This window comes from Puntigrus tetrazona, chromosome 12, assembly GCF_018831695.1.
Source record: "Puntigrus tetrazona isolate hp1 chromosome 12, ASM1883169v1, whole genome shotgun sequence".
NCBI lineage: Eukaryota > Metazoa > Chordata > Actinopteri > Cypriniformes > Cyprinidae > Puntigrus > Puntigrus tetrazona.
In genome coordinates, this window is record NC_056710.1 from 18,916,726 (window position 1) to 19,060,904 (window position 144,179).

At 40.4% G+C, this 144,179-nt stretch overlaps 1 protein-coding gene across 15 annotated transcripts; it reads left to right on the plus strand.

Annotated features, from left to right (window-relative positions):
• Positions 1 to 8,164: 8,164 nt before the first annotated feature.
• On the plus strand, positions 8,165 to 100,886 carry ebf3a (EBF transcription factor 3a). 15 transcript variants are annotated; one of them, XM_043254051.1, is made up of 16 exons: positions 8,165 to 9,060; positions 9,310 to 9,466; positions 9,830 to 9,893; positions 10,170 to 10,225; positions 12,597 to 12,670; positions 14,159 to 14,227; positions 64,068 to 64,149; positions 68,285 to 68,429; positions 74,478 to 74,611; positions 75,602 to 75,728; positions 88,967 to 89,055; positions 93,667 to 93,732; positions 94,475 to 94,640; positions 95,415 to 95,615; positions 96,219 to 96,416; positions 98,093 to 100,886. In XM_043254051.1, exons 1-16 carry the CDS (start codon positions 8,927 to 8,929, stop codon positions 98,122 to 98,124), a joined length of 1,794 nt encoding a protein of 597 aa, XP_043109986.1. In that variant the 5' UTR covers positions 8,165 to 8,926; the 3' UTR covers positions 98,125 to 100,886. The 15 variants fall into 15 exon arrangements, with proteins under 15 accessions (XP_043109986.1, XP_043109987.1, XP_043109993.1 ...); XM_043254052.1 differs by having other exon boundaries at positions 74,481 to 74,611; XM_043254058.1 differs by having other exon boundaries at positions 8,169 to 9,060; positions 96,327 to 96,416.
• Positions 100,887 to 144,179: the final 43,293 nt, after the last annotated feature.

Genomic DNA, 144,179 nt, shown 5'->3' on the forward strand with positions numbered 1-144,179 from the left:
TTCGAAGACCTCACAACTAAATTTGACAGTTGAGCCGATTTTTTGTGTTCCGTTATTGAAATATAATGAGCGACCTCCATTGATAAACTTTGCAAACTGTGCATATTGATCCAAAACTCAAAGAACACACTGAAAAATGTCTTTTTTTCCATTAAAACGACTCTTTTTAGAATGTTCCTGAATTAAAAATGTTACATTCTGGTTATGTGACTCAACAAAATTATCAGATTTGTCTTCGGTTTCTTTAAGAACCTTCTGTGCCAACATTTCAGAATTACACACACGCTTTTAATATTAAACGAAGATCCAGCACTATGATCTTCACATCATAATCAAGAAATTCTCAAACATATTTTATTAAACTTCGCTAGCTTTTAGGAAATTATATTAATATGCAAACACCTTTGAAGAAATTTTAACACAGTCGGCCTCGCATGCTTTTTAGGGTTTTTATTTCTTATCTGGATCCAGCTTTAATAACCTGGTATAGGTCTGCTCTTTTGCGCCGTTTCGACTCGTTACTCACCGTGCAAACAGGCCAAAAAAAATCATGGCAAGGCACTAACGTGCCAAACGACCTTCTGAAACCACGCTGGAGATCACGATCGTCAGGTTTGGCCTCCATGTGCGTGCTTCTGTGATTAAAGCGACTAGACGACACTAACTTTAAGACGCGCCGAAATTCTTAATATCGTTATTCCGCTCATTAAACGATCAAATCCCCAGCCTTTTGGACCCCGCTGCATATCTTTGGGGCGGTTTGGAGTGGCGCTATTCCACTAAAGTTCCTCAAAGATACGTGAGAGCGAAGCCTCCCGAAAGCGGTCGCCTGATCGTTTTTTTTTTTTTCGAGGAATCCGCATCTGATGTTTTGTGTTGCACTTAAAAATGCATAAAACGCAGCTTTTAGGAGATAAATAATTCCGGGCAGCTGTTTTCATCTCCGTCTTTTGAGGAATATCATTAAAGAGGCTGTTTGTTTGCTTCCTCTGTGTGATTAAAGGTTCGGTTATGCACGTGGGCGGCGTCGAGCGTCTTTAGAATGAAACTGTCTGAATCCGATACAGTAGAAGCCACAGAAGACGGCGATCTCCTCACATGGTGTAAAACGCACACACACACACGCACACACGCACACACACGGGACTTGTCAATACTGTAGTCTGATTCTAGACGTCCAGAATGATTTCTTTGTGTTTAAATGATTTTTAATAAGTGAGAAAGCGTTCTTCAAAGCAAAGGCATTGAAACAGTTTGATCAAAACAGCAGACGACAAAAAAAAAATTAACTACCGGACCGTATTAATATTAAGGCTACTCAATTAAAAATTTATGGGCTGATAATGCACCTGGATACAATCTGACCTGCCATTATGTGGATGTAAGACACGTCTCTAAGTGAGTGTGCGCCTCCACTCTTACGCCGGTGCCACTGGGAATTTAAACTGCAACGTAACACAGCAATAAGGGGCCGCGTGAACTTTGACCTGTTGACCCTCCCTATTAGAGCTGGCAGCTGGGGAATTTCATTTTGATACAGCAAGGCAGTCACTAACAGTCCCGCCTCGTGCTACGAGTTGTCATTTCTCACATTTTCAATTTCTTTCCTCCGTAGTTTTCATTTCACAGCGTTGACCTTTTTGACTCTGTCATGTGGAGTGTTTGGGTGATGTGCTCTCAGGAAATAGCAGGAAGTATCCGAATGATAAATTGTGGACTACATTTAGTAGTCTCGTTGCATCACAATAGTGTGAAATTGAGTGAGAACCCGGGTTTTTGTTCGGCGGCTTAATCTGAAAGTAAAATTTCCCGGAGAAGGCTTTGGCTATCAACCTTTACGTAAAAAAAAAAAAAAAGTGGCTTTTTCTGAACCTCAATTCTCGAATGAAAAGGCGAAATCGAGCATATTCACATTTTATCAACTGGTTTTTAGACTACGATCTGTCCTGTGAGAGACGAGCTTTGCTCAAATAGGTCCAAAATACGTCCATTTTTTTTCACAGTTCCTGCGTGGCTGTAGTTCGCCCGGGCCCTTGAATAGTTTAACGGGCAGCCGAATGAAACGAAAACGTTATCAAATTAAAAATGATCTAAATGGAAAACAGAAAGGTTTGCAAACATTTCCCTTCAAATGCATCGATGCACGTGGCAGAAAGTCATATTCATTGTGACTGCATTGTTGAAAAGCGTCTGAATGATATTTAATTTTTAAGTTATTTCTGCGCGCTGCACCCCAAGCTGTAACTAAAACAAGAAATTCAGTCTATTTCAGAATTTTCTAAAAGTATTATTTGCTGATCATAAGTGTGCTTCGCTACTAGTTTCTAAGTGGGAATGGTTCCTACGCCATTTTTACTGTAGATGACTTACTTTAGACTCGCAGCAAGAATGCATTTATTATGTACTATACTATAATTTCAACATTCTATTCTATTCTATTCTATACAGGCTCTGACCTGCAGGCTCCGACCGAAGGGTCTTTTTTATCATTTCCAATTTTTTTTTTTTTACGCCTCAGGCCTGTAGGTGGGGCAATGGCACCGCGTAACGGACCTTTCCGTGCCAGAAAAGCCCGAGATCGTCTCACCTACGGGGAGGCAGGAGCGACTGAACGCCTGTAGAAAGGCCCGAACCGCGGCTCTTCCTCTCGGTTACCAGATGTTCGAGCTCCCAACGAGCGTCTGATTTGCGAAAATAACTGGGAGAAAGTAGGTCAATCGCGTCTCGTGAAGGACGCGCCGCCGGTGACGAGCTGTTTAAACCCGAGACGCGAAGTCTCCGTCTTCTGTCGCTGGAGGTGCGCGCGCGGGGCCCCCGAGCGCAGGTGCGGAGAACGGCCCCGGCGCCGTTAATTACTCCGGTAAACTTTGTAATCACGAGAGTTTACGGGATCTCCTCGAACGAGGTGTCGCTGACCCTCTCCGTCTCTTTTCAGAGCCCATTTCCACTGGATATTTTACATGTTAATTGTGTAGAATGGCTCTCCGCTCCTTTCTTTCTATAGGTGCTGCCTGGAGCTGCGCCTCGGGCTCTTTCTCTCTCTCCCTCTTCATTTCAGCAGCAGAATGAAAATGCTAATTATTATATGGCAACCTCGACATAACCAGCCCATTTCACATGTTCTGCTGTTTTCATTTAAAATCAGCTGCGAATCGCGATCTTTGTTACACTGACACACAAAGAAAGAACTCGAGGTTAATAACGACAACTTAGCCTGTGTTGCAATTATTATCATCATCATCAGTTCTCGTTTTGTGTGTGAACATTGGTTTGTAGTTGCATGAAGCTACTTTATAACAATTTCAACTTTTAACATGCACCGTCAATGTCGTTTATTGCTGCTTTTTCGTCGTTTTAACTTCATCGCAACAACGAAACGGATATCAGCGCGTTACTTGCAATTGCAAATATACGGGAAATTATAGAAAAGTTGGTCTCGTGCAGCGCGTGTCGCGTTTACACCACGCAATTTTAGCAGAACGAATAAAAACGGCATGCGTGAAATCCGCACGCGACCGGTTTTAAATAAACATCGCGTCTGTTTAAACGAAATAAACGTATACGGAACGCACGGGAACGGTGACCTGTTTAACGTCGCCAGGCAGCGTATTAGGATTGAAGTTATTTCCAGCCAACTATAGAGCTGAAGTTTGTAATTGTCACTGGAGTTGTATTGGGACATCTGCTCGACTGTATCAAAGCCGACACGAGAGTCCCAGCGGCTGAGCAAAAATCTGAGTTAATTAGCGCGATACATGTTTAATTAAAGCCAATTACAATATCTAAAATTACCTAATCGAAACCTGTTTTCGCAGTGAAGGTGCCCTCAGCACGATCTGTTTCACACAGAAATAACACATGCATTTTGCAGCACATGCACTTTGCGCTTCTGCGCGATACAGATGCTGCTGGATATGGAGATGATTTTTTTTTCTTCTTTGTCTGCAAATAAAAGCATCAGCAGATATTGGACACGACGGCGTGTCACACGACGCAACACTTTTATTGGAGTTTTAATTGTTTTCCGCAGCGACGACCGTCTTATATTTATTCGCAAAATGCACTTATTTAATTTGAGCGAAATTATTTCATCTGCGAAATTAGGTTTATATTTTTTCGCTTAACATTTGATAACCGTATCAGACTTCGCCTTCTGCTTTTTTTTTTTTTTTTTTTTAAGTCTTTTTTTTTTATTCAGACTGTTTTACGATCGCGAGCGCGTTTAATTCGCGACACGCGTGAAGCGATAAATTCTGGCCCTGTTTAAAAGAGAATCAGAAACCGATTGGATCGCGTCGGATCGATATCGGTCCATCGATTAGCGCTCTTTCCTTCTTTAATCGTGCTGTGATCTCAAACGCCGTTCCGCAGACGCGTCGAAAGGAGGCGCTCTTCATCAAATTTCTCTCGAAGATTAAAAGCCGCTCCGCCAAAAAAAAAGAGAAAAGCTGCAGTTTCCTCCGTTAAATAAATAAATAAATAAATAAATATATTTTAACGTTTTATAATATCATTCAGAATGAGAGAATGAGATTGAGATTTGTCAAATTGTTGATGATATTTTAGGCGAGGTAAATAATTAAGAGCATTGTTTGTCTGTTTTTCTACTGTCCATGTATTATTTATTCGCGTATTTTATTATTTATGTATTTTGATTATTTAACGCTATTTAGCGTTCGGGCTTTATTGCGACCCGCGCACGTCCGCAACTGAAACGATAAAATCAAATAAATAATGATCAAATAAACGCATGGACTTTAACAGCTTCCTTGTAAAAACACAAAACGGCCGATTTTGTTGAGTATCTGCGCGCAACTTTATATAACAACGCCGGAAACAACAATAAAAACGATGACTTGGCTCTAACGGCGGCGCGCGTAATTCATCAAGATTTTATTCGCCCTCGTTTTTCCCTTTTCTGATCATTAACGACGTAATTAGTTGTCATGATTAAGGCGAAGAGAACATATGCAACAGTTTAAAAATGCAAAGACGAGTGATTGATTCGCCCTGTTTGTCATGCACTGACGTTTACGCGTCTTTGATTCCCATCTCCCTCTCCCTTTCTCTCCCACACTGCCTTTTAGATAAACCCACTACAAGTATAAAAAAAAAATAATAATAATTTTGCATTTTAACAGCACGCTCGTTTCCAAATAGATGCACCGCTTTGGAAAGAGCCGGGACGTTTGGTGCCGGCGCGTCCGCTTAAAACCTAGAAACTTGAGCAGTCGGATTGATATTCCGAAGGTAAATCATCTTTCAGCGTCTCTTACATGAGTTACGATGGGCTGGTTCACGCCTTTCGCTACATGACGTGCTCTCTGAGTGGTCAGTTTGGTCCGATTTTACGCACCCAGAATCTCAGCACCGCTAATTTAATTTCGCGTCTCGACGCGAGACGCACATGTCAACGCGTTTCCGCGGCGTCTGAGACAGACAGGCCCTCGCCCTCTCCGAGCAATTTCACCACGGCCGTTCCTTCACCTCCGCGGCTTCTCTCGAGCCTCGCAGGTGTCATTTCCGCCCCGGACCTTTAAGATTAAAACCGGGCTTCGGGCGATCTGGGCCGCGCGCAAAGATGCAAATAGGAAAGTCGCGGTGGTGCGCCGGTATGATGCGCGGAGGGGACATCTGGGCACTGGCCATCTGACTGACTTTGCCTTGACATCTGGGAAAGCCACTGGTGTGTGGCACGCGAATCGGTTGATGTCGCTATTTAAATGCAAATTTGTTGGGGATCATTGGAGCCTCACCCCGTAAATTCACACAAAAGGAACACTTCACACACAATAAGGAGGAGGGTCGTTTCTTCGGGAGGTCTTGGCAACGCCGAACAAATCTTATTCAAACCCACACACACCTTCTGCATGACTAACTTTTCCTTTGTCCCGCGCTCTCGGTTAGTACATCTCCCCAAATAAGATCTAACACGGGCAGACAGAATAGAGCTCGATCCGAAGCGTTCACTTAACAAAAAAAATAAATAAATAAAAATAAATATATAAATATATATAATAATAAACGCTCCGGTTAGAAGCAAAAAGCGTGTCGTAGTTATAAAGAGGTTTTTTTTTTTTTTTTTTTTTAAAAAAAAAGGACGCAAACACTGATCTGAACAACTTATAATTTAGCACGTTTTTATTATCGTCAGCAAATAAAAATGCGATATGTCTGATCACAGCTGCTGTTATTATTATTAGTATTAGTACTATGCAATATAAACCATATAAGCCTTTTTTTCCCTACAGAAGGGAGATATTTTAGCTTTTGCATAACAAAAAATGACACATGGTAACGCAATTAAAGCGTTTATCACGACAAACACGCCTGATTTATTTTTTTTTATTTTTTATTTTTTTGTCGTGAATTTGTCCCGCACTTTTATTTTCAAACGCCGAGGAGCGAAAGTGAAAGTTGGTGAATTAAAGGGCGCATTTTGCACGCTTTGGCTCCGGGCTCCAGATGAGCCTCAGAAATGAGCCGAGATGGATTCAGGCGAGCAGCTGATTCTCCAGTCTCCGGCCAGATGGCTTCTGAACACAGATTTGCATTCATTTTCGCCTAATATCTTCCAAAATAGAGGGGCAGCTGCATTTGTTGTCAAATAAGGTTTAAAACTCCTTTTTAGGACGGGATCGTTACCTACGCGATGGGATTGTTGAACTTCTCTAGTCAACAGTATCAGATTTAAAGGGATTTAGACTAAAACCCTAATTTGGTAATCAGATTGAAATCGCTTTGGTGTGTAATCTGTATTAGAGATACTGTAGATTAGGCCCTGGGTTAGCAAAACCGAAATATTTATCATAGTAAATTAGAATAGGTTTGGGTGAAATGATGATAATAATAATAATAATAATAATAATAAAGAGTACCACTTTAAAAACAAAGAAGCCACACGCCAAATAAGGTCTCCGGAAACTTTAGGGTTGTTTATTAGCGCGCGCGTAATTTTATTCGAATTTTTGATAACAGTAATTATAAGCACATTTCGCGTGAAACATAAAACAACCGGTTCGTGATTAAGACAAATAATAATCATCGTTTGCTGCCTAGAGTGCCGTTTAACATTAAAGTTCACAGAGGCATTCGCTGTACGCATGGATCAAAGTCACCGCGAATTAAAGACAAAAAGCATATCAATCTTAAATTGTCGTAAAATATAATTTTATTACTTACGTATTTAATTAGACGACGATGCAATGTGATGGATTTTGAGTCGAGGCAAGAGCAACAGCTTTGATAATTCACTTATCTTTGGCAATAGTCATTAACCCCCAACACTAGCAGAATAGATTGCAGTGTAAAACACATCTCTCTTCTCCTCTCTCCGTCCATCCATCCATCCCTCCCTCCAGCGCACAGGGTCCCCAGATAACCAACATCGGACTTCCATTTTTGCCCATTAATTCAAATATTAACATACATGCAGAGTCTGCCAATATGGGAGACGAGAGCACCTTGCGCAAAGAAAGGGAAAAAAATGACCCTTATTGTCCTGATAAATTATTATATTTTTATTACAAAAGACATCCTACTTCTTGCGCATAGAAGGAGAGGGTGGACGCAATGTTTCCCCCGAGTCCTTTCACACTTTCAGATGTAATTCTGCAATAATTTACAAAATTAAGCGTGTACGCGCTAGGACTAGGAGTTTGACATCGCCTCTGCCGGCTCCGCGCGCGCAAACCGGGTCTTGGATTCAAGCGGTAAACGTTGCCATAATTTAAGACGCGCATTACGCCATTATGCAGATGCCCAGGGTGTTTATTATAAGGAGTATGTAGTCTTAAAATGCCAGCGCACCTTTCTGATTTGAGAGCAATCGAAGTGAATCGATTCGGAGGCTCGCGTCCGGGACGTTTGCCACCGCCGTCGTAGCGGTGAGGGCTCACTAAGACTTTTTTTTTTTTCTTAAATGCGTTTATTTTTATTCTGGAAACCAATAGCCGCGGACGGGTGGCCAGTCGGCGCTCTTTTGCACTCTATAAACTTGCGCGGCAGTTTTTCAGGAAATCTAGTTCCCGCTCGCCGCGCTTCATTCGCGGGCGTTCGTTATCGTTCATTTTTGTTCCTCTCTGATGATTACTTGACGCGATGCGCGCTGGAAAGGCAGCAGCGGCGGCGGCGGCAGCGGCAGCAGCGACTCTAGTCGCGTACGTACTCACGGTCCAAGCTTAAAGCCCAGCGACAGGAAGCGTCGATCCTTTCCATGTATGGGCAAAGCCACGCCCACGCGCGCGTCATCCTCTGACAGCGTGGATCCCGTGGGTCTGGAGTTTTTGGCTCCCGGGAAAGGTTCCAGTCCTGGGGGATAGAGGGTTGAGTTTTGTATGCTTCCATCCATTCTGCAAAGACGCGCTAAAGGCCCCTCATCATCCTCTCCCGTGTCCGGGAACACCTCCACGGTGATCATTTACGCGTTTATTTGTCTTTTGGAGCCAGAAGTGGTGGATTCAGCAGTGTCCCGAAGCCTTTTTTGATGCTGTTGTTATAGGATGCCACCGAGCTAAGAGCATCATCACCATCATCATCATCATCATCATCAACAACAACAACAGAAAGTTGCAAGAAATGTTTAACTGAATTAAAACGAGTCTAATATCCCCGCTATTTGCGCGAGCCGTTTCGCTTCTTCCACGGGAGGATCTCCATCTATCCAAACAAGCTGCTCGGAGAGGCTTGAGAATCTTTACGCACTGAATCGTTCATGTGGTGCCAACGCAGGACGGACTGAAGAAGGAGCCGGGACTGCTTTTCCTTTTCTTCTTCTTCTTCTTCTTTTCCTTCTTCTTCTCTTTTCGACAAATCCCAAACAAACTCTCACGGCTATCCGAAGGGGCTCTTGGAGAAACGACGCGCCCTCGCTCACACTCTCATTTCATCTCTTTGGCTGGAAGTGGGTTGCACGCGAACTGTTTTAATGTTTGGGATTCAGGAAAATATACCAAGAGGGGGGACCACTATGAAAGAGGAACCGCTGGGCAGTGGCATGAATCCGGTCCGATCGTGGATGCACACGGCTGGGGTGGTGGATGCGAACACGGCCGCCCAGAGGTACGTTTGCCAAATCATCCGATTTTTTAATGCATTTCTCAGATCGACCCCTAAATCCCCAATATGCCATGTATCAATTACACTCTCCCCATGCACCTCTTCGCCGCTTTCCCCTGTTCATTACATCATATTACAGTTTAAGTGACAAATCAAGAATTCTCCCATGTTTTCATTCTATCTACATCTATCTATATCTCAAGTGTACGCCTGTTGTTTTAACCCACACTGGTGTCTTGTTTTCCCCCGCAGTGGAGTCGGTCTGGCACGGGCGCACTATGAGAAACAACCGCCATCCAACCTCAGAAAATCCAATTTTTTCCACTTCGTCCTGGCGCTTTACGACAGACAGGGACAGCCAGTGGAGATCGAAAGGACAGCTTTTGTGGACTTTGTGGAAAAGGAGAAAGTAAGCGCCGCTCTGGAGTACAGCTTTGAATTTTCACCTTAAAACTTCCACACTTCTAGATCTTTTGGAAACGCGCGCGCCATTTAACCGCTTTGACGGATTTGACAGAAAAACAAAACCAAAAAATTAGAAATGCATTATACACATTATTTCCAGGAATCAATCTACTGAGCGCAACCTTAAATAGAGTTGCTGGATTTAAAAAAAAAAAAAAAAAAAAAAAAAAAGCGCAGAGATGCTAAGGGAACGTGCATACAGACAAAAAAAAAAAAAGAAATGCATGCGTTTCATAAACACACTAAAATAAAAAAAATCAACGACACAATAATGCCAATCTGACCCCAAACAAATGCTTATTTTCAGGAACCTAACAGTGAAAAAACTAACAATGGGATACATTACAAACTACAACTATTGTACAGCAACGGTAAGTGTAAATTTCTCCTATTCAGCAAGGATAGATTTACAAGTGTTTTTATTCGCTCAATGGAGCCGTATCAGTTTCCTAAAAATGTAGTTCAGTTTATTCCACAAATGTAATTCTAGTAGATGGCAAACCTTTTTTTTCTGTTAGTGAATTTCAAGAATACTTTCAGGTTTTTTTTTTAGTTTAGTTTTTTTTTTTTTCCCGAGGAAACTTTGTGTAGTTTTTTTTCACCGCACTTTTTTCCACATTGAAAACCCCCAAAATAATTTCCCACAGGCGTCAGGACAGAACAGGATCTTTATGTTCGGTTAATCGATTCCATGACAAAACAGGTAAGAACTTTTTTCTCTCTTTGTAATCTGTGTCTTTGTCGCACGTGCTTTGCGCGGCGTGCATGTTTGCGCGAGCAAGCACGAAACAAGCAAAATCATCTTCTTCGTTATATCTAATATATATATACTTATTTGGAGACGCGGATCGTTTTAGGTGTTATAGATGCTGTAGCTCGTTATAGTCGCGATGTAAAGCCGTGGCTGTATTTCGGGTTGCTCTGATTAATGGGGGAGGTTATTTGACGGATTTAATTTAATATGAATCGCATTACCGCGTTTTTCTTCTCGTGTAGCTGCTTGGTAATTTATTGCGAATTAATGAAATGGTAGAGGGCGCGAATATAATCAAAATTGCGCGTTTAAAATAAAATGATAATAATAAAATACCTAGGGTAAAGAGGGAAATAACCCAAAGTGTTATTAAATTTCTTTGTATTTATATTTAGCCACATTATTGTCTTTCTCTCGCATATGGAGCATATTTGTCAAACACTGTATTTCTGCATCGCGCTCATTAGGCTGTTTATTATTATTATTATTATTATTTAATCGCGTTTTAAACACATAACTCATAAGCTTGCGCTTGTGAAACATTTTTTTATAATGCATGAAAATGATTTATTCATCATTTTATACCGTAGCTTCTTTGTGTGTGATATAAAATAAAAAAAAAAGCATAAAAAAAATGGCAGTGCAATATTTCTTAATTGGCATTCAGTTGCTACATTTTAGTGTGCCATTATATCGCGCCGCCGCACGTGAAAACTCACTTTTGTTTCGCTGTAATCAGATCTGGTTAAAGGCACAAAAATAAAGCTCCAGGCGTGAGACAGACACTTGAGTTCATATTGTACTCTGATGTTCTCTGAAATCACCCTCAGCTCGTTTCCATTGTCCGTTTCAGCCTCTCATGGTAAAGAACAGGGCGGATCTTTAGCTTGATTTTGAGGCTCTCGTTATCTGCAGTTTATCCATCGTTTGGCTTCACAGGAGAGAAAATATGAAGGTTTTATCCGAGGCGCCTCTGAATGGAGCTGAACATGATCAAAGAGTCAATGGCGCTGAACAGCCACTTTATGGTTTTCCGTGCATTTTCAGCGAGAGGCGGAAAAATAAATAAGCAACGTCTGACAAATTCAATCCAGTGCTTATTTGAAATTTCGAGCCAACGGTTTTTAATTCAACATTGGTTAGACATTTCTTAATAGGATTAATGATTAATAAAATTCACGCAATCAGAAATATAAACCTACGCCTGCGTTCAGCGTGCAGCTGGCAAACGAGAATTCAAAAGTGAGCCAAATGCTACTGTTACTTTACAATACGTTTCTTTCTGATTTATTTTTGCACGGTGTGTTTAATTACGCGCATTACGCGTACGCATGCTTTTATGTGTACGCAGCAGTGCTTGGGTTTTCGCATATTCGTAAGTAACCAGTAATAGGCCTGCTGTGTATTTATATAAAAGTGAATTTTTTTTTTTTTTTTTTTTTGCAATAGTGTACTGTGCAAGAGCGCACTCCAACGCGCCCCACGGATCCCATGGAAGGACGCGTTGGAGTGCGCTCTTGCACAGTACATCATAACGGGAGCAGGGCAAACAGGGAGGGAGAGAGAGAGAGAGAGAGAGAGAGAGAGAGAGAGAGAGAGAGAAAGAGAGAGTGAGACAGAACGCGCAAAAAAGCACCAAGGCCCGTGCGCACCTACAGCTCCAAACGCCATCTGTTAAAGCCAATGCTCAAAAATTACTCAAGCGTACCCCCCGACACCGCTTTTTATCTAAAGAAAAATCATTGTTAGCGGCTCAAAATAAACAACAGATTGCCCATTAGCACTCTACCCCTAAATATCTGCAGATTATAACCGCGTTGATGTGTACGGTTATGGGTATTATTTACCGCGGCCATCTGCGTCGGAGAAGCGACATCTATGCGATTTCTATTATCATTCCCCAAATAAATATAGCTCAAAGATCTAAACAGAAGCATATGCGACTCTTCATTTCTAAAGTGATATGCATGTGGTATAATTTGTCATCGCAACGACCGGCTAAGTGTTGATATTCATTTCAAACATCATATTTATTTATGCAAATTAATAACACAAAGGTTATCTCTTATCTAGGATGCGGGCATGCGTGTTGGTTTACAGATAAAACATTGTTTAACAATGCATGTGAGCTAAATGGATTTTATTTACGCACCTCGTAATGTTTAGATGATGAACTTGAACTTTGTGGCATAAAAACACATTTTATTATTTTACGTTCAGTTCGATTGTTTTCCTCCTAGATAACTGCATATGTTTAAATGTTACATTTTACGTGCTATCCACTTGTTTAAAACGTCTTCACTGTGACTTTTATTTCAAGGCTATTATTTATGAAGGACAAGATAAAAACCCAGAAATGTGCCGAGTCCTTCTCACACACGAAATTATGTGCAGGTAAGAAATAAGAAACATCTATTTTTTTCTTCTTCAGATAATTATAAACTGTTACATTTGACTGCGTAATTGAATTTTATCAGCCATAATGTCTTGTCATGTTTTCATAAATGCGTAACGCGCGTGATGTAGGCCCATCCAGGCCTCCGAGCATCAGCCTTACAGAAAATCAATGAATCCCTGAATAGATCTGCCTGGATACGCTGAAAAGAATCCAAATGTTCAGAATTGTCAGGCGGCTTACGCGTAATGATTTACGGTTCGCTTTGCGCCCCGCTCTGCGAGTTTCAGAAGTTCTACATCAAACGCGCGAATTTGACCGGATCATTTGGTGACATCGGACTTGTGAATGATTTCACTGGACTTTTAACAACATGGAGGATGGATTGAAATTCGCCCTCTCTCACACACACACACAGCATTCGGCGCAAATGCAGACGCGTCTGTGCGCACTCGGGCCTTTTTTTTTTGTAAAGTGGCTTTCCGTCCTCAGCATTTTAATCGCGCGCCACTCTGTTCTAATTTTTAGTTGCGAGAAATAAAATAAGCGCACTGAGCTTGTGGAAGCAAACGCTCTGTTTTCCACCAAAAAAATCGGAAAGGAATCGGAACAGCGCGCAGGGGTCACGCCACGTCCTCCTGCGCGCGAGCTGATAACGCTTCAAACTTTTAAGGAGCGTCCGGATCCTCGTTTAACGTTCGAGAAAGTTCCTCGCATCGCACTCTGTTGCTTGCGTCAAAACCGCACAGATGCGTTTCCGAGTCCCGAGCAGAGGTCCACAGGCATACCTTAATCGCTTTAGCTGTCAGCTTTAAGGAGCTTTACGTGTTTTCCATACCATATGGTGTTAATTTGGCTCACTTAGACATGTAACCATTACACAAGTGGGCTTCTTTAAATTCAAGAGGCATAACATTTTTTTTCCTCTGTAATTTCAACATTAATTAAAGAAAGCATAATGGAAGCATCTTCAGGGCCTCAAAATGGAGGCATTGGCACATTGTAGGAGACTGATGGAGGCTTTTTGAGCTGGTAATTAATAAGTGCCCCACAGAAATCCTGGTTGAAGGTGGCATCTTGCATCCTCTCCAGACACAACAGCTTGACAATTAGAGGTAAACAAAAGCTGGGGCTGAGAGAGAGCTTCCCCCCCTCCCAGCCTCCTGGCACCCCCTCTCCTCCTCTCAGCACTAAGACAAACACCAAAAACATGCTGTTTTCCCTCCTTCAGCCACAGCGCCGGGCTCTGTGTTTACCCGCCGCCCGCATCTGCGAGAACCGCAGCCACCAACACCATCCGGCTCAGCCAGAACCGTCGCCAAACACCTCGGCGGTTATAGCTAGAAAAGAGGACGAGAGAGCGTGTCAGACGAATAAATCGAAACACACGGTGCTCGGAGACGAAAGACACGTGCAAGCTGTTTGCCGATTCTCTCATATCTCATCTCATGTCTCCTTTTCTCTCTCCCTGTGTTCTTCTTCCCAAGTCGGTGTTGTGACAAAAAAAGCTGCGGAAACAGGAACGAAACGCCCTCAGACCCCGTGATCATCGACAGGTAAGCCTATCTTTCTGCTTCCTGCGAGCGTAGGGCGCTGCGGCCCAGCATCCTGGCCCGGGTTTGCCCCGTGTTGTTGTGCGGCGCGCCGCGCAGGTGGGTTGACGCAGGGTGTCTTTAGGGACCGCGTAATTGCTGGTGAGTTGTCAGGGAAGCTCCTCGAGACTCGCAAGCAGAGAGCGTTTGGCTTTAAATTCTCAACTCTTTCATCGTAATTTGTTAACAACTGCTCTGCTTATCTTCTCTGTAAACAGTGCGCTGCCTCTCGCTGGCTTTGTGGCACGACTGCGTGCCGCAGCAGAGCAGTAACGTTGCTTCTCTGAACGTGCATGTTCGAGGCAAAAAGACGTCTTTACGTTGCGCTCTGTAGTGCTTGCCGGTGGGAAATGAGTAATGTTTCTGGGCTGGCTGTTGGCGGTTGCATGTTGATCACATTAGGGAAAGCGTGTTCAAACACACCGGCTCCCGCCGAGTGGGTAATTGACGTTCTTTTTTTTTTTTTTTCTGCAGCTTATGTTTCTCTTTGTGAGTCTGGCTCAAGGTTACACTTACTCTGCGAGACTTACACTTCTTCCTTTTTGTCCAATTATCCCTGTGGTGGCAGCACGTATGTGGATTACGGCAGGGCAAGTCTTGGACTCGCGGCTGAAACGGTAAATGTGACAGGGAGCGCTGGCTGCTGGAGTCCGGGCCTCTTGGAGATTAGTGAGCTAGAACAAGCCTACCTTGCTCCATAAAGCCAGGAGTCTCTCTGTTTCCATCTGCTGTAAAGAGCCATGAATAACCAGCAAGCGGTGCCAGCAGCGAGAGTCTCTCTCTCTCTCTTGTTTTCTCGCCGTAGCTGTTGCAAAGTTATCTCCTGATCACGAACTTGCCTGTCCACTGAGTGGGAAATTAGATTGGAGGGCGAGATGATGGGTAAAGCCGGGAACGAAATATGCGCCACCAGTGGATAGCAATGCTAATGTTTGACTTGCTGAAATAGCTGTTTGCTTAGCGGGGAATGTTTGGTATCTGACAGAGGGAACATCTCTCTTATTAGTAATCAAATAGCAGTGACCAGTTGTTGCCGTCACTCACTGTGAAGTGTGTGAAGCGGCGGAAAAAAGAACCCATGCCCCCGCGCGTCGAAATTATGGCCGTACTTGCGTGTTTGGAGGTCTGAGCGTTTCCCGCTCTCACGTCATGTGGTCGTAATGTGGAAACCCTGCCGCACTGCACAATAATGTGAGTGAACTGGTTCACGTGAGGAGACGCTGTTTGATTCGGTTTTTTTTTTCCTTCCACATAGCTTATTCATAATCAATATTTGATTTAAATCATAATCCATCGCTCTGCAGTGAAGCCTAGCAAGTTGTCTTGTTTTCTGCTTTCTACGTAGCCAGCATTTACTAAAAGCCTCACATGTGACATATAAATCACATTTGAGTAGAGTTTAACACTAACATGTTGCTAAGCTAATTCCGCAGTGCTTTAATAAGCGTAAAATAGTTCACTTTCATTTATGCTTTTTTGATTTTTCACACACTTTACATTTTTTATTACACTCTGGGCTCCGTGAACAAGCAGTGCTGCCTTACAGTTTTGCTAAAATATGGTGTCTTATGAGGTAGCATCAATGCTAAGTTTTTATTTACATCGGCATGATGATGCCGTAAAATGTTACCTATGTAGGCAGCTGACTAGCTTTTGAAACGAAGCCCCTATTTAACCTTTTTTTTTTTAGTGGAATATGAATTCTTTATATCTTCTTCTGTAAACATTCTCAAAGAGCGTGAATCAATCCTAGTAGCCTTGGTTATCTTTGCATTAAATGATTAGCTTGTTTAAACAGACGTGCTGAAGAGCTTTGACAGTGTGCGAACAGTAATTAGTTACAGGACCGACATTCATGCACTCACTGTAACTCAACCGCAGGAGAAAGAAAAGCTAGTGGTGCGAGAGGGAAAAAAAAAAAAGAAACGAGGAGTCCCGGCGAGGAGGAGGAGGAGGATTTGTTTTGGTTTTCTGAACAGAAGATAAAACACATATCACTTCCTCTTAGCAGATCCTGAAAAGAGTCTCAGGCAGTCAGAGTCAATTCTCCCCACCGGCCGTGGCTTATACAATGTATTTACCTTTAAAAGAAAAAATAAACACTATATAACAGGGTTTCGCTGATATTTACTGCATTGACTCTTCCCATAAATTGCTGGGCTTTGTGTTGTGGCTAAATAGAGGTGGATGGATCAGATGTCTTGGCGCTTTGTGCTTCAATCTGGTGAACAATATGTGTAACACTAGTAAAAGAGGAAAAGGAGAACAGTGCAAAGAAGGTCTGATACTCGGCAAAAAGGAGGGATATTGTGGTAGGTTGAAACGGCGGATAAAAAAGCTCACATTTTGATTGTGAGGCGTCTGAAAGACTCGAGAGGATCGTTTTCATAGAGGGGCGATCCGTTCTGTCGGATCACAAAAGCAGATGTGCTTCATTAGCCGACTGCATTGTCTGCATATCACAACTGTGAACAGATGATTTTATCCAACGCTCAGAGAACAAGGCGGCCGAGAGAGCCCGGAACGCACGGAAACATGAACCTCAAATGACTGAAGCGTTCGTGCAGGTGGGGTGTATGATATAAAGCTAATTTGTAATCACAAAACCAATCCTGTGGGGTTATGTCTTGTTAGGTCCGTCTTTTTTCCTGGTCTCTGAGGAAAAAGTGGAACATTACAGTACACCAGGGAGTTTTATGCATAGCTAAGATACATGCATGCTCAGTCACCATTTATAAACAAGCGTTCGGCGTGCACAGGAAGTAGATCGAATGGGGGTCGACTGCATTACAATCAAAACATTTTACTGGGTTGCATTGGGGATGGATAAATAGACAGACAGATAGAGGAAGAGAATGTTCTGCTAAACAGGGCTATGGTGACCAGAAGATCTGGTGATCCATTATCAATAACGTTTTCAGCCACATTCTCCCAGATGGCACATGGGCCAGGCATACTGCTCGTTGGCACAGGCTTGGACAATAACTGGCACCCGCTCGCTTCTGGCATTTTCAATGGAGTTTAGGAGACTTATCATTCCAAATGTGTCCTATTTTCCTGTAGTCAAGCCAGACATCTGTTTATACTATTTCTCTTGGACTTTGGTGCAGCTTTAGGTTCTTCACGAGGAGAAGAAGAAAAAAAAAAACGAGAAAAACTTGGTTGTATTTCACAGCTGTTACAAAATTTCAACCTCGACGGATCTTTAAATATTTCACAACCCGACCCGGCTTTGCCATAGATTATTCATTGGTATTTTTTGAAAGATAGATTGAGCCTTAGAAATGAGTAGCGCTACGGCTAGACTCGAACTCTTGTAGGTGATGTCTTGAACGCACATGTCAAGCGTGAGCCGTTGGATCATTTACCGCCCCCGTATCGCTCCGAGAACTAATAATACCCCTCCGACTCAAGAGCGATCAGGGTTTTCCTAGCCAACCGATGTCCCTTTCACTTCCTGTCAGAAAGGTCAAGACACGCTGACCTCTGACAGCCAACTCCCTCCCTCCCTCAACTGAATAATTCATGACATTGACTTTTTTTTTTTGTCAGAGTACACAGTTGTGTAGCAGGACGGTTTATGTAGCTCATTTCGCCGAGGCTTTGCACCTGTTCGGACCGCGTGGTATTTGGGTCCCGATGCTGATTTAGCTAAACATTCATTAATTTTTCGTACCGGAGGACCTTTCCAGAAGGGATTACGCTTGGTTATTAGCTAGGTCTTCCTGGAGCCATATGCCAGGGAAAAATTTGTGTTCGTAGTCAGCCTGTTGCAGGGTTTTTTTAATCTTTAAAAACCGACACAGATCGTTCCTCGTTTTTTTTTTTGCCCTTTTGTTTGTATCTTCTCCGACCAGGCTACTTAAAAAGACCTCCTCCCTCTCATCCGTGCACAGGCCCGCTCTCGGAGCTGAGCAAATGCCAGCATTTAGAAGGTCAGAGCTTTTGTTGGAAAAGCGCTATGTAAATTAGCACCAGCAAAAGGGACATTAAACAAAATTCAATTCATTGTCTCCCTTAATGTCATTTACATTTTTGGCTCGGGCCCGTCCTGTCGAGGAGAATTTTGGAGATGATTTTAATTACATATCAGCGCTGGAACAGAGGGCTGTCTGGAGCGAGACACATTTGGATCACCTGTAAAGAGAGGTTTATTTACCAATGCTCTTGAATGGCAGGTTTTCACAGGCGCGTGCGTGCCGTAATTAAGCCCGTGTTAAGTGTTAATTCCCCGGCCTGTCTTTTTCCTCCCAAAGAAAGGCCTGTTTTGCCCACCTTGTGGGGAGTTCTGTGGCTTTAGTCCTTGTTCATTAGCTTTGAGACCTTCTATGCACTTCTAAACACAGAGAGAATTCACATTTAGCAGATTCAATGGACCAAACTGACCACAGTTGTACCTTTAGGGAGTCCGAGTATGACTTATCACACCTAAATTTTCATAATACTACCTTATGGTTTTGCAGTACTACCCTAAATAAGGTACGAAGTTGTCTTTGAAAAGGTGCCTTAATGCTACAATTTATGCAGAATTCCCTGATAGAATACTACTTGTTGTCTAATCAAACGCTCTATAAAATGAGAATGCTTGAATGTTTAATCTTTGACTAGCATAGCAAGTAGCAAATCATGCTGTGACGTAAATTAAGTACAATCCCCCCGGTATGTCCCGCCCGAACTTCCTGTTTAATAGGAAATACAGCCATGTGTGAAACAGAGCGGTACGGTAGAGGGCACTTGAACTGCTGCTTTTGCCTCCAGCCACGAGAGTAATATTTTTATTTATTTATATCTTACCTTGTCCAGATGACATTCAACAGACCGTGTATGTGTATGAATGTTTTATTCGAAAAGTCCTTGTACCTCCGGTAGAGCCACAGCAGTCTTAGAGGATGCGTACGCACGTATATGTGTGTTTATGTTCACAGAGACACACGTGCGAGAGGAGGAGAGCACCGGAGCTCCATTAGACCTGATTAATGAGGTTGCAGACAGCAGATATATCTCTGGCCAGGTAACAGCCTCGCTGCTGCAGGTACACAGGTGTGCGCAGCAACTCCTTATTTATGAGACAGTCAGCAAACCCTCTGCTAACATCAGAGAGAGAGAGAGAAAGAGAGAGACTGCTTTTTCCTTCAATGAGCAAGTCCACCAGTGGCCAAAGTGAAAGATCTAGTGTAGATCTCTACTACGGGATGAAAAATAACACCAGAATAGTGTTCATGCTGTCACACAGCGCTATACTGGGATGCTTGCAAGCGTGTTGCTTTGGTGTAGGTTGCCCGGCGCAGGTATTAAGCGCGTAATAGCTGGTTAGGTTAAGTCCATACAGTGGTTAGGGCGTTAGTTTTAGGTGCAGTGTCATTTTTGTGCCACTAGAGGCAGCGAAGGGAATCGCAAAAATAATGACTGTATTCAAACACGTTTTAAAGACACCCCCTATTGGCGCTAGATGAAAAAACAGCCACGCTATTAGTTGACCCATTGTTCTCACACCCGGCCAAACTTGGACAAACTGATTGAAAATCGATTCTGTACAATGAATTAAATTTCTTTCAATGCATAAAGAGTTAAATGTTAATTCTTCTTGCGTTAATAAATTGAGGATTTTGTAAAAAAAAAAAAAAATGGAAAGAAAAAAGGAGAGTGTTTTCTAGTATGCAAATGATTTATCATTAGCATACTTAAGGTTCTCCTTATGCCGGCTTGTTTGAAATGTAGACCAAAAATCTTTTGTAATTATTTGTTAATTGCTCTTTTGTCTCCTCGACATAATGATATACGAAAATGCCTTTGCGTGCAGCGTGGATGACACTGTCACCTTGAAACTCTTCAGAACCGACTACGCTTCTAAACTCCTCTGTTATGAACTAGTGACTTCTGTCTCACTAGAGGGATCAAGAGAGGGAGCGAGCGAGTGAGAACAGCTGGCTCTTTCTAACTGTGAATAACTGACAGTTGTCTGTAAGAGGTTTTAATGAAGATTGCCACCTTTTATGCGAGGAACTGAAGGGATGCCAGATCTACAGGAGGGGAGAAGCAGAGAGCTTAACCTGCCCTTGGCAGCTAGCACTCAGCTCGCACTCACACAGAAAATGAGAAACAGCCTCTGCGGTCAAAAAGCCAAACCTTAGCGCTGCCACACATTGCTCACACGTAGAAGTGGGTCAAGGCCTAGCAGATGTCCGACAGCACACAACTCAAGAACAGGCTTCTCCACAACAATGTCCTCTACGGACAGAGGTAAACACTCTCCTATCTGAAAAAAGAAATAATCATTGCTTCTTGTACACTTTTAAAAATAAGGCTCCTGGCTTGTTTTGCAGCCTGATTTCAATAGGAAAAAAATCGTTACTTTTTTTTTTCGCATTTACATTAGGATGTTTATGAGAAAAGGTTGTGCAGTGAGTTATAAACTTTTTTTTTATTTCACAGATATTGCTGCCGCAAACAATATGACAGAATTTTAAACTTTTGCATTCAAGTTTGTTGGCATAAAAATATTGCAAAAGGCTTCAAATTTATTGTTATGTAATTTTTTTAACACCCAGCTCTGATTTCTGAAAGGAGACGTTTATTTTTAAACCATCAAGATTTAGGGTTTTTTCATAATATAAAGTTGGCGTTTTCTATTTGTGTAGAAATATCAGTGGTCTTGATTTAGCTGCTACATGCTAATAATACTGGCGGAGGCAATGTGTGTGTTTCTTTTTTTTCCGTGCCATGTGGGTCTGTGTGTGAGGACTGAAGAGGGAAGGGGGAAATGGCTCTAGCATGTGTGGACAGGAGGGAACCCTGCGCTGTGTTGTTGTAAGACATGTTGCTTGGGCCCTGTAACCGGAAGACGGCGGCTCCGAGGAGTCTATAGTGACAGACGAAATCCACACACACTCTTAGCGATGAGAAAGCTGCGGATGCGAGAGCAGAAGAGAAATGTGAAAACTATAGTTTTGCTACAACAGCCAGCGTGATTGTGTGTGTGCGTGTGTCTGGTGGAGATATTGAGAGTCTAATCAGGACTCCGTGGAGGGGACATATGTGCTTTAAAAAGCCCCTTTTATTTGATTGAGCGCACAAAGCAACGACACTCCCCTTTTGTTGGGCTATATGAAACCCCCCGCTGAGTGTGTCAACACGCACACACACACACATGCATATGCACGCATGGATTCACATGCAACAAATACTCACGTGCATAAAGCATGATTATCGTCAGACACGTAAAAATGTGATTCCACGCACACATACATCCACGCATACATGCAGAGGTGCACAAAAACTCACCCCGGGCAGTTGGAGAGGGTTGTGCTGTCACACAATAGCCCGGCGCGGGTGCACGTTCCTTTTGAATAACAACCGGGAAAATTGAATCAGTTGTGGTTTAGGAAGGACTGACTGGAATGCATGTCCGAAGTTCATGACGCTTCCCTCTGTAAATGTGGCCAACGTGTCCCGTTTCCACGGCACAACCTGTTTTGCTCCAACTTCACACCACGGATGGATTCAAAACAGATCTGCTTTGCGCACGCATAGCTAACAATGCTTTAAATCAAATGTTTATTTTTATTTTGACTACTTCTGCAGTCGTTTCTAGTTCCCGGGCGCTGCGGCGCAGCAGAATGTTTTCGTGCTAAATTAAATTGACGTGTTTGGTTTCCTTTCGGCCGCATTGTCTATTTTACATGTGCGTGTTTATGGAGCGTCCCGTTTGATTCTGTCAACACTATGTCAGTGTGTGTTTTAGCCTGTAAAAGCATGATAACTGGCTTTTGGTTTGCGGTAGATGTTGGCTCCATGGTAGATTCGTACGGTTCTCTTTTTCTTATTCGCAAATACACACCCACAACATTTGTTTGCCATTAGGAGCAGTTTGTAAAGCAGATCAGGGTGTTGAGTGTGCGCTGTCTCTCTTGGAAGAAATATCCGTTCCTTGTCCCTCCGATCTCTCTCTTTTGAAAAAAAAAACAAAAAAACACAAAGCTCCCATGTCTTTTCTCTTTTTTAAACCACCCCCTCCCAGCCACCCACCCAACCTCCATTCCCATTTTTCCGAATGTGGCAATCTGTCGTGTGACACCGCTGAGATTAGGTTAGGAAACAGTGTGAGGATTGTATTGGACATGGTGCTGGTCGCGCCAATTTGAGGTCGCAGGACAGCGATCTGGACATTGGGCACACGCCATCAGCATCTCTCCGCGAGAGGCACTGGGCCTTGGCCATCGCCTGTCCCATGGGCTCCCGGGAGGGGCCATCGGCTCTGAAACCTTCAAAAAAAACTGCAGCAAATAACTATCATTTATTAAAGCTGACAAGTTATCTCTAAATATAGGCCCCTCTGTCAAAAGATTATCGGCCACCGGTCGGTTCTGCTGATAACGCAAGCGTGTATTCGAATCTCACATGAACATTTGACGGTAGATTGTGCTCACTCGCGCTGGAGGACGTATATCTGTGCGTGCACTTGCCCTGTGTGAAGTCTGAATTGCATTTCAGGCGAAAAGGAATCAGAAACATTCAAGCCCAGAAGTCAGCAGCGAGCTGCGTAGTTGAAAGGTTAGGCAGCCCTTTTCACGCACTGGCTCAAGGCTATTTATCATTATAAGTGAGTCTCTGCTTAAGTTTCCCAAAACCTCATTATAATCATTCCCAGCAATTACAGCGTCCAGAACCCCGTCTGCCATCCAGCACACATCATCAGCCGTTTACTCGGCTCAAAGCTGCCGCTAATTTACATTGTTTTAAATATGGGGTGCGATGCTGATTGATTGTTGTTGCTGTAGGTCGACTTGATAGAATATCATTAGCCATGCTAAATATTTGTTTAACTCTTAAATTGTTTGCACGCACAAAGCAAGGCCATTTAGCCGTGCGATCGTACGCTGTAATGAGGACTAAATCAAACTTTGAGATACATCTTAGTTTTCGTCTTATTGCTGACAGATGCCGCAAGCATTTTTAATTTGCATGTGCATTAGAAAGTCATTATGAAGACTCACTCTTGCTCCGTTTCTTTAGCAGCTAGCAAAAGACGTAAATACCACGGTATGCATGCAACATCCAGGTCTCGGTCTCTGTGTAAAACACTCGCGTTTCCGTCGCTGCGTAATTATCCTCTTGTGAAGAATGCACAATGGCGCCAGGATGATGAATCGATGGCAGATTGGACGCGTGGTTTAACTGTCATGTCCCTCAGATAAGGGGCTGCTCGGGGATTGCTCATTCTCACTGCTAGCCTGCTAGCTTGCCAGTTTATTAGTGCAAATCCCAAATGTTTAGTAAACTCATTAGGCTCCATCTAATGCTAATTTATCATCATAGATGGACCACAAGAGGAGCGGGACACCGGGGCGGCCGGGCCAGGGCTTTGACCGCTGGCTGATCAATCAGTGCTATAGGGGCTAGCATGTTTCATTAGATCCGCTAGAGTCGGATGAGTTTTATGGATTTCGCTCCTGAAAGTGGGATTTCAGGGGGCTTAGCAAAAGTGTGGTGGCTGACAACACTTATCTTCAGGAATACATGGCAGGCCTTTCGTCGGAGAGCTCGCTATTTCATCGTCCGCAGATAGATAAGGTGGCTTTTTGAAGACAAGGGGCGACATTTAGTACGAGAAGAGAGTATTATGGGTTATACACCTCAAAGAGTAGTGGAAAAGAAGTGCTGGGTAAGTTCTTCTCTGTCTGTAATAACTGGCCTCTTTGTAGCGAGAGATGTCAGATCTGTGCGAATCAGATGGACTAATTCAGAAATTATGTGATCCTTATGATCTTCTGGTCGGGAAGCGTACTGAACTTAAGAACTTTATCGATCTGTCCGGTCTCTCTGAATCAATCATTTACGAAAAGACAAAAAAAAGGAGGCGTTCTCGCAGGTTCCCACTCCATCAGAGCTGAGAGATAGGATTTTCTCGTCTTTTTTGTATGCTAGTCTTTAGCGACAGCTTGTATCTCTTTCTCTCGTGGAAATGAAACGAAATAAATAAATAAATAAATAAATAAATAAAACGTAGGTGGTGAATAAACCTGCCCAGACTGTGATAATAAAATATGACAGGCGTTTCCTGGTGCTGGGAAAGGAGTGTTGTAATTCACCTGACTTATGTTCTCCTGTCTGATTTAGCTTCAGATTAAAACCCACTGCTTGGCCAACCAATTGAAATCAGATCCAGTCACAGCTTGCCTGTATTGATCCCTATTTAACATCAAGGCTGGGAATGGATTGGTATTGATTAACTATAAAACCGCTGGCTGGCTTGTCCAGAGACCTGCTCAATATGCTGAATGAAAAAGTATTGTACCTCTGCCCTTCAATGAACGAGAAAGGAACAGTAGCACATGTAAAACAACGGCAGAGCTTGGCCTATAGGACAAGGACCTATACATTTTTTTTTCATTTAAAATACATTTTTATTTTATTTTATGTAGAGCTCTTGGCACAAAGGATAGGGAAATACAAACAAGAATAATTGATGTGATGTGGTACAAAGATATTTACTAGCTAAGGCTGTTATTTTTGCTCTGATATTTGATATTTACCCCAAAATGGACCTTGAGTATTGCAGGGTTGGCTTAAAACATGTTTTGAAAGCGAAATGTCAGGGGTTATTAATTGCTTTTCAATTATATCCCATCTCTCTCTGCCATTAAAAAGCAGTAAAGGCCCTAAAAAATATAAAAGACGACCACAGACGTCACTTTTGGGCCTCTTGTCTGGGTGTGTGCGCAAATCCCAGCACCAAACCCAATGACTACATAGGTATAGAATGTCATGGACATTTGTGTATAATAATAATAATATAATTTCCAGATAAGCCCGTGATGAGTAATATACACCTGCGTTCAGTCACAGATTCATGCTTGCACGTGTCTGCAGTGACTCAATCGTCAGAGCTCGTCTATCTTGAATTGGGACCAGCTAGTCCGAGTCCTGGCTGGATCTCCTCTTTCCCTAAACCTCCAAGTCGAGAGCCAGAGGAGGCTCTGCATCTGTAAGAAATTACCCTCAATCTCCCACATCCAGGAGTTTACACTTCTGTAATGACAGAGGAAACCACTGGCCTCGGTAGGGTGCAGATTTTAAGGGATGTCTTTAAAAATGGCATTATTCTGCCAGACCTACAGGATTACTCAGTGGAACGGCTCCAACACACACACACACACACACACATACGCACACACACACACACACACACACACACACACATAGGTTCCACCTTGCATACTGATACAAGAACATTGCATACTGTATATTAGTCAGATTTTAGTTTATACTTGCTCAAACGCAGCAGTTCTACTTTGTTATGGGAATCATAATGATCAATTGTTTTTTTTTTCTTTCAGAAAAAAAAAAAAAAATCATTCTTGGCACAAAGCGCACTGAATACTGGCTGTAAATAATGTGGTGTTGTGTGATGATTTTTGCTAGCCAAGGCCGTTATTAGCATTTTGCAACGATCTTCGACCCCAAAACATTTTGAATTTAACATAAACCATGTTTTGAGAGAGACAAGTCTTGGGTTATTATTGTTTTTCATTTCATATTATTCTATTTATGTATAATGTTTATTTTTATCACAAACTATGCCAAAACAGAGTGATACTACAATTGTTTATTAAGTTGAATATCTATCTATTTGGCTATATTAGTAAATTAGTAAACAATTGAGTGAACTATTGCATATAATTTGCAGAAGTGCTACACATACACACACACACATATATATATATATATATATATATATATATATATATATATATGTGTGTGTGGCACTTCTCTGCAAATTATATGTAATAATTCACTAAATTTTTTACTAGTTTGTAATATGTTACTATATATTATTATTTTTTTTTTTACATAGATAAAAACTGTGTGTAACAGGATAAAAAAATAACGCATCTCTGTAGTTTTCTGCTTTGAGTTAGCACCAATAAATATCTGACACTCTTACAAAAAAGCGAGAGGCGCACACACACAATCTGGAGTCTATTTGTCTCTGATAGGGCAAATCCAATTTGATTCCTTAAGTGTTGATTAAGGTGGTGGGCTGAAACAGGCTGTCCCTCATTGAGTGTTTGTTGATTATTTACCTTCCAGCTGGACATAATGAAGAGCAGCCAATCAGAGCGTCGCTCTGCCCTCCAGCGTCGGGTCTCTTGTTTGGTCTACTGTATTGGTTTGCTTTCTTAGCCAGCAGCTAAACCAAACTAATCACCACTTGGGTGGGTAGAACTGAAGGACAAATGACACTCGGTTTGTGTTCGAATCCTCCAGGCGTAAACTTGCTTGTCCAAAGAGTGAGACCAGAGGGAGAAAATGGAAAGCAAATCGTTCTCGGGCGAGGGTGGGTGGTGAAAGCACTTCAGATATTCACATGTGTGTAATGTGAGAGTGTCACAGAGCCTTTAGCTCTTTTGTGAGGGGTTTAGATGGAGATCATTGAGTAAAGACCAGAATGCTTGTGCTGAGAAGCAAGAATTAACTCATTCACGTTTGTTACCTTGTATATCGTTTACGTTATCAAAAAGAATCAGCGCTGCGCCGCTCAAAGTTTTGGCTGCCGAAATGACATGTATTGATCGAGTCAGTCTGGAACTTTATATCTGTTTGGGCTTCATTGGATCTTCCTGGTTTCGAGTGATATCTCAAAGCACGACTTAAGATGCTGGAGGACGGATAGACACTCGGTAATCAGAGCCAGCTGCGATGGATGCCTCTGTCTTCGTTTCTCCATCTGGCCAACACGATGGGCAGAGTACGCTTTTGAAACGAGCGCCTCGCCAGCAGAAACAACAATGTAAACACATTTAGCCAGTTTTATCCACACAAGCTTAAGTCAGGAAGGAGGTGCTAATTCTGCGTTCCATTTTATATACCTGCATAATATATAAACTACTCTTCAAAAGTTTAGGGTCGACACAATTTCTCTACGATTTTCAAACATGACTCTTATGCTCGCCACAGCTGTATTTAAAAAAAATTATTAAAATTGGGAAATACTATTACGGTTTAAAATATATAAATATAAAACATCTTTAAAATGTCATTTATTCCCGTGATGCAATGCACAATTTTATGCAACGTTTTTGTGGAAACTAGAACACATTTTTGGGATACTTCTATACTGTCACCTTTGATGCATCCTTGCTGAATAAATGCATTTATTTGAAAACTGACCGCAAATTTAGGTGGGAAATAAATGTTTTTTGTAATTGTTTAACCAATTTAATCATGTAATTGACTAGCTGATGCAGTTGAGTTTTCCAATCCGAAGTCTTAATTCAGATATCAAACTTGTACTTTTCCAGTTGATTGTTGAGTAGAACTCGGCATAGTTTAGCTTGCAATGATTGAAACCGTTACGGCAGTGACAGTGAGGAGAATGCCATGGATCTGTGTGTGTTGACAAGACGTTGCTAAGCAGAAACAGGGGGAAGAGGAGGGAGAGGAAGTCCTGGGCAAGTTTTCCCGTGAGTCAAGGCTTTAATTGGCCTGTGGGAGGTAGAGAGAGAGAGGGAAAGAGGGAAAGGCAGCGAAAGAAAGACTTGGACATTATCTCCTCAAAGTGTCTGGCCTCGTGGGTCACCGCCTTAACTTCCTTCTGTTAAAGTGGCCAACCCTGACAACCTGACACAATCCAGACAGCTCCTCAACACACACACACACACACTCACGTCCCTCAACAGGTTAGCTTTACGACCCCTCTAACTAGGCTTAATGGCAGACCACTTCACCTTCTCTCCTGTTGAGCCGAAGGCTTTAATTGCTCAGAAAACAAGTCGGCTCTCACAGTTCTTCCGATCCTGCCATCACCAAACCGGCGTCCGCTCGTTTGTCGAAAGGACAATGAACACATTGACTTGCACTTTTACACCTTACGCTCTCTCCAGGGATTGATAATGACGCTTAGCTAAAACAACCGCGGCCCCCAGTCCCAAATTTTGTGGTCTCGCCATTAACCCGCCGGTCTGAAACAGTTTATTAGCTTCATGCGGGTAGCGAGTCTATATATTAGCTTTCCTGCATGTTAGCAATTCCCCGATTTTCGAGCACACATCTTGGAAGACTTTTCCAAGTGACGCGTGTTTGTACAGGGGTTTCACCGGCGAGCAGCGGTATTGCATCAGTTACACATGTGTCGATGTGGTAATTAAACCGTACACACAGTCAGACGGCGCGCGCACACACACACACTCTCTCTCTCGCTCACAGCCGGCGCTGTTGTTAAATATCGTCTCTTTAAACATACAGAAAATAATAATGTTAGGCCAAGGCTGGGTAATTTGTTTCACGAAGGAAGTTATTAGCTCGATATCCAAACCCTGAATAAGGTCACACGTCACATCCATTTAAAGGTGAGCGTGTTAGCGTGTTAACCTGTCGGGGGGCAACGCGAGTTTTTCACATCTTCTCTCACGGAGACAGCAAATTAGTATGAGGCACCTCGTGGCGGCTGCGCTGACTGAAATGATTGTAACAAAGGCTCATTTTGAAGAGGTCAGGCTCCCCCTGCAATGATTTGTTGTTCATGAATCTACTTTGTGCCAATTTGTGTGTGCATGTGCAATCAGATGCGACTCGGGGGCGAGTTCCATCATCTTCACTTTACCAGGAGTGTGTGTTTGCGCGCGTGTACGCGTGCATGCGTGTGTGTGTGTTCCTCCACAATTTGACCAGCGCGCCTCAGTCGGATTCCCGTCGAATGAGATTTTAATCACCTTCTACTATCTCGACAACAACCGGGCCGCCAGTCCAGCTCAAGCTTCCTATATTTATGATAATTTTTTTGTTGTTTTTCTTTCCTTCTGTCTCTCTCTCTCGCCTCTCTCTCTCTCTTTTCTTTTATTGAAATCACTGTTGACTGAAGGTTGTAATCCTGATTAGCGGTGGCTGTGTGTCCATTGAAGGGTGAAAGGCATCAGAACCATGTTGGTTCACAGGCACCGGGTGAAATTGAAAAGGGGAGATGGTCTGAAATGCTTCATGGATTCGTCACTCCAGATAGACACCCGGATATCAACCCCGCCAAACCAATTCCTGCTCTGTTATTAGAGGACACGAGCGCTACCTCGAATTAAGCAGTGTACACGTTGTGAGTATGTGCTTACGTAGCAAACAGCAATCATATGGGTTTGAACAGTGTGTGGAATTAAGTATACTTGTTTTTGTCAGTTTACACAAGCGATCAACCGATTTATCGTCTAAACTGATTAATCGGCCGATATTTGACATTTTTAAGATTAAATGTCACTGTTCGTCGCTGGTAGTTTTTGCTTGTGTTTGTTTTCACTCACTGGCATTGGACAATAAGGTGCTTTTAATCACTTTTCAAAGATGCGCAAGTAATGTTTAGTGAGATCGGAAAATACGTATCGATAAATACTGGTTTGAGAGTTAAATTAGGCCATTTTGAGATTATCAATTCGTAGTGATTCACATTTTCGAAATTTAAAATCTCCACACTATTTGTTTAATTTATTATAGCAAATATTCCTAAAACAGCTACTTTCTTACGCGCATCACTATTAATTGAAACCATAAACAAATCATATATAAAATAAGTGTTCATTTTTGTGCATTTCACGTTCATAAATTTTGCCATTGCATCAGAAGCCATGCTCTATCGACAACAGCATTGATTACTGAAAACCCCGTTTTGTTCAACCACAAGTTGTGGGCCCAAAAAAATCCGAAAGAAAGCAAGGCAAAACAAATGTGATGTTGTTTCAGGATGTGTAGGGCCGCCCCGCAGTGCTGCTGCTGTTGAAGCCCCAGTGTTTGACTGGAGAAAAACGAGATGGCCACAGGCTGACGGAGGGCTGATGTCTAAGCAGAGAGCAGACAGGCAGCTCGCGGGGGTGACGGGGCGGGAGAGAGGGGTCGAGGTTTAGTCCTCCACCAGCGCTGAGAGAAAGTGAAAGGGGAAGAGAGGGGGAGGGCAGGGCAATCTATCATTAGTGACCGAATCAGACAGGGTAGCGGCCTGTGAGAAGCTTAAGAGATTCTCCCTCCCCAACACACACACACACACACACACACATTGGGGGAGAAGAGAAGGAGGAGGCGAGGAGAAACAAGAGTACGAGGAGCACACCAACTCGCTTCTCAAAACCCGTACAAATGGGCTTAACGCGACTTGTGGCCACTATATAATGTTCATCGCTGATTAAACCCAAAAAGTGCGACGGAATTAATCTGCTTACGCTTACTAAAAAATACATTTCATAAGAGGATTCCATAACCTCCTCGTAATCCAGGTTTCGTTCCTTATAGCAAACGTTCATTCTCGCATAAATCACCTGCTGAATGTGTCCCATAATTCTGCTGGTATAAATTGAGAGAGGAAGGAGGAGTTACAGCTCGTCATATTTGTTTTGCTTGAACAGGCCCGCTACATCCGTATTGATCCCATCGCTAATGATGCATGTTATTAAACATGATCGCTCATAGAAAATACGGTGACATTTGTCTTTGTTGCGCTCAAGAACGTTTGCCAGCGAGCTGACGTCCCTATTAAAGATCCGTATAAACAATCTCCGGCATGCAAATTAAAAAGCGACGGCTTACACGCACACACTCGCATGCACGCACACCTTCTGCATTCAAATTAAATTACTTTATTCTAATATCACATCTTGACTGACACCTGCAACACTCATAAATGTTAATGACTGTGTTTTGTTGTCTTTATATTGCTTTTTTTCACCTGCTTGTTAGCAGGAGGAGTCAGCGCTTTTCAGATCCCGTCCTAACAAGTTCTTTCTAATCAGCCTCAGAATCTCACGTTGTCAGAGAAACGAAAGATTGTACGGCAAAGCAAACCTTAAGTCGAGCGTTCTGCCTCAGAAACGGAGAATAAATGCGAGCGCACGCAAAGACGTGCATATCTTACGCATATCTCTAAGAGGCGCGTTACTTTGTCGTGTCAATTTATGAATCAACGCTCTCGTGTTTTTATCATTATTTACCAGGACGGGTCTGTCTTCGCAGTCGAAGGAAGTAAACTTCATCAGAAGCGAGTTTCAGATGCCACTCCGAGCAGAATAAAATGCAACTCGCATTGAATTCCTCCCTCGAGGGAATTGGAAAAAGAAAGCACTCAACCCTGCTCCGGTGCATCCGCGAACAAGAAAGGAGAAGTTTTTGAAAAATCGGCAACGTATTCAAATATTGATATTCGTGCTTGTCAGAAAAAGAGGCCTTGAAATTTCCACCGAGCTCTTGTTGTCAGAAAAAGTGTCAGATAATTCATAAATGCAGTTCAGAGTCCGCAGGGAGGAACATGGTAGCGTGGATGTGAAAAACATCGCCGTTTTTTCCATCATGTCTGGCAAATGTTCAATTTGGGCCTGTTGCATTTTCCCTCCATCTCTTCGTTCCTCTCCTCTTGCGGTTTGTGGGCATGTTAAAGTGTTTTTGGGTTGGATGTGACTGTTTGTTGTTTCTGATTTCTAGTTTCCCCCTCTCAGCTTTCCGTTTCAAGGGCCAATGAGAGCGCAGCTGTTTTATTAGCCCGAGACATCAGCACCACTTATACATGTGGCCTGCATTAGTAACCCTGAGTCTCTTTCTCACACACACACACACATGCAGTAAAGAGCTGTGAGTGACAGTTGTAATGACGTGACTGTCTCTGGTGTAGTGGCAGTCATAAGAGGCGTTTAAATATGCTTAGAGCCTCATCAAACTTGACTTCAGTCCTGTATGCCAGCAGCACAAAATGCCAGAGAAATAAATCAACACATTTTCGAAAATACACCGCACATTTGGCGCCGGCACTCATATTTCTGAGTAAATGTGTGTGCAAATATTTGAAACTTGAGAATGTATATGATTTATCTGTTTATAGTTTTTTTTTCCTTTGCAGTTAGTATCCGAATAGTCGCTGCTTCTACCTTTTAAACCGTGAAACAGTGCAAATTATCTCATTAGGCTCATTGTTTCTCCTAGACATAAATAAGAGTGAATAAAAAAAATGGACACTTCTGCTTCTGAGTGTGGCTAATAGGTTTCAGAAGATGTTTCCAAAACTGTATTTAGATTTTCTTAACAATCAAAACTCAAACATTTCTAATCAACTTTATCAAGACCAGTTTACCCCTTTTAGTTTTGGAAATGTAGAGGAATCATTTAAGACAAAGCTGATACAGGTGGAAAATTATATGAGTGAGGTTTTGATTGTCTTCTCCCAGTTATCTCACAAAATATCTTTTTTAGAGTCTCAACTCAATATCTCATACTGTGCTCATATCATTTGACTTGTCTTTGAACATTTTGGATAATCAAACAATTCTCCTCAAATACTTCCAAGATCCAATTATTAGTGCTGTGCTATTCCCGTATGTCTTTTTATTGTTTGTTAGGAGTTGTAGGAGAAACATCTCAGGCGAAGTTGATGCAATGAACCACAACTGAGAACTCCACCGAGCTACAAAAGAGCAACTTATAAGCAAAAGTGTTTTTGTATAGTGTCTGGGAACACCAGAATGTTTTTTTTTTTCCCATAATCTTTTTGTTAGATGCGTGGGAGAGCTTAGCGAAACATTTCGGCCCGCACCCTTTGCTCAATTATTTTATCAAAAATGGCGGCTTCAGGCTCGGTGCCGGCTGCTCGGCGGAGCTGTTGAGAGCCACGGCATGTCGGACACGTCCCTTTATCAGAGCCGTACGAGGTACTTCCTCTCGCTATCGCTCTGACAGCAATATTCGCCCATGATGAATTGGACAGTCAGGCGACAGTGGAACTCCGAAACAGAAGAGATATAAAGACCTATCTCTTGTCGCCATATGATCTCATAGTTCAAGGCTGTTGACAAGACGCATTTTTGGCACAGCTTGCGGGGGCCATCTGGGAAGTGCTGCTCGAAAGCGGCAGAAAGTATTTCGAAGCCGTAGTTAAATAACGCTGGAGCGTATGGCACCGCTGTGGGGAGAAGTAGGACAGTAGAATGCGCTCTCTCTTTCTGGAAGGGAAAAAAAAAAATCACAGGAGACCCAAGATGGATGTGAGAAGAGGAATATGAGATTCTCCTATGAGAAATATGATTAATATATTTAAAATAAATTAACGATGAGTGATCGGCTAATTTATCATCTGGGGGAGGTGAAATACGCCAGGGTTTTGACACAGCACGCGTGGGTGTGTGAGATTGCGTTATGTATGTGCATTCCTGGTTTTTAATGTTGTTGTTTTTGGCCAACTAACAATAATATAGTGTCCATTTTCTGGTTGTGGCCATCTCAGGACTAATAGAGAGAGAGAGAGAGAGAGAGAGAGAAAGAGAGAGAATGCCTTGGAAACCCGATTAGAGAGTCTGCCAGCATGTGCTACCCAACATGCTTTCTCTCTCTCTCTCTCTCTCTCTCTCTCTCTCTCTCTCTCTCTCTCTCTCTCGAGTTGTTCGTTGGCGAGTGGACACTCGTAGCGGCTGACATCTTTGGCTCGTTAGAGCCTGCAGGAGTTGACGTTTTCCACGCCTGCCTTCAGCCGCCTTCCTCTCCTCTCCTCCGCTCGACACTGTCTGCTACACGTCCAGCAGAATCTGTCATCTGCTCTCGGCCGTCCGGCCTGGCCACTCACGCCCTGACAGAGAGAGAGAGAGAAAGAGAGAGAGAGAGAGAGAGAGAGAGGAAGGTGAACATCTCGCCATTGAATCGCCCATTACCTTTGTGAAGTGTATTGATTTCTTGTAAAAATAATGATATTGACAGGCTTTCCAGAAATAATTGTTTCCAGAACAAAGAGGTCATTGCAGAGACTTGAATCCAGCATACAGTGAAGTGTTTGTGAGTTTGTTTTGGGAATATTCGAGAGCATATGTGCTTGTTTGTTTGTTTTAGATATGCATTGTAAAAATGAAATCTTGAAACAGACACATGGATGTTTACTTATTGAATTATTTTTTAGATTGTACAGTTATGCACACATACTTGAATAAAATGAATAACTGAATAATAATTCATTATTAGTATTTTTTTTTGTTGTAAATTGCATTATACGCATGAAATTAAATATGTAAAAGTGTGTTTATATATATATATATATAACGTATACATTTTAGAATTTTTTTATATATGCATATACATAGAAAAACATTTTTTTTTCTCATTTAAATTTTATTTATTTATCATACATTTTTTATGCTACAAACTTCTGCTATTATAAATCTTTTTTTTTTCTTCACCCATTTAGTTTTGAATTTGTTAGTCCAAATACTTATAAAAACTCACCTCTGGACTTGTCAAAGTTTAATAGGTAGGCTTAGAGGTTTGTTCACATCACTAACCCCAAATGTGAGCGAACAGCACAAATAAATACAGCCAGAGCTGTCTATATGCACCACAATGACCTCATCTACCTGACAAGGAGCACATCGCTGTACCGCCGCTTGCTTTGCTCTTTTTTTTCCCTCCTCTGCTGTGTACCTTGACAGTCGTTTGAGAGAGAGAGAGAAAGAGACCCTTTATTGTGTAATGCAGGCTTTGACATGGCAGTTTCCAAACAGATTTTCTGGCTGTCTTTATTCATTCGCTGCATGGCTGGCGAGAGGCGGCGGTACAAAGGGAAATATGCTGTTTACAGCCAGGCAGGGAACACCTGTAATCATTTGCGAGGTTAAGAAGATACATCTACATTCCCGTAGAGGTCTTGAAACCACTTTCATATGTTTTTTTTTTTCTTCTTCCTGTCATCTCTTCTCTCAGGTGTTGTGACGCGGACAGGGTCTCAGCTGAAGCCTCTAGAGGTGTCTGGGAGTGCCGTTCTCCTCCACAGAAAGCTTCAGTTCCCTGTTGTTAGTGTTTTGTCACGTGCTCGCGCGTCTAGCTCACACACAGAGTTGTTGAACAAACAGCCGTTCGTCGGTCAATAGTGTTTCAGGCGGCTAATTGCGCCTGTGAAATGAACTGCCCCTTGTCTTCCCAGACAATCGCGTTTGAAGCTCTGCAAGACCCTGCTCACCACTGTGAGGGATTTTCTGCTTTCTTATCCCCCTACCCACCTTTCGTTTTTCCTTTCTTTTTTACCTTGAGGATGCAAAATAGGCAGGGCTTCCCACATAAACATCTACACACTAGACTTTTTGTTACTTTATCAGCTTTATCAACTATGTTATTAATTTATATTTTTAGGTCACCCAGGACATTTTTTTGTGCATTTTTTGTATACTCCCTGCTCCCAAAAAGGTTTATCTATATATTTAGTCATTTTAATACTGATATATATATTACATCTCATCTCTCATCTCAATATTTATTACTTCTGTGAACTTTGTTCCCTAGAGTATACTTAAAAACTGTTGTCATTTTATACTATTTCTAGGTTTTGCATCATCATTGCATTTTTTTTTTTTACTTTTATTAAATTGATTAATTTTTTTTTATCTTTAAGAACATCCAGGACTTAAATTAAATTAATTAATTAACAAAATTCAAATTAATTTTAATCTAAAAATATATATTAACTTCTCTCAGTTTTTCTGTTTGCTTTGTTTCATAATTTTATTTATATACCATATGGTACTGAATAATCATCATTTTCATGTAACACATTATAATTCCATGATATTTCCATCTGATACCGCCACAATTACATTTTTTGCATAGTTACTCTACTACCATACAGTATTCCTTAACCTGGGCTACCAGGACTATTGATTTTGATGTGCACGCAGAGAGAAAGAGACTACATGACTGTTGGTACAGATTAATTAGACGTTGTATGGGGCGTCTCAGATTAACATATCAGGCAGAAGGCCGCACTATTGTCCGTGTGACTTGTCCTATGCGTCTACCTAATGAACGGTAGACCAAAACTATCAATTAACCTGACAAAAGAGCCCTCACCGGCAGGGACAGACCACTTAACGACAACCTCTCCGCTGTAGCCGCCATTACCCTGTCACTCACACACTCACACACGCTCTCTCTCGCCTCAAATTGGGTCCTCCGTCTCACACACTCCGACGCAGAGATTTGTGTTAACTGTAATCCAATAAAGCCGAGGAGCTCTGTGGAGTAGCATCCCTCCGAGAGTCCGTCCACGGGGCCCTGAAGCCGTACCTAATGGCCATTTAGGGCCAAAGTAGCTGTGAAGTGTTAAATATTTACATGTAAAATGCCAATAGTAATTGCAGGCTATGTCTGAGGTTGTCTTGGGACAAAAAAACGTCGTTTGTACCCAAATACCTCCAATAAGAGCGCAGCTTGGTGTTTACGGTTTATTTAGCGTTCGACTTTACCCATGAGCGTGCATGTGTGCTGTCGACTTTTGCTTATTAATACGGAGGATAAATCTATATTTAGCCTTTTTCATTCGCACTCTTTTTTTTCTGTGAATGATTGTTGGGTCCAGAGGCGGCTAATGTGGTGTTGACTCCATGTGGCCTGTCTATTAGGGGTGACAGGACTGCCCTGGCAAATAATAAAGAAATATTTATGCTCCTCTTAGCGATGCTAACAAGGTAACATATCAAGCCGGGGCACTGCGGGGTCTCCCTCTAAGCTTCAATAAAGTCTTGTGGACTCCAAACACACACACACACACATCGAGTCCCTGTGTGTGTGTGTTCTTTTCCGCTCTGTCCCCTTCTTTTTGTTTGCGAAATGAGATTGGTCATAAATCCAGGCCATCTCATATATATTTGAACGCTGGTATTTGCTTCTGCCAGGAAAGTGCACTTTACATGTGGTAACACGCGATTACCTGGGCGTCTTATTGCGAAGGAAGAGAAAAATCAATATCAATTTATAATTCACTATTGTTGCCTATATCTGGTTTTATGGCACTCTTGCCTGCCTCATTAATGTTTCAGAGTGATTGACTGGAACCGAAAGATTTTTAACGTGTTTCTTTTTTTATTTATTTTCTCTTAATAATTCAATAAACCATAACTGGTTCCATTCTCAAAGCACCTACTAAGAAAAAAAAATACATAAATGAGGACTTATGAAATTAAGGTTATGAATTATGAATAGTTTACCCAGCGCAGTGAACATTTTGTTATCATTTACATTTGTGCTGATTTAAACCTGTATTTTTTGAAGCCAAGCATAAAACTACCAATTTTCGGTTTTATTTATTTATTTATTTATTTTTAAATAAATGTCAAATTCTGTTCTAAAAAGTCTGTTTCTCAAATATTTAATATTATATAATATATAATATATTTAATGGCATACATGCATGGAAAAGGTTGAGTAAATGATAACAGAATTAACATTTTAGCCTGAACCGTCCCTTAAAGTTGTCTTTTTTTTAAAATAGGCAAGATGTGTGCATCTTTCAAAATGTTAAAATTGAGGATTTGGCTATCAAACGGACCCTCGTCGTTTCTGTCACCTTCCTGAATCTGATTTTCGTCCATCATATCCCGTCCAATCAGAGGACAAAGGCGACTCTCGTTTCTGGAGTGACCCTCCGCAGACCCTTCTGACGGCTGCTGAAGTTGTTCCTTTTAGCCCGGTGACTGACAGATGGAAAATTACGCTTTCAAATTCATCCCAGTCATTCGGCTCTGTTCTTCTACGTGTCAAAGCCCCCATGGGCTGGAGACAGTGAGGAGAGAGAGCGAAAAAAAAAGAGAAACGCTGTGAGAAAGAGTTGGGCTAACACATTAGCTTAGCCTGCAGAAGGGAAGACAATCGTGTGTTTGAGAACTCTGAAGGAAAATCAATCATGTCGTAAGTGAGCGTATGAGTAAATTTGAACCCTGACAACTTTCATCATCTCGCCGCGGCGCGTTCGGCGGGCTGTAGTTTTCTCTCTCCTGCTCTTTCCCGCTGAGCGCTTCTGTGCTCTCCTCCGGAAGAGAAAATGAGCGCCTTTCTCTCTCCTTTTTTCCCTGTCTCTCCTCACAGCTGTCTATTAAGAGGGTGAAGTGCTGGAGTCTTTTCTTTCTTTCTGTCTTTTTTACTTTACTGCCTCCTGTCTAGTCCGTCCTTTTTGAAGCACATGTGTCAAAGAGGAGGGCGGCGATTTAGCCGTGTTTCTCACTTCCGTTTAGCCTCATCTTGCAGCGGGCCTTATTTGCAGGTGCAATAAATTTAACACTGGAAAAATTGAATCTATCTTTAAACCCTCGACACTGTTCTCACGTGCGCTTTATTAAGTCTTAAACTCACAAGTCGTCCGCGATCGATTGCGGCTGAGAGAATGGGCGCGATGCCTAATTTTGTTTCGTTTATTGAAGAGCGGAACGACAGCTTCGACCTTCGCCCCTCGTCTGCGAAGCGAAACATCGGCCCGTACGCCGTATGTGAGAGAGAGGCCAAAAAAGCCAGATATTTTTAAAAACGAAGTTTCTTAGAAGTTAAGGATGGCCTTTCCACGAGCAAGATGGAAATCTGCTTTGGTGATTGATTCAGAGCTGTGTGAGATATTTCTTCAGTAAGTGTGAAGTGACCCGGTTAGATGGTAATATGGGCTAATGCGACTGCTCTGTTTCTTAATGTGAGCTTAGCTGACAAGCACCGGCGGCAGGGAGGGGAAAAAAAAGAAGATTTAAGTCTGTTCTCTCTTCTTTAACAAGAAAATTAGTGTGCAAAGGAGATCTGTCATGATAAAGAACAGTGTGGCGGCCTACCCCCAACCCTACACCTTCTCTCGGTACTCTACGACTCCCAGCGGGACACATCCTTAAGTGTTATAAGGACAAATTTATTGTCCTGGCCACATTATTTAGCGATTTGATTTGTGCCAGGGATTTGCATTAATTCCGACCCAGAAAGAACGATGATTCATGGAGGGGAAGAGGAATTTGCAGGCAAGGGATCGAAATGCGAGAGTTGAGATTGAGTGAAGTCTTTCTTAAGGAAGTTTTACGAGATGAGGGATTGTAGATTATGATTTCCAGGCCTGGGAAAAGGCATGGAAATTTCAGAAGTGAATATACATATTTCCAGTCATGCACCGCTTAGAAATATTAAGACTTAAAATTGCCGAATTTGTGAACATAATTCATGAATGGTATATATTTTAGAATGTGAAAAAAAAAAAAAAAAAAAAAAAAAAAAAAAAAATATATATATATATATATATATATATATATATATATATATATATAATGGTATTTAATATATTATATATGTTTAATATTATATATTCAAATAAATAATTTAAATCACAATTTAAAATACCATATAAGTCAGAATATCATGGCAATGACATTTCGTTCTTTTATTTTTTTAATTTCCGCGCAGTTGCAGAAGCAGAGACACACACGTGTGTGTTGTTTTGTCTCGGCTAGTCGTGACCTTTCTGATCTCGGGGTGGCGTTCCGTGACCTGTTCACACACACACATAGACGCACACACACGAAAGCGCGCGGCAGGGAAGGATGAGATCAACGCTAAAGCAAGCAAACATCTCTGGCTGAGAAAACATGAGCCGCCACACACGCACACACAACAGGAAGTGTTTCTGAAGGAGCACAGGAAGTGAAGGGTGAGACTCGCGCACCGCTGAAAAGTTTGGCGTGTTTGAGAATCCTCAGTTGGGAGCTCAGATTCGAAACCCTATAAAGCTTTTGTTCTGGCCAAATTCAGGAAAAATCTGGTTAAAATTCACTTCCCAGATGACTGTGGAAGCTTTATATCCCCCTGCGCTCTTGACTTGGGTTACACGTTTTGGCCGCGGACGGCGTTTTCATTCCTGATTTTCCTCTTTCTCCTTCGCAGGTTTGTTTTTAAGCTTCACGGCATGTGAAGACGACACTTCGTTTCAGCTATAATTGTGTTTTTTTTTTCTTTCCTGAAATAAATCGCTTCCGGGGCTATGGGGGGAAAAATGGATTCTTGGCAAACAAGAAGCATATTTTGCATTTATTATGGAAAATAATTTTTACAGGTAGGAGGTGAGACAATTTGGGAATTTCCGTTCACTGGGAAGTAGGATAGAGAGCGTAAAACTGCTGCATTTTAAGCAGATTCCTGCTCTTTCCATCTGGCCCCACTGGCTGGAGAACCTGATCCGACCTGTCAATCAACAGGCCCCAGCTGTGAGGTGCGGCCCCCGCCTGGAAACCCTCCCCAACTCATTAAAACAGCTTCCCTAACGCTCCCCTCCTCTCTCGGCTCTTTCCCCGTTCCCTTCTCTCCTCTTCTCTCCTGTCCTCTCTACTCTGCTCTCCCACACTGCACAGTGGGGTTTTCATATCAGGGGTCTGTGACAGGATCATTTCAGCGATTTGTGGGATTCATCTGCAGTTAAAAGTACAGCCTAAGGCTAGTCTAATTGGTAGGAAGGCTAATTCCCTCCCGTCCTCCTGTCAGTCTGTATTTTATTTACTGAGCCTTGCCAAAACCTATTTACACAATAATGAGAGGAGATTGCTGTGATGCCAACAACACAAAGACTGGCTCAGCGTGGAATCCAGAACGAACAATTAAAAGCAAATCTGAAATTGCGCTGCTAGACAACACAGGTACATGGACGGGTGTTGCTCAAAAGTTGCAGTCGTGAGATCCCAGTTGTGTTTTATTTGTTTCGGATGTTTCTCCTCAAATTCTAGGAGAGGGAATTTGGATTGCAGCTGAAATTATAATTTGGGATTGGAAAATGAGTTCTTATTGAGTTAAGACTTGAGTTAAGATCTTGGGAGCACAGTTTGAGACATCGTTGAGAACTTCTGAGATCTTATTTGTAAATGTGCTTTTATATGGGTGCTTAAATTTTAATTTCTCTTCAATGAGTTGAGTTCTCATTTATGTTCAATGTGAACCATCTCAAGATATTTCTTCTAAAATCTATGCTAGTTTAAGGATATAGCAATTTTAAATGAACTGGGATTACAACTTATTCTGAGATATTTTGAGATCTTTGACTGTTGATTGCAGACTTTGGCTTGTTGGAAAATCTGAGCGCAGATTGAGACATTGCTGAGCACTTTTCTCATTTTTCCTTCCGATGGATACATCCGCATTGATCCAAGTCTCATTTGAGTTGTCTTCCATTCCCAATCAGTTTCTTTCTGTTGCGTTACCAAACAAAGTCTTCGCCCTGACCGTGCTCAGGTCATCCGTCAGGTGAGAAGTGTTTAGGGCTGTCGTTTCTCTGTGCGAGCGAGCCTGAGGTTTTTATACGGCTTTTTAGAAGCAAAAGACTTGTCAGATTTAGACTGGATCGATGCAAGATGATTTAGGGGTGTTGGGAGGAAACAGGTTGTATTTTTCAAACTCAAATTAAAACCAGTCATGTGAATCTCTATCTCTCTCTGCCTTCACTCTCTCTCTGAAGTCATTTCTCTGTTATTTGTGGTGTTTGGTTTTTATCCTTGACACTTTCACAGAGTGACTGCTCACTTAGAACGAGGAAATCATTCAGAAGAGCCATATTTCTCCCCCCTTCCTCCTGCGACAGAGCGTGCTCCATACCTCCGGGAAGTCTCCGGAGAGCGTCTTCTTTATGATGATACTCTCAAGGTGAATATTGGCATTTATTTAGCCCGAGTTGGATATGAAAGAGATGTTTAGTAGCGCCAACCCCGACGGAAAGTGTGCAGTCAGCACTCATCGCTTCCCGTATAATTCTATTTCATTTCCCTTTTCTCAAAGTCACTGTGCATCCCTTTCTCCCCTCCAACCCTGTTCAAATTAATTTAACACTCCTCTTGAGGAATTCTGATCAAATTAAAGTTTTTCTTTGCGGAGATGACAATAGCGGTGCGTCTAAGTTTCACGCTGAAATGACGAGCTCCTATATTTAGAGTCTCATAAGGGCTTTGCAGTGGAGAGAGTCTCTTTCTTTCTGCAAGCAAATTAATTGAGGAAATGACAGACTTGGCTGAGGCATCAATCAAAAAGTAGCAACACGACAAACTTTGGCAGCGATTAGAGATGAGGTTTTTTTTTTTCCCTTTTCTTTTTTTAACCAGCTAACAGCTCCAAACCCCCGATCCAATTTCCTTCAAACAACAGTTTAAAAACTCTTTCGTATGACGGGAAGCAGAGGAAACAAATCACAGAGCAAAAACTACAACAATGATCACTTGAAGTGAAGGTTTATAGCTAAGTGGACAATTACTTATGTCTTAAACATACGGTAAAAAAAAAAAAAAAAAAAAAAAAAAAATATATATATATATATATATATATATATATATATATATATATATATATATATATATATATATATATATATATAAATAAATTATTTTATTTGATGGTTATTTTTGACATTTTCATTTCATTGATTTTATTTAAATAGAAAAAAATAAATAAAAATATTATAATTATAATAATAATATTTATTATAGGTTTAAGATTTTGAAACGTTTTCTAACAAAACACTACATTATATTAAATAAGAGAGACAGCAAATAAACTGAATTTTGGATTCCACTGTATACTCAAGAAAAGCTCTTGGAACCAATGGAGAAGCAATTCAGGCGACCCGAGAGCGTGAGATTCATGGTCTCTGACACCGGACTGATAACACAGACAAAGATGGAAAGCACACAATGGCGCTCGATAAAGAACATCCGTATTGAGGAGTCCCACACAAATGCACAAGTCCATATACAAGATCTGAACCGCTGGACAATTTAAAAGTCATAAATTGCGGCCCGGCACTCTCCATCCATTGCAGATCAGTACATTTAAAAGCCTGGCGCGATGAAGAACCATTGTTTGAAACCCAGAACGGCCCATTGAGTCTCGGTGAATGAGTGTCCATGCTGGAAAGCGAGTGGGAGCGAGAGTGTTAGTGTGTATGTGTGTGTGTGTGTGAGGCTGAGAGAGCTGTCACTTTGAGGAATGAGAGACTGTGGCAGTAGGGAGCAGCCTGGCAGATGTGCAAAAGGAACACCAAGCATATTGATCAATTAAGTATGCAAATTCCTCCTGCTGACTAAAGAGAGAAATAAATAAAGTACAATAAGAATTAAGCCCTGCCGTAATGACTCTCTCAAGTAAAAAAAAAAGAAATGGAACGACCAGCCGCCTACAAAAAAATATTGTGCGTACACCTGCTATAAGATCTAAGTGTGTGACTTTACCTTATGTCAGTCAAAGGAAATGTTATATAATTCTAATTTCATGCAGATATAAGAGAGAGAGAGAGAGACTCGAGTCGTATAAAACCCACCCACACCAACACGCAACTGTTGTTTTCCTTCAATGATCAAACAACGGCAGCATAACACAAGGCACACACACACACACAGAAAAAGAGATTTCAAATTCAAAGTGGCATTAAACCAACAGCTTGAGAATCTGTCTATCGTTCTTTTCTTCTATTGCTCTATCATTGTAACGTTCTATCTATCTATCTAGTACATATTTTAACAAAATCGGTCAACCTTTGCTAAACAATGGAGCTATATAAATTTCTTTGGATTTAAAATCAATTGCCTTGCAGCAAAATTTGAATTAAAATTCTGCATCTCTTTGTGCATCAGTTTAAATTCATTAAAAAATCTAGTTGTTCTTTTAAAATAAAACAGACTCATTAGAACCCCATACACAAATCATTATCAAAAAAAAAAAAAAATTCATAAAATAAGGTCCAGTGTTCTGTGTTAAAATTAAGAGATTTTCAGCATAATATATATATGTATTATGCATTGCATCTTGGAGTGTTTTAGGATTAATGGCAGTGTCTGTAAGTGTAACGGAAAATGTCATAACTATTTTCTGGTTTTTCTACCAATTTTTTATTTTTTTTTTATAAAAGTGCAATCCAATTTCTTTGTTTCTTTTTCTCTGGGTAGGACACCTTGTATGGTGGTCTTCTGTTGTGTTACCTTGTGAGGCAGGGTGTGTTATTCACAAGATCACCCCCCTCTTTGGTGGTGAAAGGCTCCTCATTATGAGTTGGCCTAATGAAATTATCGTCTTGTTCTGCTCTTCTCTATGCTGTTGTCAGGACTTTGAAACACGATAGTTTAATTATGGACACACACTGTGTGTGTGTGTGTGCGCGCGTGCGCGTCTATGAGTGTGTGTGTGCGTGCCCTCTTCAGCATGCGGGTGCACGGGAGAGCTCTGGACCTCTGGACGTCGCCCAAGCCTGCGAGAGCTGCCCTTTCCTAGAGATATGTTAAACCTGCCATTCATATGAAAATTGACTACAGCCATCGGCCTGCTCTTTTGTTCCTCTCTCTCTCCATCCATCTCTCTCCGTTTCTTGAATCGAGTCCAAGTTTAGCACGTAGGATCACGCTGATGCCAGAGTCATTTGATTTTCCTGCTTTATCCTGAATCCCCCTGCTCTGTGAGGCCGGAAAGCTTCCCGGCTTTTTTTTTCTTTATCCCGGCCTCTTCCGAAACAACAGAGTTCGGTCCTATCTGTGTCCGCACATGCATATCGCCGGCAGGCCGCAAACCGCCCCGCACACAATAAGAGAAGCATCGCAAGAGGTCATTTCATATAAAACAGGAGAAAATATTCGGTCTTTGACATTTGGACCGTGTTTTTTATATTTCTGCATGGGCAGATAGCATCAAAAGTCTCCTCCTCAATAATAAATATCAGAATGTCAGCTGTCAGTCACTGCCTTTAAGGAAAACAAGACAGAAAGGCAAAGAAAAAAAATGGGGAAAAAAGGAAGAACAGACAAAAGCTATCCCGCCGCTGCGACAAGCAAGTGTTTATCCCATGAAAGAGGGATGGAAATGAAGCTAGGGTGCACGAGGGGCTTTAGAAGCGAGGAACAGGGGAATATTCTCTCACTTTCCCCCTCTTTCTACATTTTGTGAGTGTAGTTGTTCCCCCTCTAAAGTCCCAGAGGGTTTGATCTGGAAAACAGGAAGCTCTCCATGAGTTCTTCCCCCCTCAAGGAACCTCATGCGTTTAGAAAAGCGCTCTCTCTCTCTCTCTCTCTCTCTCTCTCTGAGATAAAAACAGCAACGCCTCAGAAAGATACACCGAAAATTTCCTACTTAAAGACAATTCAATTACATAATTTCAATTTCTGATTGGTCCTTTTTACTAACTTTTATGAGGGCACTAGCATATAGGTGACATCAAAGCTAACAGACGTGAAAGATGGTCATAAAACCTAAATGTTTTATCAAATACATTTTATTTTTTAACAGTGTAATTAAATATCTAACATACTGTACATTTAAAAAATACATTAAATATATAATTTCATTATTTTTTTTAATAAAATCCATAATGCACACAAGACAGTTATATAACATAGCAGTTACTAAAGGCTAGGTTTAGCACATCATCTTTTACTTTAGTGCTGTATTACTCAGAATTTTGCCTGCGAATCACAAACATCATGGCAAAATCGGAGATTTATTTTTGCGTTTTCTGCCACCCTAGCTGAATCTGGAGCGCTTTCGGCAAACGAATCTGGCCGACGAGTGCGGTTGGCAATTAGGCATCTTTGCTTCTGCTTGCTGCTTGATTAAGCTGATTGATGAACAGGCCATATGTGGTAGTGTCACAACTTGGCTTGACATCTCTCCGTCTATCCTCCGTACCGTCTTTCCCGACGTGTAGAGGACCGGCCGATATATGGCGAGATTGAGAAATGGAAGAAAACTTTGATCTCTCGTTTTTTATTTTTTTTGCGAGTCCGAAACCGAAACGAGGCGGTGATTGAACAGCCAGTCGCGAGCAAGGTGCTCATCCAGTCATCACTGTACTATCCCGCCATGTTGTTTTGCTTTACATTTTTAGCCTTTTTCGATGCCAAATGAGACCTGTGTGATAGCGCCCGTGCATTTGACAGCATATGCGCGTGAAAGCATGTGTTCACGTCCCTGCTTCGGTGTTAACGTGTGTTTGCGTGCCTGTTAAAGACCTGGCGCGCTACGTGTGTTTGCTGCGAGACGTGTGTGTGCGTGTGTTTTCTCCACAGGCTGTGGGGTGTGTGATTGCTGTTATGCTGTCAGGTTGGGTGCTGTTGCTTGGCTTGACTGCGAGGCTCTTTTAATGTGCACTGGAGTAGAATAAGTAACTGCTCGCAGCGGCAGCTGAGCTCAGTCCCTGTTATGGGTGACGCCGCCACCTGACATCCACCAGTCTGCTGTACAGAGAGCCTTTTGGCAACAACGCACACATGCATGCATACGCACACGAATGCATGCACACGCAAGCTGGTTTTGCTTTCGGATCTGGATTTCACAGCACGTGCCAAAATTGCTTGTAGTACAACAGAAACGTCATTAAAAATAAATGTTGAAATGTATTACTATTTCGACGGGTCATTCGAATGTGCTGTTTTAAAATAATTTGCATTTACCTGCACCTTACCGATCGGGAACTGCACTGCAGTAGTATAAACATGCATACATGCGCATGCATCGGCCTCATTTGCATGGAAATTCGACAAAAGCGCGCTCTCCCTCTCTCCGCATCTCGTTTCCCATCCCTCTTTCTTTTTTGCGACTTCGTCTTAATCATCCGCGTTGCCTCTTGATCATGTCCTGTGTTTTTCCTGGACAAGTTTGAAATTGCATGCGTCAGGACTTTGCTAATTAAAGTCATACTTTCAAAAATGCCATAATAACTGTTAATTAGCTTGATGCTATTTTCAGCATAATTTGCTAATTAGTGGAAAACCTGTACAGCATTTCTTGCTAATTACAGCGCAGCTCCTCATGCTGCATCTGTGACTGGCCTCCAAATGATGCCATTACACACGTCCACATCTCACATTCGCTCAAAACACTTCATTACCAGCTTCGTTATTGACAAACTCTGGAGTCAGCTGGATTTTAACTAATACGCTTATGAAAAATAATTGTGTCATGTGTTTCTATGCCGTGGTCACCCCTGAAAATAAATATCGCCCGTGAGGTGTTTCGGGAAAGCGATCGCGAAGAAAATACGTGACCCTCATTAAACATGCATGCACATGTTTGCGTGTGTGTGTGTGTGTGTGTTTCTCCCTGGCAGCTGGTCTGGCTCAGGAACGGCATGTTCCCACTCAGGTCCTGTGTTCGGCTAGTTAGCATTAGCTCGCTCCGGTTCAAAAGTATGCCAGGCCTCCTTAGCGCTAACGGCGCTGGCGAGAACATGATGGACAATAATTGGAGATAATGTACATTAGTGAGGAGAACATGGAAACAAGATCCTTTATCTGAGCAGAAAAAACTGCAGAGAGAGGGAAAGCTTTAGATAAATAGATCAAAGAGGACTATCTACATCATACATTACAACACTTCCCACCCTTAGCAGTTAAACACTGCACAGGAAAACCAATCTTCGGCGGCCATGTAGAGTTCTGCAATCAGAAAGAGCCATCAGAGAGGAGAGAGCGAGAGATACGCAGGGCTCCGGTAAGTCTGAGCGGAGAGATGATAGAGCTCATTTAGCGTCCATCTACTGTCTGAGCTCGGCCGGGATAAACTCTATTAGCTATTCGGTATAAGAAAGTAAAACACGGCCTGCTTGACTGAGCCGTCAGCTCTCGGCGAGAACGAGGAAGGAAATGAAACGATCAATCCGTCCGGGAGGGGTTGGAACTGGAGGAAGCCGATTGGCGGGGGCCCCCGTTCGGTGACCGAGCGTGTTTGTTAGCTAATTAATGCCCCCCACCTTCGTTTAGGCATTATTAAATTAATGAAAGGATGAAAAGTCATTCACGATGGGGTTTTGTATGGATGACAGAATTTATGAATTAAACATCTAAAGTTCCTTGCAGGAGACATCTAAGTGACTAGCGTGACAGATTTTCCCTCCGAGGGAATGCGGCGCACTTGGAAAAATTCGTTGGGATTGCGGGTTGGACAGGAAGTGGGAGGGTTTCGGGGGCCGGTAATGGTCCGAATCACAGACGAGGCTCGGAACGCCCGCCCGCCCCGCCACCGCGGCCACATGTAGATTATTTGTTTTTCAAAAGACCGTGGGAACAAATGCCGCTCCGACTGCGCGACAAGCACACCATTTGCATGCACGTTCGAGGGTTAATTGTATGTTTGTATGTGTGTCAGTGGGATAAGAGCGCACACACGCGTGCGTTTCGTGTAATTTGCTTGTGCCGAGGGGCCTCGCCTCGCCTTGACCCCTGCAGACGCCTAGTCTCTTTATCAATGGAATTAGCAGCAGCCCAAGATGGCTCGGTTTCATCTTTGGGCTGTGATTCATAGATTTGCTCAAGAGACTCTCCTTCTCTTGTACTTTTTTTTTTTTTTTTGCTTTTTCTTTTCCTGTAACCCACCCCCTCCTATCTCGGCACGTCAGGAAGTTTGCCAGCGAGCGTCTTTGTTTACCATGCCAGGGGAAATTGTCAGAGCTGGTAAAAATTTTCCTCAAATTTTTTTCATCTTCCTAATCTAACAGTTTACTGAACTTGATAAGTGTCCTATCAACATGTTAATCAAATTACTTATGAACAAAAATTGACAGTTTTCATTAATTATACAAGATTATTCTAATTGCAATTCAAATTTATTCATTTAGAACAGAAGGTATTCAGTAATATTTTACAAAATTTGCATATTAAATGGAGGGAGTTGTACATTATGCATGATAATGTATGCACATTTTCTTATTTTGAAGTTCAGAGCCATATGTGGCGGTGAGCTCAGAGCAGGTGAGGAGTCGGGGACGCTTTAATTTGCTTGACAAACATTAGGCTGGAGTCTGTCAGCTGGAGTATAGTGACTGCCAATCTTTATTTACCCTTTATTGATTACCCCAAACTCTAAACATCTGCATACCTTGTATAAATTTTCACTTATGGGCCGGTCTTGATGAATGGCGGCTCTCCTCCGCTTCCCTGGGATCTCTGGCTTTCAGCTGAGAATCACAATCAATTATTGTCATAACACCATTGAGATCTGCAGCAGGAGAGAGAGGGAGAGAGAGAGAGAGAGAGAGAGAGAGAGAGAGAGCGTGCGAGGGAGGAATGTAATAGTGAAATGATACAGTGTGGCTCTGCTAATAAGAAGATGTGTTGGATAAGTCGGCGACCCATGCTTTCGGATTTTGGCACTTTAAACATTTAACAGAGATCCAAAAAATAATACGATTGATGAGTGCGTCGTCGAATTGGTTAGCCTTACATAATGCACTCGTTTATATTGTTGTTATTCGAGCAATGTTTTGTCATTCCGTGCGGCAGATAACAGCTGTAATGATATTTGATTATCATCACGAATTTGTCCTACTGCATTTTGATTGCTCTATAATCGGATCGCTGTAACAGATTAACCTGAGGTTTCTCATCGCTCTGTGTGTTTGAGTGCGCGCATTCAGAAGTACAGGAGCCATTTGACCCCGCAGTGTTTGCAGCTTTGGGAGGAAGTGATGGGAGAGGAGTAATTAAGCATTAAACGGTCTTGACCCTGTCCATTAAAGCCTCTCTCACACACACATTATTGCCGTTGCTTCCTTTTGTGTGTTTAAACAAGGCTGTAATGGAAGCGTACAGGTTCAAAGCCCAGGGGTGTGTTTTAACTTCTCCGCTATTTCGTAATTATGCTTTATATTAACAACTGTATTTGCTATCGGAATTTATTTTGTCTGCGTGGAGCACTCGGAATTGAGGAAACGAAGACGCCGAATTAGATTGACGGGAAGCGGAATTTAATAAAGTCTAATTCAAATAAATTCAACACAGGTGACGCATTCTGGGAAATGAAGTCCACAAAGATAATTTGTTAAATGAATAATAAATTATGCACACCTAGTTTTTAAATACACCTTTTAATTCCGCTTCCATGCATTCAAACTGTTACTTCGATTCAAATTCGGTTCGAAACTAGAAGTTCGTAAATGTTAAAAATGCAAAAGCATTTTAAATAAATGGCACGCGTCTGTGCTGTGCACACACTTGTGTTCAAGATCTGTTCGTATCGGACCTTCTTGTCTGGGCAGTGATAAATAGACCGGGGTTATCATCTCTTACTCTCTTGCTTTCTTTTTCTCCGCCTCTGTCAGTCTTATGAAATAAGTGTTTTGTGGTGGCACCGAGCAGCCCTGGGTCAGGGTGTACTTGACTGAGAGACGGATGCGTATTAAGATAAATCACTCCGCGGAACAGCTGCAGAGGCCGAAGGTCACACATCAGACTCACCCCGCGCCGACTTCCTGCTTTACCGCTGTCAAAGGCCAAAGTCTGGGCCCCATATATCTGTACCATCACCACATCAGCCGGTCTCCAGCGCCTCTACATCTATATCCACTCTCTCTAGAGCACTCTAGATCTACAGTGGGTGCCACAGTGTAAAAAAAAGCTAATATTTAGCATGGCTTTTAGCATTCGACGGATTTTAATTAAAAATTAGTAGCCCCTTTAGTTATATCGCTTTATTAAAAACCCACTTTCTGCCGTTTCTCTTGTTTCGAATAACACCCCGGCCCACCTTAGATCTTAAAGCTAGAACCGGACCTGGATGGCTTTTAGACCCCCCACCGTAGACCCGTTCTGGCGTAAACCTTCCCGTTCGCTAAATGTCACCCAGCGTTTGGGGAAATATACCTGCACTCTCATTCATAACACCTGTTTTGTATTTCGCTTCCCATACCGGCGCCATCATCACCCTAATTTCTTTAAGAGGGGATTCACGCTACATTGCACTAAGTGTTTTAGAAAGCATAATTGCCATGCAAATTCCAATCAGCGAGATTTATGATAATTATTTATTTATTTTTAAAGAGGAAATGTTGTTTTCTGTCGAGTTACGCAAGCATTCATGGATTTAGCCGACAGCTGTTTAGCGGCGTATTATTTTCTCGCCGCGAAGGTGGAGGGAAAGTGAGAGAGCGGGAACGAGAAGAAGAAAGACAAATCTTTTCGGAGGCATAAATGCATGACGGAGGACGCGTATTGTGTTTACTTGTGAGAAAATGAGGGGAGGCAGGTGAAAAATATGTGTCTGTACTTGTTCAGATTTAAGACCCGCAAATTTGCACCCTATTTCAATTTGCCTGCGTGAGGCAGCAAGTGCAAATAGCTTATTGAGGGTGAGATTAAAGCAGAAACGGAGGAGAGGGGCATAAATCTGACAGGGCTGACTTGTACCGTCATGTAAGCGTAATGACTATCACACTGAATCAACCGCCGGAGCTCGCGGCAGCTTAACGCGGGGAAAATTTGCCTGATGTGTGTGCGCGAGCGTGCGCTAAACCCTCGGCAGTAATACAGCCGTACCGTGTGACTAAATTTTATAGTTCATGAAGCATATTAGCGGCGGGCTGTATCCGCGCCCCATTCAAAGGTGATTTCAATTTCAGATGCTCATTTTTCATGAAGATAAATACGCCACGTGTCGCAATTCCCCTGAAGTAAATATTGCGGCAGCGGAAGGCTACTGGGGGGGACGGAGGCGGAGACGCGAGTCTGACGCGTTTTCTCTTTCTTTTTTTTTTTTTTTTTTTCATTTGTATGGTAAGCGGCGGGACTCGCGGCCTATCGGGGAACAAATTGAATGTTTAATCTGCAAGCATGCAGATGGGACCCGGCGTCGTAGTCTGAGACCCGTCTCGGAGTAAATTGAGAGTTCTCCTGCGCTCGCGAGAAAAGCTGATGTTCGGTCTGTTGGGGCCGGCGTTTGTGAAATCGATGATCGCCGTGACGTTCCGCGAAGAAAGTGGCCAATTTGAACGCGTTTCCAGATAACCGCGCGAGCCGGGGCGCGCTAAGTAGGCCCGCGCGCGCGCGCTCGCGCGCATTCGGAAAGACGCGGTCCAATTGTTAAATGAAAAGTTGAGGAGAGACTTCGGCGTTCCCCCAGGCGTCGCTGCGGCGGCGTGTCCCTTGTAGCGTTATTGCATTTCATAGCGGAGCTCTTGTTTATCAAACGCGGGTTTTATTTGCGCGATGCAGCCGTGTCAGCAGCGGAGGGGAGCTAGGTAGTCTACGAGTCTGTGCTTTGGTTCGTAGCACGCCGCCGTACGCTAGATGCGTTCCCTGAGGTCATTAAAAGTGTGAATATCTGCATTACTCCGTGGTGTTTTGCTGAAACTGTTGTTTCTCGGAGGGCGAGTTCACTAATATCCGCCTGGGACAGATCGAGGAAGCATTACATCAACAAATCCACACCATAAACACAGCGAAAAATCGCCCAATAATTGGATTTTTTCTTGTTGTTTTAAAGTTAATAAGTGAAAAGATATTCAATTGCGAGGCCCGATCGCGAGCTTGTTAGAGTTTTTTTTTTTTTTTTTTTCAGTTTGTTTCTCTCTTTTCTTCCCTTCATCCCTTCATCTAGGCCGAGGTTGGGAATCGCATGTCAAAAGAGGGCATGTTAATTTTGCCAAAGGTTCTGTTGTATATTAATTTAAGTCGCAAGTGCTGCCGGTAGATGACACAGACAGCATTTTGATTAAGGATTTTATACATGAAGAAATTTTCATTATCGCTTCTCCTTGGTGATTTCGACGGGACGGTTTGGGATCGTGACCCGGCGCCGTGACAGCGGGTTCCAGGATAAACGGCTCTGTATTGAATCCCACCCTGTGCTGGATCCACACTTACAGCGGCAATTAATGGGGCCGTTTCCTCCAGGGAGGCCCCGGCCTTCCCAGGCCTGAGCGCCGCTATTGTACATAGGTAACAAGATTTAGCTTTTTTTCTTCTTCGCCGGCTCCTCTGATAGATGTGAGGGAGTCGTTCTGTGTGATTAGGGTTTCTGATTGACTTCGGATAATCAGGCCAGCGGGTGTAATGTCTGCAAATAGATCTTAAAATGAGAAGAGAAAGGCCAGATTTAAATCAACCGTACCCTTTGACCTTAACATGTACGTGGGGCATTTATAATAACCATTGTTTCACCACCTATCAGAGTTCATCAGAACATTTTGATGAGAGCAGAGCACAACGGCCCAAATACATAGCACTTATTATAATAATAGCACTGTTTATTTAAGCATGCATTGCATATAACTTAATGCACTTTAAATGTACTTGTGCATGCAATCCAAATGCTAAAATGATTCCTAACAAATCTGGCATGACAAGTAATTCCCATTGAGTTACATTCAAAGTTATCGCCACCGAAATGTGGCAAGACCGTAAACTAAAATGGTATATAAACCGCTTGATGCGTTTTACCCTTGCGTGCCCAGTTTGGAATCATATTTCCTTTTATCGTTCAAAAACGATGTGATCTGTTTGTGCCTCTCCTCCTGTTGAGCCGAAAGCCCCCTAGTGGCACGCATCGGTTTGGAAACCACCTCTCCCTGTGGCTTGTCATTCTAATACAGCTGAAAGAGCTATGAGATCCTTTAATAACCCTCCAGCTCATCGCCCCCAAACCCCAGCGTGCGCGTGGAGGCCCCAGAAGGAGCCGCATCTCCATGTATGCTGACACATTTGTGTACCTGCGACAGGAAAGACAGAGGCCAACGCTGTCGGCTCTTGCCTCAACTACTGCTCTACAAAATCAACCTGACAACTCGCTGTTTTCTCCATGGAGAGAAGCGTTTTTCCCCCCACCCGTCTTGTTTTTTCTGTAGTAAAGGATGCTTGCATGTCAGTCCTGTGAGCGAGAGCATCCTTATTATTTGCCTATAACCCTGTTTGAAAGCCCATGTGTCCCGCGCAGACAGGCAAAAGCAGCGGTGTCAGTTATACGGGTAACAGCCATCAGAGGGACAGCAGCTTTGGAATGCATGTCTCCTTCTCCGCTTCCTTCCCTGTCTGTATTTCACTCCACTTCAGACCATTTATCCCGCTGTGCTGCGAGCACTTTGTCATTCCCTCTCCCGCCCGTTAGTTTTTAAAGCATACGGGAGTCGGATTCTGTCATCTCACCACTTCCTCGCAGAACTCGTAGTTCATCTGTTGCTGCTTAAATGAGCATTTTATTTGAAGGTGGTGGGTCAGATAGGAAAGTAAAACGGGATCTCTTTTACGCCTTGGTCGTTTCTCCTAGACATCAGTGAGGTTCAATGGAGAGCTTTTGGTGGAAAATGAAGGTTTGATGCTAAAATGATCCATGAATGAGAAGTTCTGTGAGCAATGAAAGAGCAACTTATGGGTAATAAAATTGCATTTGGGTCACCTAGGAGAAATCATATATATATATATATATATATATATATATATATATATATATATTTATATATTTTTTTTTTTTTTTTTTTTTTTTTTTTTTTGAAAAGTTGTTTCTAATGAGTACAACTAGGGAGGGATACAGAAGATTTTTATCCCAGAGAAAAACATCAGTTTCAGAAGAGATATACCAAACTGTGCTCAGGTTTGTGCTCCAAAAAATGTTAAATTATTTCTCAAAAAATAAGGTAATTTTCTCATGGAATATTAAAACTTAATTTAAGTTCTTAGTTAATTTTTCATTTAAGTTTCCTAAGCAACTTCTGAGCAATAAGATTTGCATTTTTGTCACCTAGGAAGAACAAAAATATCTTAATATATCTTTTAATCTACTAAACAGTAATTAGATCCAATTAAAAGCAATTAAATGCATGTATATTTTAAATCTACAGAAAGGCTGTGTTTCAGGTGGAGTCCTCAAACTGCGCTCAAAAGATTTCAGTATGAACTCGAACATTTCTCTTTGCGTTATTCCTTTTTCATGTAATTTCAGGAAAGGCGATGACTATACTTCCAAGAGTTCAGAGTTATCTCCTCAACTATAAAAGAGCATCCTCCGAGCATTAAAATTTTATTTTGGGTGTGATTTTAAAAAAGGCCCCCATATGTGTTAGCCTCTGTGTGTGTGTTCCATCATCATGAATGTGTGTGTGTGAGAGAGAGAGAGAGAGAGAGAGAGAGAGTGCTTAGATAAAAAAAGCTTTCTCCTGACGTATTTTCCCACCATGCTGAGCTCCTGCTGGAGCGGGCCGCACAGAGGCCTGCTTGTGTCGCGCTGATGTCATAGGCCTGACCTGCCTCTGCTGTACAAAGGCTTTAGGTATCACTGCCTCTGTTCACACAATACCCATTCAAGCAGGTTGCTTTGCTCCTGCAAGCCTAAAGAACAATGTTATTTTTTGTTTCAGCATTATAAAGCTGGACTTTTGCAGGAAACTCAACAGACAAAACCTTTATCAGACGATGCTTCGGGTAGGCTGGCAGTATAATCCGCCTCCATTAGCCTTTCAATGTGTTTCTCTCTCTTTCTCTCTGTTTTTTTTTTTTTTTACCTCTTTTCCATCTTTCTCGCTCACTTGCTCTCTTTCTTGTTGGCAAGAGACGAAGAGCACATTCACAGGGGTCAAAACAAGACAGCATCTCTCTGCATTAATAAACAATGTTTTTTAAAACAGTGCAGATATTAAAATACATCAGCATGAAATCGACTGTATTTGCCTTCCTAATGCAGATTCCTGTTGTTATTTTGCACAATTCATTAGCGCACGATATTTAAAATTTAAAAATATCTGCGTTCATAAATACGAGCCGCAATTTTAATGATCTAATCAGTTTTCTGACTAAACGTATTTATCGTCGAATAACCCGTTTCACTCTTAAATATCAAATTACAGAAGTAAGATAGCTTGTGAAGGATGTTCCATTTCAATTTTAAATGCTGCTTTAATCGCCATGCATTTTAAATTGAAAGAGACGGCATTCCCTTTCAGACTGAGGATTTCAGAGCTTCCGAATCGGAATCCTTTTTTCTGGGATCTGTCCACAGGCACGGCCGGCAAAACGGTGACAATGTAAACCTCTAATATATTTGCTTATTAGAATTCTCTGGATTTCAGTCAACAATATGAAAGCACCAAAGGCCTCTGGTCCTGCCATGTACAAACACACTCCCAGTGTGTGTGTGTGTGTGTGTACGTGTGTGTGTATGATTCATTCCGGTGCAGTTTTAGTCCTTATAAAATATTCATTTTGGTTGTGCAGGGTTCTGTAATTGCCATCTCTCAGACTGAATAATTTATACCACGCGCAGACTGACAAAGCTACGCCATACGGCCGTAGATGAATCAGGAACAAGGATCCGTGCTGCCAGCCGCATTATTGTTTCACAAATATGGCACTCACGTCATTTCTGGACGGCACGGCACCTAATCCGGCTTCTCTTCATTTGTCATTTCATTTCACTCGCTCTGTTGTTTTAGCTCTTGCGTTTGCCCTTCTGTCTCTTAATGACTGACCCCTCGCTCTCGCTGTACGGTGCACCGGGCAGCACTAATGCACCTTTACCCTCTCTCTCTCTCTATGCATGCTTCCCTGTCTGTCGTTGTCTTTTTTTCATGCGTGGTAACTACTTCACACTCGTATTCACTTTAGAAACATATATTATGCATTAGGAATAAAATGATGTACTTGTAACAGCCCCTCTATTTGCTCTTCTCTTTTGAGGATTTTACTGTTCAGAAGCTATTTAATAGCTCATGACATTATTGGACAGCACTGAGATTAACTAGAGATCAAATAAAGATTTTTGCATCAATCTCCTTAGAAACAGACCCCAGTAATTTTACATATGTAGAGTTTAAGAAGAGATCTCAATGTCTGGAACTCCACTCAGAATCGCTCTGGATCTATTTTTATTTCTGCTAAGAACAATAAAAATCCACCAATGAGCAAAACATATTTTCTTAAGATCGATTATTCAGTGCGTATGAATGTAGTATGAAGTAATCTCACATAGTATATAGAATTTAAAATGAAATCTCAACAATGTCTCAAACATTTATTTCTACTAAGACTTTTAAGATAAAAACAAAGTTGGTACCTGAGTAATGAAAGAACATCAAACAAGCATTTATTTATTATATACGAGCACAGTCTGAGTCTGATTTTTGAGATCCTAAATTGTAGAGGAGACATAAGTTTAAGCATAATCACAGCTTGTTCTCCATTCAGTCTCAATTCTAGCTATCTAGCGGAATGGATTTAAAGGAGATATTAAAGAGATACTGGATTGATTTTTTGAAGTCCCTCCCAGCTTGGCATTTGTTGGTGTTATTTTTGTGACAGACTCACTTCCAGGCTCTAAACCGAAGCAAAGCTTCTGCAAAGTGACCTGCACATCCTCTGCTTATGTCCATTATGGAAATCTATTAGCGCCGATCACCCGCCGCCTGTCTGGGGGCACGTAACAGCACCTCAGCGTCTCTGATTGAGCTACGGCGAGCTGATGGATGACTCGAAAACGCTCTGATGTAACAGCCTGTCCTCTCTCTCTCTCTCTCTCTTTTTCTCTGTGTGGTTGTTGACATGCAGGAATAATGACATGGACGAAGGGTCCACATGTGCCCGTGTCATTAGGCTGCATTACCTGTGTTAAAACCAATAACTGCCACTCAGAACTGGATCCACATTAATCATTTATAATGTTTTAATACGTTTTTAATCAGCATCGCTGAGACCACAGCCTTCAGACATCAGGCAAGCCGTGTGTGTGTGTGTGTGTGTGTGTTCCTCCATGGCCTGATTTGAAATGTGCTTTTTTCACTCTCTCCTTCCTGTTTTTAATTAATAATTAAAATCGGCAAAGATGACAGTTCCTAATTAGGGCTGTCTTGAAAGAATGTGGGAATGTATGAATTTTAGATGGGGAAGAAGAGAGAGAGAGAGAGAGAGAGAGAGTCGAGAAAGGGTAATGAACACACAAGGAGACGTCTGGAGTAGGATGGAGACACAACAAACAAAGAAACAAACAAAATAGCGATCACATATCTGTCAGCAAGTGAGCATTAGGTCAGGTAAAGACAACAGCATCTTTAGCCATGTGTGGTCAATCTTAAACCAATCAGAAGCCAGATTGAAACTGAACCACCACCATGCCCCCCCCTCCCCCCCTCCTTTTCCGCCCCTCACCTCCTCCCGGGGAAACTTGAGCCTGTATCCCAACATCAAAAGGCTGAACGTGGGGAAGGAAAGAGCAAAAGAGGTAAAACATGCATAGCCTACTACCCTTTTTCGACAGAAATGGTGCTGGTTCTCGGGACGGGGGATTTGTGGAGCTCTTTCAGAACTGGTCTACATTTCCATTGATTGAAGATCTGAATGATGACATAACTGACTATTTTTCTTAATGCAGCGTTTCCAGAGAATACTTCATCCAGTATATTTAAAGAATTAGATATAGCGTCTTTGTGCCATCACAAGCAACAATTAAGTCATTTAAATATTTAATGAATAACATTCATTATAAAATAATTAATGCTTTAAAAAAAAGACATTTAAAAATAATTGCATTATTTTTTTAAGTGTGCATTTGGCGATAGCTTAAAAAAAAATGCTGCAGAGATTTTGTCAATTTATAAATATATGAAAGCAACATAGTTTTGTATTTTTACTTTATTTTGAATATTTAACAAAATGACATTTTTGTTACTATTTATGTTACTTATAATGGTATGTAATTCGTTTTTTGCCTGAAATGTATTTGATGTATGCATTATCTCAGAAAATAATTGAAAAAAAAAAAACACAAGAGGCATGATTTGCTATGGGCTTTTACACACCTAACCCAGAAAAAAAGTGGTCTAAGGGGAGAAAGAGAGGGAATGGTAAAGGAGGGTGGATGGAGGAGGGCGACTGAGTGAGAGAAAGAGAGTGTTTAATGAGGCCCCAGTCTAAGACAAAATGCTGTGATTGACAGAAGCAGTGATCTGTTGGGGAAATAATGTCAGAGGCATGTTACACATTAGGAAAAACTATGGAGGAGAGGACGAATAGAGAGAGTGAGAGAGAAAGGAGAAAGGAGAGAATGTGCACACCAGTCTGGGTCTGGTACAGCAGTCTGCCTGAGGGAGAAAACACACACACACACACACACACACACACACGCACACGACAGGAACACATGTCCCAAAACACTTCTGGCATAAATATGTTTAGGCAGATGCTCAGATATGTTCAAACATACCAAATTATGTCTCTTCAACAACTTTGTGTGTTCGGGTCACTTCTTTCAGTGACGCCTGAATCCTGAATCGAAAATATCTAAACCCGTTTAAAGATCTGAAAAGAATTTTTGCTTACATACAGTTTTACATTTTATTATTTTAGTAGCGCTTGTCTGTGGCGGTGGCTGCTAGGTGCCAACTTCAAGTTTCTGTGATATTTCGGGCTCCTCAGCTTCCTCCTTATGTGTACGTCTGTGGTATTTTTGTGCTTGTTTTATTGTCTGCCAAGTGTAAAGTTTAAGTCTGATCACTTAGAAGAGAAATAGCACACCAGAAATGGTACAGACGAGTTACTCACAGAAGTTCAATACTTGAGGTTAAAGGTTTTGGAAAAAAAACGTCTCTCCGTCAAATGAGATGCACCCACGGACCAATCAGAAACAATCAGACCCATCAGCCAATCAGAAGCCAGAGCTGACACAAGGAGCTTGTGCATTTTGGAAATGCGATCTGTATTGACCTGTGTACCGTCTCAGCTTCTGGACCTGAAATCAGCAGAATGTACTTGTGTAAGTGTGTGTGTGTGTGTGTGTGTGTGTGTGTGTCTGTGTTCTGTATTGTCTGGCTGGCTGGGGTCTGATCAGCTAAAGTTGCTTGGTGATCAATACTCAGCAGAGTCACACAGCTGTGCCCTAACCATTAACGCCTGAGCAGCAATTAGTGTCCACACTGACCGCTCACACACACACACATACACACTCCCATCTGCCATTGTATTTCTTTACCTCTCTTTACATCCACTCATCTGTCTTGGGTCGACAGGAAGAAAAGCACTTGCAGGTTTTTTCCAATCTTTTGTCTAAATACAACAACAATGCAATCATTTATGGCACTGACAAATATTTCGGCATAAAGGAGGCCGGCGTGTTTGTGTGGTATTATAGCTTGCTAGATTTTAGTTTTGTCCCATATGAAAGAAATAAAGTTCTTTTTAATATCTCAGATGCTTCTCTTAGACAACAACGATATTAAACAGAGATGTTAATAAAATAGCTCATTATTATAAATGCATTACTTGCTGTTATTGTTTAGAATTATTTGCAAAATTTACTAGCAATCTCCAAATGAAAATTGTTTCAAATAAAATTTGAATCCGCTAGTAAATTTTCCAAATAATTACAAAGAAATGAGCAACTCTGAGCAATGAAAGTGCAATAATACTCTTCTCTGATTTTCACTTTTTTGTCATAGCTGTCATTAACATGCTGCAGTTTTAGTTGATGATGCGAAATGCACCGATAGATCAATATGACGGACAGTAACCTTACCGGCAATTCTGACGGGGGTTACAGAACAGAAGCATCACCCCCTGCATTTATTTGTTTTTGCGTCTTTTGTGCTGAATGAAGTGGGATTAGTGTGAAGGAGAGGACGGAAGGGGGGCTTCTCCTTTGAATGAGGGCAGGAAAACGATCCAATGATGGTTTGGGTTAAGATAAGAGCTAAGGGCTGTTATTGAGCTGATGTGCTTGAAACGTACCCCTTTTTTCCTCTCAATTACCTCAGCCCGTGAAGCCAAAGTCCTTTCAAACGACAAGCCCCCCGTCTTCTCTCTCTCTCTCTCTCTTTCTCTCTCATGCTCTCGTCCGCCACCATCATAAGGATTCGGCCCCTCTGGTCAGAAAGAGCGGTGAAGGACAGGTTGTATTAATTACTCTGCGCCGGCCGGCCAGATCATTTTATCACAGATTTGTCGACAAGTTGCAGTGGAAGCTAGAAGTCGAACGCCTCCGGTGAAGAACAAAAGCGAGGGAAGAAGGGTCTCTGATGTGAAATTAAACACGTCTGCTTTGCTTTTTTTCCCTCTGACAAACCAAATTCGTGTCTTGTGTAATTGATAACTGCCTCGGCCAATTATTTTGCGCGTTACAATACACAGAGGCCCCCTTTCGCTGCTACAGCTCTTCCATAATTAGCTATGCTAATATCCCTTTATTGGCCTTAATATTGCTCAACATCTCCATGGCATCCATAGGCCACCAGAGTCCTGTGTCCTGTCACAAATGCTGATTATTGAGAAGGATAGCTTTAATCAAACATAATTGCAGTTAATTTTTTCTTCCCTTCCTTGCTCTCCGTTGCCAGCATCTAATGCTGCGTTCTCCTTGATATTCCATTAAATGACTATTTAACTGCCTTCTTTATTTCCGACGGTCGCGAACATCGTCGCAAAGTTCTGGAGCCATTTAGAGAGAGCAAAAGGGAGAGAGAACCGTGTGGCCATAATTGCTTGCCTTTTCACAAAGGACTAATTTACTCAATCCCCATGCAGAAGTGAAACTGCTCTAATTCAGACGAAATTACGGCGCTGTTGTGGACAGCAGCTGAATATCATTGTGTTCGGAAAGCTGCGGAAATTCACTTAATCAAACTCGGAGGTAAACAGACCCCAAGCGAACGCGCGCAACCGCTGAATGCCGTCTTAATGAGAGCGCGTGTGTGTTTTTGAACGCTTTTATACATTTGCCTGTTGGTGATAATACCCTGCAATTTCGTTTATAATTAATCTAATTTAATGATTTTCTTTGACATTAATTGTAAACATGTTTGGCTATGATACGTGATTTAATTTTTTATGTCATTTACAATAGAAAAATTGTTGGAGATGGACTAAAAACTGCACTGATCACGTTACATATATATATATAATATATACATATTACATATATACATGCGTGTTATTTCTGTGCCCCAGCTCACATTGTAAATGTACTTGAAACGCGTTCCGGGTTTTATGTACCTCTAGGGTTCTTCATGTTTTTGCTGTATCTATTGAAATTGATGCGGTCCATCTCACTCTTAAACCTCCGAATGGGTGCTTTGCAATAATCTTTGAGTTAGCACAAGTGTGTCCACCTGTGTACATGTGTGTGAAACCATTTGTTTGCGGCTATAGAGTGTGAAAAAACAAGTGAGAGAGAGATAGCGAGTGAGAGAGGTAAATAAAGGCTATATTTCAGGCTTGATTTACTCTGATACCTGCTGTGAAACATTACAGCTCTATTGGGAAATAAAGACAGAGGCCGCGAATTACAGCTCGTAATACTCATTCTGATAATGGCCTGTCCAACAACTACCGTACACACACACACACACTGTACACAATTAAAGCTAATGCTCTAATGACAGCAGACGCCTTTTTGGCTTCTTCTGGTTGTTATGACTGCCATCTTTCTTTACGCTCACCCCAGCGATGCTGAAATTCACTTTTTATTGACGCCGGTCACAAAACATTTTCAGAAACTACCAAGGCCACCTTCGGGGCCCTTGCTTCGCCTTTCTCCTACTTTTCCTCAATCTGTCTCAATCCTAAACATTCCCTCTGTCGGGAGGAAAGGGTGACTGTATATAAATGAGAATTGGAAGTGGAGGGGTGTTCAGGGTTGCAGATGTCATTTCACACAGTGATATATTGCTCGGCTCGCGGTCCCATCGGAGAGTCCGAATGAGAGACTTCATCCTGCATACACACACTGTTTACCTAGTGAAATACATGTGTTAACTCAACACTGAACACAATCTGCAATGCATGACACCGTAGCGTGAACGCAAGCGAGAGAACGAGGGACCTTTACGCCGTACGTCCGGCCTCTCAAGGGTTGAAACGCTGAGGTAAATATTGGTGGACATGGACATCCATATACAAAGACAAATTTTCCACCTGCTGGATATTACTGGAAGAACTGCGGCCCCTTTTAGGAAAAGTAATCTCACTCAGTGACCATATTGGCGATTTCCAATAGGTCAGACTGAAATGTCCAAAATTGTTTTCAAAATTGCATATGTATATGTCCGAACAGTAATATCCATCCATGGATCTATCCATCCTCCATCTATGGTTCTACCTATCTATAATTCATCCATCTATTAATCTGTCATTTATGGTTCCGTTCGTTCATCCACCCATTCCATGGTTCTATGATTTAGCCTATCTATAGTTCTTTCCATTCATCCATTGATATGTCTGTCTATAGTTCATTTATTCAGTTCTGTCATTCCATCTATCCACCTATGATTCTATCTATTGTTCCTTCCATCCATTTATATTTATCATTTATCCATTTGTCTATATTTATATGGTTCTCTCTATCATCCATCCATCCATCTTGTTTTTTCTCACTCTATAGCTGCAAACAAATGGCTCAAAAAAAACAATTTATCATAAATTCAGTCGGCTCTTCTGACGTCCATTGCAATTTCTCCCATTTTTTTTCTACAAGTGGTATTCCTCTTAAACGAACCACTTCCTGTTGTACGAGGAGTGTGGCACCAGCTGTACGAGCCTTCAACTTCCTCTTCCCGTAAGCCCTCTTATCCGTCTTCCTTCTCTTGAAGGACTCTTGAAGTGTCTCTTTGCCTCTTAAAAACACCAGGTTTTAGTTCTCAAGGTGCGCGTGTGCGAGGGCCCGTCCGATGGGACCTTCTCTGACTCTCGCGCACACATGACATTTGCCGAACAGATTATGCAGTTAGTAATTTGCGCAATAATTACCGGGTGCTGTTGTCCCGGTGGCGGGGTGTGTCTAATTGTCTAACAGGACTGTAAGTTTGCGGGCCGCTCTCACCTCGTTAGGTCTCCTACCCCGTTCGCCGGTCCTCGTCTGTGATGAGCAGGGCTCAGGTGTGCTGGTTTACCTCCCCATTGAGCACGTTAAGCCTTAATTACAGGGTAGAACAGGGGAGGAAAGAGGGGGGCGGAATATTAACTGACTTCCTGTCAGTGACGGGCAGATGGGTTCTGTGGGGAACTGTGGGATTTGGATGCGTCAGCCACACGGACAGACTGAAAAACAGATAAACAGAGAGACAGGGAGGTCGTGGGAGGGTGAGGAACAAAACACTAATGATCATTACTCTGAGGGGAATTATCTAGAAACAAGGTGAATCCAGCTGTCGGTTTGATCACGCTTTTGTGCCGGTCGTGTTGTGTGTGGACGTCCTGGACTCTCTGTGCTGTGAAGTCTATGGTTGTATTTTGCGCTATCGATTTGTTCCGTGCCGGTTTTCTCTCGTTTTTTTTGCTGGATTGATTGTCTAACGTGGAGTTTTCCCTCTCTTTGTCTTCTCTTGCAGATTCTTTTTGAAATTCTTCCTCAAGTGTAATCAGAACTGCCTGAAGAATGCAGGAAACCCACGGGACATGCGCAGATTCCAGGTAATGTTTTCTTTTTCTCTCTCCACACACACACACACACACACACACACATTATAATGTGAAAAACAGGCCGCTTGCTGGGGTAGCTGTATGGTGTATCGCTTTGTGGATATATTTAAACGGGCTGCCTGGACCCGGTCGAAGGCCAGAGCTGTCTCCTCCAGAGATGCTTCGATTCTGCAATTCTGCTGAAGCACATTCCAAATGTTATGCACATAAAAATAAACCCTCAGTGTCTATCTATCTATCTATCTATCTAGTCAGTCTACCTACCTACCTACCTACCTACAATTCTATCATATATTCTTATGTACTACACAAATTTATCCGCACTATATTTCTACACTATCTTCATTCATTTATATACCTCTATTTCTGTGTGTTACCTTTCAATCACAGAAGGCAGAAAGGCCGCAGCCTTGGACTTCATTATATGTGTGTGTGACAGCTCCACTTAACCCAGTGCTGCAAGGATGTGTGTTTATATACTTGTGGTTATATAGATGTATTGTCGAGCGGGCAGCAGTGGTGCAGCCGTTTGCACAACTTCCATTTTTCATGCTTTGGAACGTCAAGTGTCTTCACTGATATTGATCCATGCTTCCAGAGCAGAAGGTCAGAGCCGGCGTGAGAGGAAGTGTCCTTTCTGTCTGCACGCCGAGTAAAAGAAACATCCGTCACAGTGGATGTGCCTCCCCACAATAAAGTCACTGGACCTCTCTTTCTCTCGCTGTAACAGCATGTCTGGGTTTTCAACCTATTTACACTTCTCTGCCTCAGCACCTGTTTTAGGTGTGTGTGTGTGGAGAGCCATACTAATGCCACTGTATCTTCAAATAACACTTGTTTCTGTTCATTCATTCACTCTGACTTCTCTGCTCCATCAGTCAGGAATCTGTTCTTATCTCCTCAAAACTTCCGTCAAGGAAACATCTCCCTTCACAACCAAAACATTCCCTTCTACGCTCCACATTCTGGTATCTTTGCTCAAAATAATTTAAACAACCCTGCGGTGAGAGCTTTTGACAGCGTCAATTTTTTGAAATCATAATCAGCAGAAAATTCCAAGCAAAAGCAGCCTGTGAGACAAATGACCCAAAGCCGTGATGCCTGTCAGTCTGTGAGAAGAGTCCATTAACAAGACACCTCTCCTCCAGCGCTAACCCTTAAACTCTGCTCTGCTAAGCTAAATGCCACCTCCAGAATAAATTTCACTCATGTTCCTTTCTCCATGATCTCATGGCAAGGTCATGCTTTTAGGGTCTCTATCTTCCCCCATTTGCCATTCCATTTTCTTTTTCTTTTTTTCCTGTGGTCCTGTCTTTTCCTTTATTTTCCTGAGAGAGGCCTACTCACACCATGTCTTTTGGACATTCACAATTGCATTTAATGTAAAAAAAAGGCTTTAATTTAATAAAAATTAATTGCCATTATTATTTTTTTATTCACTTAATTATCTTCCTATTCCAATTTTTGTTTATTACATTTAAATTATTATTTATATATTGATTAATTATTAATATTATTTATTTAACAATTAGTTTTTTTATTTATGATTTATATTTTATCCTTATTAATTAATTTATTATTAAATATTATTTCCAGATTATTTCAGTGTCCTTTTTTCCTTTTAATGAAAGTTGTTTTTTTAATTATGTGTACTTTTACATTTATGGTTTTTATTTATAAATGTTTAAAATGTTATTTCAATTATTTTGTCGGTTTTTAATAATTCATTTTTACATCCAAATCGACTGTGTAATGCACAAAGTTGTTTGTGAACATTAATCGCATCTTATTTGTTGTAAATAGTCCTCAAATATCATCCTTATCGTGACTCCTGACTGTGAATGTGACAGAGGGAATACTCCAGATTGTAACTGCTCCACTTCCACCTCAGACCCCCCACAATATGGCATCCCACCCTCCAACCCCTCTCCTCATTCAGATGCTAAACGAGCCTCATTCTCTCAATGCAACTGTATGGGCAGCCCTCTTTAGTAAACAGATCAACAAAAACAAAGCAACCCCCTCATCTGCTATCAGAGGAGCTCTTCTCAAATTCTTTTTCTTTTGAGGATCTGCCACCCTTCTTCATCGCGGTCCTTACTGTGACTAATAAGATAAAACAGCTAATCAATAAATCTATAGATCAATGTAATAGGGTGAGCTAGCGATCTGTAGGCCGGAGGCTGCATTTGAGTGGCTGCTAATGGATGATGGAGCAGATGAGAGACTCTCCCCTTATTTCTGTTCACCTTAAGTGGCAGATTAAACACTAATTGTAGCCTTTTGTGAAAAAAGCCACAGTGCTTCAAAATGGAGGCCTCTCTTTGATTGACAAGGGCTCGGCTGGTTCTTCTCAGACAAGCCTCTCGTCCTTTATCTAACACGCGCGCTCATGTAACCGCCCAAGTGTCTCCTTTAAATAGGAAAAAAGAGGCTCTCCTTCTTACAAAGGTTAATTATATTCTTCAAATGAGAAATTAAATGCGCTTTATATAGAGTCGATTCCTGCACGGCGCTTCGTTTGGAGAAAGGAATACAACGACCTATTGCGACCGAGGACCAGAATAAGACGATGTTAAACATTTTTCACCTTCATTAAGCAAATTCGATTTAGCGTTTGACACCTAGAATTAGTGTCCTCCATTTTTGGGAAAAAGTGTTTATAGCGGGTCAAGACTAGTTTGGACACACGTCAAACGCTACGTGTTAATCTGATTATTTAAAGTGAGCGGCTTTATTTGGAAGTTTCTAAGCAGATTTGAGCCATAGCTAACAGTAGCCCGTTCGAATTCAGGCTAGGTCATTAGCAGTCAGACGGCGTGCCAGCTTACACGAAGCGTATTGAACCACGCGAGTCATCTTTCGTTGCTTAAGGTGTGAAAACAGACTCTTTTTTCGGATTATAGTGATATAACGTATTGTTTTAATAATGTGAAGCCCGCGGGGAGTAGTTCCACCAAACCTAGTAAGACTGCAAAAGCGAGCAACTTTTCCCTTGTTTCGCTCCCTCCTGCTTGGCTTGGAAAATAAACAATGGGCACAGGTTCAAGCTCCAGCGCTTAGCGAGGCAAATGTGTTTGCGGTTATTGTTTCGAAGGTGTGGAGTGGTCGCACGGTTGTCAGCATTCAAAATAAAGCCTCACTGGTACGGAGGAGAGAAGTCAAATAAACAAAGGCACGAACGCGGTGTGTGTGTGTGGCGCGTGTGCGTCCGTGTCCAAAGGACCCTACTGATCAGAGGCGCGCTGGGTTCATCCGCTAACTGTACTGAGACCTGCTCTCATGTTGAGTCGACACCACAGGCCAAAAAGGCTTTTTGTGTTCGTTTTCTCGCAAATAAGACCCACAACAAAGAGGGATCTGAAAAAAGAGCCTCGGTTTCTGATAAAGACCAGCAGACGCCCTCAGAAGTGTCCTTCTTGTTTCTCTGGCCTTTAAGTACTCAGAAAGGCCTCTGGTCAAAAACAGGCCTGATATTTTTTGGATGCAAAATGATTCATTTAGTTGAATGAAGTCTATGCTAAGTCTAAGTAGAGGCTGTTTATATCAAGTCCATACTGTTGGTGAGAAAAACAGTTTCAATGTGATTTTTTTTTTCTGTACATTTCTTTCTGAGCTCAAATTTTAATGCAGAGATCATCTGTAATATCTTTCTTTTTTAATTAAGGAGTTATTAAGTAATTTATCTGTGTATTTTTAATTTAGCTAATAAGTATATATTTTAATGTACATTTTCACACCAAATGAATTAATGCATTAAATAGTATTTAGATGGTAAACAATAAAATTTTTAATGACCTATTGATAGCACTTTACCATTGTATTACCGCTATTACCGTTTTGCGATATCTTTTCATAAACAACGGTAACCAGTTTTAAAACGCTATTTTTTAATGATATTTCTAGATTCTTATTTACATTGGTTGTTTCTGTAACTGTGGTTACATTTATGCATGACCATAGCATAATGTATTAAAACACTTTTATATATTATACATAAAAGCTTTAAGTAAATACCAACAAAAATTTAAATACATAATATGAAACATTTCTGTGATCGACTGCACAGAAGGCCCAATGTAGAGATGAAACATGCCTTCAAACATGCCTTACGTTTTCTTCACAGGTCGTTGTATCGACAACGGTCAATGTGGACGGTCACGTGTTGGCCGTGTCAGACAACATGTTCGTCCACAACAACTCAAAACATGGCAGAAGAGCCCGCCGCCTTGACCCCTCAGAAGGTACGGCCACTCCTTATCTGGAGAATGGTAGGCACATTTCCCATAACACTATTATTTACCAAGCTTTTCTCACTTTCTCCTTCTGTTTTCCTGCCTTTCCCTTTTCCCTTTTCCACATTTTTACCTCACATTCTTTTAGTCATCCACATCCGCATTTTCTAGCTCATCCACAATACATAGTAGTGAAGCTTTAGAGGAAACATGGCTAGTTCATCTTTTAGAGAATATTCATGCTTTCTCTGTCTACTGAGTAGTACCTTTAGAGCTTTTTAGTTTAGATTTTTGATGTTGCTACCTGATTATTTACCCAATTTACATTGTTTGATTGATTGATTGATTTTACGAATGATTTTGGGCCACGTTTTCTTACCTTTTTTGCAATTCTGAAGATTGTATTTTAGATTATATGTGTTGCGATTTTTATCAAATGGTTTTCATCCAGGTTTAGTTTTAATCAGCACTGTATTTATATATACAATTGTATTTTTTTTTGCTTCTTGGAGGTATAAAGCAAGTCACTGGATGGTAAAATTCAGATTTTGCTGCTTTGTTAGACTGAGCTGGTTTTGATCGCTCTACTTCAGTACTCAAATCTCTGGGCTAAGCTTTAAAACAGAACATAATCTCTACTCATTTAAAAACATAACATTAGTATTTTCTTTGTCTTAATCAGTCCGTAATTACCATATCAACCAAAGCGCCAGTAATATTTAATGATGCAAGAGAAATCGCATCAAATCCCTGCTCGTGTGAGACAAAAAACCGAGCAAAAATATTTGTTTTCTATTTCTCGGCTTCTCGCGTTAACGTTGATGAAACGCAGTACAGAAGTAGCGTAATTGAACGTTTGTGCCCTGAGCGCTCGAGCGTTTGGTATGCTGACGTATTGTTTGTCTCTCCACTGTAGTCGCTTGATAGTAGGTGTGTTTTCCTTAGCAACCGCCTTTAATTAGGAGAGCAATTAAGAAGGTTGAGGCCTCTCCCCTCGTCTGCCTGAGTCCCGTGAGACCGAGAGGGAAAAGAAAGAAAAAACACGGCCCAACCCAAACACTGCTGAGGCTATCCTTCATCAAAGCCCGGGTTTGCAGAGCCCTTTTTATTCTAAATCTTTTCCGAAGCTTCCATTACTGTGTTTACAGCCGGATTTCAGTGGTTTTATCGTGCTTGGGAAATGATCGTTCATAATTTGTAATTTTATAGTTTCCATCAAAACTTTCTATTGCCAGACCTCGCGTACGATATTCACAGAATGAATCCCGCTTCCGCTCGCTGTGAAGTCTGACAGCACTGTAACAAGTGGTGGCGATATTCCTGACAACTCTTTTAAATTTCCGACTGTTTTAAAAGCTCACCTCCTCCTTAAACACCCACCGGCCTCGCAGACGCATGCTCTCACCACTTAGTTACCTGCTGTTTCACCCGCCCCTGATGGCAAATTTGGGCCGTAGTGAATATTACAGCTACCTATCTAATATCTGGCCCTTTAAGGGCAACCGGGGGGCCGTTAAAACAGAAAGAAAGAGTTTCCTAGCATCTGACAGTTGCCGAACTTGGCGTTTAATCACTTCTTTAAACTCGGGAGAACATTTAAAACTTATCATTCGGCCGGGAAGGAAACTCGAGAAAGGCTCGACCTGTCATCTCTTTCCATTCTGGTCTAGAAGTGCACACATGTACAGGATATATAGTCATAAAATATAAATTCGTCCATATTTACGGTCAAGCCCGGGCCTGCGCCGCAGATGCGGGGTGGTTTAGATTAGAAACACATTCTTGAAAGTGATAAATGCAAGCCGAGAAAGCTCGAAAGCGGCCATGGGGAGGTCCTACCGTTTCTCCTTTCCTCTCACACTTTTATCTAATCATCTAATTCAGGCGAATTTTCCTGGACAGTGAATTTACTCTGCCTTCTGATCTTCAACTTAAAGTAATTCCCTCTCGCATGGCCCAGCGGACCCTCACCGTTGCTGTGCTCTCCGAGCACATGAGCCCCTTTCATTATTTACAGCTGGAGAATGAAACCTGGGGGAGGAGAAAGAGGCGAGCGCACACTATAGGAGGGTTTCTTTTGCATTAGCGCCATTTAGATACGCCACACAGAAACATATGTACGAATTCACACAGGCGCGAACATGCGCGCACGCATTCGCGTCCAAAAAAAACGGCCCCATCTGCACATAGCCAGACACAACATACACAATCGACAGCCCCCTCCCTTGTCCAAAAGCACATATTCTGCGATTTGGAAACCGCCTAGCGTTGGTTCTGCGAATGTAGTGATGCGCAAGGCAGAAAAGAGGAGGAAGATATTTAGCGCAAGCAAAAGAAAGTCTCTCTTGCCTGTGCACGCACCCCCTCCAGTCTGGGCCTACAGCTCCGGCTTGATTTGCATACCAAGTGGCGGTAATGTTGTTAGGTTTATGCAATAAAGACGAGCGGTCGGCGTCTGTGAGGCCGTAGCCAGTTAGAGAGGACAGATGGGCCGACGTGAGGTAAGAGCTCTAATCCCATCAGCGCCGGGATCAGCCTGCCATCTGGACATCCCCTGCACAATTACAAGACATTTTACGCGCTGGAACAAAGGAAGGTTGCAGCAGGCAGGATGGGACCTGTTAGAGTGCCTCAATATTGGGGAGTGCAGCGAAGAAGGTGACAAACACGACGGCCGCCATGTTGCCATGGAAGACGACTCAAGTCTGATTAAAGCTTCACACCAAGACGCCGTGGTGTTCTGTAAACAATACACACGGGAAAACACACACACACACGCATACAGTCTTGCTTGCTGACCGTCCACTTCAGCCAGAAGAAGCCTGTCGAAACAAAGCCAGCGATTTCTCTGAGCGTAAAGAACCAACACAAAATTATTCAACACATTTATACATCCATGCATGCATGCAAATTCCTTCTCGGAATGGTAATTTTTATATTGTAGTATTCGTTTTAATTCTTTGATTAAGTTTACCACGCTTTATTGATTTATAGTCTTAAAAACATGCTCATATATACTGGATACAATTTTTAATTTCTATTTTTGATAAATAGTAAGTAAAATTATGACCGTCAAAAATTATAAATATACAAAAATATAAAACTGTTTTATAAATAAATTTCTTTATTGCATGTGAGTGGCATCCGATTATTAGCTTGGAAATAAACGATTATTTAGCAATTTTATTTTGCATATGTTTATTTTAAATATCACATGAAATATTAAATAATACAGTTACATTTTTAAATACTAACATTTTAATATATATTTTTTTTTAATAGTTAATTTTAATGTAATATTATTTGTAACATGTTAAAATGTTAATATTTAAAATTATTTATATATATATATATATATATATATATATATATATGGTTCTATCCCAATTTTTTTTTAAATGCGCTGTGGGAAAGTCCATGTAATGTTAGTTTCTATTTCGAACACAGCCCAGTCTGCATCCCCTGGTAAATTGTTCTCCTATGCTAAAACACGTTCCTGCCCGTCACTTCCTAGTGGAGTGTTGAACTTGGCCTCTCCGGGCCGCCATAGACCATGTCTGCTTTCTCCAATTTCCATCATCCGCTTGAGTGCATTTCGCACGTATATCATTAGCTGACGAACACAGGCTGTGTAATTCACTCCTTTATGCTTCCCATTCAACACATGTTCCCTCTCTATATTCACGCAGAATGTATGCAAATGCTCCGCGGCGGAGGGGCGAGAGGTCTGGCAGCCCTTTCTCTGGGATGGCGGGGGGGAGCGTTGCGAATTCCGAGGCAATGCATGGTGATCTCAGGCCACAGCTGCCAGACTGCCCCTCTCGTGGGCCCGTTCTCACCTCACACACGCGCAGACACGCTCACGTGCACGCACTCCCTTCCTTCTGCTCACCTACACAAAGTAAATTTGTTTACTGTAATTTTTAGTGAATGATTTGCTATAATTGGTTGCACTGATGAAGGTCAGTCCCTATGAGGAGTCGTGTCTGTCTTTGGAGACTTGATCCTCTTTCAAACGCTCTGCCTGCAATTAAGAAAAGCAAATGTCATTCCCAAGCCTCAGAAATGAAAATTTGTATGAACTTATTAGCATGAAGTCAACAGCTCTAGTTAAGGGCAAGCTCCCAGTGTGTGTGTGTGTGTGTGTGTGAGTGTGAATGTGAGTGTGAGCGAGCTCAGGGCTTCTGGTGCTCTGGGAGCTGAGAGAAATGAGTAAATATAACCTCCACTAGTCCAACATTAAGGCAAACAAAGAGAGCCGCCTTGTCTGGGCTGTTCTACACAACAATACCTAATGTTGATTAACTAGGGCCGCTAGAACAGCAAAGAGGCAGGAGAGAGAAAGACCTGCACACATATGGGCTTAACCCTGCAGGTTTACCTCGTGTAACCGTCATAAATATATCATTTATTGCATTATTAGTGGAGCTTATGAAGTACATGAACAAACCCCTAACCTTAAGTTTTAAATTCGGGCACGTAACATGTCCCAGACCAGTGCTATGACTTCTGTTATTCACCTTGTGAAGACTTTGGGGTCATCTTTTTAAAATAAATAATAAAAGTCATATTTTATGATTTACTATATGATTTTAATAGTTCTTATTTTAAATTATTCCTTACATAGTAATACACTTAAACTTATTCTTTTTTTTATATATTAATTTCAGTAATAGTTTATAATATATAATATATTTATTTCTAAAAACATTACATAGAGCATTTTAATATAGTTGTATTTGTATAAAATGTAAATATTCATAATATATATAATATACATCTTTATAATTATTTAAAAAAAACTGATACCAGCGTTAGTATTGGGATAAGTGGTGTATTGAATATTTTTTGGGTGATAAAATGATGTCAGAGTCTGTGGGCTGATGAAAATGATGTCAGACACTTTTAATGGAGGGGAGAGATTCTAAGCTGAGAGGGTTTCCAAAGAGGCCAACCATTTTCTGTGCATTATTAATAATCTCCCTGAGACCTTAAAATCTAAAAGCACAATGCCATTGTATTTTCCCCTGGAAGAGAATTGAAGGGAGTGGGCAGGGAAAGCTGTAAAATAAAATGAAAACAGCTCAAGGTGAAGGGCTACTGTTGCGGTTGAATTGTTGGACAGTATTTGCGGCGTCTTGTTGTATCCGCACTCTCTTTACACGGCAGTACGTATTCAAAAGGTGCTTTGGAGGGGGTGGCAGAACAGAGTCAACACAGCGAAGAGGAAAAGCTGATCAAAGCACGCAGCGCTGAGATGTTAACGGGGGGTCGAGTCGCCCTGGGCCTCCGACCGCTTACAACTGTGATTGCACCTCTCGACTCCGCAGGGGTGGAGGGGGGCAGTGCAATAATGTATGATAATGAGCCATTGGCTAACTTCATGACAAAGGCGGGGTCAGAGCCATGGCCTCATTTTCTCATTTAAGAACACGTGTATGTCACCATTAGCGCGGTTTCAGTCGTAAACCTACAAATCCCACCTCATCGTCTCTAAAATCTGATTTTAAATACCCCGAAAAGTACTCATTACCAATACATAAGAGACACAGGGAGATAAAGGGTTGGAAGTGAGGAGAAAGTTGGAAGTTTTAAAACCAAAGGCGAAGTTTACGGATGAAAAGGCTCGACCCAATTAGCGGGTGCATGAAAAATCGGATCCCCGCTTTTTTGCGCTCTCTGCCCGTGCTTTGCTCCACAACCTTTTGATTGACTGATCTCAGATCTGTGAAAGCTCAACAGATAAATCGACGGTCCTAGCGCGCGCAGTGCTTAATTATCAGAAACGGCCGCATTTGGTCTAGCGTATCCGTACTACGGTGGTTTATCTGCTGGATGGGTGCTAGGCACATCAGTCGATGTTTTCTTTTCCCTCATTGTGTTAGCGAACAGTTTAATGGCCGTTTTCCACACTGAAGGGTTGATGTACGACGCAGGTCTTTTGTCTTTACGTGGCCCAAATCATTCATGCTTTGTTTACTTCAGGGTTTGATTATCCTCAGCGTGAGAATGATCTGCATGTGGCTATCGTGTGTCCAAACAAAAGCGGGATCCTAAGAGTTGTTCTTTTTGTCCTGTTATAAGCAGCTACCCCGTGCATAAAGGCCATTAGCCCCAGTGAAGGCTGGACCACTGGAGGAGCCACGGTCATCATCATTGGCGATAACTTCTTCGATGGACTACAGGTCGTGTTTGGCACCATGCTCGTATGGAGTGAGGTAAGACTTTGGCGTAAAACCATTTTATTGTGCATGAGATATTTGCCCAGCCATTTGTTTCTGTAACAGCCTTCTAATGAACTTCATTAGATTCTATAAAAAGTGATTACGTGAAAACTGTGATTATACACAGTTTATGAAGCCCTGCTTCTACGGGTTTAATGCAATTACGCTGGCGTCCGTTTATTGTCTCTTTACATTTACTTTTTTTCATTTCACGCCACATAAACATATAAATAAGAGTGAACTAAAGGGATGCCGAAGCTGCGTCGTAATTAGTTCGAAGCTAATAAAGACTTCAGGTTAGTGTGTTCCTTTATGAGTTGATAAAGCTGTCTGGCATATATTTGCCGGTTGGAGCCTCAACGAGCCAATCAGCGTTTGTTTATTCGATTTTATTTTATTATTTTTCTTTTCCTAGTTTAATCACAAGAGCAGATAAGGAGTTAGATAAACAAACTGCATGCTAAACAGCCCCACAATAAGTCCACAGAGGCCTCCGCCGCGTTCCTTGCCGAACCATGAGGTCTTGCAAAACAATTGAACAATTAGGGGTGAAATATCTCAGAGGGGGAAAAACGAGCCAGGGAAAGCAAGGAAAACACTGAAGGAAAGACATATGGAGGTGATTTTAGCAGGACTCCTGCCCCTTGGCCTTTCCTTGGCTCGGTGTAATCCAAGGTCTGTTTGCTGACGTTAACTCTAAAGCTAGGAGAAAAAAAAAAACAAGAAAGTTTGCAGGGTTTTGAAAAGCTTCTCCTCAATAGGTTCATGTACCACTGAGGCCTTCGCAACAACCACGCACTAGTCTTAAACTAGTTAGCCGACCGTTAATGCTTTATTTCTCTCTATGTACACAAAAAACAACCCCAAACAACAAGAAACGGAGGAATTTTTGAATGGTTTCATTGGATTCTAGTTGTTTAAATCAATGCAGCAATTGGTGCAGTTTGTGCGGTCCTAACCAATTTTACCCATTTTCTCTTATAGCTTATTACGCCCCATGCCATCCGAGTGCAGACCCCTCCAAGACACATCCCAGGCGTCGTAGAGGTCACCTTGTCCTACAAGTCCAAGCAGTTCTGCAAAGGTGCACCGGGCCGGTTTGTGTATACAGGTGAGCTTCAGTTGGTTCTTTCACATCTTTGGCTCCATCCTTAAGTGCTGAACCCCATCCGGTGTGGGATGCATGCCTCTGTAACCCAATATCTCCTCCATCTAAGGCAGGGCAATGGAATTGGGGGCAGCTGCCAACTCCAGTTAATCTCAAACCCTGACAACACATCTCCGACCCCTTTCTCCCGCACCCTGTCCTCTACTTTGCACAAAAACACTAGTGTTTCTTGTCGCCCAGGTTACTCATGTGTGCGTACCTAGTGTGTGACCAGCTCACAAGGTTGCGCTTTGTGTGGATTTTGGGCCGACTGTGTTTTTACGTGGTCTTAGATGAGAGTAATCTCTCCCTCGGTACAGCTGATACTGGAGGTTACACGGTCACACCGTGTTTGACCTGGAAGCAGTGTGTCTGATCTCAAATTGAGTAGGACAATGAGATAATCATCAGGAATTACTCTCACACTCAGGAATGTCAAGGCTGAGAGAGAGAGAGAGAGAGAGAGAGAGAGAAAATGACACAGAGAAAGAGAGAGAGAGAGGGAGGTGAGGAAGGGGCCCCGGTCCCCCCAGGCAGCTGTTCCCCATCTCAGCCCCACAGAGGCTGCGGGCCGATTCTCCCTCCCACATTTAACCCTCTCAGCAGGGGCAGGGCAGAGGCCAACGAGCCCCTGCGATAATGAAACCCGAGAACACGGGGCCGGCTAATACCAGACCTGCTCAGACATTAATGTCTGCCATCGTTAAAGCCACAGAGACTCAGGGACCAAACATGTGCTAATGCTAATAAGCACAAAATAGGGAGTCTGTGTCAAATTCAGCACACATTACAATGTTTTGACGAACCTGTGCGTCATCAGCCCTAACAAAAACTGACTGTGGTAACCATAGTTTCCAATCATAGTAAAACTTGGGCTGTGTCCAAAATCAAAACAGCTGCTTTGCTGCCTCGTCAATCAATGACTAAACATGTTTTTTTAAACAGACAAGCTTCTAAAAAAAGACCATCTATCTCTATTGTTTTATCATTCCATCTATTCTGTCGTTCTACCAATCTGTTAATAATTTGTGCATTAAGTGCTATGAAAATAGTGTGTATATACAGACATTTATACTGTATAATTATATTGCCTACTCAAAGTTTATTGGAGGACATTATAGAAGACAAACCATCATCTGTCACCCCCACCTTCCCCTGTCTTGGATGTTTGGATGAGATGTTTGTTGTTTGTTTTCCCTCACTGATCCTTGTTCCTGCTCATCAGTGAGGAGATATAATTACTGGCTGAGATTTTGAGGACTTAGTTAATTATCCCCTCGAATTAAAGGAGGGAAGTCACAGACTACACGCCCCGTCCCTCTCATCTTCTGAACTCCAATCCCCATAATGCCTCACCTCCCTCTCTGAGGTCACAAATGACAGGCAAATCGGAACACACACACACATACACACAAGCTAGACTGGATTCAGTCCATGCTGTTATGAGGCTTAATCATACTGGTTGACATTTCAAGTCAATTACGTTCCCCTTCAAAGCATATTTATTAATGAATGCCCTTAAATATTTGACTATATCAAAAACAGTTGTTGTAACTACGATTATTTTCTTTATTTTCTTCATTCTATATTTTTTTCTCCTCTCCAATCTTCAGTTCTTAAACACTTGTAAGTGCTATCGATTGGAACAAATTGCTCGAGTTTATGCCTGTAATTAGTTCATAAACAGATGCTTTGAACTGGAAATGCTAAAAGCCTTTACTAGTTACAGCTTTCTCTCTCTCTCTCTCTCTTTATTTGTGGATATTTGCTAAATTGTGTAAAGGCTGGATATTTTACAAAGTCATTAAAGAAAAAAAGGCACAAACACTGTTTTTGTTGGGCGTTACAACATTTCATGCTGACCACCCTCTTGTTTCTGAGTCAAACACACCCTCGCTCTCATCTGATAAATCACAGCCAATTAAATACAGTGCTGTGGCCTCCTTATGCAGGGGCGTAGTACATTCAAATACGGGCTTTATCATTACTTGCTGACAGCAACCATCTGTTGAGTGACGTGATTTCACCATTTACAGTGACTTAAATTGCGTATTTAAATAGTATATTTAAAAGGTTTATTTAAATTTCTATTTAGCATTACTAAAACCATGATGCACAAAATATTTGATCATATTTTAAGGGGTTTTTTTATGTATGATTTTTTTTTATTTTTTTACAACAATTACACATTGCAGTAAAATTAATATAATGCATTGCTTTGTTTTAATCATCATGAATACAAACAATATAATTATTATATTATAAATATAATATATATAGCATTATTGATGAGGAAAATGTGCTTATGTTTGTGATGGCTTTTTGTGAGATTCTCCAAGAAAGCTTCATTCCCTGCGATGGTGTCAGTGCTGAAGGTGTTGTAAAAGGTCCTTCGTGTTCGCTCAGATGTGGCAGCAATCGCCTGTCAGAGTGCCGTGCTACTTTAAGAGTCGATAATTCTCCTCCATCACGGCCAACACAAGCCGCCTGTCTCAGAGGTCAATGCTCTTTAAACAAATTACTCTGCTCAGACTCTGAAAGCGGCTCCTAATGTCCTCCGGTACTCTCCAACGCCTCTCGCTCTGACACAGCTAAACAGCAGTGAAATTAAACACGCCGCAGAGATCCACCAAGACCTGGGGACATTAAAGAGGGCCTGTGATGGGATGTCGGCATCCCGTAAGGTTATGCAAACACGCAAGAGGGTCTCGGTAGTTTATGAGCTGCCAAAACTGGGCCTAAAACAATGTGTTATTCAATAGCCGTCCATTAACACTCAGATCTACCGCATGTGTGTGTGTTAGGGCTATTTACGGCTCCGGGCTCTTACCGTCTTCATTTAAAAGGAAAGGCTGCAGTGGTTTATTGAGTCTGCATCCCTTTGTATCCTTCAAAGAACTGTGTGTACTGTTATTTTTTTCAGCTTTAACCTTGTATGTTTGTACGCTCGTGTCTTTTGTTAACACAAGGCCACCGCTGCGCCATCTGATACCTGTATTGGTTATCCATTGATCAGGTCTGGCATGGAACAGCTTGTCAGAAGGGTCCATAAAAAAAGGAAAAAAAAAAAATCAAAGCAGGACGGCTGTGTTTGTCCCTTTGCCAATAGCTCTCAACTCGCAAATGCTCTCTTTAGCTGATCTGGCTATTTTAAAAAGCCCATCCAGATGTTCACTTTAAATTCCTCATGAAATGGCTTGATGAGTGCAGTTTTTTTCTTATGTTGATGTATATTCTATTGAACAGAAAATTGGACCAGGATATATTTTTATTTATTATTATTATTATTATTATTTTGAATAATTATTAATATAATTTATAATTTATTATTTTTATTTTATAATAATACTAATAATAAATAATATTGTAAATAAAAATAAAACATAACAGTTTTTTAGATATTAAACATAGTTATTAAAACACTTTATTTACATTTTGTTGTGTACTTATATATAGTAGGACCATAAAATAAAAAATACATATTATTTTCATATCTTTTTTTAATAGAAAATACAAAATGATTTCGAATTGTGCCTTAAGGTGCTGTCAGAATTGCCTTTTTTTTTTCGGAGAGCCTTTTTCGGGAGACTCACAAAAGTACCTTAAATATAAGCTGGTACCTATCAACAAAATTGGAATGACAGAGTATACATGGAAATACTTTCCGTCTGTCTCTATGACCCAAATTTGGAGGCAGCAATGAACTCCTTTTAGCTCCTAACAAGGGGAAAGGGAGAGATATAAATTAAGATATATATGTATGTGAGCGCTCTGGCTCTAATAGATGCTTTAACGGAGGCAGGCCTCCTGAGCGCTTTTACAAACGATTCCGAACAATGACACCAGCCATAAATAAAGCTCAACGTCGGACTCTAATTGCATCAAAGCTATTGCTTTCTATTTAGGCATGGTCACTGGTGACCACGGCCTTAACGCTCCACTGGAGGCCAGGGAGAGAAAGAGAGAGCAGAATAGAGACGTACGGCAGGAGCTATCACCCTTCCAGACTATTTGTCCTAATCAGTGACACCCATTTACCAGAATTGGCAAAAATGAACTATACTTCATACAGAAATCGTACACTTACCGGCCTTCATTTGTCACGGCGCATTCGAGGGCCAGTAAACTTTTCCTTTCCTCCGATGGGATTGTAGACATGCATCAAAATGTTAAAAAATGATTTGCGAGGGAGGCCCGTCAGACATTTATCAGGGCTCGGGAACATTATTTGCTAATTTCCAAACCTGCGGCGTGACAGGGTGCTCCGTCTTTTAACCCACCGTGACCGCTCTGGACCGTTTCTGTTATTAGTACGAGCTTTTTTTTGGGCTTTCTGTTACTTGCCTTTTTCCTCTCCCGGTCTCAAGACCCCTCCTCGCTTTTTTGGCCACTTCTAACGAGACTCATTTGTCTATCACGCCGGTGACAACGTCGCCCCATTCGGCTCCCCGAGACTTTGACCACAGTGTGCTCTCGGGCTCTCCAAGGGCTCCGAGCTCCCGGCCTGTTGATTGGCCGGCGGCCCTGATAAATCACAAAGTTTCCTTGTCAAGGTGAAGGTATCGACTCAACTGCGCCGAAACTGACAAAACGCACAGAGGAGGAGACGGCCATTTATCATAGCACGAAAGGACAAAGGGGTCATCTCGCCCCTTCACTCACTCGGCCCGCTGCCGCAGTAAAGATGCCCGTCTAGATCCTGGCACGCATGCACACCAGCATGGAACCAAACGCAGGTCTTCATTAGACTAATTACTGACATTTAGAGGCAATTAACCCCTGACGCAAGTGTTTAAAATTGTAAAGAGCGGATTTTTCCCTTTCACCTCCCTTCCGCCATCGTACTTCAAAAGACTCGTCCGTTTCTCCAGGAAGTCCATTACCGCTCGAAGAGGACGATCTTCTAGTGGGGTCTGTGTAAGCAGATGGGGAGGGGTCGGATGGAAACAGGAAAGATGGTAAACAGATCTAAACGGTGGCACATGAAATGGCATATCAGCGAATTATCAGCCAGCCGTTTGCACTGGGCTATCTGTCCATCAGACACTCGTCCCCACCCACTGCCTTTGGCCTCGCTGAGCACGAGCTGTATCTGATAGGACCGCAGACGCACACACATACGCAAACACACACACACACACACACGCAGTACCAGAAGTAATCAGTAGCAGGGAGGAAATGTAAACAGAGGTGTTTGAATGCATTCCAGGAGTTGTTTTCCTCTCCGTCTCCATCATGTTCACTACATTCAGTACAATACGCTGCACTCCACACTTAATAGAGAAGATCCATCCATTTTCACCACCGAGGAATTGTGTGTTACGTTTACATTTAGCAGCAGTATTGCGTGCCACTCGGCAGTGAATTGAATTTTTTCTTTATCGAATTCAGTTACTAAATTTGGATAGAATTTGAAAATTTTAAGAAATTATATCATGGAAAAAAAAGGTTTGTCATGATTAGAAATAACAGTGTTGACTTGGAAAAACCTTTTTGAATGGTTTAAAGCTTTAAAGTTTAAAGATGGATGGATGCATTAAATATAGTTAGAAAAGACAACAATTATGAAGCGAAAGAAAGGATTCCTAAATTGTAACTGAATTTTGGATCAAAATTCACACTCAATAATCATATATATTTTTTTATTTTATTTAAAATGATATTTTTTTTTAAACTATATACCTTATCTATCTATCTATATTATTTTGATTTATTTAAATAAATTTATGTTTTGTACTCTTAACTGAAATGGCCATGTAGAAAAGTAATGGGCAAAAACAGATGGCTACTCAATATTGCCCTCGTGTCTAATGATACGAGTGTACTGGGTACTGCTCACTAATAACTAGAACCAAGAACTGAGTCCTTCTCAGCAGATGAGAATTTTTCTTCTCAGACAGTTCTTTGAGAAATATTATTACTTCAGAGAGGAGCGCGCCATTATTGTGAGCAATGTCACACCAGTGGGGATTGTGGTGATATTTTAACGCAATATTGTGACAAGCTACAACTCTATAATAAGCAGCGGTCCAAAAAAGATTCAGTCAACCTCTGCATGTGCTGGAAGGGTCGAATGAACCCTCTCTCCTTAAAGAGACTTGCACTGGGGTGATTTGGGTATAATTGGCCCTGCTGGTTGCTATTTTGGCTCGGTCCATTTTTTTTACCTCTGGCAGCTTTAAATAGGTTTGTCCTCACTAAGTCAGAGAAATTAGTCACGCTCCAGTGGCCAGGACTCGTTCTGATGGATGGGGCGCTCTCTCGTTCCCAAACATCTTCCCGTTTGCAGCCCTCTGACCCGGGCCTAACCCGTGCGCCACATTCATCGCCAAATTTATTTATAGATTAATGAGAGAAGCCGCAAAGTATTGACCGGCAAAGGAAAACACAACTCATCTCGAATGAGGATGAAATGCAGCAATAATTTAGCGCCCATCGACCCCCTCCTCCTCTCCATCCATTTATCGATCTTCATTTTACAATATTAATTTGCGTCTGCTATCGGCGAAGGCGGAACCCAATTCGATTTGATATCGGCGAGCCGTTAAAGCGCTGCGTTTGAGTCAGATCCGCCGGAGGTGAGTCACATGGATGGAGAATGCTGACAAAAGGAGGAGGAAAAGAGAAATGGAAGGGGTGGGGGTCTTTTTTAACCTTCCTTGTTACAGAAATAGACTTGAAATGTAATTTCTGTCAGGGAAATAAAATATGAACGGCCTAGATCGCGAGAGTGGGCTTCTCTTGTCCTGTCGACACTTTATCGGTGGCTCGAGCGGCCCCCTCTCTCTCTTTCTCATCATCATGCCTGTATCGGTTCAAAGTTCATGAAATTTCTATGAGCATTGATCTGCCTCCATTGATTTTTTTTCTCCCACACTCTCTTTTTTTTTCACGCCGCAGATCTTTGAAATTTTAATTTCCGGAGTATCTGAATTTCTTGGAGATGAAATAGCTTCCTCGGAGACAGCTGGCAATAAAATGAAGAAGTTAGCGCCACGTCGAAGAGCTCCGGCTCGCTCTGTTCTCCGAAAACCGTATTTCCCCCCCCTCCTCTTCCTCACTTTGCTTTTTTTTTACCCCTCAAATCAGGCTTGAAATTCAAAGCACTGTAATAGTACAAAACTAGTCAGCCATCAGCTAATTTTTTCCTTTTAAGCTGTCCATCCTTCGCTATTTTCCACTATAATTCTTGAAATCGCTTTCATTTCAACCTTTTTGTTATGCCAGTATTAGCATGGCACCTGTGCCACCCAGTAAAGAAGAAACCACATGGCCACATTTTATTTAGTCATTTAGTATTAGTACTTATATATATATATATAGACACACACACACACACACATAGATATAAATAAGAGAAAAGAGAAAAGTTTCTCATGTGAAACACATCTAGGGGTCTTGAAGGCTGTTGCTAGTACATCTCTCTCTTATTAAGAGCAAAAAATGCCTTAGTCCTTCTCTTAGATTATATTTCAGGTCTGTTCAAAGACATTCTAATTATGAAGGTGGTCTGTTTTCACTAAAGAAAACTAACTGAATTATAACTACATCTCTTGGTCGGGCAGTTGCAGGAAGATGATCATAATTGCAATGGAAATTGACCTCATTTAGAGCGAAATCCAGCAGCTGTGCTGGAACAAATGAATGTTTTCCTGTTTTTATTATGCCGCATTAAACTCAAAACTCTCTTTGGCCTTTGATGCCTTCCTCTTTCATTTTTTTTCTGTTTCTTGCATGTCTCTGTCGCTCAGCTGTGGAACAATGGGCAAACCGTGTTAAAAGACATTTCCTTTCTATGTTTTTGTTTTCACAGCGCGTGTTGACAACAGTCAGGCTCTCTCTGTTCCCTTAAGAAACTTTTTGACAATCCAGAGATGGGCAGCACTATTCTAGACCCCTCTCTGTTTTAAAAAATCTCTTGTGTTTCCCCTTTCTGATTTGTGTTTGTAGAAGAAAAAAAAAAAGTGGAAAAGTGGTTCTTGATGGTGGAGGTGGGGCGGAGATAAGCTCGCAGCAGTTAAGGATAATTAGACAAAGTAATAGAGAGCAACAGCCAGAAAGCCATTCATTATCAGAGCCAAAGATACACACTTATCATCATCACGGGATGTAATGGACGTCTGGAATGCAAGCACAGATTTTTTTTTTAACCAAATGAAAGGAATTTAAACAGAAATGAATGCAGGGATCTGTTACAATGGGTGGAAATTCAAATAACTTTTTTTGTCTTTCAAGACCGATAGATAGATAGATAGATAGATAGATAGATAGATAGATAGATAGATAGATAGATACACAGACAGATAGATAGACAGATAGACAGATAGATAGATACTTTCATTTTATGGACCGTACTCATAACACTTCATTACCCAGAATGCAACACTAAAGCCTTCTGAATGTTTTAGGTTTACTTATCTAAAAACTTTTTGTCTGTTCTCTGCCATGTTTCTCAAGTACTTTAGTGTAAAATATCTATTAAACATAATTCATTTAATTTATTGGCTACTTTGAGCATATTTTTAAGTATATTCCACTATATTTGAATCCCGAATTTGCAGTTTTTTTACGTGGAATATTTAGTAAGTTTTCGCCATCTCGTAACTTTGCGAATCGCCCCGGCTGCATTTTATTGTGATTGATTGCGATTGTGTCACTTCCCAGCGACGTTAGTACGGGATGCTTCTCTTATTGCTAAATAAAAACGTGTCACAGTTTAGTATCTGCCGCACTCTAGCGTGTCAGCTTTGAAGAATGACAATATATACAGTCTGCGAGAACAAGGTCAAAACACTCAATCTTGAAATATATGGAGACACGCATACGCACACACACACACACACACATGAGCAGGCGACATGCAGACACACACAGACTCTCTCTGGACGTAAAATCAGAGGCTGTTTTACGTTAAGTCCCTGGCAGATTGTGCTTAACATTCTCTTTTACAAATGAGGGGTGAAAAAAACAACTAAACATGATGACCAGCCCAAGGAGCTTTAGATTTGTCATCCATCAAACGCAAACCCTTCTGTTCATTCACGTTCTGCGAAGGCGAGGCGGCCCGAAAAGCATGCTAGCTCATTAGCAAGCGCATTTCCCTTTTATACGAGCGGCTCCATAATTCATAACGGTCCCGTACGAGACGTGAGCTTGATTTGATTTAACGTGCTCAGTTATGCTTGAGTGCTAAATGGCGTTCGGCCCCCCTCTTTCCATTCCGGATGGATAGAACAAACAAACAGAAAATGGATGACAAATGAAGACGTAAGCAAAACACTCCGCCACTGACATACGCCAGGCTTCCAGATACTCGCGTGCGGTGAAAAGCAGCGGTGACTACGGCCATATCCAGCACTTACACTCTCTCTCTCTCTCATTATCCGTGAGGTCAGTAAGCAGAATTGGGAAGAAACGGAGAGATCAATACAAATTATCCCTGAGCAAACCGGCGCTGACAGCCTGAATTGCAGCATATGTTTACCCAAAATCGGGCAATTTATCTTAATATCAGCAAAGTAATGCGGAACAGGTGAAAGGTCACCTACTCTCCCCACCTCATAATTACCCAGCTCTAAAACAGGAAAGTGCTATTGATTGGCCGAGCCCGGGGCTGGGGGGCCGGCTCAAAGGCCAGTGGGAGGGGCTTAGCCTCAGGCCTGGGCTGGAAGATGTAGAGATAAAGAGGTCGTGTATGTGTAGGTTGTGAACGAGAAAGAGTTTTATAGTACGACGTGAGAGTGAAGGAGAAGCGAGATGCTTGCAGGAGTCTGTCTGGATTTAAACTGTTATTGCTCAATCTGTTCTCCATATTTCCCAGCTGGCCCGGTAGCACTAATACCCCCCCCCACACACACACCAAAACCACATCTGTTTCTCCTTCCATTCACTTCTGTCATTTTTATCAATTTTATGTGTGCGGAATCGCAACAGTACCCCCCTTATAATTTTTTTTAGCATGGTAACCATAGTTTCCGCAAAAATATCTCGGTTACTAGAGTTATTAGCGACGTTTGCTATGATACTTAAGTGCACCATACAGATACCTAGATTTATATATTATGTTTATTACTTCACACAAAATGACCAGGCTTTTGATCAGATTGTTAAAATGGGTGGAAAAAAACATTGAGCCATATATAGAGATCAGAACATTTTCATTACTTATTTTAGTAGGTAACCATCTAAAAAAACATGCCAAATTTAGATGTTGTTGCTACAGGGAATAAAAAAGTCCTTTTAATTAATTATTCAATTAATTTATAATTTCGTTTATCATTAAACTAACATTAAACATTTCTATTTTAGCCATGATAATTTGGTAGAGACTATGGCTATACTAGAGGCATTTTTTTCTGACTTATTTATTTATTATTCTAACAGTTATTTTTACGGTATTTTGCTAAAAATGTGATTACTTTTTAATTTAAAATTGATCCATTCATGTATTTATTTCTTTATTTTTATTACTAATTTAATGGCTAATATTGTTTGAGTTATGTTATGGTATATTAATATGTATTATTCTATGTTATTTGACCATTTTTATCATATAATTATTTCAGAATCTTTTTATAACTAATGTGCTTGCATCGAGTTTAGTGTATCTTTGCTAGATCTTTTTATCTGTCTGTTTATGTATTGCCATTCAAATAGTTTTATTATGGATATGTTGTAGTATTTAGCTAGAAACCATGATTGCTACATAATTGTTTTACGACAAATACCGTGGCTAAAATCAATGCCGTTGCAGTTATGCTGCGGTGTTTGGTACGAGAAATTGCGGTTACCATAGTAAATCAGTGTGTTTTCCACCCGGCTGTAGTTAATAATTCCTGGTGTGTTTGAGGTGGAGGATCTCAGAGGTGAGGGACTGTCTTGCGCTAATGAAGGTCTCACTGACCTCTTTTACTGCATTAGCATCAGATCAATAACTGAAGAGCGTTTAGCGCCCACTGTTCCGATACATTTATCAAACCGCACACATTCCTTCATCAGCAAAGCCTCAATGTCAGAGCACAGAACAACGTGTTGCTGCTCGGGGCTGCGCTGTGTGAAAGTGCCATCACAACGGCCGTAAATCTGCCCGCTTTTGGGCCATATTTAATGTGACCGGGTGCTTTTATTACGTGTCCCAGGGCAAACGCACATCCTGAAGGGCTAGTGTCAAAGTGCGTGATCCATTTGTGTAGTTCCAGGCGGCTGAAATGATGAATGCCCTCATATGGGCAAATTCGAGCATAATGAAGTGCTGTAATACAAACATTTACATCTCTGAGAGGTGGAGGGTGTCCGTCTAGGAACGACAGACGAGAGGAGAAGGGAAGGGGGAGGTGAAGGTGTGCTTGAGAGAGCTACATCCTTGTGAAAGCCATGTCATGTAAAATCAATACGCCCGATCAATGCTTTATTAACAAGCCGACATCTTACTTCGGATTCCTGCACGCTACTTTGTCTTCAGCCATGCAAGATGGCATGTCAAATAGCATCACCGCTGTCACGCGATGACACGCATACGTGTGCGCCAAAACACAAGCGCCGTCTTGATATTGATCAGATCAGATTGATTGGATTGCCGCCCCCTACTACACTTAGATGTAATTGTAGCACTTCATCATAAAGTCACCCAATTATTTCCAGGAAGTTCCTGTCTAATATGCTCATCTTCTCCTCTCAAGCTGTCATCTCTCATTCTCGGCTTTGGTTCTTTCTCGCGTTTCTCCCCGTTTCCATCAGAGTTCAGCAGCGAACTACGCGCTGACTAAGGGGAACAGACAGATTTGATCTCTTTAAAGGAAAAGCGCATTGATTCATACGGCTTCATCACTGACAACGACATCTACATTCACGTCTGATAATATTTTTATGCTGATGTTCTGCTTGCTTTTGTGATCTTTTCTTCCTTCTGTATCATCTTCTATGTTCGTTTTATTTTACAGCCATCATACATACATCATACTCAACCAATGGTATGCGCTTGGGGGCGGGGCTAGCTGTATGTCTGGCCAATTAGCGTTCAGGAAACCTGTTTGAAATCTGTCAGTATTATTTGTGCATTTCTGTTCGTTGATGTTAGTGACAGAAATTATGTTCATTTTATGTTATGAATGAGGATACATTTGGTCATATATCTTATTATTTTATATTTTTATTATTTAACAAAAACGAACAAACACGCACTGATACAATAAGATCTATAATATGCATTTTTGAAAAAATCAAATCAAATAAATCCAGCTGTATGCATGGTTTTTGCATGGGCAAATGCTGCTCACTGCTCGTTTAAAAATATTTTTATGCAACAACAAAAAAAAGGTGACACGTTTGATATTTGTTGAAAATAATTTCCCATGCTTAAAGTCTAGTGTGACCGTAATAGACCTCCATGCGCTCTTCTAAAGCTTGTTAAACACAATGCATGCGGTAGCAGGAAGTTGAGATTATGATTCATGCACTTGTATACGGAGCAGCTCTGTCTGATTTATAACCGGAGCACTTCATACTCAAAATTCCAATTTGAGAGGGAGGGAACATATGTGTGTGCGGCATGTGTGAGTGTGAAAGAAAAGATTAATTACTATTTGTGGCCAGCAATTTCATGAGGCCAGCCCCGGCACAGCTGTGAAATGATAGCGCCCTACATCAGTTTGTAGTCAACCATTCACAGATTATTAAAGCTCCATAAGATGAAGTGTTCCTCCTGCCTGCTTTGCTTTAGCACACGATGGCGGAGAGAGTGCGAGAAAGAGGGATAAATCTGAAGGAGTGCAATAGCCAGACATATGTCATCATCGCCCGTTGCCCATAAATCCAGCGGGTGCTTCAGGAAGCAGGACTGATGCAGACTTCACAGGGTTGACAGTCGCAATTGAGCGTGTGTGTGTGTGTGAGAGAGAGAGTTTGTATGAGCATGTCTGTTTCATTCATAATGTATCCGGTAACTCCTTCAAATTTATCTGATCAATTATAGGCCTCGTTCTTCCAAATAGGAGAGGTGATAGATGTGGCTCTGAAGGAGTATTGCGCAGCACGTTATTACCTTTTATTCAAATGCTCAGACCTATCTAGAATAAAATGCATGATGGGTGCATACGTTCTCAAGAGCGGACGTAATAACATTTATGATGAAAACACAAATATGTTCATTTGTTTTGCCTGCGCTGGATGCTAACGGATGGCGTTTTCTTGTTTTTGCGGTTTAGCTTTGAACGAACCAACTATTGACTACGGCTTCCAGAGACTGCAGAAGGTCATTCCCAGACATCCAGGTGATCCGGAGAGGTTGCCCAAGGTTAGTGATTCTGTGTGTGTGTGTGTGTGAAAGAGCTATTTATCATAGAAATGTCAAAACGGGAAACAATTCACTGGCTAGATGAGCAAGCGCATGCAATCGCTTTTGGCAAGTCATCACTATGCAATCCGGCGTGTTTGGATTCGGCCGGAATCACGCAAACTTTCGGCACGTCGAAATGGTTCAATTAAGTATTTTTCCACCCCAGTAGGCAGTGGCGATTGTAATCTAAGCGGAGGCCTTTTTCAGATGTGTGATTATTTTGGTCTTGTTTTCCTTTCATTTTCCAAAGCTAGATCCAGTTTAATCTTTTGTTTACAGAGCTTTCTGTTAAAAGTCCTTGTCTTAGCAGGTTAATAAATGAGTTTTGCACACGTTAATATGGGCAAGCCCTCTCTCTGGGCTTTTTAGCTTCATTTATTTATTTTTTTCCCTCCACTTAAATTCCACAAACCATGCAGTTTGTCTGCAGTTCCCATGTGGTCGACACGTATCACAGTTCTGTTGTTTTGATGTGTGACATGAAAGACAAAGCATGCCTGTCGGACCTTTTCTATTTCCTATTCTTTGATTCGTCCCTCCTTTTTTTTTGCTCATTTAGCTTTGATAGGATCTATGACTTGTGCCCGGCTAATAGAAAACGTGCTAATTTCCCATCTGAGAGCGGCACGGCGCCGAGGGCTTTTCTTAATAATATGTTAAGAGATTATTTTGTACCCTGTTCGTGGGTGCTCGGCGAGGGCTGACCACCACGGAGGCCTAATAACAGATATCATACAAATATCTATTAAAGCACAGCATGGGAACGGCCGCTATCATTAACTTCCACTGAACAGCTTTGGAATGGCGTTGTTTCAGCTCTAGCATCCCGTGGACATGCACCAAACTAAGAACCCATAAGACTTTGCCCTGCGCCACATGATGTGTTTCAATTACACTTGGCTCTCTGTCTCTGCGGAGGCCAATATCTGGACAGGAAATATCATTCCAGCAAATGGTTTAAACTATCCATTATATATATATATATATATAAAAAAATCAAGCCATTCTGCTTGAGCATTTTTCTAAAATTATTCTTACTTGTATACTTTATATAAAAATATAAAAAATACAATTGCATGCAATCTAAACATTTTTTTTCCCTCTGATGATCATGCAATTTATTTATATAATTTATATCAAAAGAATACCAAAAAAGTGACTGATATGGCATTTTTTCTTATGTGTATCTGGTTTACACGTCAATTGTTTCAAATACTTTTACAATTATTATTTGTATACTGTATTTAAAAAAGAAAAACACAACAGCATCAATAACAAAAAAGAAATGGAAATGGCTTTTTTCTTTACTCAAGTGCATGCAATTTCACTCATCTCAAATTCAGGTAAACCTTCAGCGCAGGGCCATCACACCAGAGCAGTTCCAATAAACAACATAAATATTTGATTTTGGCTTCTAATGGACCCAAATGTGAGTTCAGCAGCATGTAAATGAAAGTGCCAAGTGATTCATCATAGTTACCGCAGCCGTCTGCACCTCTATCGCGTTCGAGGGTCACAGCCAGCTCCACGCAAAGCAGCAATTGACCCTTACACATATTCTCAATAAGAGGCAGAGCGTCTGGGAGGAGCGGCTGCATTAGATGTTACGGGCGGGAGACAGACCGCCGTAATAAGAGGGTTCGGGGGGAGGGATGTACACAGTGTGTTAGCAATAAGGTAAAGCCGTCACACTCATGCTCGCCCGCTCGACTCCGCTGTAGAGTTGATAATACGCCCCTGATATCGATTCCTGGATTGTTTTTTTTTTCCTTTTCCTTTTCTTTCCCTCTTTTCAGGGATCTACAATGCACAAGGTCTGATGGGGGACTGTAGCCGGACAGAAAGCCAATACGGTGTGCACGTATTGCTTTGGATGTGCAACTGATTAATATTAACATTAATAAAAACACAAATATTATTTTACTTTTTCACAGTACCAATACTTTAGAAATCCCTAACATATTCATAGTACGAGTAGCACTTGAAATGCAGTTTACCTCCCTAATTTTAGATCAAATCAAAATTTGCGGCTCAATCCAAGGGGAGGGGCGTCCAATGAACGCGTTTATATACGAAGACGACGAGAGAGAGTAAAAAGCAATATGTGAAGTCACTCATGTGATGAGGCAGGAGATTGCTAAAGGGACCTTCCAATCCTCTTTCTTTTAAGTCCTTGTTTGAAATCAGTGTCATCCATTTGTCTCGATATAAGGCTGAGACAAACACTGGAATGAAAATCTGATCAGGCTTCATACATTCGCCTACGTGCCATCAAATAATCTTTATTGCAAATCATATAGTGGTAACCTGTCGGCCGTATTCTCACATTCATCAGTTCCATTAGCCTCTTTGCGTCCTGTTTCAGCTCGCAAACACCAATCTATTCCGCTTCCCTTTCAATCTAATATCCAAGAAAAATTATTAGAAATGCATTCATGTTGAGCAATTACCCATGCATTAAAATTCATCTTCTCTCTCTCGGCTTTCGCGAGGTAGCTACACGTATCGGCCCCGCACTTCTCAATGTATTCATCACCTCAGGCAAGAACTAACAGAATAATTGCTTTACACTTTTATAATGACATTAGCACCTCCAGCCCCTCACCTCACTTGGCTTCTTTAACAGTGGTGATATATACTACTCATGATAGTCAAGAGTGATAATAACAAGTTTTCCATTTAAACGATTCTCGTCCACCGGCGGAACAATGAGCTCTTGTAATAATAAGCCCTCGCATTTGTCACGAAACAAGCCCTGGGATCGTTTCAGGCTTAAATAGTTCCCGTTCTAACCTGGAATCTTGCGTCGACGCGAAAAAAGAAGGGGAGTCAATTACACTTAACGCCGCCGCTCTGAAATTTACATGGAAATGCTTTTCGAACACCGCTCACCGCTAATCATATTCTCAGCGTGAGGCCGCGAGGATGAGAGGGGCATGCTGGAACAAAACAAACTCATTCACAGCCTCCTCCGCCGATTGGCCGACGTGTTCGACACGCATAGGCTCCCACTTCAGCGCGCTGCTAAATCCGGTTCATTAGGAAACGTACCTCATGGCAAATGACAGATTAGCGTTGAGGGTATGCGTCGTTTTCTTAAAACTATCCTTACATCTCCTCCTCCTCTCGGCCGACATATGGACGAGAAGTTCAAGTAGGTGTCGGCCGGGGCGAGGTTTCAGCGACGTTAATTGCGTTAATCGGCGGGTGAAATTGGGAGGCATGTAAGACGTCTTGTGATATGATGACTGAGATGATGAGTAATTATTAGCGGCTCAGAAAAACACTTAATCTTGCTTAGAGAGAGCCGAGAGCCGTACTACGACAGCTGGGCCTTTCATTGACACTACCTGCTGAATGACAAGTGTAATTCTTTATTTGTATGCAAACTAGGAGCATGCAACATGAAACGCAGCCCCCAATTTCAGAGGTAAATGCCCATTTGAAGAAGCAGTCATACGGTTAGGCTCAGGTTTGGAGTGCGTCTCTATAAAGAGCACAGGCCTGTGATTAATCTTGATAAATATGGATCCAACATGGCGCTTGTGCATGGGAATGAAATAGCCATCGAGCCATGATGAAGGCGCTCCACGCTTCGCACCCGCAAGGACAACGGCGTGAATGTGGTTACACTCAAACGCGACCCGCAAATCAATAAAAAGCAAGTCAGCAAGTACTAAAATGCGACAAACAATATAATGTAAATTCCCCCAAAAAGTAGCTATTGGAAGAGGAAAGCAAGCAGGAACCTGTGCAAAATGCTTTGGAGACCCAGCCGCACGCCCCTCCTTGGCAGCTTAGGTGTGATTTTTGAACGGAAAATAAGCGGCAGGTTAATCCTTGTTGTGTTATAAGTCGGGGGAAAGCTTGCAGACGGGGATAAGCGAGAGTTCCCGGCGTCCGTGTCCCAGGGCACAGCCTCTCAGCCCGCTCTGGAGAGGAAGTCGTTTATGAAGTCCTTTACAACAGCCAGAGAAAGAGGGTTAATTGAAAAATTTCCTAATGTCATTATGAAAGAACTAGATTAACCCGAGCTAATTCACTTTATTGTCCTGAAGAAAGAGGAATGGGCATTGAACTCTTCTGCAAATTTGGGGCATGAATTAGGGGTGAGATGTTGTCTTTGAGGACTCTGCCAGTTTAATTAAGATATGGAAAATGACTCATTGTTCTTCTGAGCTAAAGTGTGTGGAATTAGCAGGCGAACGCAGCGTCTGTGTTTGACTCGGTGCGGCGTGCAAGTGTTTGTTTGTTTAATACCCACAAGGCCACGTCGTTGAAACGCAAGTCCTTATGTTGACTCATTTAGCTTAAGTTACACACCACTTCACTAGTCTAACTAAGTCAAATGAAATGTGACTAAGAAATAAAAGAATGCATTTGATAATATATAATTAAAAACGTTTTATTTCCGCTCGTCAGCTTGTGTATTTTTTCCCAACCAGAGATAAAGAGCTTTTAATTTACCCAGACCCACATGCACGCTTTTTGTTCATGTGCAATGTACTGGCTGATGGTGTTTATATGTCTTTATGACTGATTATGTTGCATTCTGGGTGTATATTGCAGGAGGTGTTGCTAAAGAGAGCCGCTGACCTTGTGGAAGCGCTGTACGGGATGCCACACAACAACCAGGTACAAACTCATGCTAATGATGCACCTTTTCTCTTCCTTTGCTTGGTGGATGTAATTAAATCAGCATTCGTCTCCTTTTGCTACATTCCTGTATGTTTCAAAGCTAGCTGGGGGCCTTTGTACTGTAGCAGGGTGAAAGCTTGTTTTTTTTTTCTTTTCCTCTTTTGCTTTTTCGCAATTTAATTCCAGGCTACGGCTCTTGGTGCAAAGTGACGAGTTAATCACTCAAAACACATGCGTACAGCTATATACAGGCTTATTTAAATGGGAGGATAACCTTGAACTTGGCCCTAAAAGGTGCACTTCTGGAATATATTCTACTGAGCGGTCCAGCTATGCTTGAGAGGTCTAATACATATTCAGAAGAAATGATCCATTACATTATTTTCCCCCAGCAGAGTAGCACAGAGGTGAAGACACTGGAATCCAACAAATGCAAACGTCCTGTCATTTATGTTTACCTACAGACAGAAAATCCATATTTATATTTGTATATGTATCTGCGTGTGTAGTAAAATGTAATTTTTATATATATATATATATATATAGTATGTATACAAAAAGTAGTTATATATATATATATATATATATATTTTTTTTAATCTCTGTATTTTTTGTTTTTTTTTAACGTTTGCACATGACTGTTTGAGAAATGACGCCTACCTACTGAGTTTAGATCTCTGGCCTCAGGTTCTTATAAGAACAAACTGATAACACTCCTTTCTTTATTTCTGTGTGGTAGGAGATCATCCTGAAGAGGGCCGCAGATATTGCAGAGGCTCTGTACAGCGTCCCACGTAACCACAACCAGATCCCATCCCTAGCCAACACAGCTTCTCATGGCGGAATGATGGGAGTCAACTCTTTCGGTGGTCAGCTCGCTGTCAATGTCTCAGAGACCTCACAAGGTACATTGCATAAAGATTAGCATGAAGATTACAATGAACCCCATGGTTAAAAGCTTAAACCAGACTAAGTTGGTTTGCTGGCCAAAAAGAAAGCTTGTAAGTCTGAGAGATAACCAGCAAAGCCCCTCCAACCAGCATAGTCAGGCAAGAGAACCCACTAAACACTTTAGCGGTTGATCTGCGAATATCAAAATGAGTTATACACGTTTCTAGAAAAATGCTTGCAACGATTAGCGAACATTAGCGAGCTGCTAGCAGCATGAATCATGGCACAGGCCGGCTGCAGCTTTATCTTTCCTGGCTGTGTATAGCATAGATCCCAGGAGGTGCCTGACCCTGTCCCCATCTCTCCGCTGCCAGCCTGCCAGAACACGCAGCGCTATCTCACACACTGCATTTAGCCAGTGTACTGATAATAGGTTTACACCTGTTCCATTGTTGCCTCCACTCAGGTCAGGACAGGGAAAAATCACACTGGAATACACGCTAGGACGCTGAATATCCTCCTTACATACATGGAGGTGAATTTAACGCACAGCTGTGTTAACACATTGGGTCTTACTCATAAAAATCCAAGTAGAATGCATTACTGTGCAATTACTATGAATTGGCTGGAAGTGTAGGAACTGTTTTCAGAGGCTTGTTTAATTTATGTAAATGCTTATGTGCTAATACTTAGTCTAAACATTCGAAACGGGTGATGGCACTTGCCTCAAGAATTATATATATTTTGAACACAGTGGCAAATTTTGACAGATGTCTTTCCGTCCACAGTGGGCTACAGTCGCAATACTAGCAGCGTGTCACCTCGCGGTTACGTGCCCAGCAGCACCCCACAGCAGTCCAACTACAACACCGTCAGCAACAGCATGAATGGCTACGGCAACGCAGGAATGCCCAACCTAGGTGTGCCCAGCTCACCGGGTTTCTTGAATGGCTCCTCAGCAAACTCTCCCTACGGCAGTAAGTATCAAGGTAATGACGAGCCCCCCGCTCTCTCTGTCCCCCACCTGTGCTTCCCTTTCCTTTTGACACTCCTCTGTTGTTGTTCTGTTGGTTGTTTGTTGGTTTGTTTTGTTATCTTTTGGGAATGTGTGCTACTGGATAAAAGGAGGGGTGACTCTGGAGGCTGAACAACCGAGACATTTAGCGAATCCGACCATTTAAAGCAGCCGATTGAAAAGCAAAAGCAATTGCAATTATAAAGCAGGCCACCAAAACAGCACCCAAAATCTCTCTTAGAAAACAAAAACAAACAAAAAAAAAAAAAACAAATGTTTTCGGCAAAATTACCTAGTCAGAGTCGATAAGAACGCCTATTATCCAGAAAGTGGCCAAGGCAGGACATCTCATATCCCATTCCAACTCCATTTACCTGATGATTTGCTCGTTTTGTTTTGGTCCCCCCAAAAAAGTCCCGCAACCCAAATTTCCCCCCATATCCTCATGACCATTTCTCCCTGATTTGTTTTCATTCCATGAATATGATTTGAAAAAGAGGCGAGGCCCGGCTCTCTGACTCTTCGTCTGTAAGAAGTGAACTCTCTCTGAGTGGTGACTATGTCTGCTTTGTTGCAGTAGTTCCGTCGAGCCCTACCATGGCAGCCTCTTCGGTCAGCCTCTCTTCAAACTGTAGCAGTACACACGGCATTTTCTCATTCTCACCTGCCAATGTCATCTCTGCAGTGAAACAAAAAAGCGCCTTTGCTCCAGTTGTCAGGCCCCAAGCATCTCCACCTCCTTCTTGCACCAGTGCAAATGGCAATGGACTTCAAGGTGAGAGCCGACTCCCTGCTTTTAGAACGCCCCGCAGTTGCCTCACCTGTTGGGTCGCATTATTGCACTCTGGTACCCAGACGCCACCCATCCGCTATCCCGGCCGCCGCATAACGAACACGGCCGCCCGCCCGCATCAATTATGCATTTGCGCGTGGATGGGCGGATGGATGGACGGATGAGTGGTCGGATAAGTGCAAGAACGCATTATGCATGCGGGCATGTAGAATGCATGTGCATGTGTGGGTGTGTTTATTGATTTATTTATCTTTCATTAATGATTGAGCAAAGTTAAGTGTCTCGTGAGGTTTCGTACTCGAGTGGCTGGGAGCACTGTAATTCAGTAACGTCTCGCGCGAGAGAAATCAACGCTGCCACTCCATGATTCACCGGCTCTTTTGCATTTGTACCAAGCTTGACACACGTCTCCATATTCTTTTTTACATTGGCCGCCTCGTCCTCCAGTTAAAAATTCATGTTTCCTACAAGGGTTTTGCAAACGACGGATCCGAAAGGGCAGAAATGTTAACGCCTCGCCGTGCTCGCTCATCCGACGTCGGATAACATCGCCGGAGAGGAACTTAACAGCAGAAGAAGTGATTATAACCCAGGTTGAATGTGATTATAAAAAGAAAGAGCGAGAGGGAAGGAGCTCACCGTATTCTCGGCAGGGCGGCATCGTTCGGCAAATTAAAGACTTACTCTGGCTGTTTAGTGCACTCGTATTTGCTCTCCGTCAAGGCCCAGTTGTTTGCTTTGAAAACATGTTTTAGCCATAGCGTGTGCAAGCGAGATTAATAATGTTAGACCTAATGAACTGAGAAATTAAAGTTCATGCCGCTACATGCATCTACTTATTAATATGTGGTTTGCAGAAATTAATGAGGAATGCCACAACATCAGATGCCTTGGCAAACTTAAAAGCACTCCAAGCATGACTGTACAAATAAGTTGAAAGCGGCAAAAGAGCGTTTGCCCTCCCCTGGCACTTCACTAGACACCTAATTGCGGAAATGAGCGAGTGCATCAATCTCCACGTTCGGGCGGGCCGAGAGGTGGGCGTACGATGACCCAGTCCGGGCCTTCTTTAGATGTCACGATAAGTAGAGACTGGGTAGGGGGGAAGGAGAAATACAGGCTGACAGAAGAATGCAAATGGTTTTCCAGCATCCACTCGGCTCCGGTAATGGCAGGAGGGAGCGAGGCGAAGATTTCAATTTGGGCAAAGCCGAGGGGTGTCTGGTTGCTGACTGAGGAGGGGAGACCGCGGGTCTACGTGACGTTAGCAGAAGTGACCGTGTTGTTTCTCGGCTGTCAGCAGGGACCCTCTCCTGGGAGTCTGGCCCACTGTTTGCCATTAACAAAACGCTAAGAGAAATATCACACATGTGGGAGCCAGGATGCTTTCTCCTCAAAATGTCAGAAAGCTCCTCTTTCAAGAAGTGAAGTCCTTCCAGCACGTCTTGTCGGTGAAGCACATTTCACTCAATCACTCCCAACCCTCCCCCGCGTCGGCCCCCGACAGCAACAGCCTCCATTTTACAAACATCCCCAGCGCCTTTCGAGTCGAGTATTTTGTGAAATGCTAGTGACATACTTACTGCTGTGTTCTTTTTTGTCTTCCGCGCGGCGTCTTGGGACCTCCCGTGCTAAAATTGTTTCTCTTTCTCTTGCAGCTATGTCCGGACTGGTGGTCCCACCCATGTAAATTGCACTCCCTTCCCTTGTAAAGCAGCCGTCTCCTCACCGGGATGAAGCGTAGTACGTTATGCGGAGGATCCTCCTCGAAGTCGTCATTCGTCATGAAGTTAATCAGCAGCTAATTCTGTTATTCAGAGGAAAAAGACACTTTGTTTCAAAGAGTTTATTCGAAATTGACATGCAAGCGACTCCGTCATGAACAATTTCATTTTATTGACTGAATCTCTTATTTTCACGATCTCGAAGGAAAAAAAAAAAAAAGGAACAAAACGTACCTATTTTGTATAAACATTTCTGGTTTAATCTTGGCTATGTCTAGTTCTTGCTATGTGTGGGAAGAAACATTGTTGATATGCCATTTGATGAAAACACTGATAAAACAAAAAAATGTGTAAGAATGTTTCTCTTTCACCGATGTGCTGCCGCTGCACATCCTCATAATGTGAATTCATTTTCCTTTTTTATTATTATTTTTTTGTTTATCGTTTTGCTTTTTTTTTTTTTTTTTTTTTTTTGATTGTGGTAATAAAAAGGGGGCCAATATATACAGAGCCAATAAACTGGAAATAATATAAGATATATGATTTATAAATCAAAAAGAAAGGCAAGGAAGAGCGAACGGTGCGAGGAACCGGCAGAGGGGGTCTTATCGCTCAGTTCGTTCGGCGGAAATGATCTTTGTAACTTATTGTAGGTAGAAGTTGTAACTTTGATATCGCAAAAATTCTTCTCTTGCCTTCAACAAGCACACTAACAGAGACGAAGCGCTACTGTCTGTTGGTTAAAAAAGACAAAAAAAGAAAAAAAAGAAAATATTTCCACTGCTAAAGCTTCCTGTAAAGCGAGTGTGATCTGCAATGTTTTTCAACTTTTTGCTAGCACTGTATACTATTGCATTCTTAGGCTACTGTGAAGTCTGTTTCTTGTACCAGAAAGTTGTCCTTATACCTCTAGCTCCTTACTCCCTAATGTGTTTTGTATGTGGTTATACAATTGTAGACTTTTGTGATTTTGCCAAAGTTGTAGCTAAATATTTATACACTTGTCTTGAATTTTCCAGATTCACTTAAATATTTAGTACAGAGTTTTATTCCTACAGTTAGGAGTAAAATTGTCTTATACATTGCAACACTTTCACACAAACACTTGCGGTCACTAAGGGAATTTTTTGTAACATATCGATTATAAATATTGTATTTATCTTTGAAATTTTGTATATTGCTTTCCATCGTTTTCTTTGATCTCACGTGTATTGTTTTCCACGGTCGAAATTACGATGAAGGTTTAGCCAAGAATCATCGCCTACATTCGATGTTTTGTACCGATAGATTGTATCGTCTGCGCATTTCATTTGTAATTCAGACTTTTTTTATGCCATCAGACCTTCCGTCCATTTTTGTTTGTTCGTTTGTTTATTTGCTATTTCGAGGAGCAGTCAAATCCATTGTTTATTTTTATATTAATTTTTAAGTTATCTAAAAAAGTACTTTTTTTGAAAGAAAACTGTTTGTTGTATAGTCAAATAAATTGTTTGTGTCACCTGGCTGTAATAATATTAGTAGATAAAGTGCATGTCAAGCCGCCCCAGGGGGGGAAAAATCCAATTGTGGTTGTAAATTTTGTTTTTGTAGAATGTAAAAAGTCATTTTTACCTGCCACCATGACTTTGCCACATAACTGAACCATGTTTACAGGGATCAAGAAGGAAAAAAAAAAAACAAAAAAAGGAAAGAAAAAATATCTGCAATGGAAATATACATCAGTTACTAATGTTTATTAAAATATGTCAGAAAAAAAGCTCTGTCAAAGGCTTTCCAGTGAATCTCCTGAGAGGAACCTTTCTGCTGTTTTAATGACAAACGTACACCACAGTGAATCTCATTATTCCATTCAGATCAATGGTGTAAAAAGCACAAACATTTTTTACTAAAATAAAAAATAATTATTGTGACCCCTCATCTTTTTGGACTATTTTGTCAGTTTGTCTTTTTTAACATTAATTTTACCCTATTCCCTCAAGTAAAACAGCATTCAAAGGGAATGAGAACAAATGAAAAGTTAGTTTTTGTATCATATATGGACAACAAAGATGAAGATGTTCTATATTGTAAATGTCATTTTGTAAGTAACTCATGACACCGTAGCGTAGTCGAATCATATCACCTTCTTACACTTTTCTCTCTCGATGATATTGATTTTCCGAGTCGTGCCAAAATCCGCAAATGAGACGCAGTGATTTTTTTTTTTCTTCCCTATCCGACGCTTTCATTTTGAGCTCTTTTTCTTTGCACTTCGGGCTTTGTAAATGTTGTAATGTTCAGCAGTGTGCTACTCTTTCTGTTTCGATCCAAAAGCGGATGTTTCCTCTTGGCAATCGGCACACAAGTTTCCTTTAGCTGCAGGAAGCAAAGGCAGCTGTAGAAGGAAAGAAATGATGAATGTACGATGTATTTGCTTTGTGATGGCTCAACAAAGCTCGGGCCAAGTGGAGGAGCCGGTAAGGTCACCCTGAAAGTAAGAAAAAACTCAAGGTTACATGAAGTGCATTTGTGGATTTCATCATTTCTGCAATCTGGTTTTGTCTTTTAGTCTAATTAAGTACCCATACTCGGAAGATTTCACTAAACACGAGTTCTGTAAGAACAAATGCCTTTTTTTCTGGCTCATGTATGGTTTTATTTGAGTTGTTTTATGGCCACATTTCTACATTTTATTGTACAAAGTTGTTCATTTTACATAATATTTAATTAAAGTATTTCTTGTCTGTGACTAATTTCTCCCTGCAATCTTATTTTTGTCTTTTCTCGCTCTAAAAACAGCCATGCATTAAAAAATTTCAAAGTGGGCACATGGGATAAAATATCTAATTACAAAAAATGCACAAAAATCTACAAATGTAAATTTTTCGAGCAATTTAATCTGCAAAGTTTAAACTTCTTGCATTTAAGCGGATGATGCATACGCAGTAAAATAAATGAAATAAAAATGTATATAGTAGTATAAAGTATGTATTTTTTCTTAGATGCTGAATTTTAAAAATTCATTCAAAAATTTTAATTGCCTTCATAATCTTTCTTTAAAATGTTGCAACTTTTAGGCTGACTTCACAAATTCCTCTCTTCGAGCCATTCGACCACATTTTTTGACGGATAACAGAAAAAGTTCACGAAACTGCTTGGTAAAACAACATTAAAAATACGAAAAACTCAAACTTTTGTAACTAACAGCAGACTTTAGTGCAGCCTCTCGTAAATGCAATACTTTAACTGGTGGAAAATTGCCAGAAACGTTTTGATTTCTTGATTTAGCTGATAATAAATGTCAAGGCAAGGACAGAGACAAAAAAACGGCTACAATTAACAAAAAAAAAAAGTCAACCTGGAGCGCTGTCACATCTGATCGGTATAAATCGACGCAGTTACGAAGCAGAGCCTGCTAAGATGGCGGCCCCGTCTCTCTCTCCGGCCTTGGCCTTGATGTGGCATTGGCTGAGACTCTTACGGCCGGGTGTTTTTGGGTGAGCCGATGACACGAGGCTTTCATCTTCCACTTCTGTGAATTCCTAGAAGAAATGACAGTCTCCAGGGGAGGGAGGCCCTCCTGGTCAACGCATTGATCCCTGAAGAACAACTGCCATTTCGCGCCGGACACTCCGTGCGCACTGTTTTGGCCTCGCTCGATAGGAAGCCGGGAGATATTTCTCTGCGATTCATCCAGATGGCAGACTTGTGACAACTGCAAAATGGAAAAAGTCTCGGTTCCATCAACATTTAACAAGACATCATTAGTGGAGTAGGTGCACCTCTTCATCAACACATGATGTGAATTACAACCTGCAGAACCACATGGGGTTTGTCAGTCATGCATGCATCATTAGACGTAGCGCTCGCGGAGGGTGAACGCAGAGGACAGTGCCGGTGCTAACCTTGTTGAAGGTCATTAGTGAGCTGACTGTAGAATTGAGCTTCACTGTCTCTGTCTCATCAGGAAGCTGCTCCATAACTGATTCAACTGGATGCCTCGTTGAGCCCAGTGTTTGAAATGTAAGTTGAGCAATTACAGGCTAAAGGAGCTCAGTCAGATCTGATACCTACAGCGGCTAGCGCTGGGATTCGTTGCTTCTTTTAAACACACCGGATTTAACAGTCAAATGGGTCTTTTCAAGCCGTTTTGGAAGCTTTTGCGAAAACTGTCACCAGATTGATAAAATAGCTGATATTGGTTCAATTCTCGATTTAAAAAAAGGCAACACGCTCATGTCGATTGATTTATATAATCTGACACATATTCAACAAGTAAAAAACAACAACTTTATCCGTCAGGATGTGTAAAAAGTTGAATAAGTTTCTCTGGTGCTCATCAAGTTATGATATTAAAAAACACAAACGGTTTCATTTTAAATAATGTCTTTTTGATTACATGCATTAAGGAAGTAAATGGGTTAAGTTTTGATTTCTTGTGCCAACTTCGCCTCTTTTATCATTTTAATTGCTTAGGAACATTAAACAGCCTACAACTTGGCTAATACTCATAAATGCAATCATTTATTGAATGCTGGCATCTTTTATCATGTTTTTCTTGCCACCTTGTTATGTGCCTTAAGAAATTAATACTTTAATTCAGCAAAGACAGATTTAAGTGATCAAAGGTATCAGTTAAGACGTTTGGAACACTATAAATGCAATAATATTAAGCAGCGCAACCATTTGATCGTTAATAATAATATTAAATGCAGCAAATCAGCATGATTTCCGAAAGATCGCGTGATGCTGAAGTACTGGAGCAACGATGCTGAAAATTCAGCTTTGCATCACGGAAATACATTATACTTTGCAAGGCTCTGGGAGAGGAATTAAAAACCCTTGCAGCGAATGCTTTTGTATTTGTAAAATATAGACAAATTCATATTTCAAATAAACACTTTTCTCTCAGTTCTACTGACTGAAGTAACCGAAAGCAACAAGTCTGCTCTTGTCTTATATCGTACTTATATCTTGACTTTATTTAACGTATTTTAGACTGTTAAAGGGAACCAAGGCTACTGCAATGATAGAGCCTAGAAGTACCGATTGGATATGTCTGAAAGGAAAAGTCACACACACCCAGGATGTTTCAAAGGTAAGTAAAAGATAAATGTTCATGAAGAACTTTCGTTTTTTGGGTGAACTAATCCTTTAATGTGTCGCTTAATTTAGCGCACTGAAAACCACCACAGGGTACCTGGAGACTTTCTAACTAACCGCGAACAATCAGACGATTCATTCAACAGCCAAGGTTATCACTTGTCTAAAAGAGGTGGCGAAACCCTTCATAGTTCATAGTCATGGTCGTCAATCCATACTCATCTGCACAGTCCTAGAAGAATAACCTCCCTGCTTTAAAACAACCACGTATCTTATCTGTCTTTCTGAGTGCCTCCGGATAGCAGGTCAGAAAATGTCAATTTCTCATCAAGACAACGGCGCTCGCCGCATGTTTTCTTACTCACAATGTGGACAATTAAGGGGAGGCAGAGTCTCTGCATAACTGATTTGCAGGTTATTATGCGGCCGACCGCTGGCATAGATCAGGGCTTCAGTCAGATAACAGGCCCGGCTGATAGCCGCAGTGTCAATATGCCAAAGAACAGCATTTGAATGTGATCTGTTGTGCCTATTTGCCTGGACCGGGTGATCTGTAGCCAGATAACTCGAGCGTCTACCTGCTGAGGACACTGCATGGGGCCTATCGGTGTCTCCTACAATTAGCACAATGAACAAACTGGACAATAGTCTTTATACGGGCTCAGAGAATGAAATCGCCTGTTCTGCCCTTAAATAGCTTCTTTTATCCGCCGAAGAAATTGCTTCAGAGAAAATCTAAATTCTATCAGAGGTAATAAAACATCCCCCAATCAGATTAGGGATCGATTTTTGGTCGCCTGCCATTCGGGCAAACGTCCGCTGTTGGAGACGGCTGCTGCGACGCTGTACGCGAGCATCTGTTTCTTTGCTGCTATATCAATCTTGTATAACCAAATAAAACAACAAAAAAGGACCACGGTTACGTTATAAATGTATGAAGGAGCATTTATCATCCTCCAACGCCACTGAAAGCACGGCAAATGCAGATCCTACAGCGTGCGTTATGGGAATTCGCTAATGTCCGATGTTTTGCTTCGACTACAGCGCGGAACGACGCAACTATAAGCTTTATGAAGTTAAAAATAATTATTTTGAGCTCTATCACCAGCCGTAAAGACATGAAGTCGGGGTCCGCTGAAGCAATTACGGGCGGGCAGCTGCCGGGCTGAAGCGTGACGCTGCCGTACTGTCCAGTCCTGCCGTGTGTTTTTCCAGTATTAAATAAATGCAAGGACAGAACCTTCCACCCGTGTTCTGTTGCATCTTCATCAAAGAGTGGCCCCTGATCGGCCCCTGCTCGGCCCTCACCTCACTCAATCACACAGAAAGCCTCTTTATTACGGTGGCCTAATGGCCATCCTCTGCCATAGTTTTTAATGTGAGCATTAAATATTTATAAAACCCGAGTCAATAATCCTTCATAACCTCAGTCTGGTGGAGACGGCCGCTCATTCATTTACTGCGGCCCGTGTGCTCTCAAATAAAGGCAAAGGTCATGAGGTCACGCAATCAAAACTAGGCAAGGCAGGCAGGCAGCAAGCATCTGTTGTCATTATTATTATTAGAACAATTAGTTTTGCAGTCACAGCGATTTTGATCAAAGCATGAGGATATTGACCCATGACGATATGGCGTTTTGCTTTTTAAAGAATAAAATGCGTCTAGAACGACGCGTTTAAAGGTTCTGTTTGTTGGTAATATATTCTAATACGAAAGCGCTGTCTTTTCTGGACCCTCATTATGCACAAACAAAATAAACCACAGCAGTAAAAAAATGTATAAAAAAAAATATTTGGTTTATTTTTTTACTTGTGATTATTAATTTTTTTTTTCTCGTTATTTATTTATTCTTTTCTTTTTAGTAATTTATTTATTTATTATTTATATATTTTTTTCAAAAGGACTAAAACAGCTCTGATAGTAAAACCATATATGAAGAAGTATTTTTTTTTACTGTTAAAAAAAAAAATACAGTTATTTTCAGATTTGCAATGAAAACAATTAATAACCTTTTAACTACATAGGTTTGAATCAGCTTGACAAAAAACAACAATTTAGAATCACTGTGATGTTTTGTCCTCTTTACACTACTAAAATGAAATTTGAATCGAATACTGTATGAGTGTGCGTGTGTGTGTGTGTGTGTGTGTGTGTGTGTGTGTGTGTGTGTGTGTTTGTGTGTGAGAAAGAGAGAGAATAGATGGATTTTTGCTGCCCATCAAAATTTAAAAAAGGAATAAATTATTCTGTTATTCCAATCATTCATCTTTTATACAACTTTTAATCTCATTTGCATTTTACACACACTCGAATATGGCAGGAATCCTTGCATCAGGCTCATCCATGATTGAAATGTGTTTTATTATGCATTTTTTTTCCTGTTTTTGCTTTCATTTCACGGAAAAGAATGGCCCGGACCTCATGTCTAATGTCTAATTTTGTTTTCCATTAAAGAAAATGGGAACTACTCTTTCAAGTGTGTAGTGAAATATTTTTTTCATCATCATTTTACTGAATTCAAACACAAAAGTCCGGACGTAAGTGTTCGAAAACTGCAGCCACGCATCAACTTAACGATGAAAAGCCCTTGACCTCTTGTAATGGCGTGATTCCCTGTTAGCGAACCCCAGTCAGCTTGTAAATTCCTGTCCTCTCGACTCCGTCTGCCGCTGATGTCTTATGAGTAACACCATGACACACGGCCAACTGCAGCAACACAACAGACCTTCATCTCGTCTCTTCCTTTCTTCGTCCCTCTTTTCTTTCAGACAGTGATATCGCCCGCCCTCGCATTCCGGCTCCATGGCATAATCTTTGTTTTTGCAGGCCCAACTGTCGGTGCCCATGGTGATCTTCATGCCCATCGGAGGCAACTCTCACCAAGACACCCGACACCAGCTGTTCCTTCGGCCTACTGTAGACACAACTCTCTCATAACATCACACAACATCTCTCACAGCTCCAGACTGACCTCACTAAAACGCATAAGAGTATCACGAACAACAAGACCTAAAAGAGCATGAGCAGATGTAAATGGTTATCTATGCATACACAGTCACTATATAATGAAAATCTTATTCGCGTTTGTTTCATGTGAAACATTATTTATTTGAAGTTGCAGTAGCCTATGTCTAAAAAAAATAACAAAAATCTACTACCAAGCAAATGCACGATACTTCAGACATCAGTTTTCAAAACTGCCTCCTGATATTAACTCCATTTGCAACGGTAATAATGATTGTAAACTTGAATGATTTGTATGATTGTTTCATAAACAGATGACAGTAGAGAGGCAAAAATTATGTACTGCTGCTTTAATGAAAAATGTCATGTTTATGTAAACTGCTAAGCACCTTTAATACTTGAAAAACATTTTTTTATGCATTTCAAACAATTATTGACAAGCTAAAAGTACATAAATTATTATTATACTATAGATAGACTTAAGTTACAGAATCTTAATTATTTGTATTGACATCGCTAATTCAGATTAGCCTATAAAAATAATAAAAAATATATATATATATATATATATATATATATATATATATATATTTAAATTTAAATTTAAATTATTATTATTATTTAATGTTTATTTTAATAAAACATTAATATTATAAATTGGCTTTAAGAGGGAAAATACGTAAATGCTACAGAAGTGCCTTGAATACATTTTTGCAATCTTCTAGTCACACACTGTGATATTCGGAAAGAATCCGAACAGCATGGAATATTCACAGTACATCAAGTCATGCATTGAATCTTTGCATATGAAACAATAGTTTGCCAGTTCTGCTCTTGTTAACCAGAGATCTGCACACCTTCAAACGCTCTTGTCCTTCACAGCTGCAGCTGATTGATCTTCAGTGCTCTATAGACGAGCGGGTCTCGTGGATAATTGGATGGATGATATGATTCATTAGGTTAATCAATTGAGCAATCGTTCTGTAAATCACTGAGGCTCGTGATTCATTGCGATCGATTCCTTGACAAACACAGGCTTTGATAGATAAAAAAGAAATAAAAGACACCTTTTCCCACCCCTCGCATACGCTGTAATGAAAACATTTATATAATCACCGCAGCGGTGTGAAAGGTTGACTTGTTACTTTCAAAGGTGATGGGGTTATGAGCAAAACATGTTCAATTCGCTCAAACTAAAAAGTGAGAAATCTCCAGCTTAGAAAACTACTTCTTTGAAATCATTTCTGAAGACGTTACGGACTAAATATTATAATTCAGCTTTGAAGACCACAGCAGGGACTACGGGCAAATACAAGCTTTTTGTAAGCAACAAAAAATATGTACAAAAGCCTAGCAAATGCACTGAAAGCATGCAGTCTTACGCCATATATTTTAATATTAGTTTTCAGAGATGACATAGTAAAAAGGAATGGCCATATGTGGCTAAACAGCTCAACAGTGTTGACAATTTTGGGACTTTTTCTCATATTCAAACCTGTTTCAAACTAATTCAGTCTCTCTGAGTAATTTAACCCCAATCAGATCAGATATCATTTAGTCCCAAAGCATGCTGGGCAACCGGCAGCAATGTATGTAATATTTCATGTGCATTGTTTTTATGGTAACAAGCTTGAGTACTCAAGAAAGTGAAAGTTACCAGTCGTGGCACATGCCACGTGTTAGCAATAATCATTTCAACTTCTATGTAAAGTCTATGCCAAAATAAAACTGTAGCCAAGAATGAAATTGCTTCTATTAATGCAAGCCTATCGTGTTTACTTTCATACAGTCAATTCTGGAACTTATTTTAATTTTCGTGCAAGTTTGGGGTTATTGAGGAATTTATTTTTTTTATTTTAATTTTTTTTATTTAGTTACAATTTTTTCAAGGAGGATTAATATTTTTCTTTCAAGGCGTGCATATTTTTAATTCAATTCAAATAAATAAATAAATATTTTAAATATCTGTAACTCTTCTATTCATCAAAAAATCCCAAAAGAAAAAAAAAAACTGCAAAAAATAATTTATGAATTCTGAAAGGTCATGTGACACCAAATGCTAAAAATATATTAAACTGTTATATTAAATTTAAATTTATCTGACATTCCCAAACTGATAAATATATAAATGCAGCTTTGTTGAGCATTAAAAATTCTAGTTTACGATCCCTTTAAATGCTCTATTCAATGGCAGTAAATGAATGACAACAGTCAGATCCGCATCTTTAGCATTCAGTCCAGACTGTTTCCAGACCAGCCTGAATTCAGTGACATCTGATCTGTGCTTCTCTTTTTTCCGCAGCACTGTGAGAAAGAGGCTTATCCTCCTCTCTCTCTCTCTCTCTTACTGAATAAATATCTGTGGCTCTCCCTCACCGGGGCTGAAGGGACATTTAGAAAACTTACCGGCTTAGACTCTGACTCTCTCCCTCTCTCTCTGATTCATTGAGTCGAGTTCAGATAGTAAGTCATAGTGCAGATAACCACGGGGGCTTAAAGACCTGAAAAAGAGGGAATCCTGAGATGCTTAGCCGAATATAAATGCTAAAGTGACAATGAATCACAATGGGGAGATTAACCTTTAAGACCGGATCTCGTCTCGGAGTGCAGTGTAGTGGCTTACTGTACTGAAAGCTGGCCGGATTCCCGCTGTACTTAGATAACTGTGCTAGGCTATGCTACACTGCCTCTAGGCTGTCTGGGTTCAAACAGCCAAATGTTTGGGTCAAACTTAGCCTTTCTACTTATTTAAAGGGTGAGTTGACACAAAAATCTGAATCCTGTCATCTGCTTGCCCTCATATCGCACATTTTTTGAATGATACTAGCCGTTCTTTTCCATATAAAAACAGCGGGTGACAGTGGCTGTGCAGCTAAGACAACAACCAGCGCTCACTATTTAGTTTTGTTAACTAAAATAAGCGTGGGTTCGCTATTTGATATTATTCTCTTGTTTATGTGACATTTAGAATTTTCTTTTTTCACGACAAAAACCACGACATCACTTGTTGCTTTTTAAATGTATTATTAAACATTATATAAAAGCATTATATAAATATGGAATACCATTGAAAAGTCAGGGGTCAGTATTTTTATTTATTTATTTATTTTTAATCGAAAGAAATGAATACTACTTTAATTGCTAAAGAGTGGAATTAATTTTACATAGTCATTTTATATAACAGTTGAAAGTATTAAAGGACAGAAAGCTTAAAAAAGCTTTTAAATTCTAGAAATATTTCACAATTTTTATGTTACTGTACTTTTGGATCAAATAAATGCAGCCTTGGTCTGCATAAGAGAGTATATGTTTAATATTTGTTACATAGTACACTATCTATTTATGTTGTTGTTTTTTCATGTGTGCCTTACTTTCTGTCCTCTGTTAATTGTCTCGTTGTGTTCAGGTGTGTCTAGTTAATTTAGTAATTTCCTTTATCCTATATAAGTTCCTGTTTGTCTGGGTTAAATGGTCCGGTCTCGTCTACGTATGTGTGTGGTCACCTGCTTGCCTGCCTCTCTGTATTAGTATTTTTCCTTTTGTGGAAAATTAAAAACCGTTTAGAGTTATATTCTCGCCACACCGTGACAGTACAATTGACGCAAGAAGGTTTTAAGCCAAATTAACAAAAATATAAGGCCATTTTTTTCCTTCCAACATTTTGTTTCAAACACTCTCCCCTCACAAAAGTCATGTGGCGTTTCGTACCTGTGACGAAAGTATGAGCTGCGTAAAGTTGTTCGTATCTGACATGCTAGGAAACCGTTTGATGAACTAAAGAGAAAAAGTACGTGTTTGGCGTGACATTAAAGCGAGTAAAAGACGACAGCATGTTCGTTTTTGGGTGAACCGTGTCTTTAATCGTGCTGTTGTGCAGCACATGCTGAGGCAGACAGCTCTGTTGATGTTCGAAACACCATTGGACACACACACACTTTTTTATCTTTACACAGTTGTGCCATGGTTGTGATTTCTCCCCGTCGAAACAGGTGTGGATTGTTTGACTACAGTTTACGACTAATCTCCATCTCGCTGACTACGCGTAATCTCTGGTCCAGATCACCACCCAAGCACGGCGAGACTGCGGCGCGCTAACTGCTAGCGTTTACGCCGCGTGACGCTCGTCTGGTCAGGATACCACCCTGCGGAGCTTCCCCCTGCGCTGCCACGCTACCGTGAGAGGCTCGCGTTCAGCTGTCTGCCGAGACTGGGAGACTGCGGGTGACTTTGTAGTGGAGGACAGATGGTGAATGAGCTCTTGTGTTGGAGCAATACAACTTGTTTGTGCTGAGTCTGTGAAAAACATGACATCAAGGCCTGTCTCTCTTTACCTAAGCTTGTAGTGATGAATAATGTGAAAGCGAGCGGGGAGAGAAGTTTAAAGTCGTCCTGAGGCTGGGTTTAGGTTTTCGTGTTCTAGCAAGTAAACAGGAATCAAACACGTTCACGTACATGCATTAGATGTGCGCCCTTCTGGACGCACTGGAACATCCGGGAAGTGTTTATATGAGTAATTGTAAGATTTGAAAAAAAGTGTGTGTATATATATATATATATATATATATATATATATATATATATATATATATATATATATATATATATATATATGTATCCTGAAATGTTAAATGAGTACTTTTTGTAAGATGTGATTGTAAGATTAAAAAAATAATAATAATAATTTATAATATATATATATATATATATATATATATATATATATATATATATATATATATATAAGGCTAAAAAACAATGATAATATTGTCATATCCTAACAAACCATGGAAATGACCCTTATAATTTTTTTTTTTTGTGGTCCAGGGTCACATTTGAAAAAAAAATTACATACGTAAAGGTTGATCATATAACAACTAATATTAATAGAAATTAATACAGTTCATTTATATATATATATTTATATATATATATATATATATATATATATATCTATATAAGTAATCTCCACACCATTCCAGCCCATCAGATAATATACTGTGAATAAAAAAAAGATGTATCTTTGCAAAAAACAAAACCGTCATCAATATGTTTTTAACATCACTTCTACACTGAAGGCTGGAGTAACAGCTGCTAGTAATTCAGCTTTGCATCAAAGCAATAAACTACAGTATAAAATATATGAAATTAGAAAGTTTTTTTTTCAAATAGTAAAAATATTTTGCAATATTATTGTTCGGTTTTGTCATTGTTGACGTCCTTCAGAAACGAAAAACCCCCCAATTTTGACCGATTTCAGGCCTTAGTCCCCACGCCGTCTTCCAAAGAATTAAAAAAACAACGCGCGATCGCCGTGCGCAGCTCCAGATGAGTGCACTGAACTCTGAATTGTTCCTGTCAGCGAGGCGACGTCCATTAAAACATGTAAACAAACTACAAAACATCACCAAGGACGCCAACTTCCCAAAGTCCCACCGAGGTCCTGATGATTTGACAGAATCAAGGACAGCCGCCCGACAGCAATGTCGAGCGCGTTTTGATTGGCACAAAGATATTTATGACACACGCCGTGAATTCAAAGGCATCATGGGAACAAAGGCAGCCAAACACCTTTGTGTTAATGTATCAACATCATACCTGTCATTGCCTATGATATGATTTAGCCATGAAAGCGACGCCACTTGATTGACTTGCATGAGAACATTGTTTTTGCAGGGAAAACAAAATCAGGGTTAACCGACTATTATGAATAACCAGTATTCAGATCTGTCACACCGTCGCGGGATAAATGAACGGTGATTATCTCATACGAGAACGGGAAACCGTTTCCTTGCTGTTCTTTTATGATGATTTTTATTGATCCATCTGCTGTGACAGCCAGCGTAGCAATTCCTGCAGCTCTGAAAAATACATACGTTGTGAATTTTCATGTAAAATATATTGTTTGTTTTGTTAATATATCAAAGAAACGGCACGCCACAGGCTGCGAATTAGTTTTAATGAAATATAATCTATAAATAGCCGCGTTTTGTGGCAAAGGTGGGTTTTTTTTATGTTGAGCTGCCATCGTTGTCTGAGGAATTATTAGGTTTGTCATTATTTGTGTGAATATAAATGTTGCGCTGAGTTCAAGGGTGGCCTGTCAGAACTGTACATCTGTCACTTATAAAACTGGTAAACTGGCACCGATTCTCTTTTTCATTCTTTTGTCTTTCAATCAAACGGATCCCCGTTTTATTTCCAGATCCAGGAGTGAGGGAGAAAAAGAGAGCGAGAGCTTTTTTCCCCCCGTCTCCACAGGGAGTGAAGAGAAATACTGGATCTACAGTGTTTGGGTCAGTAGATCTGCCTGAAGTCACAGTGATGGAAAAATGACCTTCTGACCTTCAAATAGACACACACACAATAGAAATTCTGTCAGCGCTACATTTTACCAAGTGAGTAAGTAGTTTGTGTTTATGTCAAGTTTCAATTTATGTCATGAAATAAAAACTCATTATATATAATAACTTATTTAATAGTTATATGGAACATATGTGTAAGCACGGCTGTTTAGTGTGTATAGCTATACAGTACCGAAATATTATTTTAAATATTATTATATATATATATATATATATATATATATATATATATATATATATATATATATATATATATAATCAGCCAGTTCAGCCTAACATGAAAATTTATATTATTGAAATTATATTAAATATATATATATATATATATATATATATATATATATATATATATATATATATATATATATATATATATATATATATATATATATGTATGTGTGTGTGTGTGTGTGTGTGTGTGTGTGTGTATGAATTAATGAATTATTTACTCATCCTCATGTTGCAATTTTTCTTGAAACTGTTAAAAAAGCAGTAAAACATTCTACACCGCTCTGCAACGTTGTTACTGAGAAGATAAAAATGCCATTTTGCTTTCTTTAGCAAAAACAAAACCTAGTCTGAGTGAAATAAAGCATTAAAGCGGAATGGCATGGTGACCCATTACAGATCAGACCTGCAGTTTTCCAACTGGAGGGTCTGCCACCTCTCTGCCGCCCATTTCGTATTCCCCCTTTAATTGTGCCACTTGAGAAATTTACGTGCCTGTGAATATGGCATGAATCTCACGCTTATTGCAGTATCATTAGCAGGCACATTTAAGCAACATCTGTGTGCTATAGAGCTAATTGAAGTACCACAGCGTCAGCTGTAAATCCACGGGAAGATGGCAGATCGAGCTCGGCACTGCTGAGCTAGCCGCTAACAGTCAGCCTGTTCCTGCAATCTGCCACGTACCAGCCTGGCACACATACACACACACACACGCAAAAACACACACGCAGACGCTCGTGCAATGGCCAAAACATACAGCGACAGGGGTTAATGATCCTATTAGGCACCTTGTTGCACTAATTTAGTCATTTCGACTGTTTTGATCTGCTATGCTTATGAATATAGATGGGTGGAAGCTTGTATATATGCGCAAATATCTAAATCTAAATGTATCAAAAGTTTGGTCACTAAAGCTGCTTTTACAAATGTCTTCATTGTCACTCTTGATCAATTTAATGTGTCCTTGCTGCAAGGTTATCACAGTTAACTATGATAAAAATAAAAGGAAAATGAATAAAATGAATAATATATATATATATATATATATATATATATATATATATATATATATATATATATATATATATATATATATATATAAAACAATAACACAGTATCAACAACAACTACAAAACTAATAAAAATAAGCACACACACCAATTAAAATATATTAAGAATTTAATGAATGAAAAAACGTCTTAGACTAACAGTTATTTTGTAGAACGTCAACTCTTAAAGGTCTTTTAATCATGTTTTCATTAGTGTCATGCGTTCTTAGATAAAAAAATAAAATCAAATTCAATTCTGTTACACTATTGTCAGCATTGCAGCATTTGACAGTAACATATATATATATATATATATATATATATATATATATATATATATATATATATATATATATATATATATATATATATATATATATATATATATATATATATATATATATAATTAATAATGGGATAAATAACACTGCCCTGCTGAGTAAAAGTGTTAATTTCTTTATTTTTTCTGCATAATTTTGAATAACCAACTACATGAGCTAAAATGACATCATTATCATTAATCTTTATATTATATATTGTCATTTAGCTGATTAAAGGTAAATCAGGTCAAGGAATGGTCTTTAAATTCAGGTCAATAGGAAAATATCCGTTAGCTGAAGTCACACTAAAGACCTTTGCTCAATACCTCATTTTATTTCCCCCATTTAACTCGTGCGTTATAGAGCCTAACTCTTCAAGACTGAATGAACGCACAAGCAAACAAACAAACAGCCAGATGTGTGTGCCGAAGAGGAGGAGTGTTTATATATCAAGATGAGGGGAGATTTCTGGACTTCATTATGGAGTTGGTTTTGCTTCGCCTCCTTGTTAAAGGTAAAATAAATACTCCACCTCCCCGCCACCAACTACCACAACCACCAATTAGTAAGAACAGGGTTTGGATAGCGGGAGGGGGAGGGGGTGTTTCGCTGCAGTCTACGCGCTGGGTGGTATGGATCTTTCGGCTATTGAAAATCAATAGTCACATGACAGGCCCGGGGTCAGAGGTCAGGTAAATTAAGCACTTTAAGCTCTTGGCCTGCAGTAGCCCGACTCTGTGCTGAAATGATTGCCATCAGCCTGATGTCTAACAGCTTCTTTCACACTGGCTTTCTGATGAAACCCGATCCGAGCAGCATATGGGCTTTGCTCACTCAGAATGAGACGGACAGACATTTTCAGGGGCTGTTTCATGTTTCATAAAAGCATCCTGCAGCCTTGTATTGTAATATATTATAAATGGGTCATTCCTGTTATGCAGTAGCATTTCATATCTGTATCTCTCAAAAAATGAATGCGGTTTCTATAAAAAGATACAGTGGAATTTCTGAATGTGCTCTGGTCAAGATCAGGCGCTTCGGTTTATTCATTACAAGCAGTTTATTTACATAATTTCATGGACGCCCAGCAGAATAAAATAAAGAGAATTAGCTTACATGAGGGCGTCGACTTGAATAAAATATTGATATTTTAACCAAATCTGAAATATAAAAATATATATTTTTGATAACTTCATCATCAGTATGGAATATTTTAAAGAAGCGCAAACCATTTTAAAGCTCAAAACATTTAACAAATAATTAAATTTGTTCACAATAAACAAATACCGATTTCATGAAATGATGTCATGTTTTTGGATGATGTTTTTAAGAACTTTAGTCAGTATTGAAAATTAAAAAATTAAAAAATTAAAAAAAAATAATAAAATAAAAAAAAATAAGTGCAAAAGAGTCACACACACACATTTTTGTCTAACACAAAAAAATGACAGTTGTTTTACAAGAACCTTGTGAAAATTACTTAATTACTTAATTTCATCAGCAAATTATTTGTAGTGCTCAAAAGTACATAAATTTATAAGAAAATTAACTGTTCGCAAATTAAAACATGATTGTGTTTAAAACACTGTGATTAGAACAAAAGGAAACATTTCTTAATAAATTATGATAATATAAAGATAAATATTGTTTTTGTACATACAGGTTAATACATGGAAAAATAGAAAATGTGATCCTGTGACAAGAAATCAATTTTATTTTAATTTTTTTTCTAATACAATATAAAATGATTATGAAAATGTCATACGAAATATAGATAAGTTTCTTAAGCACATTTAATTTAGTTATTTAGAGTAGCTAGTCTGCTTTTAATAGAAAGTACATTATAATTGTCCTCCACTTGTAGATAAGAAACTAAGTAGTTTTACAAGAAGCACCACGCAATAACAGAACTCCTCCAGACTAAACACAGCCTCCGTCTGGATGTGCCAACAGCAGGTAATTGCTGTCTGGCTGATAGCTCTCTGAAATATGTCACTTATTGGAGCATGTGAATTTACAGGGCCGTGTTTAATAATCACCGGCAGCCGGTTTCTTCATTGGTGATAGTGAGTGATAACCAGCCTGCCGGCTCTAGAGAGTTCGCAAGCCAAAAGTCGGAGCTCTCCTGAGGAAAGCAAACTCGGTATTGAACAATAAAGTGCATTTGTGAAGAAAACTGAAAATGCACATTTCGCATGTAATACCCCCCGGGTCGCAAATGTTTCTGATTAGCATTGCACACGCAGGAATACAAAAAAAAAAAAAAGAGCTCATGCAAATAGTGTCATTTGTTTCGCCGCCGGAAAGGTCCGGAGAGGTCGAAATCACCGTTAGCTCGTACCCGTGTCAACATGGGGTTCAGAGTTCAATCCTCCCTGTACACAAAACTCATATTTTAATTACAAGGTGCGGTGCACGTTCAAGTCCTGCGATGCAAACGCCCAATAACGGCGGAATGGAAAACATCTGTTCTCCCGAACATTGACCGGAGATGGAGAGGGAGTTACTCATTTCTAACGAAAGCCTGGTGAAATCACATACATTTTGAATAATGCTGAATCTCCTGGGCAGCTTATCGGGTGCTGAGTACATGTATTAGGGCTTAAGCAATATTACTTTATTAGAGCTTAGCTTGGCTAATATCTCTGCTCAATACAGATTTATATGGCTTGAGTGGTCAACAGTGGTTCAGCGTGCTCAGTAGGGATGCTCTTTAAAATTAATATTATAGATCAACCAAATTACGCCCAGAGCCGAGCGACCCACTGCGTCCCAACAGTTTTAATATACGCCGGATTGAAACTCTCTTTCTTTTTTGTGCTGAAGAGTTGCGGAAGCACAACTAAAACCTCCCAGACGCTCGGATTCCAGTGGCAAAGTTTCCGAGGCATCCTGCTAAAAACAATGGAGGAGAATTTGTGTCACCGATCGGAAATACAAAGAACGCGGTGCAACCCAATTCCCCGCTGGCGTTAATTGAACTGCACGTCATGCGCGCGTTTTCAAACAAGTTTGGGAGTGAAAACTCACAGAGAGCTGCCATATTGTTGTGAAATCTAGGCCACAGCATGTTCACGCTGCTGTGTTGACTGTATGTATGCCACTGAGAACGCACACCAAAGATCTCTCTGTATCTGCGCCAGGACGCATTCTGCCTTTCTACCCACAATGCAATGCTGCCACTAAAAATAACGAGGGAGACACTGCAGGAAGGGTCCCGGAGAGGAGCGGAGCTGGGTATGACCCAAAAGCTGCATGTCAGTTTTCCAGAGAGCCGCTCGGGGAAAGTGTGAAATGTGGAGTGATCCGATTGCTCTCGAAAGAGCAGGGAGCGACCCAGACCGGCCACAGACATTAGCCTGTGGTCGTCACAAAGCTCCGCTGGATTTCAGCTGTCCAAAAGCTCGCTTTCTATACCGAGAGAGAAGACGTGTGAGATCGCAGAACATGTGGAGTAATGCACTAACCATAAGGGGGGAAAAAAACGCTGTATAGTGACTTTCATTCGGCACCACCTAAAGGTCTCCCGTGGGAGCTAACTCAACTAAATCAGAAACCGTGACCCCGGAACACAAAGTTCGTCTTAAATTTGAAAGTTTAAATTAAAAATTAACAGATTTATGTATCATCTGAATGCTGAATAAATAAGCTTTCGAATGATGTATGGTTTGTTTGGACAATATTTGGCTGAGATACAACTATTAATATCTGGAATGTGAGGGTGCAAAAAAATCTAAATATAGAGAATTATCTTTAAAGTCGTCCAAATTAAGTTCTTAGCAATGCATATTAATCAAATAATGACGTTTTGATATATATTTGCGGTAAGAAATTATTTACAAAATATCTTTATGGAGCAATATCTTTACTTAATATCCTAATGATTTTTGGCATAAAAGAATAATCAATCATTTTGATCCGTAAAATGCATTTTTGGCTATTGCTGCAAATATACCAGAGCAACTTAAGACAATTAAATGTAGACAATTCACAATTAGTCATTTATCACCGATTATACCATATTTCTCATGAAAACACGTTAATGCACCGATGAAGTGTAGCGATGATAATTACTAAAAAAACCTAAAATTGTCATTAGTACTCGTGTAATCATACGTTCACTTTGCATCATCGGTTTCAATCGTGTTGTATGCAGAAAGTTCGAACTGTTTGAATATAATTGAGATTTAAGAGCTTTTGTGGAGGAACAAATAATGAAAGAATTCAATAATTAAAAGAAAACAGGCAATCATTACATAGGCCTACATGAACATCAAATCAAATCAAAGAGTTTCTTCTGGTGTGAGGGTAAATGATGACAGAATTATTGACTTAAACTCAAAAACCCATCCATTAACAAGTCAACAAATAATCATCACAATCTAAACCTTGCCCATAGTTACCATAAAACCGATTCTGCTCTTTATAAGTTGCTTTGACGCAATTTGCATTGTATAAAGCGTTATAGAAATAAAAGTCACTTGACTAAAGTGATCATTTTCTCACACTGCGTTCACATTCAGTACTAAGTTTGGGTGGTGCAGGATCAAAGTCGCTCGAGTGACGTCTCTTTATAAGAGCACGCTGGTACTCACGCAAGCTGTTGACTGTTGTCTTTCCTAAACGAGCAACGGGAGATCGTTTTTAATTGTCACGCATCATGGAAATTATTCAAGCCTCTTCAAAATAGTAATCGTTTTGACACCTTTTCAAGACACAACACTCGACTGAGCAAATGGGTTTGTGGATGTACTACACGGGCTAATTTCTGATTTAGTTCATTTGGAATGCATGCACTCGCTCCATGTTGTGTACCGTCTCTGTTTTTCAGCAGAAATAATTAGCCTCCTGAGAAATAAAGGTGTGTTCGCTTCACGCAGGCTGATTCTCCATCCTGGCGATAACTCACTCACACCTGACCACACTGTCTGTCTGTTTGTGCGTATGTGTGTGTGAGCGAGGATCGGACTTTTCAGAGGCATAAGAGCACCGCTGAAAACTTTTTAAAGCGTATCTGTCAGTAGCCAGGCGTCATCAATCAAACGCGCTGTCAAAGCAACACGTTCCTTTCAATTTTCGGCCCTCTGCGCAGCCGGAGAGCCAGGCCTCCCCCCTGCGCTCCTCCAGCCCAGATTGGAGTTCTCCATCTGGGGTGAGTCGGCGCTGATAGAGCCCAGACTCTCCGGCTGTCTGGCGCTGGTGCCACCCTGAAACCCCCACGAAACCCGCGCGGAGGCCCCCAAAACACATCCACATAAACCAGCTGCCCAAACCCCGTCCAACACACTCGCTCGTACACACAAACATAACAGGGGGCTGCTTTTCATCACGCTCTCCCTAACATTTACTTTCTAAATAAATGCTTTTCAAGGGAACCAAAATACGAAGGAACAAAAACTCGAGACTAAAACCACCTTTTCAACAAGACAAAGTGCTAGGCAAATAAACTAAGCCATTTTTTGACATCAGCATCAAGCTTTTACAGTCGTAATTCAGACGGGTTTGTACATGCGTGTTACGATTTCTTCCATAAAACAGATCGGGCTTTAAATTGTGGTGATAGAGTCCGTTCGCAACACTGATGCGGATCCAAAATAGGTTCTATATTAACTCTTTATTAACCAAAATACAGAAACAAGAAAACACACCTGGTAACTTCACCTATAATTAAACTCCAAATAAAACACTAATATAATGCGGTTGAAAATACTTTTTTTTAATTATAATTACTATTTGTTTACAACTTATTTGAAATGATATAGTTCTTTACTAATGCAAATGCTTTAACTATTTGTTTTTCCAAACTGTAATAATATAACATTTAAATCGGATTTTTAAAAGCTACAGTTACATTTTTGACCTTGTGTAAAATCAGCTAATTGTAGCTGCTCACATTTAGAAATTTTTTACATGATTGTTCAACTGGGAAAGAATTCTGTGTGTTTGTTTTTGGCCACTTAAGGCCAGTTTCAGTAATCTTAAGCGATGAAAGCAGTCTACAGCAATCTCTAAGGTAAAATCATTGTGGAACCCTGCCTCTTATGTCTTATTGCTTTATTTTACCACACATGTGGAGTATCATTACATCTCAAAAGCTGACTGATAGCCATTTTTATTGGACAAACAAATGGAGCCAGTCGCCACACTGATGAAAGCATTTATCCTCAAGAAATACATCTTGCCGCAATTAAAAATCTATACTCAGAAGCGGGATGAGCTCTGTGTGGTGGAAACATGGTATTTTGGAAAGATTGTGGCAGCTCAATTTTGATTCGATGTCCTGTGTTTGAATGTGTGTGTGTGTGTGTGTGTTGAGGTATCTCAGGCATGCTGGCAGGAGGGTAACCAGAGGCCAACAATCTCAAATGTTAAACTCCAGTGGAGGGTGAATGGTTGCACTTTATGTTGCCCAGGAAACAAAAAAATTGGAGCATAATGTGCGCATTGATCACCCACGTCTGTGTAAGTGAGCAGCGTAACCCAGAAATGTTTTCTTAATGTCCGATGCATTTAGCTGTACATGGATGTGCTGAGAGCACTAAGCGAAATCCAATCAGACTTCGTACTGTTCTGAAAAGTAAAATAAAAAAAAGAGAATATTTGTGAATTTAGATACAGAGCAGACAGTTAGTGAACGAACGGCCAAGAGCAACCCAATGGGGAGGACAGTTTTACAGATCCAACTTCTGCTGTAGATTTTCCTCCTGGAAGCAGCCAAATCTCAGTTTCCTCTGCAAGATTGGTGGAATTATTCAGATGATGAGCACCATCCTCTTGACTTGAACGTTAAAATGGTTTCAGTGTTGCCAGATTGGAAATGTCAGGTAGCTCAAATCGATTGTATATGAAAGAAAATTATCGTACGTGAGGTAAACGTACGGTATATAGCTATTTATTCTTTTTAACACGATCTGCAAGTTGCCATGATAGATAAATAATTAGGAGTGCGTAAGTGGGAAGGTCCAAACTCCTCTGGGTCGCAGTTATCAGAATCTTATGTGTTGCCAGACGTCATGAACCCAACATAGTGCTTGTTGGCTTCACTTGGAGAAGTGGCTCCGGTTAGAAAATTGCGGGATGCGTGCAATTCTGTTTATTAAGTGCTAGAGCATCAAAAATGGACATCATCCACAGCTTGATGAATTAATATAGTTCTGTGATTAAAACGATCAATATTTGAAAATTATGGCATTTTTTTCAATATTGATCGTACATCATACAGAGGTCTACATTTTCATACAAATACGATAATTATCACATGACTGATTTAAACATTAATTTGTCTCAAATTGCTGTATTTCTAAAAAAAAATTATATACCGGCTTTTGGATGCAGAATAAATGTATTTGCAGGATTTATGACAATGCAAAATACTGCTGATACTGGAAAATAAATGAAGTTTCTTGAGTGGAATCCAAGCTTAAGCTGCTTTAGCCTGGTCTACTAAAAAGCGTTCAAAACCCCTACAAAACCAACCAGTTTATGAAGGCAAAGAGACCATCTTAGTCTGATTTAAGAGGTTTTTATGCAGAGCAGTAACGAGCACCATTGGATACCACTGAAGCAAACATGAGGTTGTCTAAGTTTTTCATTTAATCCATTGCCTGGTAAAAATTAGCTGCTCTTTGTAGTCTTAGGCCAACAGTATCAGCAGCTCAACGTCCACAGAGGTGCATTGTTACATTTTACATTTGGTTTCAAAATTCACACTAGGTGAGAATAGGGCGAAACTCTATTCCGTGTTCGAATGTGAAACAGAGCGGGATTTCCAAGGGAAAAGTAGAAGTATTTCAGTCCCTGACCACAGATCTCCTGCTCTTTCAGAAACAACTCAGCAGCCAGTCCTTTAGAATTAATAATTCATATCTTTGTATAGGGTGGGCAATGGCTGTAACATGAAATATTTCAAATGGAAAAACATAAGGAAATTCATGGTGGTGGATTTTGCGGGGTGCACTGAAAGTAGCTACATCTATAATCAGAAATATATTATTTATCGCAGGACATGACCGGCTATATTTTATTCAGCGGAAAAATAGAACCGGTACAGGTTAGGCGAGTTAGTCTGCTCTGAGGAACGCATGTGGCCTCTTTTCTTTTGAATTTAAAACAAGCGGCTAGAAGACACGCATTACGGGCGAAACATGCACTTCCTGCACCGGGCAGGAGTCAAACCTACCAAAGAGAGAGAGAGAGAGTATAAAGCGAGTAGTACAGAACACAGAGCCGCATGACTGAAATACGAAATCGCTGAAGAATAAAACAGTATTTTGACCCACAAACACTGATCAGAAACAGGCCAGCGAACAAAAAAAAGCCATTTCTCTCTCGGTCAAGGGCATCCGTTTCATTATAAAGGTAGCGGCGCCAAAACAAATATTATTTTTGAATCTTTCATTATCTTTCTCGCTGGAAAGGGGCTAAAACAGCATGGGTCTGTATTAGATGCGGCAAAGCCAGCTGCTGAGGCAGAGTGAACAGTCACTCAATGTCAGCGGTTCAAAGGCAGACAGGCAGAAGAGCGGGGAATTGGATAGGTCAGTGCAGACTAAAGGACAGGCCTATCTCTGAGAATCATTCTCCTCTGTCCGTCCGTCTCTCTCCTCCTCTCCTGGAGTTCTGGGCGGTATCTGAGAGCCACACACCCTGTAGGTGGAGAGCCCGGCCAGGCGGGGGGTTAAGAGGCCAACGCGAGGTGACCATCAAAGGCACGGGCACAAAGCCGCAGAACTGATCCGGCAGCGTGACAGTCAACTGCAGTCCGCTGGACGCTGTGTTGTGAGAGCAATGAGTCGGAATCAAAGCTGGACTTAAACACGTACACACTTGTAGAAACACATGAGCTAAACTGCACTTACGGTAAACAAGTCCAACATAGTTTTTTTTTGACATTTGCTAATTTTACTGGCTATAAATAATTGTTACCTGCCATCAAACTGCATTGTTTTTTTTTTTTTTTAAATGTATACAAATATAAAAAAAATATTTCTAATGAAATCGTGTCATTGAAATAGTTATTGCACAGTTACATTAATTATTTAATATATAAGAAATATGCATGTAATTCAACAGTGCAAAAAAATAAATAAATTAAAAAATAAATATATCACGATTAATCGCATCCAAAATAAATAGTTAAATATTTTTATCTGTAATATAAATATATGCATGTAGATGCACATATATTTACAAATATGTACTGTATGTGTGTGTATTTATATATTCACAATATATTATATAGCACACACACTTATATTATGCAAACCAGAACTTTTATTTTGATTGTGATTAATCATTTGTCAGCACTAATAAATACAAAAACATAATAACAGTAAAATTATTATATAACAATATTAAAATCAATGCTTTTTAACATTAAAATAAATAAAGTGCATTTTGTAAATGTTTTTCTGAATTACTGGCATATTGACTGTATGTGTATGCTTCTATATAAACGTGCAGTTGTCACAAAACCATAAAGAAAAAAAAGATGTTCTTATTTTTGTTTCGATTTGAGAAATATCCGTCACCGCAAGGAGTTCTGGAGAGAGAGAGAGAAGAAGAAATGTTAGGTGTCCTAGATAAACTTATAATGGGAAAATTGTTAAAAGACATGCAAATTGGTGGATATTTTATATATATATAGTAATTGTATATACATTCACATCACTTCAATTCAGATTATCATTCTTACAAAAGTTTTAGCTCTTAATACATTTTTACATTAGCTGTTACTCACATTTATCACTTAGCAAGTGTTTATTTTTATTTTGTCGCTAAGCCTGCTAAATCTACTAACTTTAAGGTAACTGTATTGTTTATTGTGATAATTAATAATAATAATAGTATCTGATATTGCCAAGATTTTATAAATACAGCCATTTTACAACTTCTCAGCATTAGGTAAGTGTGGATTTAGATTAACATTAGACTTGTCTCGCACAGCTGATGTTTATTGTTTTTAGTGTTATTGGACACAGAAATGATTTCGGCTTTTCCTGTACCTGAAGACATCGAATACAAACTTCTCCTCTCGTGATAAAGTGGAACGTAATTGCTCATTTCAGCCAAAAATGTGTGCAAATGCAGTGCCGCATGGAAAAAGGGCTGAAGAGAAACACCGTTCTAATGTTAGCAAACGTGTCAAGAATATCAGCAGAAAAGAGCTTGTTCCACAAAAGGGAGAGAGAGTTTTCAACAACGACAGACTTTAATGCAATTATAGTAAAGCATCCAAGTCTAGAAACACACTCCAGCCCCTCTCGCGGAGACGAGACATTCCCCTGAAGAATATCATCTGCGAATCCCACCCCCCAAAAAAAGAGTGTTTAAAAAAGAAAGGTTGGAACGAGTCTTAAAAATTACAGAGGGGGGAGGTTGCAGCCCTTTTTCCCTGCAGCTCTGGTGGTGCTGTGTTAATTCTTACTCTCTCTCTCTCTCTCTCTCTCTTAAATCGAACCCCTTGAGGTTCCAGAGTTGCTGCACCTTTCATTAGTGTCGGCTCCAGTCTTGCTGTCCGGGCATCATTAGCAATCTCAGAAATCAGCGTCTGACGACGGGCCATTCTTCATCTACCTGTCCGCCTGCATGGCCACCAGCAACCCCCATCCTCCTCTCCTCCACCCCATCCGCCCGTCCACACTCCCGCTGTATATATACATACAAATGCTCCGCGTTCACACCGGTGCGCACAGGGCCGAGAAAAAAAAAACACAGCCACCAACGACCCTCTTTCTCTTTTTTCACTCCAACTCTCGCTCTCTTTGTGATGCTGGCTGGCTGCAATAATACAGTTACACTGAGAACCATTTACAATAACTCTGTGTATATTAACGCTAGGCAGTGCAATAGGGATCAATTAAAAATAAATGTACATAACTGTTCGTTCATAAATATAATCCTTAATTAAATAACTAATATATTATGACTGATAAATGAAACATATAAATTAATAGTATTTAAAATAGAAAATATGAATAAAGTATCAAGTTTAATTATTTAAGGGATTTTTTACGTGTATAAATTAAATGAAATATTATTACTAAATAATGTGTATGAGTGTGTGAATTCACTATCATTGTTAAAATCTATTTTCAAATTTTAAATTAGCCATTTTTATCATTTGCCTTATATGTAATTATATGTCATGACCTTATATTAAATGACCTTATATATATATATATATATATATATATATATATATATATATATATATATTATGTGTGTATGTGTGTGTATATATATACACAGTACTTCAAAACTGAATCCATAACCTTGAAGTTGCTGGTGATACAATCTGTCAGAACTACATATATAAAAAAAATGACAATAATACAATTTATAATGAATACTTAAAGTAGTAACTTACCACTATCTAGTTGTGTCTGTGTGTGTGTGTGTGTGTGTGTGTGTGTGTGCGCACTTCCTCTAAACTGTACTGCCCTCTGTTGGAAATCAAACAACACATGAATGGAAGACAGGAGAGAATTTCCTCCTCATGTTCAACTCTGAGTCTCTACGCACGCTGAAGCATGTGTGCTTTTACATTGCTTTTAGGCAGACGTTTACCGTTTTAATTGCAATTGATAAAAACCCTGCTCTTCGAGATGAACCCGTTGTGTGCGATTCCAGTGCTATAAATTGAAGCGTTTTTAATGCAAATTATGCCGCACGAGCAATTACACAACTGGTTGTTTACCACGATGTTGATACATGGTAAATCTTTAATTATTGAGAATAATCGGCTGTCATATTGCAATCATTACTAGAGAAGTGTAATGTTTACGCAGTTCTGGTTTTCTACTCCATAAAACATTCTTTCCTTCACGCCTCGCACATGTATCAGGCCGACATTTTTGCACACCTCATTATCTCATTGCGTTTCTGTTCAAATATTTGTTTTTGGATCGAGTCGTGCCGGTTAGCTTAAATTTGTCATTTCCTGTTCCCAGAGTTTGGTCGATCTGCCCTCGGCCCTGTAACGTATAAACACACCGCACCTCTGCTGACATCATGGCGTAACACGAGTCGAGGCTCCGAGCTCCGAAAGTTAACAAGAAACCCATCCAAACCATAAAGAATAATTAGAGCCGAGCGAAAACACACGAGGAACCCGACCACAGACCCGGCGGATCTACAAAACCGACCGCTTGCCAAAAAGATCCACGCCGTAGCGAGATGCGTTTAAAGAACCCAGTTGCGTTTGAAATGTCACGGTGATTGGCGTGTAGTTTTAATGACTCTTTCGCTACGTTATATATCCACTGCCAAGCTTAGTTTAACTGAGGCAGCATTTTACAAGTGTGGGTTTGCTAAACTTGTTTCCACATTTTTACAAGGTCATTAACTCATGTAATGAACTCTAAATGCACTGCAAACAACACTTGATTAGAAACACAAGCATGCAGTGCATTTCTGTATTTAATTTAAGCATTATGTCAATGAGTTATGACATCTGTTTTTCGCTTAGGGTCGGGGACGCCTGCGTGTGCGTTTTAGGTTTGTACGGAGAGCCGTTCTCGTTCTTTTCCACCCGCGAACACATTAACGTCCTGGACTGGATATTGTCCTTCAACACAACAGATGCTTCCTTAAAGGGCCGTCTCTTTTGGGGCAGAGTTTGGCCCCGCTACAGACCCCTTCCCCCCACCCGTCCCTTTAAATCATGCTTTCATGGACATTAAAAATAGAACAAATCTGAACAGAGCAACAGAACAAATGCAAAAACAGAGACAGTGAAGAATGAAGCGTTCGGTTTACACTAAAAGCATCTAAAAATGCAAGCGGGGGTCACGTGACGTCGCTCTGCAGTCACACTCAGCGTCTTTTCATATTTATATAAAGCACTTTTACGCTTTACACTTCCTTCCTTTATTAAAAACACTGTAGTGACTTTCTCCTGATCGTTTTCAATCCCCTCTCTAGTCTTTAGGCCATTTTTCCGCTGCATTTTTTTTTACCTTAAAGACTTGAGTGCGTAAACGACATCTGGTCTGACTGTCTAAACGCCACACACTGTCATTGTCATCAGGGCTCAGATGCTGAATAATGAGAAGCGGCCGATATGTAAATATGTAGCTATACGTTAAAAATGAACAAAATCGACCCTCTTTGCAAGTTGGACTTTGCAAGTTCCTGGTCTTATTGTGAATGATTCATCAATGCCAGTTTGTCTTCATAATCTTTCATGAGAATTTAGTAACTTGCTTGTTAATTACTTTTCGGCTGATGTCGAGGGCTTTCGGTGCAACCTAAAGACCATTTTTCACCATCCAATCAACTCCCAATTAATAAAATCAATTCCTGCACTAAATTTAATAAATGTAGCATTGATTATCCAGTTTCACTAATAAAAAGTGACAGAAAAAATAAAGTGCAACCATGTAAGTGTACACCGTTTAAAGATTTTGAAAGAAGTCTCATGCTTAATAAGGCTGCATTTATTTGAAAAATACAGCAATATCGTGAAATATTATTATCATTTTACTGTTTTCTATTTGAATACATTTTAAAATGTATTTTTTTCTATGATGGAATTCTGAATTCTGTCCCCGATGTCACATGATCTTTTAGAAATCATTCTAATATGCAGATTTTTATATTAATAAGTAAATTGCAATATGCAAGTATTATGTAAATGGTGAAAACAGTTGTGTTGCTTAACATACATTGGCACTTTTTAGGAGTCTGTGAAGAAAAAACAGAAGAGTTTATTTGATCACACGGAATAAAAAGCATCCATTCAAAACAGAAATTTTTTGTAACATCGTAAGTGCACTTTTGATAAAACGAATGCATCCTCGCTGAATAAAAATGTAAATTCTTTCTTTCTCCCCAAAAAATCTTACTGACCTGAAACTCATGAAGTGTTGCGTAACAGGAAAAAGAAAATGTCTCATATCCTTTGTTGTTGATGTCAAAGGCTAGCAAAACACTAGTAAAATATGGGAGGATAGGTTGTGTGTCGTGCCCCGATCTTTTAAACGAATAAATAAAACAAAAACTATGACTAAAAGAAAATGTAACCTGAATGATGCATGCTAAATCCTTGTTGGACCTGTGCTTATTTTTGTGCATAACCTCGATTTCTTCCATTTTGAAATGTTAAAAATGCGCTCTGATTATCTGTAACTCAATCCTGCAGAGCAATGAATACAGTCTATCCGTATGCCACATGTAATGATATTCAGGGGCGGTTCAGCTTTCACGAGCCCTACAAGGCCACACATGACCCGTGTACCCAACATGCTCGGGTGAAACGAGGCCTGAGACAGAGAAGAGAAGTGAAGAGGAAGGGTTTGTTTGTGCTGTGTGGAGAACGAGATAAGCTGGATTGAAACTGAGAGACTCCTCCATATCTAAATGTAATCTCAGCACTGGATGAGGTGAATACAGTATCAGAGCACGGGATTGACGTTCGTGAACGATACTGACCGAAAAAAGAGGAAGAGACGAATAACATATCCTACCTCGCTCGCCCTTTTTTATAACTGCGTACATTTTTTCATTCGTCGGGGCGGATTTTTATCACTTTAAGTGCATTTTTCTCTCTCTCTAAATGCCGGAGTTTCCAGCTCTTAAAAGTTGCATCAGATTAGAGGAAGAGTCGTGACAAAAAGAGAATTACATGATGAATTAGATGTACTTGAATGGGTTTTTTCTTTCTATAATGTTATATTCTCACTGGACAATCGGCTTCGGGCTGATAATTTAAAAGCGATATCGGTCAAACTCCGGAAAATCAGCGTGGCGCTTCTTTTCCGGGGAAATCTCGGAGCGCCGCACTCGTGCGAGGCTATTCGCGTTGACCTTTTGACATGTGACTCAATTACTCGTGATGGACAAATACCTTTTCTGGTGTCTCTAATAACGAGCAAACTCCTGACAGATCAACGGCTAGGAATGACAAAACTCCTTCAGCTCGTGTGCGGCCAAATTTGATAATCGCTATTAATTCTGCACACATTGGCAGTCCTGTCAGCGTCCGAGTGACTGCGGAATCTAATTTATCCCGTACTAGAATCCATCATTTACAGCAACCGACGGGGTCAGCGGTGAATAAACCGTCCGAACCGCGCCGATTTGTCCGGCTGACAAAGAGAGAAGGGAGGAAAAGCGACATGAAGGTGCGTTCCAATCGATGGTGGAATCCCTCGGATTCGGACTCCAGCTGAATATTTTCCCCCCAACTTTGCATTTTTACTCTCCTTAGTAAGTCGGCCACTGGGGAGCGAGCTTGTTTCCCCTCTCCGCCTCATCAATAGCTAAATCCTGGTGAACAAGTGACATGGAGAAGCTGGAATCAATAGTCCAGCCTGCGTTTTCCCCTCCTTCTGGTCAAATGGTTCTACACAGTTGACAGGCATGACAAGCCGAACATGATACAAAATCATTATCAGCAGGCCATGGAGATGAGTGCAGAAAAACATGACACAGGCATTAATGGCCATGGCCGGTGCTGAATAAACTAGCTGCTCGCTAAAGGATTTGTCAAGTGGAAAAAAGATGCGGGCGAAACTTCTCCCTGCGTATCGATTTTTGGGTGGTATCGAGCCACTGGTAGCGAAATCGCAGTCAATATGACACCGTGGTGAGCAGAGGATGTCAGTGCTGGAAATGTTTTAATTTGAGCCCGTGCAGGAAACACACACTCGCTCCGGCCGTTTCATATCGCTCTCACGCTGGCCTGATACGGACGTATTCCTTAAATAATGAGCATAACACGTGTTTTATCACACGCGTATCTGCCAGTTTCAAATGCGTGTCAAATGTTGTTTGAAAACCTTTTGGATTTAATGAGTCTAAAAATGGCAAGTGGTGTAAAAATAAGAGCATGTTTTCCCTAAAATGTGAATACATAAATGTACACCTGATCATTACTTAAACATATTTTTTCCTTTAAGAAATGAAATAAAAAATTTCATGTTTGATTTTTAAATGCTGTTTTAAAAAAGGAACTCTTATTGCGTCCCTCTAATATTAAAGCGTCTTTGATAAGAGTATAAAAACGTCAGATGGTGTAAAGTCGATTTTCCCAACACCTTAAACGGATAAATTATTATTATCAATCAATGAATCAATCGTGTAAATGAATCAGTCAGTTAATAATATTTTTTGTGTCAGAAATTAACGTTGAAATTATGTTTGTTTGATTTAGGTTTTGTGCAATGTTATTAAAAAAGGTCATATTATCGAGATTTTCTAGTTGCATAAAAATAAATAAATGAAATACTGCTTTACTGCTTTAAAAACATAAATATTTAAATAATAAAATAATATCGTGCCAAATATTATCTATCTATCTATCTATCTATCTATCTATCTATCTATCTATCTATCTATCTATCTATCTATCTATCTATCTATCTATCTATCTATCTATCTATCAAATAATCTTTCACAAAGAGCGTTATGTCACTGATCCATTAACGCTGGTATTGCATAACGTCATTTTATAGTCATCATTTACTTACACCGTATGTCCCATTTTCCATCCTGAAGTGGATTGTTCTCACAGCATCCTCAATGTAGTGTGGAAAGAATGGCTGCATCTGTTTGCAGGGGTTTTTTTTGTTTTTTTTTTGGCCTTCTCTTAATACTGAAGGTCACTGCATGAATTACGTGCATCAAACCAGCTGTGGAAAAAGCACAAGACATTACTGTCTGGCTCAGGTTGAGAAAAAAGACTTTCACTAAAAAAGTAAAAGGTTTTTATTTTCCCACTGTACTTTTTTTTATGTAATATGCATCAATCGTAATCAATGCATTTTTTTCTCTCCAGCTATTAGTAATTTTGTGTATAGTTAGCTTGTACAGTAGCAGTTAAAGCCCCATTCTGGATCTTGCTGTGTCAGGGAGCTTTAATCAGTCCACGGCGTAAATAGCTCACATCCTGTCTTCTCATTATTCCACGCTTATTGGCTTTTTGGAGGCAAAAGAAGAAGTTCTTTAAGCGGGGAAGTGTCTCAACTCAATTAAAAATTAAAATCAAACATTTTATAGAGGGTGAACTATTAACACAAGATGATGAATATAGGTCATACCACAAAGAGAAAGAGAAAAGCTTATTAATTAAATAATAAGGCCAATTCCGGCACTATCAGACCCAGTCAACTCATTCCAGCGGAGAGGGGAAAATAAATTGCCCGGCTCGGAAGAAGCTCATTTTAAGCTTGTTTACAGCGGTGCCCGAAAATGTCAGGTTAACTAAATCCCGAACTTGCTTCCCGGCTCCAGTGGAAGGTAATGAGTTGATTGAAAAAGGGGAGGAAAAAAAGCTGATTAGTCCTTAACATCGTGACTCGGGCCGCATTAGGAACCAGAGTAATCCAGGTCAGAGTGGAACAGGGTCATCACAGAAATTAACTTTTTGTTCATTAATTTGTCTGGATTAGTCGAGGGCAGAAAGACAGCAAATCTGCTCCAGTTTTTCTTATGAAAATCATTTAAAAGTGTACATCAATTGTGGCTGATGGGTGACATTGGGGTTAATCAGCCTGATGTGTCCTTTTAATTGCTTTCTATTCAGAGTAAATTCATTAGATAATGTTCTCTTCGAAATTCCGGAATCAATTTAACAGAAGAAAACCACATTAACAGCTTTGCTTTCATTACCGGGTGTTGTCGTGTCACCAGACCTGGGCCAGACTTCCTCTAGGCAAACACGTTTGTGTACCGTGATTACTTACAAGGGATTTATTTCAAATCCATTCTTTTCTCCATTACCGATTTGCCCGAATTCAACGCCGCATTATAACAATGAAATAAGCCCCCAAACCCCATTTAATCACCAGAGTGAGCCGGCACGCTCAAAGGCCTGTATCGGTAGCGCTGGTTGTTATTTGTGGTTAATTTGGACTGATTACAATGTGGGTAGTCTTTGGCCTGAGGCAGAGAGATGCTGGAAGAGAAGACACGAATGGCAGCGGCACAAGATCGCTTTTTCCGCCGTTGGAAGAACATAAAGGGGAGCGCTTGGCATTGTGTGACGCGAGAATTTCGCAGTCCTAAATGTGTCAATCACCATGCTTCAGGACTTTCTTTGAGTCATTAAGATGGCCGTCGTCTTGCGAGGTGTCCGCGAGTAATTTTCTAATGGCTGGGCGCGTTCAGCCGCGGGGTACATTCGGTGACGACGGGGGGTGGATCATCCGAGCGACGGCGAGCTGATGGCAGTTAATTTATCAATTATTTGAAGAGGATAAATTTGATTTTTTTTGAACGCTACAAGCTGTGGGCAGGAAGATGAGAGAGCCTGTGCTGTGCTGTCAATATAGCCCCAGATAAAAGTTCACTTATTGCCTAAAATTAATAAATTAATAAAAAGGATCAAATTATCAACAGCACTTTATTAAAGCTAAATATTTTTCCATACAGGGACACTAAACGATAATAAATTCTGTATAGAATGTGTATATATATATATATATATATATATATATATATATATATATATATATATATATATATATATATATATGTATATATATATATGTATATGTATATATATATATATATATAAAATTTTATAAAATATTTTAAATAAATAAGTATAATAAATAAAATTACATTAAATGTTTTATAATAAAATAATGAATGAATACGTATATAAATGCATTTTTAATAAATTATACAATTATATATAATAAAATATACATAAATATAATAAATACATTCCAAAAATGCATACATTTTATTATAGCTACATTTTTTGTGACGTGTCAATGTACACACTATGACATTTTGTATCTAAAATAATTTTATACATTTACACATATCATACATATTTTATTATGACCAAACATGCCATTGGTAATTAAATATTTCTTTAATAAATAAATTTGTAAAAAAATATTTTAAGGAGCACTTACAATAAACTACTTGCGTATTGGCATGAATATTAATAGCATGTTTGCTGTTTGTTTAGTATTGCATGACCATATTTCACCCCAAATCTAACCTCAACCACCTTACTAGCTATTAATAAAGAAAACGAGGTGTTTATTGAGGGAGAATGTCTAGTTACTAATGAATATGTGTTTCCTATTCTAAATTGAAAAAAAAAACTTTGTTGATTTTTAATGTATTATTAGTTATGTTAAAATCATCATTAAAAATATTAAACTAAATAAATTCTACTACCCGATACAGTAAACTGGCAATTACATGAAATGAAAAAAAATGCTGATTTTAATTGATTCTCAGATGTTGTTGACTTTATTAGCAAACAGACCCAGTCGCTGCCTTCCTGCTTAACTCCCAAAAACACACACACACACACACACACACACACACACACACATTGGTCTCCTCCCAGAGCTGGCCTTCTCCCCTACAGCCGCCCCATGCAGAGCCTCCACATAATCAAGGTAATTTGCCTGAACTTGGGGGAATATTTACTACATCCAGACCGGCTTGGTTTGATTGATATCTACCCTTGTGACTTATTAGGCATTGTCAGAGAAAAGGCCCTGCGGTGATGTTAAATAATTTTTCATTGATAATCACCCTGTCACCGCTATCGAGACAACTTTTTGAAGACCAACCTGACTGCGACGGGAGGGGGAAGAGGAGTTGCTCAGGGCCGACACAAGGCCTCTTAATTTCTTAATAAATGCTTCTTTGGAGTAGGACAGGGATTAGGGCAGAGAGAGCTGTCACGGGGACAGGTGAGAGAGGAATTGGCAGCCTTTAATTTCTCTGTGAGGAACGATGAGGCTCTACGGGGACTAATCTCCTTATCAACACTGAGCCACCGCCTCAGGGCCAGTGCTGCCATTCACACCAAATCACACCCCCTCAACCCCCATTTCCCTCAGACTCCGAGTTTTGCATGGCGTATTCAACTTAAAACTAATAGAGCCAAGTTCTGTGTCACGTTTGTTCAATGGGATGCCAGTGTTAAATGGTTTGATGGCCGGAGCGATGACTACGTGTCGAGGAGAAGAGCTGTTCTCAGCGTTTGCCCATGTGAAGAAGACTTATTCAGTCAGACCACCCACAGTTCATTGAATGAGCTTCTGAAACTCTTCAAAATGGCTAGTTATGACCTGATTGGTTGGCGGTACGCAACTTCCAGGACCAAGCAGGCGTCACACTGATGTACCAGGTTAGTGGCTTTAAATCTTTGAAAGATGCTTGTATTGTAAATGAAATGGAACATTAATGCACACGCTTTGGAAAAGTTCCAAATAGGGGATTTTGTAACAATGCTAAAAGAATCATTTTTGGTTCTTCAAAGAGCTTTTCAGCAAACAAGTTATCCATAGTACCTTTAACATCTATAGAACTATTTAATTGCACACAAGGTTCTTTATAGTGCAAAAAAACAATACTTTAGATTTTCTTCATACTGTTGTTCACATTAAGAAATTACAATAAGAATGCATAACTCATAAATCATTCTACTCACATTCTATCTGTAATTTCTATACATTCAATCATAGAAATTGATGTGAAAAAGAGTATGTTTTTACATTGTGGCATATTTTGAAATAAGTAAACTGCAAATAGTTCTATGGGGTTAAGAATACTTAAGAACAGTAAAATATGTCTCATTTCTTAAATGACCGGGAAGCATATTTAATAGGTGAAAAACAAATGCAAACCAACTCGCTTTTGAGAAATCCATCCATCTATCCATCCAATCCAACTGAATAAAAATGTCTATGGGATTGAAAAGATTTGGTGCAAAATTTAAATAATCCAGTCAACTGTCATGTTGCACTAATTTTTCATACAGCCTCATTTGAAAGTTGCTTAAACACGGCTGGAATCTACAACCAGTTTTTTATTTTGTTTTCAGAAATCGGTGCATGCAAAAATCTAAATGGCTATGAGAAACCCAACTGGTGTCTGAACTTCACCGAACTGCGTGCCAGCTGTGAAGCTTTGAATCTCGGGACATCTTCTAAAAACTTCCCCGTCACTCAAATGTAAGACAAACACCTTCAATTCTAGGTTTCAGAGGGAAGCTAAACAGAAATGTCCCACATGCTCTGTTCTGTCAGTGTGTTTTTTGCGGCAATATTAATATTAATGTCCATGCGAGAGTACCTCTAAACAGGGGGAGTGTCGGTGGCCGTTTAAGGCGTGTAATGTAAGATGACACGTGGGCCAGATCAACAGCTCTCGTCACGGTCTTTCCTGCTGAGACGTCTCTTCACCTTCCACTCCAGACTTTATCAATTACTGTCCAACACCGCGACAGGCTGCATTCACAATGACTCCGCTGTCGTCAAACGTCAGTGCATGCTTAGCGCTTCCTTTGAGTCAGAAGAGGGCATGTTCATTTACGACATGAAAATCTAAACCGTTAGAGGTTAATCCACACTCTGTGCTGCTCTCACAGGAGACCGGCTCGGCTAAACTCCTGGATATGCCGTTGTTAGACACGGATGGTCATAAAAGTAGGCTGCACGTGACAAATATGTAAGAAATGTTTGACATAACATAAAAGAACACTTCAATGCAAGGGCAGAGCGTGCCTTAATGAGGAAGATGTGTTGTTCTTGCATGGCTTCACAGTCTAATGCCACAGAAGAACCTTTTAAAGTTTCGAGAACTTTGGCCTACATTTAATTTCAGTTAAATAAAAAATATTATTACAAGTTTTAACATTCTGACTTCTGAAGATTGTAATTAATGTTTATTGTATTCTAAAATGTACCATATATATATACCATGGTCTCTCTGAATATTTGATTCTGACTGGCTGGCAGGTAAGCTAAGTCAGTTTATTCACATTTCCTCATTCATGCGCTGCTTTAATTGATACACACTAACCCCCCAACAGCACACACACACACACACACACACAGAGAGAGAGAGAGAGAGAACTGTTATTAATAAAATAGCATAGAGATACTAGATGGCTACATTATATTTCTCCGCAATGAAGCTGTAAACTTGCTATTTTTGAATGAAGTAAAAGCAGCTTGATTATTTATAGATTGTTTATAATTATATATATATATATATATATATATATATATATATATATATATATATATATATATATATATATATATATATAATAAATGCAATATAGGTTTTACAATACATCTTAATGAAACACAATCTTTACTTAATATACTGATGATTTTTGGCATAGAAGAAAAATCTATAATTTTGACCCATATACTATAACATTTAATAAATGCAACATATTTTTGGCCATGTGGGAAGAAAAAACGACAACTCCTAACCGATAACTGTACTTACAGTATTTCAAAGTACTATAAATAACTTCTAAGTAATATTTTATTACTTCTTTTGGAAGTACTCTTGGCTTTATAGCATTACACTGCAGTATAAATAAATCTGTATACATACATGAGAAAGGTTTTGAAAGCCCTATGTTATAGACAACCTAAAAGAAGTCTGAAATCAATGAGCTGATCTAAAGAACTTATAATGAAGCGTCAAGAACTTTCAGAGTGCACCAGTGAAAACGCACAGAGCCTCTGAAGAGCCTTCAGTATTATTGTTAATATGAACGCAGCCTACAAGGTTTTCCCACCTTTTCACATACGCTAAGGTACTGCAGGCCGGTATACAGGTCCGCTGTAGAGGTAACTGATCCCTGCAGAGTTGCTTTCGTCTCATGAGGTTAAAATCATTTCGCCGCACAGGTCTGGAAATTGCCTCTCACTTAGACAACTTCAGGTGGGGTAGAGCCCAGTAATCTGCTGCACTTAATGAAAAGTTTAAAACAGTGGGTGAAGGGTCAGGACCTCCCAGCCTGCTGGAGTTCCAGTGTAAATTGTCTGAATTAACCGTGAGTATACGGTCTGAAATCGTATCCCTGCGAGGAGCAGAACATGCAGTAAAGGCGTTACAGCTCGTTAACTTCCCCCTCAAAACAGATTATCCTGCTACTGGCCATCGGGGAACCGGCCGCGCCCGATTGGCCGAGAGGGCGTTCGTCTGTATTGATCAGGCAAAACCAATCGTGCGGCTTTATGTCCACTGTTATGGCAAATATTTATGGAGGACACATTAGCCAATCATTGAACAGCGATAATGGGGAAAGTGCAGCTGGGGCATGATCTCATCGGGCGAAAATTGGTTGAAGGGCCGTTTATAAAACGAACTAAACCAGCTGTCGGTGTGCAACTCAATACGTGTGCGTGTAACTCGCTACAGAGTCTGGAAACTTTAACGTAAACTTGTTCAAACAGGTGCTGTTTGCACGGTAGCATGCAAGCGGGCAAGTTTTTTTCAAGCTCTAAGATGTAGTTCGGGCTTTGAGAGTTCAGTGTGCTTGTGTTTATACTGCAATAGCTATAATGCATCTCTAAAAAGCAGCCGTTAGCCAGAATCCCTCTTCTAATCTTAATGAAGAGCTTTGAAACATCTGAATATATCGCATAAGCACAAATAGCATAGTAACTGTCATGTAAAACAATTTGATTACACTATTTATGCCTAAAGTTGCATTCAGAAGTCGCGTGCATGCTACTGGAATCTGTAATCACAAGTATCTTTAGTGTTAACAAACTAAAAATTGTCTTTATATAGAAATAAAATTAATTTTAAATGGAATATGTGTGTGTGTGTGTGTGTGTGTGTGTGTGTGTGTGTGTGTGTGTGTAAATTCAATTAGGAAGCATTTGTCATTATCACTTAGTTTAACTTTATATGAGAATAATAAAAGCTATACAGATAGAAAAAATACCACAACAAAATACGAGAAAGCCAAAAAAATCTAAAAATAAGAATTAATTCAAAGTATTAATAAAAACTACAATAGTATCTCATTAATACTAAAATAACACTGGCAGTTGGATTTTATTTAGCAATTTCAAAAATGCAAACGGGCCCGATTTTCAAAGTCCTAAGATGAAAACACACATCTCATTACATGTGTAGTTCTGGCTTTAAAAGTTCAATAAGCTCCACCAACCCTTATTTATACCGTAATATCCATAATGTATCTCTAACAAGCAGCCGTTACCCAGAATCCCCCTCATTCTTGTCATCTTCATGAAGGCTGAGGGTGTGAGAGCTTTGAAAGATCTTTGCATTAAGTCAGCGTGGCCTCTAATGATTAGTGTGAGTGGGGAGCTTTCATTTCCCCAGTCCTGGAAGATCACAGGGGACGAATCGCAACACCCTTCTCCCTCTGCGCCGAATGGAGGTGATTAAAAACTTAGCGGTGAATTGGACCATCAGAGCCCTTTAAGAACCTGTTCTCTCCTCCTCTCTTCTCACTGAAGAGGAGCTACCTGGGTCTTTTACGAGAGGATACATCATTAATGAGGACGAGAGAGAGTTAATCATTTTCACAGTCGCCTCCCCTCATTCATTCCCACAATCCACCCATTTGCACTCGACGTCCTTCATTCCTCAAAGCTCCAATTTAAATGTATACTTCATTACGGATGCATAGCTCATGCTGGGTCACGTTATATAGATGTTCAAATTATGAGTCTTCTTGTGTTGCCGTAAAAGCACATTTTGATTTCGCCAGATCTGAAGTCGGTAAAGGGCCGAAACGACCCACGTAATACTGCCTTCTGAAAAGACGTTGATAAATGAGTCGTTTTGAGGAAAACACACAATTCTATTAATAAAAGAATACATTCTAGAGATAATGTAGTTCTACAGGGGTTTAAATAAAAGATAAAATAATCAATGGAGTGACATTACCATTGTGGTTTATGCCCACCACAACTGCATTTGATCAAAAATACTGTAAAATTGCAAAACATTATTACAATTAAAAGTAACTGTGAATATATTGTAAACTGCAATTCATTCCTGTGAAGCAAAACTGAATTTTCAGCATCATTCCCCCAGTCACATGATCCTTCAGATCATTCTAATATGCTGAACAAGAAACATTTATTATTATCATCAATGTTGAAAACAGTCACGCTGCTCAGTACTTTTGTGAAAACCATGATATTGTCCTAAGGATCCTTTAACAGAAAGTTTGAACCATTTACTGTATCCTCTCTGTATGAAAACACAACTTTCTTACCCAGATTTTAGAATGGTGATAGTACATTTACAGTCTTAAGGGTGCATATATCGGTCAATCAAAATGTCATCAGCTAGGTCCACTATTAGATAACTGACAGAGTTACAATAGACCTCTCTGAAAACAAAGCTTTAGCTTTGTTGCTTTTAGCATGTCAGAAGTTGTTGACTCTCCAAGCATGGCAGTGTTGGATCTGTTGGTGATTGTTAGTGAATCACTGCTTGTTTGCATATGTAAAATAAACCCACCTAATTATCTAGTCCAATATTCCCACTCACAGACTGTTGTTTGGACATTAGAACCAATAAGAGACACGTTTTGTGCCATTTTTTTGACTGTTTGGAGGGCTTGACATAATTTGCTGCCCTTAATAACATCTGATTCATTTTAGAATATTCTCCATTCAATTTATTTCATGTTTGTAGTAATATAAAAACACTAAAAACACCAAATTGAACATAGATAACCCCCTACTTATGGAAAAACACAGCGCTTTTAAATAAAAATTCTAACATGCCACTCACCGCTTAAAAGTTTAACAGTATGTGATTTATTTAATCATTTACGAATAAGACATTACTGTTGTTTTTTAAAAAAATATATTAGTTATTCAGCAAGGATGCATTCAACTGATCTAAAGTGACAGTTAAAACATTTAGAATATTACAAATGTTCATATACTGCAAATAAATCATTTTCTTTCAGTAATGGCAATATTTCTTTATAATATTATATTGTTTTTAAATGTTATTTCACAATATGACTGTATTTAAACTTAAAAAAAGAAAAACTGTAGTGCATTTTGTTCTATTTTGTACATTCCGATCATTATTATTATGCCTAAATCTCCAAAAAACTCTTCAGCATTCCTCAAAGTACAACTTATGAATGCAAGAGAAAACGTACAGCACTTCTTCATAAGCGAGGTCTCCATTAAGCCCTCGTCTCTGTGGGACGGCGAGTGTGTGCGCGTGAGGCGCGTGCGTAATGTGTCTGTATTCCTCGGTGTGTGGTGTGTGAGTTCAGGAGGTGAGGCTGTGTCTGTAATCTCAGACGGTGAGGGTGAGTCCTGACATGCTCCTTTTTCTGCTCCAGGAGTCACATCATCAGCGAGAGGCTCATTTTGCATACTAACAGGAGAGGAGAGGGAGTCACACTTGTTCGAGAGGACACTGGTGGAAAGTGCCCTCCCTGTGTACCCACACGGCTCTCGGGTTATAGCCGAGGATGACCTACGCTGCAGCGATGCAGGAATGTCACATGAATATACATTTAGACGAATCTGAATCTCAAACGTGCTTTGATATACATCAATAATGACTTGAAAGCGTACAGTCCTACTTGCAAAGGAGGGATTAAGGGCAGGTTCATACTCAAATACGGTGTCCTTCTAAAGTTTGGAAGCGCCAGAGGAAAAGAGGTTTGGATAATAAAGAGATCAGCATTAATACCTGTTATTCGATGACTGCAAGATAACACAAACTAAACATGTATTAAAAAAAATAAAAATTATCTGAAATTTTATTGGCCGGTAGGGGGCTGAACTAATAATCTTAAACCTTTTAATCCAGTAACCAGGCATCACATTTGTAATGATCTTATAAATAAAAGCAGTTCTTTTGAACTTTTGATAATCCAAAATATCCGGAAAAAATACGAAGCATAACTTTTTTCAATAACAATAATAACACTGCAAAATTACAATGATTCTTTTAGGATAATGTGACATTGAAGAACGGAGTGATCATGCTAAAAATTCAGCTTTGCGTCGCCGAAATAAATTCCATTTTATAATATATGTAAATCGAAAAAAATATATAAAAATGTTGTGTTAATTAACATAGGATTCTTTTTAAAAAATGTTTAAATGCCTTACAGCAATTTTTGAAAGGTTTTTTTTTAACAGTCATTCTAAATTATTATAAGCATTAAAAAATTGCAATTCAATAAGAGTAAAAAAAAGTTCTAAATAATAAATCACAATTTTAAGACAAGTCAAGTCGAAAAAGAAAAAAAAAGACAATTTTTGCTAAGCTCATTAGTCCAATTATTTGTTTGTACGTACATGTCATATGATATACTTGATAATATTTTGAAGGCACTTCTACTGCATCGAGGACTGACGTTTGATGTAATTTCAACAGTCTCGCATGTCGTACTATATGCTAGCTATCTCAGTTTCAGAAGAAATTACAGCCTTTAAGCAATTCTCTCCGAATATATAGCACATCGAACCGCGTTAATGGTTTTAATATTTGGCTGCTGGAGGGAATCACTGTATGGCAAAGATGGACAGAAATCCAGCTAATAGCTTTCAGTTTCATTAAGATAGAAACGCTCGGTACGTCTTATAATCGGGAGACAATTTGCAAATCATTAAGAGAAACGTAAGATTACGTTAAAACACTGAGGATCCCATTCCTCAACGGATTCATAATCTTTTTGATAATAGCGATTCAAGGTTGACGCAGACTCAATTGGACAGAGAAACCGCCAGTCAGAAAGCAAACACAACTTGCACTTTAACGAGAGAGAGAGAGAGAAAGAAAGAAAGAGAGAGACAGAATCTCCTATTCAGAGCAGGTACTAATGAAGAATTCCATATATTCTAAAATTTAATTAAAACCCCAAAGATTTCAAATTAGATGCAATTTGAAATGCCTGGGGCAGAAATACATGCACTTGCGTGGCAAGGGTATCAGACTGAAAGTTGATATCGTAATTGGTCTTGATGTATTTTCTGTGTTGCCGGGCTGAGGCGAGGAGCTCATAACCATAGACAAATTCTCAGTAGATTACCTGCTCATTGAGAATGCCATCACTCAGGTCTGCTCTCCTCTAAATTACCCCACCACTAAAGCTCTCTTAGCGAGACGCAGCTGGCCACCAGCACCACACATGCGTTATGCATGCCGCACCCACTGCACGCAAATATGCTCGGCTGAATATTAAAATATAATTGGCATTCATCCTAAGTAGCTTAAACCATTTCGATATTTTCTTTTTAAAACGATTTGGAGTCTCTGCAGTCATTATTTTCAAAGAGGCAATTCATAGTCTAATGACAGGGAAGCAAACGCAAAGGTTTGCTCAAACATGTGTGTTTATATGCTTTCTTGCGGTCTTTTTGAGCGTTCATTAGACAGCCTGAAATGAAGTCTATTATCTAATGGCACAAAAATACACCAAATCCAGAAACGTCCATAGTCCGTTAAATAGACAGCGCGTAGCTTATACACTGATGTACATGCATGAGAGAACATATCAAAGCCTTAAAATGCATTACAGTAACAGTAACACCAGATATAAACCCGTTTTTGTTTCTACTACTGAATCACAATGAATTCATGTCTCTTGAAATCTACGAGAAATGTTACCATAGCTTTTGCTAAACAAAATCTAAACTTAGCAATCAATGCAAACAGGTCAATGAAGGTAATTTGGTAAGTGTGGCGACCTTACGTTCTTTTTTACTAGATATATCTCGGCCGTGTTTTAATTTGCCTAAAATGTCGAAGTTTTGGCATTGTTTTCATACTTGCTAAAGGTATCGAATTGCTGACCGATTGCGTTCTGCCATTGTAAAATCAAAGTCAAAGCGATGCAAACAGAGTGCAGGGTAGCAATTGATCACACGGCATCTGGATTAAAGGAATACCAAAAATGAGCTTTGAAAAATAACGGCCGCTATCCACCAACATTATATCAAAACTGGAAGAGCCAGGATAAATTTATAAAAAACTCTGGCTTTGATCGTCTAAAAGAAGAAAGTCATATACACCTAGGATAGCTTCAGGGTGAGTAAAAGTAATTAGATTCCAAAAAATGAAGTATTTGTAATTAGAGTATATTACACTTTAAAGTGCTCATAATCAGATAATGCTCATTTTAATTTAATTTTCCTTTTTTAAAGAAATCCTACGGTGTCATACCATAAGGCTTTGACGGTATGCACAATATAGAAAATGTGATGTAAATTTGCATTTTATCAATATAGTACATTGAAAGGTAAGTTTAAGTTAGATTTCTTCATTCCATAGTAGGGCAAAAAAGTAATCTAAAAGTAATCTAAGCACACTGCCTGAAATAGCAACCTAGAACTTCAATCTTTGCAAAAAAAAAGTATTATCATAACAATACCGGTTGACATGAGAACTCTTTCTAGAAGCCATATTTCATTTGACACGAATATAAAAAAAAGGCTGTGAGGGATAGACATCCATTTTCAAGACATCCATTGATATATTTTTGCACAGTACACACCATTGAATAAAAACGGCATTGATCCTTTTTTTTTTTTTAAACGAAGCACAGCATCTACCCTGGTATATGGTTGCCATGGTACAGTTTTGTAAAGACCGTGTGTGGGCATTATTTATTTATCTCTGCTAAATAAAGCTTTATTCATCATTCTTTCACACTCTCTTTATTTTTTGCACTGATACACGAAGTGTCGAGGAATTAAAGTGCATCTGTTGGAGTCTTCTGGGAACCAGAAAAGCAGCGTTCCTGAGTGTTTCTGGGAGGCATCGCTCTCCCCTCACATACATTCTCACTTGAGATTGTAAAAATGTCAGCCTGCCAATCACGAGTATTTGAATTTTCTGTTGACAGGCGCAGGCACCTGGAGGATGTGAATATGATAAGTTGTCACCTCGTCATGGAGATTCTCCATTCGGCCCGAAGAGTGAGACAGTAATAATTTTACAGACCTTCACAGTTTCAAAATAACTTTTAATATTAGAGCGGGGAAAAAAGCTGTTGAATTATAAACGCCCGCCGCTGCGGTTCTTCGACACCACCATCTGTCTTTTTGATGGAGATGAGGAGAGAGAGAGAGGTGCAGAGGTCAGCCCGTAACGTGGGGACGGCGAAAAAACCACAGCAGCTGCCGGAACGCAGAGACCGGAGAGTATTTTCATATGCACTTCTCATTGGGAAGCAAATCAAACTGTGTGGTCGATCTGAGGTGAAGGAAAGTCACTTAAATTCTTAACCACAACATGGGGCCTGACTGCATGTCACCTC

Bases quoted from the DNA above. Each gene is read 5' to 3' on its own strand.
- ebf3a (XM_043254051.1), top strand. From the start codon at position 8,927: ATGTTTGGGATTCAGGAAAATATACCAAGAGGGGGGACCACTATGAAA. The intron at 14,228-64,067 runs GTAAGCCTATCT...CTTCTCTTGCAG, and splicing joins GACCCCGTGATCATCGACAG to ATTCTTTTTGAAATTCTTCC. The intron at 75,729-88,966 runs GTGAGCTTCAGT...TTTGCGGTTTAG, and splicing joins GGGCCGGTTTGTGTATACAG to CTTTGAACGAACCAACTATT.